The following is a 144,179-nucleotide window of genomic DNA, read 5'->3' on the forward strand; positions in this document are numbered from 1 at the left end:
TGGAGGTTCTAGCCAGAGCTATTAGGCAAGAAAAAGAAATTAAAGGGATACAAATTGGGAAGGAAGAACTCAAACTATCCCTCTTTGCAGATGACATGATTCTGTATTTAGGGGACCCAAAGAACTCTACTAAGAGACTATTGGAACTCATAGAAGAGTTTGGCAAAGTAGCAGGGTATAAAATCAATGCACAAAAATCAACAGCCTTTGTATACACAGACAACGCCATGGCTGAGGAAGAACTTCTAAGATCAATCCCATTCACAATAGCTACAAAAACAATCAAATACCTTGGAATAAACTTAACCAAAGACGTTAAAGATCTCTACGATGAAAATTACAAAACCTTAAAGAAAGAAATAGAAGAGGATACCAAGAAATGGAAAAATCTTCCATGCTCATGGATTGGAAGAATCAATATCATCAAAATGTCCATTCTCCCAAAAGCAATTTACAGATTCAATGCAATACCAATCAAGATACCGAAGACATTCTTCTCAGATCTGGAAAAAATGGTGCTGAAATTTATATGGAGGCACAAGAGACCTCGAATAGCTAAAGCAATCTTGTACAACAAAAACAAAGCCGGAGGCATCACAATACCAGATTTCAGGACATACTACAGGGCAGTTGTAATTAAAACAACATGGTACTGGTACAGAAACAGATGGATAGACCAATGGAACAGAATTGAAACACCAGAAATCAACCCAAACATCTACAGCCAACTTATATTTGATCAAGGATCTAAAACTAATTCCTGGAGCAAGGACAGTCTATTCAATAAATGGTGCTGGGAAAATTGGATTTCCACGTGCAGAATCATGAAGCAAGACCCCTACCTTACACCTTACACAAAAATCCACTCAACATGGATTAAAGACCTAAATCTACGACCTGACACCATCAAGTTACTAGAGAACATTGGAGAAACCCTTCAAGATATTGGCACAGGCAAAGAATTTCTGGAAAAGACCCGAGAGGCACAGGCAGTCAAAGCCAAAATCAACTATTGGGATTGCATCAAATTGAGAAGTTTCTGTACTGCAAAAGAAACAGTCAGGAGAGTGAAAAGACAACCGACAGAATGAGAAAAAATATTTGCAAACTATGCAACAGACAAAGGGTTAATAACCAGAATCTACAAAGAGATCAAGAAACTCCACAAAAACAAAACCAACAACCCACTTAAGAGATGGGCCAAGGACCTCAATAGACATTTTTCAAAAGAGGAAATCCAAATGGCCAACAGGCACATGAAAAAATGTTCAAGGTCATTGGCAATCAGGGAAATGCAAATCAAAACCACAATGAGGTTTCACCTCACCCCGGTTAGAATGGCTCATATGCAGAAATCTACCAACAACAGATGCTGGCGAGGATGTGGGGAAAAAGGGACACTAACCCACTGTTGGTGGGAATGCAAACTGGTCAAGCCACTATGGAAGTCAGTCTGGAGATTCCTCAGAAACCTGAAGATAACCCTACCGTTCGACCCAGCCATCCCACTCCTTGGAATTTACCCAAAGGAATTTAAATTGGCAAACAAAAAAGAGGTCTGCACCCTAATGTTTATTGCAGCTCAATTCACAATAGCTAAGACCTGGAACCAACCTAAATGCCCATCAACGATAGACTGGATAAAGAAATTATGGGATATGTACTCTTTAGAATACTATACCGCAGTAAGAAACAACGAAATCCAGTCATTTGCAACAAAATGGAGGAATCTGGAACACATCATGCTGAGTGAAATAAGCCAGTCCCAAAGGGACAAATACCATATGTTCTCCCTGATCGGTGACGACTGACTGAACACCAAGAGGGAAACCTGTTGGAGTGAGGTGGACACTATGGGAAATGGTGGCTTGATCAGCATAGCCCTGACTGTTAATGAACAACTTAATACATTATCCCTCTTAGTAGTTTTTTTTATCTGTTCTACTTAATATGACTGGTTTAGATCTGTAATTGATGCACAGTTATTCTTAAGTGTTGAAAATTAACTGAAATGTGATCCCTGTTGAACATGGTGGTGGGAATGGGAGAGGGAAGAGATGTATAATTTGGGACATGCTCAGGCTGACTTGCCCCAAGTGGTGGAGTTGGAAGCATACCAGGGGATTCCAATTCAATCCCATCGAGGTGGCATGTACCAATGCTATCTCACTGTTCCAGGTGATCAGTTTCAGTTCACAGTTGGTCATGGTGGAGGGACTGGGAGTCAAAGGGAGCACATAGACAAGTCTAGTACCTGCTAACGCTAACTGATGGAGTAAATAAAGGGGAGAGTGATCCAACATGGGAAGTGAGATACTCAGCAGACTCATAGAATGGCAGATGTCCTAAATAGCACTCTGGCCTCAGAATCAGCCCTAAAGGCATTCAGAGCTGGCTGAAAAGCTCATGAGAGTATTTCAGGCATGGAAAGCCAAGACACTCTGGCAAAAGATCTCTGCGAGTGAGATCCCAGTGGAAAGAACAGGCCATCAAAGAAGGAGGTACCTTTCTCTGAAGGGAGGAGAGAACCTCCACTTTGACTATGACCTTGTCTAAACAAGATAAGAGTCGGAGAACTCAGAGGGCTTCCATAGCCTTGGAAACTCATGACTGGAGCATAGGGAGATTACTGATGCCATAGACAGGAGTGTCAATTGGTAAAGTCAACAACAGGAGTCACTGTGCACTTACTCCTCATGTAGGATCTCTGTCCTTAATGTGCTGTACATTGAGATTTAATGCTATAACGAGTACTCAAACAATATATTTCACTTTGTGTTTCTATGGGGGTGCAAACTGTTGAAATCCTTACTTAATGCATACTAAACTGATCCTCTGTAAAAAAAAAAAAAAAAAAAAAAAAAGAAAGAAAGAAATTATCAATTCCCAACTTGACTCTCACTGGGATTAAACATGACAATAGGTCTGCTCTGATTTCATCATCATTTAAAAAAATCATCTATTATTTTTCACTTTATGTTTCTGTGTGGGAGCAAACTGTTGAAATCCATACTTAATGTATACTAAGCTGATCTTCTGTATATTAAGATAATCGAAAATGAATCTTGATGTGAATGGAAGGGGAGAGGGAGTGGGAAAGGGGAGGGTTGTGGGTGGGAGGGACGGTATGGGGGGAAAGCCATTGTAATCCATAAGTCGTACTTTGGAAATTTATATGCATTAAATAAAAGTTTAAAAAAAAATCTGTTAACCATATTAATAAATCTTAATAAAACCAGTTATGCTCCCATCAAAAAAAAAAATTTTAGATTGTCTCTATGTAAAGAATTACTACAGAAAATTAAGAAAAAGATAGATAAAAAAATGACCAAAGTCTATAAACTTCCCAGAGGAGGAAACTTGAATCATCAATAAACCAAGAAAACCTGCTTAACCCTGTTAATAATCAGGTAATTAAAATTGAAACAGCAATAAGATGCCATTTCACACCCATCAGATTTGGAAATAAAAGTTAGTAATAAATACCAAGCATTGATGGGGATGCACATAAGTGGAAAATTACATGCAACTTGCCAATATATTGTAAATATAAGGATTCATATACCTAATCTAGAGAAACAATTGTACTTGTGCAGCAGAGATAGTAAATTAGTTGAATTGTACTCAAACAAGGAAATAGTATATAGCAAGTTAAAAGGATAATGTGATCTACACTTGTCAAGATTGAAAAATATTAAGACAGTAATAATTTTGAGTAGAAAAAGAAACTGAGGAGTGATATCTAAAATAAGATAACATTGATGTTATATTTAAAAAGTACCAAATAGTACACCTATAAAGAAGATTGCATAACAATTTTAAGTTGATGAATACTTCAGTGAAGAGAACCAATTATAACTCTTCTATTACTTATACAAAGGATCTGAAAAGCAGAATCTCTGTGAGGACAATAAGAGTATTGATCTCCTTTAAATAGATGAAGAAACTAAGGTATAGAAGAATGAAGTAAATGCCTCATGAATATATAAGTAATTAAGTGTAAAGAAAGAACTTCAATCAAAATTAATTGGACCCAGTACTTGCACTCTTAATCATTACCAAAAAATTTGCTGAATGTCTAAAAAGTTTCAGTGGGTACTCCAAAAAAAAAAAAAAAAAAAAAAAAAAAACTTTCCATTGATTGACAGAGAGGTGATATAAACTCATTTCTAGGCTACTCAAAACATCTCTACCAACAGTGTTTTCATGGTCCTGGCAATTCAACAACCATACAAAGGAAGACATTCTTACAATGCAAATAATTGTGTACTCTGCACAATCTACCATGGGTCACAAAATTCAGGAACTTTATACACTCAGTCAAAGTAATACACTTCATATGCATAGCCTGAAGGTAATCTTATAAAATATTTTTAATAATTTTGTGTATGAAACAAAGTTTCATAGTTTGTAACTTTCCACCTGTAGCATCTTGTAAGGGACAAAAATTTCAGGTTTAGGGGCATTTCAGATTTCAGATCTTCGATTAGGGATGCTCGCTCAACCTATATGCATTTGTGGACCTATCTGCTACAAAAAAAAATTCATTCTTGTAAATAAAACATATATTAATAAGTTATATGTATGATATGCACTAAAAAATTTGTATGACTGACATTCCAAGTAATGTCTTGGAAGCAAAATGTCCTCAAGTTGTGGATTTTGACACATGAATTCTTGTAATATTCTTAATGTTCTAGCATATACGACTGTATCAAATGCTGCCCAATGATCTTTGTTGATGTTTTCTTTGAAAATTTTCAGTAAGATAAAGCTATATATTTTAAAATTATAGGGAGTGACAATAATAAAATACATGAAATGATTCTTCTGTACCAAGGTTATACAGCTTTAGAGCATTTGGGGAAAAAGAAAAAGATAAAACAATAAATACACAGTTCTGTATTTTTAAGATGTATTCTATTTATTTAAAAGGCAGAGTAATGGGGTGGGGGAGAGAGAGAGAGAGAGAGAAAGAGGGAGGAAGACCTTCTATCCATTGGTTCACTCCCAAAATAACTGCAACAGCCAGGGTTGTGCCAGGCTGAAGCTAGGAGCCAGCAGCCAGGAGCCAGGAGCCTCATCTGGGTCTCCTTCATGGATGAAGGAATCAAAATCCTGGGGCATTAGCAAAGAACAGGATTGGAAGCAGGGCAGCCAACACTCAAGCCAGCATCCATATGAGATGTTGGCATTGTAGGTAGCAGCTTAACCTGTTATGCCATAATGCCAGCCCCATAGTTCTGTGTTTTAACATACACAAATAAATTATGAAAATATAGAATATCTTGTAATTGTAGAAAATCCTGAGGATTCTTGGGAATTTTAATGTATCATATCTGAATCCTAAAGATAAATGTATTCACATTTGGCAGCACTAGGTTGTACAGGGTTTTACATCTTTTAGAGAATACAAAACTCATCTGTTTTGAACTCTGTATAGAGGAAGGCTATTTGTGTAGAAACAATAGCCTCTTAGATTTGTATTATCCCCCAGATCAGAACTAAAACTAAAAAGACAAATCATTGAAAAACTATAGTATGTTCATGATTATAGCCATACTGATTTCATTGTTTCAACCATGTAAAGGACAATGGCTAAAACATTTCACATTTATAGCACCATTTAGTCCAATGAAGAATAATTGGTATAAATATGTGATACTTAGTGCATAGGGATAATTGGAATAAGTATGAGCCTTTTTAATGAATAGATCTCTACCACTGATATAGTATTATCATTTGAAGCTCCCACATTATAAATGGGAAAACATAGACTCAGATTGACTCAATTACTCACACATATTTCCCAATTCTTACCTTATTTGGTTTGCTGAGCCATTCACAGAATTATCTAATGAGATGTGAGCATAGTCATTGAATTAAATATTTCTGGAGTTGGAGTTATTCATATTTTTAACAATTTCTATGAAGTGAATGCAATTTAAACCAATCGCTAGAAGACTAAAACGTTAGGGTACCACTCTTCATATCACCTTTCTCAACCTTGTGAATAAAAAATCTGAGTGATCAGAGATTTCAGAAATTTTAAGGAAAATAATTTAGACTTTTCAGACAAAACCTCACGACTCAACATTTCCTCCACCAAGGAATGGAAGGATGACCTCTACAGCACAACAAAGTTTACACTGGGCATAACTGTTCCTTCACACCTTGAGCAGGGAAGCATACCTCACGGAATGGTTTCAGAATAATTCCATCTTAAACATTGAACATAACCTTGTAGGCTGATGTCCTAATTAAGACTACTGAAATTGAGATAGCAAAGGAAAACTCGGAATTCATTTTCTTTCTTTATTTAGACATCTGTCAAAAAATAGATGATGAGCCATCTGTTGTGTAATGTGTACAAGACAAAATCAGAAAAACGTCAACAATCAAGTTGCTTTTTGGGTTTCCAGTTGTTCGGTTTTCTCTATCACCTGAGATAGATTCTATTCTTGACCCTGACTAGACTACTGAAACCTCTAATTACTCTGCACCATCCTTGCTGTAATTGATGAGTATTGTCTATCTTTGCTGTCCCATTTTGAAAACTTTCCATAACCTAACTCTCCACTCCCTTTACTTCCCCTTTGTCTTTCAAACAAGATAATACCAATGAGTCAAATAGCTTGTTCCTTCATTGGAAAAATTAAACTTCAATTGTGCAATATTTATGCCAGAATACTCTTCAGTAATAATCTGCTTTAACCACTTTAATGTTTAGAGTCACAGAAGAAGATGAGTAATATTTAGGTATCACTGCATATTACTTTTAAGCCGAAGTCCTATCTGTGTAACAGCAGATATTCTAGACTTTAATTTCTTTCTTTCTTCTTTCTTTCCTCCTTTCTTTCTTTCTTTTTCTTTCTTTCTTTATTTTTATTTTGCTAAATTTCAGGATGTGAAAATTCTAAAAATGACTTGCACTCACATATCTTTCATATTATTATTATTTGAAATCACATCAGTCTTTGGAGAAAAATAAATTTCATATATGTAATTAACAGCATAAAAGTTCAACAAATATGCAGCTTAAGTGAAGTCATAAACATTCAGTTTGTTAAAATTCTCAAAACTATGTATGGAGACATATTTCATGAAATGCATTTAACTATAATGTTATAATTTTCTGAAAAGTCATTTGGGAATGCTTTCAATACTTTGAATACTTTCAAATATCTGCATATATTTAATTTCTTGAATTCTCTCACACCAAAATAATATTTAATTAGATAAAGGTTTGTGTTAAGCACTTTTATTAAATATAATCTGTACAATATATTTCCTCTTTATACCATTTGTCACTCATAATAGCACAAGTGCTGTGTACCTGTTTGTTAAGTGTTTTTCTATAAGCTGTATTCTATCTCTATGAACAGACTCTAAAGTTGTTCAGTTACATTTGGATAAGTAATTGTGTGCAATGGAATTCACTCATCAGAATATTAGATGTGTTTTTCCTTAGTGGGAAACCCTCTGATCTTCATTCACAGTTAAGACTCAGGAGACAAAAATACATTTTGCTATTCCTAATTTATCTTCCCCAATACTTCTCAGACTTACTGATTTTGAAGTGGTATGTGTAACTTTAGATTTAGAAAAAAATAAGGTGAGAAGAAACAAGTCAGACAAAACTAGTTTTATTTAATACGCGGAGAATAATTGACTTAATATGCATTCGATTTTTGAATTATGTAATATTGTTATCAAGAATATACAGTAGAAGGCCGGCGCTGTGGCTCACTAGGCTAATCCTCTGCCTTGCGGCGCTGGCACACCGGGTTCTAGTCCTGGTCGGAGCATTGGATTCTGTCCCGGTTGCCCCTCTTCCAGGCCAGCTCTCTGCTGTGACCAGGGAGTGCAGTGGAGGATGGCCCAAGTGCTTGGGCCCTGCACCCCATGGGAGACCAGGTAGAGCATCTGGCTCCTGCCATCGGATCAGCGCAGTGTGCCGGCCGCAGCGTGTTGGCCGCGGCGGCCATTGGAGGGTGAACCAACGGCAAAAGGAAGACCTTTCTCTCTGTCTCTCTCTCTCTCATTATCCACTCTGTCAAAAAAAAAAAAAAAAAAAAAAAAAGACTCAGGAGACACTTCAAGGCTAAATCTAAGTTTCTAATGCATGAAGATCTTGTACTACTAGGACTAATGATATCCATCATCAGCTTATTGAGTATTTATTATGTGCCAGAATCTGGGTCCCAAAGAATGTGCTCCTAGTGTAGCAAACTGAAAAATACAACATATAGTGGACTTCAATAATGTTATGAGCTTAATTTGTGCTCTTCAAAAAGATATTTTCTAGTCCTAATCCCCAGTATCTATGAATGTGATCATATTAGGAAATTGAGTCTTTGCATTCCTAATCAGTTAAGACAATTACACACTGTATTTGGATAGAGTCAAATTCAATATAAATGAGGACTTTATGAAAATGTAAAAACACAGTATCATACATAAAGGAGAAATATTGTGTGAAAAGTGTTGAGATATTCAGTAGAGAATACTTTCTTTTTTATTTTTTTTAAAAACATTCATTTATTTATTTGAAAGTCAGAGTTATACAGAAAGAGGAGAGGCAAAGAGAGAGGAAAAGAGGTCTTCCATATGCTGGTTCGCTCCTCAATTGGCCCCAATGGCAAGAGCTGCACCCAACATAAGTTAGGGGCGAAGAGCTTCTTCCAGGTCTCCCATGCGGTTGCAGGGGCCCATGGACTTGGGCCATCTTCTGCTTTCCCAGGCCACAGGAGAGAGCTGGAACAGAAGTGGAGCAGCTGGGACTCGAACCAGCACCCATATGAGATGCCAGCACTGCAGGCAGCTGCTTTACCTGCTCTTCACAGCTCTGGCCCCTCCATTAACTTTTTTTGTTTTGTTTTGTTTTGTTTTGTTTGTTTGTTTGTTTTTTGTTTTTTTTTTTTTAAACTTTTATTTAATGAATATAAATTTCCAAAGTACAGCTTATGGATTACAATGGCTTCCCCCCCATAACGTCCCTCCCACCCGCAACCCTCCCCTTTCCCACTCCCTCTCCCCTTCCATTCACATCAAGATTCATTTTCAATTCTCTTTATATACAGAAGATCAGTTTAGCATACATTAAGTAAAGATTTCAACAGTTTGCTCCCACACAGAAACATAAAGTGAAAAATACTGTTTGAGTACTAGTTATAGCATTAAATCTCAATGTACAGCACACTAAGGACAGAGATCCTACATGAGGAGTAAGTGCACAGTGACTCCTGTTGTTGACTTAACAAATTGACACTCTTGTTTATGGTGTCAGTAATCACCCTAGGCTCTTATCATGAGTTGCCAAGGCTATGGAAGCCCCCTGAGTTCACCGACTCTGATCATATTTAGACAAGGCCATGGTCAAAGTGGAAGTTCTCTCCTCCCTTCAGAGAAAGGTACCTCCTTCTTTGATGACCCGTTCTTTCCACTGGGATCTCACTCACGGAGATCTTTCATTTAGGTTTGTTTTTTTTTGTTGTTGTTGTTGTTTTTTTGTTTTGTTTTGTTTTTTGTCAGAGTGTCTTGGCTTTCCATGCCTGAAATACTCTCATGGGCTTTTCAGCCTGATCTGCATGCCTTAAGGGCTGATTCTGAGGCCAGAGTGCTGTTTAGGACATCTTCCATATATACATTTAATGTACTTGGCAGATGTAAACTACAGAGACTGAAGTAAGATGTCTAGAAGACAATTGACACCAACTTGTCCCTGGCAGCGCAAAAAGCTACAGGAAAAACAAAGGTTGGATACTCCTTCAGAGCGACTGAAACTTGTTTTCAGTCTTCTGGCCTCCAGAAATGTCAGAGAGTACTTTTCTGTTGTTTTAAGCCACCAAGATGTAGAACTTTGTTACATCAACCAAAGGAAAATATTGTAAAAAGTTAGTTTGGTGTGGTGGAATTCACACTTGGGCAATAGAGAGATATAGGTTTTCATCCCAGCTTTTTTGCTTAAAAACTGTGTGACTGGACAAGTTACTTAAATAGGTCTAGCAACCAGTTTCTTAATTCATAAGGTAAAGATTGTTTTACACCTTTTAAAACTTGCTATGAGGCCTAGAGATAAATATAAAATATCTAATACTGAATCTAGCAATTATATGTGTGTGTACTCAATAAATTATAGTTACTTATTACCTAAAGTATTAAATTATTGTAAACTCATATCGACCAAGATCAGAGCTGCAGTATGTTCTCCTTCACTTTTATTTACACTGCTTGTAGTACTTGGATGCATACCTTTTAGATATTCAATAAATACTGTTTTGATTGATGCAATGGTTTAAAAATTGCAACAGTAAAAATCAGATGTCTAATCTGTCTTCTTTCCTCATATTTAAAAATTATGAGGAAAAAAATGAATGATTTTTTTTTCACTTACTTGAAATCCACAACAAATATATGTAGCCCTTTAGAGGTAGGACAGAGTTTCACAGTGCCTTGACCAGGAAATATATGACATAAAAGCTACATTCTCGATAGTTTTGGGCCCAATCCTCACTCTCTGTCCAAAAAACCAAGCAACAAGCAGAGATTATTTTTTGAAGCATCAAGGTCTGTCCCTGGCAATTCAAATGTGTCTTCAGAAGTTGGAGGGAATTGAGCACTAGTTAGTAAATCTTACTTATTAGTTTCTTTCCCTCTTTGCAGATAATATATTTGGTGTCCATTGGGGAGGAGTTTTGTGCTATCTTGATTGATCACTTGTGACCTACTGGGGACAATTCTTGTTGATGAGTGAGAAACATAAACTTGTTTATCTTTATACCTTATCTTTTTCAAATGAAACTAAAAACATAGAATTTACACACTGGAATAGTTCTACTGTGGAGCAATGTGGCTATAAAACAGCATGCTAACAAGCATGACATGATGAATGGAATAAAATACACTGTCGTAATTTCCACTTTGTCCTCCAGCAGATCTCAGGACTCTCACCCATTGGAGACACAATTACAGCCCTCCACGGAGCCTAGTAACCTCCCCTAAAGTCAGTGATCCTCAGCATGCATAGGGTAGCTGTTTAACAAAGCCAGGATGAGAGACATTGAGCATCATCACAAATCATTTCCAAATTAAATGCACAGTCAGATAACCTATAGTGAGAAATATTGGTATGGAGTGGGCACATTGTTGGACAAATGAGTATCATGAGGTCACATGATACAAAATGCAAATGAAACAAGAAACAACTTATTCCAAACTTCCCGAGAACAAAGACACAAAAGGTGAATGGTTCCTGCCTTTCCTATCTTTCAAAGTACAGTATTAATAAAGAACTAGAGAATCATTGCTTTGGAGAGATTTTAGATTTGAAAAGATTTCCCATCCCAGATCAAGATCAACTTAATAAATTTCCCTTTTTGGATTCCACTCATACTCCCCAGAAAGTTGACTCTGGAAATATGAAATACGTAGAGGTAAATCCTCTTACAAAGTGCTTCATTGTACTATGGATTTATTAATAATATAGGTCAAGTTCCAAGTTCTGTGTACCCAGTGATATTAAAGTCTGTCACTCACACTATGTCATAGGAAGTCCCATGTTTCCCACTTCCCTAGACCACTCACAATCTAAATTCCCTGCATCACATTTCTGGTTTATCTTTAAAATGTGTATCTGCTTTGTCAATTTTCTTACCTTTAGAAATGTTAAAGGTAATTTTTTTTCAGGTGGATCAAAATAAAGTCATAAGATAGTTCTTATTTATCTTTTGAAATGACCGTATGTTTAAGTTTTGTCCAAGGAAGGACAGAAAGGAAGGGAGGGAGGGAGAGAGGGAGGGAGGGAGGGAGGCAGGGAGGGAGGGAAAGAAAGATGGAAGGAACAAATGAAGAAGGAAAGGAAGACTCTTAGTCAAGATATCACTCTAGATGTCTAATAAAGTCCAAAGAAATACTTTAACATGTTGTTGACAAGCAGAAACTTAGCAGAGAAACAAATGTATATGCTCTGTTGATTTTACTTGTAATCCAAGTGAGCTAAGGTTTGTGAAGAATCCTTGACAAAAATACTGGGATATGGGATTTTTTTCTCTTTTAGGCAAGATGAAGGCAAGAGATTGGAGTTACTATTCCATCTGAAACAATTTAAATATAGACAGAATATAGGAAACAATAATTTTCAAGATGATGAGCATCAATCAATGAAGGGTATTGATCCTTGAGATATAAAGATTAAATTACATACATCTTATGGATTTCTCCACTGGTTGCCAGGAGAGTTTTCCAGGCTGTGGCATAAGGCCTGAGAACCCAAAAGGATCTCAAAAAGTTTTCAGAATTGATGATGTGTAGCTGGAATCCAGAGAACCCAGAGAGCTAAGGGTGGCAGGGAAGAATATCTAAGAAAAGAGTCCATTCTATATATCTGCTAAGGGAACCACTTGAATATTCACCTGGATACTGATCAAAAGGTGAATGTGAGGAAGTGGCCTTAATCTGGGGAAAATTTATTTCCTAGGATTAGAAAAAGCAACCTGTAGATCTTATACGAGTCCAGGAATAGTTTGTGTTCATATCAGTCAATGTGAAATTCTTTATAATTCACTGGGCACCAGGTATAGAAGAGTCTTTCCTCAATAAAACAGAAAAAAAAATAACCTTACGTTGAATGTTTAATATTTTCTGCCCCAGAAAGCCTGAAAGCCAGATATGAAGGTATCAAAATGTTTTCAAATGATTCAACCATGCTCCAGAACAAAGACCCATAATATTTACAGGAATATAAGAATACAAAAATATCCAACACCCAACAAGTTAAAATCTACAATGACTGGTATATTATTAAAGTTACTAAGCATGTAAAGAAGCAAGAAAATAAAATTCATAATGAGGAGAAAAATCAGTCAAAGGTGACTGACCCAGAAATTACACAGATGACAGGATTAATAGAATTGACACTAAAACAGTTAATGTTCAACAATCAAGACGAAAGAATGAACATGTTAAGTAGAGACATGAAAAGCATGAACACATACTTAATAGAACTTCCAGAGATTAAAATTGTAAAGTTCATAATGAAAAATAAAACAGATGGGATTAATGGCAGATTAAACACTACTCTAGAAAGATTATGGAATTTGAAGAGATTGCAATAAAAACTTTCCAAAATGAAACTAAAAGAAAAGAAACAAATTGAAAAAAGTGAACACAGAATAAGTGAACTATAATTGAAATCATTGAAAGTGTCAGACAGAAACAAATAGTTGAAGAAATAATGGCTATATTTTCCCCATATTTGAGGAAATCCAAATCCCTTAATCCAATGATTTCAAAGAACACCAAGCACTCCAAATTAAAGAAATTTAGCATGTCACATAAGAATAAAACTGCTAAAAATGATTAATTAAGAGGAAAATCCTTAAAGTAGCTCAGGTGTAGCAAATTTTGAACAAGGGAACAAACAAGTATGACAGCAAACTTCTAGTTGGGTCCAAGAGAAATGAGAGTGGGAAGCCATCTGCAGAATGCTTGAAGAAAAACAAAGTCTGGAAATCTATACGGACCGAAATGTTTCTTTAAAAATGAATTAGAAATAGATCTTTTCAACTAGACAAGGCTGAAATAACTCCCACCATACCTATTTAATAAGAAAGGTTAAAAGAAATCCTTTATGCAGAAGAAAAATCTAGATGTATATAAAGAATTAAAGAAAATTTTGGAAACATTAACAATTTGAATAAATAAATTTATGATTTAGATCTTTAAAATGTTGGGCTGTTTAAGACAAAAATAATCACAATATATTAAAGTGTTTATAATAGAAGCAAAACTGGTTTAAAAATCAGTAGGCAAGATGTGGATTAAACAATTGGTTATTATAACATGTTTGGCATAATATCAACAGAAGGAAAACATCATAAGTTAAATCAGTTATAAAGATAAAACCTAAACAAGAACTATAGTCACAAAACAAAGATCTGAAAAACAGAAGGCAAAAGAAGATAAAATAATATCATAAAAACAATTATTTCAAAAGGCAGAAAAAAAAAGAAGAAATAGGAACAAAAACACGCAGACCAAGTAGAATTAAACCTAACCATGTCAATAAGCAGATTCCATGTAAATAGTCTATTCTCTATATCTGCAAGTTCTGCATTCATAAATTCAACCAAATGTGGACCAAAAATAACCCAAAGCAAAACCAAAAGAACCACTTCTGTATAGGACATGAACGTATCTGTTTCTTGTCATTATTCCCTATATTATGTATCCGCTGTTTTCCTAGAATTTATGTTATTAGGCATTATAAGCAATATAGAAGTGATTTAACCAATAGAGGAGAAAGTTCATAGGGTATATGCATATATATGACATTTTATATATGTGATTTTAGCATTTGCAGATATTGGTATCTGTGATGGAGGTCCAAGTATGAATCCCCATGGGTACCAAGGGATGACTGTGGTCTATGTCTTCAAATAAATGTCAGACATTGTTAATTGGAAGAAAATGCTACACAAAATTCTATGTTACTTAAGAAAAACTCATTTTAAATATAAAAGCACAAATGTGCTAAAAGTAAAAGAATGAATAATGACATACTATTTTAAAATAAATCATAATGAAATATAGAGAGATTTACTTAATAATAATAAATAAGTCAATTCCAAATTTTGTAATAATTATAAATTTCTACACATTTAACACAAAAACAGAGCAAATATTTTGCATAAAGTTTAAGATGCTATTTGTGTGGGGCTGGCGCTGTATGCAGCAGGTTAAAGCCGTGGCGTGAAGCGCTGGCATCCCATATGGGCGCCGGTTTGAGAGCTGGCTGCTCCACTTCAGATCCAACTCTCTGCTATGGCCTGGGATAGCAGTAGAAGATGGCCCAAGTCCTTGGGCCCCTGCACCCATGTGGGAGACCCAGAAGAAGCTCCTGGCTCCGGGCTTCAGATCGGTGCAGCCCCAGCCATTGCAGCCATCTTGGGAGTGAACCAGCATATGGAAGACCCCTCTTTCTTTGTCCCTACCTCTCTCTGTAACTCTCTTTCAAATAAATAAAATAAATCTTAAAAAAAAGATTCTATTTGTGAGGGCCGGTGCTGTGGTCTAGCAGGCTAAGTCTTCACCTGTGATGCCAACATCCTATATGGGCTCTGGTTAGAGTCCCAGCTTCTCCACTTCTGATTCAGCTCCCTGCTGATGGCCTGGGAAAGCATGGAAGATGGCCCAAGTTATTGGGCCCCTGTACCCATGAGGGAGACCCAGAAGAACATCCTGGCTCCTGGCTTCAGATTGGTGCAGCTCTGGTCTTTGCAGTTACTTGGAGAGTAAACCAGCAAATGGAAGACATCTCTCTGTCTCTCTCCCTCTCTCTGTCTGTAACTGTGCTTCTCAAGTAAATAAATAATTCTTAAAGAAAAAAAAAAAAGACACCATTTCAGATACCTCCATCTCATATTAAAGTACATAGATTCAAGTCCTGTACAAGTTCTGATTACAGTTCCCTACTAATGTGTGCCCTGGAAGGTGGGAAATAATGGATCAAGTTCTTGAGTCTGCCACCACATGGAAAAGACCCAGATTAAGTTCCTAGTAGGACTGACTTTTTGAGGTCTTCTGAGGAGTGAACCAGCAAATGGAACACCTCTTTTTGTCTGCCTCACTAACTTTCAAGTAGATTAAATAAATAGATAATTTTAAAATACCTGGGAAGCTTTAAAACACAGGATTAAAAAAATGATATGACAACAAAAAGAAACACACAAATCCTTATATGTAGTCTGAGATTTCAATCCCCCTTTCTCAATAATTGATAAAGCATGTAGACAAGAAATCTAAAAATATATAGAATAGTGTAGCACTAATAACCAATGAGTCCAAGCTGGCGTTTATAGAATCATCTATAAAATAACAGCAGAATATATGTTCTTCTGAAGAGCATTTACGGTATCTACCAGAATATGCTATATTCTGAGCCAGAATTCAGTCTAAATAAACCTACAAGTCATTCTGTCTTCTGGGTTCTCATGACATTCTTTTGTATTTCTATTATAGCACTTACTGCCCTGTATTGTGAGTCATTGTCTATGTCCAGACCATGAGATTCTCAAACTACCTTTTGTCATCCCTTTGGTATAATATGGAAAACATATCATATGCTCACTAAAATTAGTTAATATCCATCAAAATACATTATCATTTCTCATTTGAAAAGAAAATCTTAATAGAATTCACTCAATCTCATTGGTGCACTTGATTTCTGAGACTTACCAAAGTACTTTATTTCAAAAGCAAATCAAATCACCAAACCTCACTTTCCATATCATTTCAGGGCAAGCCAAGGTGCCAGAGATAAGTCAATTTGAGAAATTCGCAATATTAAGCAAAGCATTGAATGGGAATTTGTATGAACCAGAAACTACAACAAGCCAGAATTTAAGCACAATTTATATTTATATAAATAAATATACAAATACATATATACAAACATATATTATACTATTATATATGTATATTAGTATACATAATATATTTATACATTATATACATTGTATATATTATACATTATATTATTCAATGTGTATATTATACATAATAATATATTATTATATATATAATATACAAATATATGCGTAATTTGAAAGGTGGAAAAAAACACAGAGCAACAGAACCAGAGAGACATACAAAGATCTTTCACCTGATGTTTTACTCCCCAAATGCCTGCAACAGCCAGGTCTGGGACAAGCCAAAAGTAGGAGATGGAAGTCAATCTGCATCTCCCACATGGGTGACAGGGATCTATTTAAGCCATCAGCTGCTGCCTCCCAGGGTGTACCTTAGCTGGAAGCAGAAATGGATAGCAGAGCCTTGGCTCAAACTCAAGGACTCCAATATGGCATGTGGACATCCCAAGCAATGTCGCAACTGCTGAGCCATATGCATTCCCCAGACATGGATTCTTCATGAGCTGCCATTTATTCTGAAATACTTTTCAGGGAAAAGTTGAGCTATCCTCAGTCTGGTAGTTTATTTAATGTATGGTAACTCTTCAGTTTATTTTTCAGCACTGTAAGCCAAGTTTGTAGAATTTTTGACAAAATACTTTGCTTTCTGTTCTTCCATCTACTGTTTAAATATTGAAGAAAAACAACATAATGCAGGAGTTGACACAGTAGCATGATGATAAAAGCCACCACCTGCAATGCTGGCATTCCATATAGGTGCTGTTTCATGTCTCAGCTGCTCCACTTTCTGATGCAGCACCCTGCTTAAAGCACTTGGGAAAATCAATGAAAGACAGCCAAAGTCTTTAGGCCCCTGCCACCCATGTTGGAGACCGAGATGAAGCTCCTGGCTCCTGGTTTTGGCTTGGCCCAGAGCTAGCCATTGTGGCCATCTGGAGAGCCAATCAGTGGATAGAAGCTCGCTGGTGCATTCTCTCTCTCTCTCTCTCTCCCTCTCCTTTTTTGTAACTCTGCATTTCAAATAAATGAATCAATCTCTTTTAAAAATGTAATGGGAGTGTAGTAGCATAGCAGGTTAGATCACCAGCTGCAATGCAGGCATTGCAGATGGATGCCATTTCTGATCCCAACTGCTCCATTTAGGATCCAGCTTCCTGCCAATGCACCTGGGTGAGCAATGGAGGATGGCCCAAGTGCATGGCCCCTGACACCCATGTGGGAGACCTGGAGGAGGCTACTGGCTCCTGGCTTCCTCCTGGCCCAGCTCTGAAGGTTGCAATTATTTGGGGATGGCCAGTGCAAGGACATTAGCCCCTGTGGACCTGAGAAGTGACTAAAGCAGGTGAGGTCACTCTGTCACTCTGCCTTTTGAATAAATGAAAAATATATCTTAAAAAAACATAATGCAAAGAGTTCTTCCCCAAAAAAATTATTTTAGATGTGTTGATGCTCTGGATGAGGCTTAAGGACTTGAATAATGCGTAAGCATTGGATTGGTAGTTTTGATATATTTAAGAAACAACTCTTAGTCAATATATTTTATGTTTTTATGCTTTTTACATTAAAGTTGATTTCAGTTTTATTTGTACAAACATGATTTTAAAATTTATTTCTCAATCCTTCAGATAACAGTCCCTTGGCATCTCCTTTCTTATCTCTGAAGGTACTTACCAAAAGGCAGATCATAGAAGAGGAATTGTGTCAATGACTTTGAAATAGCATGAACTCCTTCCTTGCACTCATGCTAGTGTCACTAGTACAAATCTGGCTCTGGAACATAACCTGTATCTTTAAGTGTTACAATAATTAATGTTCCAAAAGCCTTAAAGTACCAGTGGCATTGTTTCTTGAAATAATTGCAAGGACATTTGGCTACTTTTAATCATGAAGAGTTCTAACAATTTTGACCACTAATTAAAATATTTAATATCAGATACTTCACTGCATATTTAATAATTCACTGAACATGTTGATATAATCAAGTTCAAAGATCAGCAGACAAATCCATTGATGAGATATTTTTTGAAGTGTTTATCATCTGTCAGACATGATGGAGGCACAGGAATGTCATGAAAGGAAACTTTGTTAATTATTTATTATATTATTTATCCTACTTATGGTTTATCATTACTATGTATTTCTTCATGCAGCTTCTAGAATAAGATAATAAGAAATTAGAAAATGAGAGTAAGGGAAATAATAAGATAATTCTAGTTTCTCAGGGCTTTTGTGAAAACTGCAGAAGATAATGAGTGGCATTTTATATCTATTTTGTATACGGTACGAACTATTTCCATGAAATGGTGAGGCTGAGCAAAAAGTTTTTTAAAAATTCTCTTTGTGTTCTATGGTTTTGTGATTCACTATCCCAGCCTGGAGAGAATTTTCTCTAGAGTTCAGCTTGCATTTTTTATCTTTATTTTCACCTCTCTGGGGAGAAAAAATGCTTTCTCTGCTCTGTTAGGCCCATTTGGAAGATTCTGAATCATTATGCAGTCTCACATCCAACACTTATCCTTAAGGAAACAAATAGTATTCACATAAGCAATGTTTCCACTTAAAGCCTTGTCTCTATTTAGCCCTTTGAAAACTTCTGTGTGGGGAGATGGCCAATGCAAGGGCATCCAGCACCTACAGACCTGAGAAGTGACTAAAGCAGGTGAGGTCAGCCCTGGGGAACTGCACTTCAAACACCCGTTAAGTGCTGTTACCATCTGAAGCCAAAGATTCCTGATGTGTGCCATGAAAGTCTCCCATGTACCTGCTGGGCTGGAAGCAGCATGAGTTGCACCTACTCATCCCTTTGAGTACAGGGTACTTTTATTTTTTGCCTCCTTACTAAATTGATTTAAACTGATTGCCTGCTCTGCAGATGCCCAATGCTCCCCATGGCATAGTAAAGAATAAGTAAGGGCACCAGAAGCCCTCAGTTCTGGCTTTGGCATTATCTTGCAGAATCATTTAGAACAAATCAGATCGCTTCTAGGAATCTTAGTTCCTTGAAGTATCATCAGTATTCTGCTTACCACTCCCACTCTTAAGCAATACAGTAAATCAGAAAAAGAACAGAGACCAACATTTTCAGGCATTAAATATAAATATAAATATAAATTTATAAACAATCAAATCCTATTTGAAAATATCTGCCATTTTCCAGTATTTTAATCATATTATATGTCTCTTTGCTTTATATATAAAGAGTTATGAACAAATTTGCTCCCGTCTTGTTAAACCTTGGTTAAAAGTCCAATTAAAAAACAGACTTTGGGGCATGGCTCCATCACCCCTGCAATTACTATATAACTTTTCTATAGGGCTTGGTTCTTCCTCCAAAGGGTTTATATCAAAAACACTGCTGTGAATTATGACCCATTAGAGTTCATATAAAAATGTTTTATTGGGGCCAGTGCTGTGGCATAGTTGGTAAAGCCACCGCCTGCCATGCTGGCACCAATAGGGGTGCTGTTTTGAGTCCTGGCTGCTTCACTTCTGATCCAGCTCTCTGCTGCAGCCTGAGAAAGCAGTAAAAGATGGCCCAAGTCCTTGAGCTGCACCTGTGTGGGTGACCTGGAAGAAGCTCCTGGCTTTAGATTGGCTCAGCTCGTTGTGGCCATTTGGGGAGTGAACCAGTGGATAGAAGACTTCTCTCTTTGCCTTTGCCTGTGCCTCTCTGTAACTCTTCCTTTCAAATAAATAAATAAATCTTTAAAAAATGTTTTATTACCAATTTGTGTGTTCAGCCCATCATCTATCTTGATGAACTTGGGTTAGTAAAATGAACAAATCAGAAGAAGAGTCTATTTAGTAAATGAGACCTGATAGTTTTATTGTTCCCATATTAGTCTGGATTCTCAAAAGAAAAAGAACCAATAGGATAGGGGTAAGAGAGAAAGAGAGAGAGAGAGAGAGAGAGAGAGAGAGAGAAATCATAAGGAATTGGTTCACAGAATCATGGAGGTTTGATGAGTCCAAAATGTGATAGAGAAGCTGGCGGAAGACTCAAGACAACCTATTTTCTAACAGTAAGAGTTGAAACTGCAGATAAACTTTGAAGGCGACTTGCTGGGCACTGCCTCTTGTTCAAGGTGGGTTATCTTTTTGTTCTCTCTACTTCTTTTTTTTTTTTTTTTTTTTTTGACAGGCAGAGTGGACAGAGAAAGAGACAGAGAGAAAGGTCTTCCTTTTGCTGTTGGTTCACTCTCCAATGGCCGCCGCGGCCGGCGCGCTGCGGCCGGCGCACCGCACTGATCCGATGGCAGGAGCCAGGAGCCAGGTGCTTATCCTGGTCTCCCATGGGGTGCAGGGCCCAAGCACCTGGGCCATCCTCCACTGCACTCCCTGGCCACAGCAGAGAGCTGGCCTGGAAGAGGGGCAACCGGGACAGAATCCGGCGCCCCGACCGGGACTAGAACCTGGTGTGCCGGCGCCGCTAGGCGGAGGATTAGCCTAGTGAGCCGCGGCGCCGGCCTTGTTCTCTCTACTTCTTTATCTTACTGCATAATGTCTACCCACATTATGAAAGACAACCTGTTTCAATAAAATCCACTGATTTAAGTGCAAATCTTACCCAAAATTGCCCTGAAAGAAACATCCAAGGGTGAGTACTATGGTGCAGAGTTATATTGGAACCTTGAATGCATGTATCACATTATCAGAGTACATGGGATTGAGTTCCAGCTTCTCTGCTCCCAATTCAGCTTCCTGCTGATGCACCTAGGAGCCAATAAATGATGACTTGAGTGCTCATCACCCATGTGAGAGACCTGGATGGAGTTCTTGGTTCCTGGTTTCAGCATGGATCAATCCTAGTTTTTGAGGGCATTTGGGGAATGAACCAGCAGATGGAAGATGGAAGCTTTCTCTCTCTCTCTCTCTCTCTCTCTCATCTTTATCTATTTCTATCTCTCCCTACCTACTACCTCTTTCTCTGTCACTCTGCCTTTCAAATGAATGAATGAATAAATAAATAAATAATTCTTCTTTTAAAAAATCTAGATAATATTTATATAATAACTGAGAACCATGCTCCACACGATTTGGAAAATAAAATCAAATTAAACATCACAGACCAAAATAGGAGAACAAACTGCAGAATTCATTTAATAGTCAATAGTGGGGGGTCAAGAGGACAAAAATATACTTGTGGTTTTGTTAAATGTCTGTAATATTCATGGGAATATAATCCCTAGAAGGATACAAGAATGAAAATGATATATTACTTTTCAGTCAAATGTTATGTAGAACATATTTCTCTTGGAAGAGGGCAGCATCTTTCAATGCTTGAATGTTTCAGCACACATAACTAGAGAAACATACCTTTGCTTCATATTCAGTGTGTTCTTAGAAATGAAAACATAGGGAGCTAAAGGCAGATGAAAGGCAATCAGACAATGAGTAAAACAAGTTAAACAATTTGTCCCATTATTCATTTATGTTTTTTTACATCTTACATCTCTGTAGATACTTCTGCCAAACTTTCACTGGTGACTTTTCCTTATCATTTCAAATCTCAGATTAAATTTCACCTTTCAGAGAGGTTTTTTTGTTACTCCTCTAAAAGATGCATATTATAATCTGATACAGAGTGTACCTTATGTAAAGGCAGAAGGAATCTCTTGTTTGTTTCTTTCACTGATGCATTTCCATGGCTTGGAATAGTATCTGGAACCTAATAGACATCCAACATTCAATACATCGGAATTTCAGGGTTTTAGTTTAGTAGGATGAATTCAGACTACTCTGTCCAGAGATTTATGCTCAGAATCTGTAAATATATTTAGAGATGATGTGGTAGAAAAGTGCAAAATTGTTCTTTGAGAAAAATTATTTCCCGCCAGTCCAATTCAGGACTGATCTATAAAAATAAAATCTGCAAGAGAGTTAATTCTAAAACACTCTTTTTAGAAGTGAAGTCCAGCAAGAACAAGTAACTTCATAAATTGGATATAAAGATAGTTTTTTTTTATTTCAGAATAATCAACACAGGAAAAAGCTAATTTGCTACATAGTATACGGAGCTAAAGAGTGTTTTGTTTAGTTTTTTTTTTTTAATTTGAGGCAGATAGATAGAGATACAGAGAGATAGAGATACTGATACAGATACAGATAAACAGAGAGAGAGAAAGAGATACAGAAAGAAAAAATGCTCTCATCTGCTGGTTCACTCCTCCATATCAACAATGGCCATGGGATTTAAACTGGAATCTGGAACTCAATTCAGGTCTCATACATGGGTGTAGGGCACCAAATAGCCATCACTGCTGCCTTCGGTAATCTATAAAATCCAGAAGCTAGAATCAGGAACAAGGGAACCAGCTATCAAATCCCATCCAATGTGGGGCACAAATGTCCTACATTTTAACCATTAGGCTAAATGTCCACTACTATATAGTTTTGAAATAGTTTTCCCAAAACTAGTTTCACGTAACTATCCCACTCTGACTCCCAATGTCCTATTAAATCTGAAAAAAATATTTTTAAAAAAAATTAAAATCAATTATTCATTTCTTTGTTTTGCCTTATTTTTAAAAGCAAACACTCAACAATTATTTTCTGATGTTCTTCAAATAGTTTTTGCTAAACAAGATTTATAATAACACACAATTTATTTAACCTCTGGTAACTTTCATCTTCCCAACTCTCAGACTTCTAAAAAAAAAAAAAAAAACAAAAGAAAATTGAAATAATAAAATAAAATTTTAAATGAGGTGTTTAGAAGTATGAAATATTTTAATTAATATGTGAAGTACACAGGAGGAGAAGATATGCATCCAGAGAAAATATTATCAAGTAGAGGGCAGATTCTAGATATTTTTGACTTTCAATATTACAAAACAGAAAACCTTGAAAGAGGAGGAAAAACTCTCATGAGTATATTACTTTAGGCTGCTTTGGAATGACCTGCATTGATAGAGTCTGTAATTCCCATGTAAAGAAAGCCCAGCCCAGTGCAGTTTCATTCTGGGCAGCTGTACCTCTCTTACAAGACACATGCTTCAAGATCCCAGATTTCGAGAGAGGAATGGAGAAATTGTTTTTGCTTTGAGGAGGACTATAATAATTGTAATGTGTCCATTTCCTAAGAGAATTTCAAGTTATAAAAGCCATACACATGGGAATAAGTTTTTGAAATTACTTCATATGGATAATATTTGAGGGTAATGGAGTATTTAGCTTTAAAAAAGACAACTTAAACTGCTTAATGGTTGTCATCAAATATATAAAAAAGTGCTTATATTTATTCTGATGCACTTCATGCTCAAGAGTAGGAAAATATATAGGTAAAATAGCAAATATAGTTTAATATAAAAAGATTTTTTTTTTTGACAGGCAGAGTGGACAGTGAGAGAGAGAGACAGAGAGAAAGGTCTTCCTTTTTTGCAATTGGTTCACCCTCCAGTGGCCGCCGTGGCCGGCGCATCGCGCTGATCTGATGGCAGGAGCCAGGTGCTTTTCCTGGTCTCCCATGGGGTGCAGGGCCCAAGCACTTGGGCCATCCTCCACTGCACTCCTGGGCCACAGCAGAGAGCTGGCCTGGAAGAGGGGCAACCGGGACAGAATCCGGCGCCCCGACCGGGACTAGAACCCGGGGTACCGGCGCCACAAGGTGGAGGATTAGCCTAGTGAGCCGCGGCACTGGCTATAAAAAGAAATTTTAATGATTCGAGCTGTAATTGAGTTCTTCAATAATGAGTCTTCCACCTCTAGAAAGTTTGAAATAGACAAAATATTAATGTAATATTCCATATTTTTCAAATAGAGCTTTAAATGAATAATTGAGTCAAATAAACACCATGTGTCCTTTTGGATGAGGATTATTGAATTCTGATGAGATTTTTCCATACTCAAGATGTCTCTTGGAGCTTGATGCCAGCCATGTGCTTTGTAATCACAAAACAATTTTGGAACACTTAAAATTACATACAGACCAATGTCTTAACCCTCTCCTTAGTTTATAAGAATGTACCAGTCTTATTTTAATATGTACAATTCTTCATCCTGATTTAAACAATGCCATCTGAAATGATGATTGACTGCTTCCTAAATATCTTTTTCTACTATTTGATTTTCAGAATTGTTCATTATTTCCTTAGTCTACTGAACTTGGGCAAGTGAGGCCACTTTCTAGAGCCACAGTTTTCTCATCTATAAAATGATGTGTTTAGGTTTCAACTTCTATATGACCAGTGTAAGCTTTCTCAACATTAAAGACTAGTTATCTATTTAAAGAAAATTGCCATGGTACAGTTTTAGAACAGTTTTGGAATTCCTCTCAGAGGCGATTTATGAGCAACACAAGAATATAAGTCTCATTAGGTTATAATAAAATCTTGTTTTTAACCAAAAACTGCAATACCCAGCTTGATCACACATCTTATTCACTAAACTTGGCTCTGAATGACTTTTAGCTATTTCTAAAAATTGAATCCATCTGTAAGAGATGAAGATTCACCACTATTGAGACTTTTTAAAAAAACTTGCTATAAGCTTTGAAGAAAATTCTGAAAGTGGAGTTCAGTGTTCTGAACTAGAAGACCACTATTAAAAATACTTGCTCCAAGGGACAGCAACCACTGAAGGTATATGTTCAGATGTGACAAAAAATAATGACATTGCATGTAAGTTCTACCTAATTTACATAGAATATTAATAGTGTTGTGACGTATCAGGTTAAGTCAACAACTGCAACACCAGCATCTCATGTAAGCACTGGTTCACAACCCTGCTGCTCCATTTTCAATACAGCTCCATGTTAAAGCACCTGGGAAAACAACAGAAGATGGACCAAGGACTTGGGCACCTGTGACTCGTAGGGAGCCCTAGATGGAGTTCCAGGTTCCTAGTTTTGGCCTGGCCCAGCCCCAGATCTTGCAGACATTTGGCAATGAATCAGTGGATGGAAAATTGGAACATCTCTCTCTCTGAAAATCTACATTATAAATAAATAAATAGTATAAAAATATTAAGTAACAGCACCAAGCAGTGTGAAAGACAGAGTTGGAACAGAAATCAAGGGGAGAGTTTAGTTAGCATTTTAAATTGAAATAGTAAAGAATTTTAAATGAAAAAAAATAAAACTACTGTAAATATTGAAGGTTGGGTAGGTTTTTAACACTCTTTATTATCTTGATTTAAAAAATACATTTTGGGGGGCTGGTGTTGTGGCACAGTGGGTTAAGGCCCCAGCCTGCAGAGCTGGCGTCCCATATGGGTGCCAGTTCAAGTCCCAGATGCTCCTTTTCCGATCCAGCTCTCTACTATGGCCTGGGAAAACAGTAGAAGATGGCCCAAGTCCTTAGGCCCCTGAACCTGAGTGGAGACCTAGAAGAAGCTCCTGGCTCCTGGCTTTGGATCAGCTTAGCTCTGGCCGTTGCAGTCATTTGGAGAGTGAACCATCGGAGAGAAGACCTCTCTCTCTCTCTTTCTCTTTGGCTCTACCTCTTTCTGTAAGTGGAAAGAACGGGTCATCAAAGAAGGAGGTACCTTTCTCTGAAGGGAGGAGAGAACTTACACTTTGACCATGGCCTCCTCTAAAAATTATCAGAGTCAGTGAACTCAGGGGGCTTCCATAGCCTTGGCAGCTCATGACAAGAGCCTAGGGTGATTACTGATGCCATAAACAAGAGTGTCAATTTGTCAAGTCAACAACAGGAGTCACTGTGCACTTACTCCTCATGTAGGATCTCTGTCCTTAGTGTGCTGTACATTGAGATTTAATGCTATAACTAGTACTCAAACAGTATTTTTCACTTTGTGTTTCTATGTGGGTGCAAACTGTTGAAATCTTTACTTAATGTATGCTAAACTCATCTTCTGTATATAAAGAGAATTGAAAATGAATCTTGATGTGAATGGAAGGGGAGAGGGAGTGGGAAAGGGGAGGGTTGCGGGTGGGAGGGACATTATGGGGGGGAAGCCATTGTAATCCATAAGCTGTACTTTGGAAATTTATATTCATTAAATAAAAGTTAAAAAAAGAAAAAAAAATAAATAATTATTTAAAAAATATATATTTTGATTTTCAGAAGACTAGTTGGTGATGCAATGTCTTCATCTCTTTACACCAATTTAACAAAGACCTTAAATCAAGGAATTTATAAGCAACATGAATTTATAGAGAATATAACACCCAAGATCAAATCATTAGGAGTTTCACAGTCTGGTGAGGGCTTGCTCTCTACTTTAAAAACAGCCTCTTCTCACTATTTTCTCACATGCACAGGGGCATTTGATAATGCTGCTGATCCTGTTCACAATGGATCAGCCTTTGTGCTGTAGTCACCTCCTAAAGGTACCACTTCTTAATATCCCAGATTAGATTTCAAAGTGTGAAGTTTGGAGTGGGACAATTCCTTGGACAACAGCAACTAGTTATCTCTTATTTAGAAAGCAATAACATTTTGAGAGACTAGAACAAAAGGCAGTTAGGCTTTGCCAGGAAGGAGTCTGAAAGTATCAAGATCAGTGCCCACAGTTCAGAGAAGGCTGAAGTACATACACAAATGGAGTGATCATCTTTCTCACTGCCTTCCTAGAGACAAGTCCATTTTTTTAATCTCTCAGGACAAGCATTTTCATAAGGAGGGAATGAGGTGACTGAGTCACCACAGCTGAGGCTTCCTGCAGATAACAACATTAAGAAGCTGATGTAGGGTCTCCCTCCTAGTCAGAGAGGCAAGAGAAGACTCAAGGGATCCAGTTTCAGCACCGTTCGTCTACCTCGTTTAGCTGCCTGCTGCTCAGCCACTGCTTGCCCACTCAGTTTTAGAGGTTTGCTTTTGGTTTTTGGATTGTGGATTTTTTTCTCTAGAAATGTGCTGAAAAAAAATTTTAATTCTGATTTTTGTAACATTCCAGAAGAATGACTATTAACTGACAAGATTATCAGGACATTTAAAAATATAGAGACAGGTTTACAAAAGGAGACTGAAGATGATTAGAATGACCTTCTCTCACTTAGAAGTGTTATTTTAGTGACGTATTTTCGTTCTATTTCTCAAACAAAGCATGAATAGGGAATGTCAGTAAACCTGTATGTCTCTCTCTCTCTTTCTCTCTCTCTCTCTCTTAAACACAGACACACATAAATCCGTAAAGTGTCTCAAAGTTTCTTTTGTTTTATTTTTAAGACTTATTTATTTATTTGAAAGAGTTACAGAGAGAAAAGGAGAGAGAGAGAGAGAGAGAGGTCTCCCACACAGATGCAGGGGCCCAAGGACTTGGGCCATCTTCTACTGCTTTCCCAGGCCATAGCAGAGAGTTGTATCTGAAGTGAGGTAGCCAGGACACAAACTGGTGCCGATATGAGATGCCGGCACTTCAGGCAGCGGCTTTACTCCCTACACCACAGCACCGGCCCCTCAAAGGTGATTTTCAACCCATGTGCATTGGCTTTTTCCTTCTAACACACTAAAATAATGACTGACTGAACTCTTCTAACAATAATATAATCATATTTAATTAGAATTCAGACAGATGAAAATATTTGAATTAAATCTAGATAATTGGAGAATAAATGACACAAAAACATTTGATAACTGGATTTGCATTCCAGAATCTATGTTCAGTAACTTAGGGTTAGAAGTGCTTAAAAAAGAAATCAGAATTTGATTTACACTAGTGTGCACTTTGAAAGAATTCAGCCTAGCACTCCGGTAATTTTTTTCCTTCGCCCCCTTTACCAAATTCTTAATCTATAGAAAATACATCAAAAATGAGTCAATAACAAATTTTGCCATTGAAGCAAGAGATTCAACAACAAATACTGCCCAACTGTCATTGTTTAAGCTGCAGTTTACTTATGAGCAATTGAATCTCATTATTTCAGCCAAATTATATTTTACTGCAGTGAGAAGCCAAAAAAAAAAAAAAAAACTAATTTAAACTGCTTTTTTTCCTCTATACTTCAGCTTTCAGTGATACGGAAGAACATTGAGCTTTCAAGAAAACAGGAATATCTTTTTAGCACAAAGGAATACCCCAGGAATAATAACCAGAAAATGCTGTTGACCTAGAAGATAAGGGAAAAAAATTGCAGTTTAGCCAGGTATTCATCGTCCATATATAGTTCTTAGAATGGTGTTGTACCATGAAGAAAACACACAATGGGTCCTCTAAATGTTGTATGGATTTGACAGAAAAATGTAAAAACACTCTAAGATGCTTCTTACAGATGAGAAAACAAAGACCCAAAGTATTAAATAAATTGTTTGAGGTTGCCCAGCTAATCAATGGAGAAGTGCTTCTATTTGAAAGCTATTTCTTATTAATTTTATTTATTTGGAAAGCAGAGAGACAGAGACAGACCACAGATCTCCCATCTGCTGGATCATTCGCCTAAATGCCCATAGCACCTAGGGCTGGCCCAACAACTGGGTCAGGATAAGACTGAAGCAAGTGGTCAGGAACTTAATGCAGGTCTCCTTCATGGGTGACAAGTTACATCATCACCTGCAGACTCCGAGGATGCATGTTAGAAGGAAGCTGGAAGCAGAATCAGAGCAGGAACTCAGACCCAGTCACTCCAATGTGGACTCAGACATCCCAAGTGGTATCTTAACAGCTGCATGCCCCTAATGCTGTTTTAGTAAGTTGCAATACCATTCAAACTGGCTTAGTGTTAAAGGCACACAGAAAAAGAGAGGGAGGGAAACGGAGATTTACTATTTCATGAATCTGAACAGCCCCACAGCGGATACACTGTCAGTGTAGTAAAGATACCGTTGAAAGTCAGTCCTCTTTCTCCATTTCTTGATTGTTCTACTGTAATATTCTTTCCCAGACAAGACCCTACACAATGACAAAGGCAGTCAATAGTGTCCTAGGTTGTATCTTGTTCTGTACTCTCAGATGTTCCAGACTTCAGTGATGCAAAGAGTAAAATGTAGAGTAAAATTAAGAAATGTAGAAAACTGTTCTACTTTTGCTCTGCATGCCTATTAATGATGAAGGCGGCACATCCTCCCATAAACACCTATTAAAAATCACCGAAGTCTCTGCCAATTTAAATCAATCTATGTAGAATATCTCAAGATATTTCAGATAAATATTTTGTTAAACTGACTTTCTAACATCTCTCTGAATTCAAAGATAGGTTCACTGATTTATTCCTTCCTCAAATGGTGACTGGGTACAGAAAAGTTCATGCATCCTTATAGAAATGGAAAATGACATCTAGTGTACACAACACTTACATTTGTCTCCACCTGCTTGACCAAGAGTGTTGGCTCTTTATTTATAAATTTCTCTTGCCTTAGGACTGGCATTGTGGCAAAACAAATTAAGCCACCACCTGTAACACCAGAATCTTATATGGGTACTAGTTTGTGTGCCACAAGTTCCACTTCCAATCCAGCTCCCTGCTAATGTCCTGAGGAAAGCAGAGGAAGAAAGTTTACTGTTTAGGCCCCTGCCATCCATGTGGGAGAACTGGAAGAGGTTCCTGCCCATGGTCTGGCCCAGTGCTGGTCTTTTCAGCCATCTGGTGAGTGAACCTGTGGATGGAAGATCTCTCTCTCCTTCTCCCTCTTTCTCTGTAACTCTGACTTTCAGATGAATAAATAAATCTTTAAAAACATTTCCTCGCCTCACGCACCTCTGTTTAGTCCACATATTGTACAGGCCAGGTACTGGCTGTCTACTGTCCAAAGCCATTTCCCTACCAGCAGAGATGTCATTATTCTGTTGTAGAAACAATAGTTTGGCCCACCCATTGTTGGTTCCAAACCCTGGGGAGTCACCCTTTCCACCAGTTCCACGTGGGAAGTAAGCGTATCTTCCTGTCAGAATGTAGAGATTGTCTTTCATTCTCCTTTATTTTTTGAGACAAATTGCTTCAATGCCACATCTCCTTTTCAATGGGCCAGGAATAGATACGTTTAGCAAAGAAATAAACATTTAAAAATAAGGAGTAATGCCGCAACAACAGTGTAGTGAACAGAGTTTTTCATTCTTGATTGGCTCCGGAAAATCTGGACATGATTCAAAGTAATCTCCTGTATGTTCTGTATTCAGTCTGAACCCATAAATATGTAAAGCAAATGTAATTTTCAAATTGATACCAGAGTCAAATTCTAATGTAGTAGGGGTGGTAGGAATGAGAGAAATATTGGGTCAACTCCATCCTGATGTAGACAGAATTTCAGGTAAGAAAGTTTAGAAAGATGCAAGAGATTTGATAAAGGTGTAATTATGTGTAATCTGAATCATGAAAAGTAGAATGGTTTACTTTACACTTAATTAGATAATTCATATTGTATCTTGAAAAAAAAGATAAAAATCCAGCTACCTATATATCAATTTTTCAATATTATGGGTAGTGCTAAATACATAGATAGATAGATCCCATTATTTGCACCTAGCAAATTTACCATCACTATTCTAAGGATATCTACTCCTCAGTACAAAGACAAAAACGCAAAATGAAAGTTAGTTCAATGTTCCTCAGTATCTTAGTTCTCAGTTTCTAGCAATTCGTTATTTGAGAAAATTTTTAATAGTTTATTTTACCAAACATTTTTTTTCAACTTACACATAAATTTTAAAGTGCAATTCCAAAGTAACAGTATGCCTTACACATCTCCAACATATGTATACACCTAAGAGGTTATTATTCTGTATTTAAAAAGCACAATAACAGAGTTAGAACAGCTACAATAGTGACATTGTGTCCTGAATGTGGCAACAGTGTCAATGTGCTTTATTGTTCTTGTTTGAAAAGGATATAGACAGAGAGAGACATAGGCAGATGGACAGTGATTTTCCATCTACTCATTCACTCCCCAAATGTCCACAACAGCCTGGCCTGGATCAGGTTAAAGTCAGGGACCTGGAATTCAATTCAGTTCTCCCATGTGGGTAGCAGGGATACAACTACTTCAGTCATTACTTGCTGCCTCCCACCACAGTGTGTGCATTAGCATGAAACAGAAATTGGATTCAGAACTGGGATTCAGTTGAGGCACTTAAATAGGGGATGCTGGCATCTATACTGCTGTATCAAATACCTGCACCTGCTGTATTGTTTTTCACATCCACACACATCTATCCATAGTACCTCATAAAAATAAATTTCCTTTGCTCAATTATATGTAGTCTTTCATGTTCTTAGGATAGAAGCCAAAGTTCTAAGTCTAGCATTTAGGGCCATCCGTAATCTAAATTTGACATATTGTTTGTAACTATTTTTCACAAGCCTTTTCATATACTATGAATTCTAAAAAAATAGTAAGGCTAACATTTGAGGATCTTGATAAAAAAAATAGAGAATCTTTGGCTTCATCTGCTCTGCATTATGATTCAAGAAGTTTGGTATATAGCCTAGAAATTTATATTTTAAATGACCATTAATAGTTAGGATATGAGGGGTTCTACTGCATTAAAAAAATCCTTGAATCCCAAGGACTTTGAACAAAGCAACTGGAGTTTCCTTTTTGTAATAAATATATAATTTGTGCCAGTTAGTGGCTCATCTCCAGACCAAGGAACCAATGTTGCCTTACACTTGAATTTAGGAAAAGAAAATGTGTCAAAATTTCTACTCAGAGGAGACACCTGAATTGTGCACCATCTTTATGCAGCTATAAAAGAATACCACAGAAGATAGTGGGATACAGAGGGAGCTTACTGCTCTGGTCTATGGGAAGATAGTTCAAAAAAAGTGGAGAGAGCATCATCTCAGGGAAGAGTTAGGGAGAAATGGCAGAGGAAACTCCATGCAAATTAGAGGGACACTGTGGACCTACGTGAAAAGTATGCTTGCACACAACACAGGACCCCAGCAGCCAAGAGTCTAAGCATAAACTTAGGAGTGAGGTGAGACCAGACTGCAGCAGCCCAAGCCACTGGCATTCAAGCCACAAGAAGAGCCTAGCAGGAGTCTGGCTTGGAGCCTTGTAAGAGACAGCATACCTGCTAACCTAGAGGGAAAAAAGGGGGGCCACATTTATCTTTCCCTAACCACTCAGCAAGGGCATTTTGTAACAATCCGAGAGAGGGCAGGCACTATTTTGGACACACACAACAGCTGCGCCAGCTCATGTCCATGTGCCCAGGAACCAACTGAGAGGAGATGACTGAGTCTGGCTGAGAGAACTGACAGGGGGCTGGGAGCTTATAATTTTGGGAGCCTTGTGTGCTGGGACTGTGAAAACACTATGGCTTTGTGGAAGCATGCAGATTATGAGTGGGACACTGGGCAGTCACTGTGGTCAGCTCCACATGCACTGGGCTCCCTGATTCCCTGGTGGGGGTCATTGCTTCAGGATCCATATTCACATTGAGGACTGTACGGATCCTTTGTGTGGTTCTTCTGGCAGCAGAGATGGAAATTAGATCCACTGGGGCAAGTGCCCAAGCATTAGTCTCCTTTGAAGAGAGGAGGTGAGCATGAGACTATGCTAACAGAGGTAATCAAACCTCCCTTGTGAAAAAAAAAAGATGGAGGGATAGCTTCTTGGCCTTTTAAAGGCTAAGATCAAGTGTAAAAAAAGAGGGGGGGAGATTTACCATGCCCAACTTTGCTGTCACCTTAGACACTCCCCTCACCCTGGAGCACTGAGCAAAGCCCTCTGATGATACCCAGCACACATTTCTGAGTATTCATAGGAAAGAGCAGATACTCCATTAAGTCACAGAGTCATGAATCAAAGATAAAAGACATCACAGGGAAAATAACCAATAACCAAGACGGAAAATTGAATCAGTAGTAAAGACCCTCCCAAGAAAGAAAAGCCCAGGACTGAATGGCTTCATTGATGAATTTTACCAGACATCTAAAGAAGAACTAACTCCAAATGAAAGGGAGGGAACTCTCTAAAACTCCTTCTATGAAAGCAGGATCACCTTAATTACCAAACATGAAAAGGGTACAACAGGGAAAGAGAACTGTGGACCAATTTTCCTGATGAACATAGATACAAAAATCCTCAACAAAATAATAGTCAGTCGTATCCAACAACACAACAGAAAGATCATTTATCCGGCCCACTTGGGATTTATCCTTGACACGCAGGGATGGTACTAAATTCGCAAATGTATCAGTGTGAGACATCTCATTAACAAATTGAAAAACAAAAACCATATAACTATCTGAATAGATGCAGAGAATATATTTGATAAAACAACACCTTTTCATGATGAAAACTCTAAGCAAATTGGGTTAGAAGGAACATTTCTCAACACAACAAATACAATTTATGACAAACCCATGGCCATCATCCTATTGAATGGAGAAAAGTTGGAACTGTTTCCACTGAGATCTGAACCAAATAAGGACGTCCATTCTCACCACTGATATTAAATATAGTCCTGGAAGTTTTAGTCTGAGCCATTAGGGAAGAAAAAGAAATTAAAGGAATACAAATTGGGAAGAATAAAGTCAAAGTCCACGATTGAATACTACACAGCAGTAAGAAAAAAAAAAAAAAAGAAAAAAAAATCTTGTCATTTGCAACAAAATGGATGAAACTGGAAAACATCATACTTGGTGAAATAAGCCAGTCCCAAAAGAACAAATATCATATAGTCTCCCTGATCTGTGAAAACTAATAGAGCACCTAAAAGGTAATCTATAGAAGTGAAATTAACACTTCAAGATACAATGACTGAACAGCCCTTGGCTCAAATGTTGAAGAACAGTCTTTTTTTCATACAATTTGTTGAACTCTTCACTTACAGAGTTAATCATATGTGCATCAACAAGTTAATGTAAAATAGATCTTAGTCAAAAAAATGAGTATGGAAATAGGAGGAAGAGGAGGAAGAAGGGTGGGAGTGTAGGGGAGAGAGCAGGTAGATTGGGAAGAATCCTTATAATCCTAAAGTTGTATTTATGAAAGACATGAAATTTGTGTTCTTAAATAAATTGTTCCTGGGGTGGGGGGAAGGATAACACAGCAGAGTCATTATAAATAATGGAAGATTTGAAGTCTGGAAAATGGAAGAACATGGCACCAGGCACTTGGCAAAGGGCTTTGTGCTGCATCAGAATGTCTCAGAAAAGCAGTCAGCACATGTGATACATAGAGGGGAAATCAGCCAGAACTCATCCTACACTCCTGTAATAATTAACCTTTCCTGGGATAATGGCATTCTTCCTTCTATGATGACAGATCAGTCATGATATTATAGATCTAATGACCTACGTCATAACACTATTACAAAAGCAACTTAATTTCAGCATTTTTTGGAGAGGACATTCAAACAGTAGCAACACCCATCATTTCTGTCTACATTTCTTTGGACATTCTATATTTCTTTTGGTCATACCCAAACTCAAGGTTATAGGGAATGGTATTTAGGTAAATTGTCTAAGGAGTTCATTTTGATACAGAAATCCCTTTTTAAAAAATCAGTGGCTAGCTTATCTATTAAAAGTTTCCAAATCTGCCTGTACATTTCCTCTACATATCTGGCAATCCAATATTGATACTGGATCTTCCTTCTTCATTTCTAGGTATACCAGAAATCCCAATTACAAGTTAGCTTTTGCAACTCAGAAGTCAAATGACATTTCCTATTCAAGAATGTATTTGTTTTTGTTGTGCTTTACACTGAAATACATTTCATTAGTAAGGAATACTGCAACCAATTTATCAATTTAAATGTATATATATACATTTTAAACCCAACAGTCACTATATTAAAATGAATTTGATGACCCTATTCAGATTTATAGCTTACAAGTCATTTAATTAATCTTTCCTATATTTATTCTTTCTCCCTCTATCATTTCATGGCTCATGCCTCTCTGTTAAACTGATGACCATGGACATCCTGCCTCAATGTTATTTGAAATCTTACTCATTTGAAAGGTTTTTAATTGACCATTGTTGTTATCTATAGGAGAACAGGAAGGAGGATCTGGCTAGTGGAGAGAGATCTTACCCATCTGATGCCTTAATAAGCTTTTCTTCTTGCTGGATATCAATTTTCTTTTTTCCTTCATTTAAAAATTCATATAAATAAAACAAATTTCATGTATTTCATATATAAAGTTTTAGAGCATCGTAATACTCCCAAAACTATCCACCCCACTCCCACCTCCCTCCCCGTTCCTTCTTATTTTTCTTTTATTTTTCACAATTATATACTTTTAATTTACTTTATACTAACAGCCTTAATCTTACACTAAATAAACCACTGTTTCTCAAGAATATAGACAAGGACTATAAACAATAATCAAATCTTAAAATGTTAATTTTACTTATATACATTATAATTTTTATACTTGATATGTTACTTATAACCAATTAGAGAATATATGATCTTTTGGGAGCAGTTTATTTAAATAAGCATAATGATCTCCAATTGCATCCATTTTGTTGCAGAAAGACAAGATTTCAATCTCTCTATGCCTGAATAATATTCCATCATGTATATATACCATATTTTCTTTACCCAGTCATCAACTGATAGACATTTGGGGTGACTCCATGACTTAGCTATTGTGAATTAATTTCTATAAAAATGGAGGTACAGATTACTCTCTCAAATGTTATTTTAATTTCCTTTGGAAAACTACTCATAAGTGGAATGACTGAGTCATATGGTAGATCAATTTTCAGACTATATTCAACTTGTTCAAAATTTATTTATTATAACTACAAGATATACTACAATCTTATTTGTAAGGAAAAAGCGTTCAACAATCAATTAGTTTACATTCCCATCAACAGTGGATTAGGGTACCTTTTTCCCCACATCCTTACCAGCATTTGTTGTTTGTTGATTTCTGTTATGAAAGCCATTCTTACAGGACTGAGATGAAAAGTCATTGTGGTTTTTGTTTGCATTTTCCTGAGGGCTAGTGATCCTGAGCATTTTTTCATGTGTCTTTGCCCATTTGGATTTCCACTTCTAAAAAAATGCCTGTTCAAATCCTTTGCCCATTTTTAACTGGGTTGTTTATTTTGTTGTTGTTGAGTTTCTTGATCTCTTTATATAGTCTGGTTACTAATCCGTTATAAGTGGCATAATTTGCAAATAATTTCATTCTGTTGGTTGCTTCTTCATTTTGCTGAATGTTTCCTTTGTAGTAAAGAAGCTTTTCAATTTGATGTAATCCCATTTCTCACTTTTGGCTTTGATTGCCTGTTCCTCTAGGGTCTTTTCCAAGAAGTCTTTCCCTATGTCAATGTATTGCAGGGTTTCCCCAATATTCTCTAATACTTTGATAGTATTGGGTCATACACTTAGGACTTTAAACCATTTTGAGTGGACTTTTGTGTAAGGTGTCAGGTAGGGTTCTTGCTTCATGCTTCTTAATTGGAAATCAATCCAGTTTTCCCAGCACCATTTGTTGAAGAGACTGCCCTTGTCCAGGGTTTGATTTTAGCTCCTGTGTCAAAGATAAGTAAGTTATAGATGCTTGGATTGATTTCTATAATTTCTACTTTGTTCCATTGGGCTATCTAGGTGTTTTTTTTTTTTTTTTTTTTTTTTTTGACAGGCAGAGTGGACAGTGAGAGAGAGAGACAGAAAGAAAGATCTTCCTTTGCTGTTGGTTCACCCTCCAATGGCCGCCATGGCCGGCGCTCTGCAGCCAGCGCACCGCGCTGATCCGAAGGCAGGAGCCAGGTGCTTTTCCTGGTCTCCCCATGGGGTGCGGGGCCCAAGCACTTGGGCCATACTCCACTGCACTCCCGGGCCACAGCAGAGAGCTGCCCTGGAAGAGGGGAAACTGGGACAGAATCCGGTGCCCCGACCAGGACTAGAACCCAGAGTGCTGGCGCCGCAAGGCAGAGGATTAGCCTAGTGAGCCACGGCGCAACCTATCTAGGTGTTTTTCTACCAATACCAGGGTGTTTTATTTATAACTGCCTTGTAGTATGTCTTTTTTTTTTTTTTTTTTTTTTTTTGACAGGCAGAGTTAGACAGTAAAAGAGAGACAGAGAGAAAGGTATTCCTTTTTCTGTTGGTTCACCCTCCAAGTGGCCGCTATGGCCAGCAAGTTTCGTCCGGCATGCTACGCCAATCTGAAGCCTGGAGCCAGGTGCTTCCTCCTGGTCTCCCATGCGGGTGCAGGGCCCAAGGACCTGGGCCATCTCTACAGCACTCCTGGGTGACAGCAGAGAGCTGGACTGGAAGAGGAACAACCAGGACAGAACCCAGCACCCCAACAAGGACTAGAACCTTGGGTGCTGGTGCTACAGGCAGAGGACTAGCCTAGTGAGCTACGGTACCAGCAGTAGTATGTCTTGAAATCTGGTAATGTGATGCCCCCAGCTTTGTTTTTGATGTATAAGATTGCTTAAGCTACTTGGGGTACCCTGTGTAACCATATGAATTTCAGCATTGTGTTTTCTATATCTGAGATGAATGCCCTTGGTATTTTGATTGGTATTTCATGGAATTTGAAAATTATTTTGATAGTATGGACATTTTGAGGATATTAATTATTCTAATACATGAACATGAACATGGAAGATTTTTATGTTGTTTTGTATCTTATTCTATTACTTTTTAAAAATGTTTTATAATTATCATATAGATCTTTGGCATCCTTGCTTAAGTTTATTCCAAGGTATTTGATTTTTTTTTTTGTAGCTATAGTGAATGTGAGTGAACTTAGAAGTTCTTTCTCAGCCATGGCATTGTCTATGCTTACAAAGGCTATTGATTTTTTGTGTTGATTTTATATCCTGCCACTTTACCAACCTATTCTATGAATTCCAAGTCTCTTAGTGGAGACTTTTGGATCCCCTATATAGAATCACGTCATCTGCAAATAGGTATTGTTTGACTTCCTTCTTCCCAATTGGTATCCCTTTGATTTCTTTTTCTTGCTTAATGACTCTGGTTACAAATTCCAGTTCTATATTAAATACGGGTTGTGAGAGTGGGCATCCTTATCTGGTTCTGAAACTCAGTGTGAATGGTTCCAGCTTTTCCCCACTCAATTGGATGCTGGCTAAGGGTTTGTCATAAATTGCATTGATTGTGTTGAGAAATGTTCCTTCTAACCCAATTTGCTTAGAATTTTCATCATGAAAGGGTGTTTTTATCAAACGCTTTTTCTGCATTTACTGAGATAATCATGTTTTTTCTTCTTCAATTTGTTAATGTGAAGTCTCACACTAATACATTTGTGAATGTTGTACCATCCCTGCATACCAGGGATAAATCCCACTTAATCTGGGTGAGTGATCTTTCTGAGAATCTTTCTGATATGATTGGCTAGTATTTTGTTGAGGATTTTTGCATAAATGTTCAATAGGGATATTGGTCTAAAGTTCTCTTTCTCTGTTGTATTATTTTCAGGTTTAGGAATTAAGGTGATGCTGGATTCATAGAAGGAATTTGGAAGGGTTCTCTCCCTTTCAATTGTTTTGAAGAGTTTGAGAAGAATTGGTGTTAGTTCTTCTTAAATTTTTGATTAAAATTCAGCAGTGAAGCCATTCAGTCCTGGGCTTTTCTTTCTAGGGAATGTCTTTGTTGCTGATTCAATTTCTTTCTTGTTTATTGGTCTGTTTAAGTTTTTTTATGTTTTCTTGGTTCAATTTAGGCAGGTTGTATGTGTCCAGGAATCAGTCCATTTTTTCTAGGTTCCCTGGTTTGCTGGTATTTAGCTCTTTATTGTAATTTCTGATGATGATTCTTATTTTTGTGGTGTCTGTTGTTACATTCTTTTTTTCTCTCTAATTGTATAGATTTGGGTCTTTGCTCTTCTTTTTTTAATTAGTTGGGCCAATGGTGTGTCAATTTTGTTAATTTTTTGAAAAAAAAAAAAACTCTGCATTCTGCAGATCTTTAATACAGTTTGTTCAGTTTCAAATTTAATTATTATTTAATTATTAATTTAATTATTTCTTTCTCCTAGTTTTGGTTTGTTTTGCTGTTTTTTTTCTAATTTAATTTAATTATTTCTAAGTTTATTCCAAGGTACTTGATTTTTTTTTGTAGCTATAGTGAATGTGATTGAACTTAGAAGTTCCTTCTCAGCCATAGCATTGTCTGTGCTTACAAAGGCTGTTGATTTTTTTTAATTTAATTATTTCTTTCTCCTAGTTTTGGTTTGTTTTGCTGTTGTTTTTCTAGGTCCTTGAGGTACATTAATAGTTTATATCTTTGGTACCTTCCAAGTAGGCACCAGTTTCTATAAAGTTCCCTCTTCACACATGTGTTTGCTAAATCCCAAAAGTTCTGATGTATTGTTGCCTTCATTTGTTACTAGAATTTTTTTTTAATTCTCTTTTGATTTCTTCAATCACCCAGTGTTCATTCAGGAGCATGTTGTTCAGTCTTCATGTGTTTGCATACGTTCTATAGATTCCTGAGTTGTTTATTTCTAACTTCATTCCATGTGGTCAGAGAGGATGCATGGTATGATTTTCTAACTTTTGAATTTGCTGAGACTTGCTTTATGACCTAGCATGTGGTCAGTCCTGACGAAAGTTCATATACTGGTGAGTAGAATGTGTATTCTCCATCTGTAGGATGAAAAGTTCTATAGATATCCATTAGGTTCCTTTGGTCTATACTATCAGTTAACTCTGTTATTTCAGTGGTGATTTTCTGTCTGCTTGATCAGTCCATTGTTGAAGGTGGGGTATTGAAGTCTCCTATTACTATTTTATTGGACTCTATGTCTCCCTGAAAGTGTTTACCATTTCTTTTAAATATCCAGGTGTCCTGTAATTAGGTGCATATACATTTATAATAGTCAAACTTCCTATTGAATTGATCAACAAGATATTCACCTCTTTGAACAGTTTTTGTATTAAAGTCTATTTTGTCTGATATTAGGATGAGTAAACCAGCTCTCTTTTTGGTTTCTGCTATCATGGAATGTCTTTTTGCATGCTTTCATTTTCAGTCTGCAAGGATCTTTGTTGGTGCAATGTGTATCTGTGTAGGCAGCAATAGATGGGTTTTATTTTTTAATCCATTCTGCCAATCTGTGTCTTTTAACTGGAGAGTTAAGGCCATTTACATTCAACCTGCCTATTGATAAGTAATGACTTTGCCCTGCCATTTTTCCATAAATATCCCTATTGTTTACTTTGAATTGTCTTTGTATTTTTAGTGGGGAATTTTCTATGTTCACTTTCTTTTGTAGTGGTGACCACATTTCTGTATTTCTGTGTGTAGCACATCCTTAAGCATCTTTTGTAAGGCTGGCTGAGTGGTGACCAATTCTTTCAATATCTGTTTGTTACAGAAGGTTTTTATTTCACCTTCATTTGTAAAGGAGAGCTTTGCAGGGTACAGTGTTCTAAGTTGACAGGTTTTTTTTCTTAAGACTTGGACTATATTTTGCAATTCTCTCCTTGCTTGTAGGATTTCTGATGAGAAATCAGCAGTGATTCTAATTGGAGATACTCTGAAAGTAATCTGGCATTACGCTCATGAACATTTTAGAATCTTTATGTTTTACTGTGGAGAGTTTGACTACAATGTGTTTTCTTTTCTGGTCATGTCTATTAGGAGTTCTATGTGCTTCCTGTACTTCAATGACCCTTTCTTTTTCCAAATTAGGGAAGTTTTCTGTACAAGATGCCTTCTAATCCATTCTCTCTTTCCACACCTTCATGATCTCCTAAGACTTGTATGTTTGATCATTTGATAGTATCCTGTAGATTCCCAACAGTGTTTTTTAGTTTTATAATTTATTATTATTTTTGGTATGACTAAAATTTCCAGAGGTTTGTCTTCTAACTTGAATATTCTTTCTCTTCTGCTTGACAATCTGTTGTTAAAGCTTCCTACCAAATTCTTTGTTCTATTGAATTCTTAATTTCCAGAATTTCATTTTGATTTCTCTTGAGCAGTTTAATGGGAGAAATTTTCTTTCATGTCATGTATGGATTTCATTAGTTCATGATTTTGACTCTGATTACTTCTAAGTAATCCTCTGGTCAATTTTTTGAATTCTATTTCTGGCATTTATTTAATATCTTCATCTTTACATTCTAGTATTAAAGTGTTATACTCTTTTGGGGACATCATGTCATCTTCCTTATTCTTGTTTCTTGAATTGCTGTATTTATTACTTGGCCTTTGTAGAGACACTTGTTGGCTTCTTTTTTCTTTGTTTTGTTTTTTTTTTTTTCTCTGTGATGGCTTATATCATTGAACTCCTCCTCTGTGGCTTAGTGGAGTGTCTGCTTTTTCAGTGACTACCCAGGGGCATGTGGTGGGTATGGCCAGAGAGCTCTGTTCAATGCTCCAGGATGAAGGGAGTGTGAAAGGTGACTCCCATGTTGGGCAAGGTAAACCTCCTCTTTATTTTGTTTTTACAAGAAGAGAGGTTTGTTCTGCTCTGTTGACATAGTTTCTTTTGTACCCCCTCTCTTCAAAGGAGACCAGTGCCTGGGTGCTAGCCCCAGTGGGTCCAATATTTGTCCATGACTAGAGAATCAAGGAGCCCCAAATATGTGGTTTATTTTACTAAACATAATTATCTCCAGTTGCATTTGTTTTGTTGCAAAAGATAAGATTTCATTCACTTCATGCCTGAATAGTATTCCATTTTATATATATATATATATATATATATATATATCCCACAATTTCTTTACCCAGTCATCTAATGATGGACATTTGAGTTGATTCCGTGTTTTAGCTATTGTGAATTAATTTTTATAAACATGGAGGTACAGAAAACTCTTTCAAATACTGATTTAATTTCCTTTGGAAAATATTCACAGTGGAATGACTGAGTCATTTCAAATTATACTCAATTTGTTCAAAAATCATTTATTGTAATTATTATTTATTGTGACTACAATGCAAGGAAAAATTGTTCAACAATCAGATCATGGCAAAAAGAAAATCAAGAAAGTGAAGTTTTATGTAAAACCACCAATAGACTTTTCTGACAATGTGTCTATAAATCTTTTATTTGAAAAAACATCTTGCATATTTTTCAGTGAAACAATATTATTTATAATTACCAAAATTTCTGAGAGTATTTTAATGCATAATTAACTCATTAGTCTGCATTTTCAAAACAATGTGAAATAAATAAATGTAAAATAAAATATTACATTTTTAGATGCTAATATTCAATGGAATGATGAATGATGAAATTAAAAAATATATGTATATATTTTATGGCAATGTTGGTTCTAGCCTTTTTAATTAAAAGCAAATGAAGAGGTAGGTAAAGACTTCCAGATATTTTGACAGGAACTTGTGAGTATTTTCAAGGGTTATATGTTATTGGAAGTGGAACTTAATTATTCCTAATAGTCACTTCAAATTGCATAATGTTCTTTTCTTAATTCAGGTATATCACTAACAATACATTAAAGTTTCAAGCTATGATTAGTTATTGTTGGAATCATTATTGCAGTAGTGAAAATGAGAATAAAAGTTATTGTATAATAAAAAAGAGAAAAATGCACTTTGCTAACTAGAAAAGATTTTTTTTAAAGATGTATTTATTTATTTTCAAGGCAGAGTGACAGAAGAGGCAGAGACAGAGAAAAATCAAGAGACATTACATCTGTTGGTTTATTCTCCAAATGCCTGCATAGGCTTGGCTGGGCCAGGATGAAGCCAAGAGTCAGAAAACTCCATTTTGGTTTCTCATGTGAGTGGCAAGAATTCAGTACTTGGGTCATTAACTACTGCCTTCCAGGCGCATCAACAGGAAGCTGGATTAGAAGCAGGGTAGGTAGGACTTGGACCAGGTACTCAGAATGGGTAACTGTAGACAGGAGGGAGAGAGATAACTGAAACAGGCTCAAATTCAAGTCAAAAAAGACAGAAGCCAAAGCAGGGTGATAACAAGTGGAGACCACTGGGGGATAAGCCTTAGGCAAACTCTAGGATCTGAAAATGTGTCCTTTGTATGTCTGTGTTTTTCCACAGCTCCACCTTGAATACCCCTGAAGGAATACTTGGAAACTTACTCCTAAAGCCTTCATCACAATGACATGTTATGTGAAGTCAGCTTCAGATGCCAGCAGTCAGTCTAAGAACACCCAGCAACCTATTTGAAGCAAACCCTTGGGGTAAATAAATCTAATCATTTTTATAACATACAACCATTGATTGAATATCTTCTATATGCCAACCACTTGCCTAGGTCAATGAGAGCAACATGTGGAATACTGGGATTTTAAAGATAGTAAGGAAGCATCAATTTGGAAGATGGAATTATCAAGGCATATGTCTGCTCTAAAATTTCATCACAATGCCTTACTTCTTCTACATCTTCCACATTGGCTATATGTCTGGAAGCACTGAGAATTTAAGAGCAATAGCAATAGGTCGAATGTCCCAAAATAGATTGACAATACCTGGCCCAAACTGAGGTACAGGACATGCAAAAACTGTGAAGGGGAAAAGTTACAGCAAGACTCAAAAATGATTTAAGGAGTGAATATAGCAACAGGCTCATGCCAAAGCAGAAAGAACATGCCCACATTTTTTAGACTGAGTAAATCTAAGCTTTAAAATTGGAAAAGCCCCTGATGATCTAAGAGATTATCCCAGAAGAGACAATCACGTTCATGAAATGTGGTTTATTCAATGGTGGAAAATTCAGAATACCTTATATTGAAAAAATTATAGTATCATATGCAATTTTAGGCAAAGTTGTATCTCAAGGGTCCTCAGTAATGTGCCTGTGCTCCCCTATAGTAGAGGTGGGGGAATGGAAATGCCCAGAAGTCCAGGGCATACCACATGAGAGGTCAGGCTCAGCTTGGAAAGGCCACTGGGCAGTTATGTTTTGTTGCAGAAATATCTGCTTACATCACTGAATTGTATCCAAGACATCCATTCTTTCCCACAACAGTACTTACTGTTATCTTAGAAACAGAGATATTTCCAGGAGGAACACAAAGCTGATGGAAGGCAGTCCAAGGTTGTATATAGGCTACCAGAGAACTTTCCACCCAAAGAGTGAGTCTTAGAGAGAGGGACAGAGCCAGGCAAGGACAGGTCTGGATGAGGCTCTGCTGGGAGGCTGGCTTGCTCCTACTGCTAATATTGGAAGAAAGAAGGCAATTCATGTGCTAACTGGTTCTCAACGTCTGATCGCTACATAGGTGGCATCAGCATTGCTTCAGAACTTGGTACAAATGCAATTCTCAGCCCCTTCCTCACAACAGCTGCAGAGGAGATACTGTGGTTGGGGCCCTCTGTTTTATGAGCTATCCAAGTGATTCTAATTCATGCTCAATCTTAAGAAACCTTGACCTGTCTGATGAGGGTATAACCTATGTGGTGGATATAGTAATTATCTCAGTGTGAGTTAATGAGTTTCTGATGTTTTCCTAAAATCAGCTCCTGAAAGGGTCTAAAGCCAATGTTGTGGCACAGCAGGTTAAACCATCACTTACCATGCCAGTATCCCATAGCAGAGTGCTGGTTCAAGTCCTAGTTACTTCATTTTCAATCACCTTCCTTGCAAATGTCCCTGGGAACGCAGAAGCAAGAGACAAACACATTAACATTTGCTAAGATTATCCCAGCTTAACTTCAGTGTTTTCCATGATAGAACTTTATATTGGTGACAATGGGGTTGCAACTTGGATCAGGGCTGCACTGGCAACCATTTTATCCAGAGGTTTTGTTTTTCTGTCTCTATAGGCAGTAGCAGTAGGTTAAGCTGCCTCCCCATTTGTGAGCTTTCTTCCACCCCAATTTGTATTTCTCTTTCTTTTTGTAATGAATTCTAATGTACTTACATCTTCCCAGGGATTAGGCCTGACAGCGACAGCCCACAATAAAGTGAGCAAGAGGTCACACAACAATATATGAGGAAGAATGAACTACAATTAAGCCAACATAATTGCATACAAGCAACACCCTCCAAAGTAGAGAACAATAAATCTTTGGCTCAAAGTAATGAGGGATCGGGAGATGAGAACATTGAAGCAGCTCAGCTGAGCAGTCTTAAAGCTCACAGTCAACAAAAACCACATAATAAAAATCACCATGGACTACTAATCCCAGGAAGCAAGCCTATCCCCCACAATGCAAGGCATGTGCTTTCCAAGATACATCATTATTGCCAAGCACTTCATTCCTTCCTGGCCTGATGTTGGATGAACATTGGACTACCTTGATTACTGCAGTCAGTGTTCAATTACCAGGGGAATGGGGACAAGCCTTATCAAGAATTACCAAACACAAGCTAATCAGTACAATATTCAAATTAAGTCATAATTCATCCCAATTTTTAGTATTTTTATCCCAAAGCCAATAGCACACATACTTAACTTGAAATTGTTTTTCAAATGCCCCAATCCTGATAGAACAGAAGCAGATTTGCTTTTCAGTATGTTGCAAATCGAGTTGATACAACTGTGACAGACTTGGAAGTCCACGCTTAATTGAACAGGGTTATTATTTTTGTCTCATCATCATGGAAGGACAGAGATGCCATTTACTGTCAAAGAAAGGAAAAGAACAGAGAGATGGAAGATTTCTTTTTATTTAGAAATGATTTGGCTACTTAAGGGTTTGTTGAAAATAAATTAAATAAATAATAAAATTCACTTTAGTGATACTATTTGTTCCTGTACAAAGCACAAAGTTCCATTTTCATAATTAGGACATCAATGAACTAACAATTTAACCATCCCAAAATTATTTAATGAGTTTTTACTCAGCTTCTGAATATGGTCCCTTTATTATCCAAATAAGTCAATTCATGATATCAGTTCTTTTCTCAAAGAATGCATATTTAGTGGTGAGGGTAGATGGTGTCAAATCTAAGACACTTGATAAAATCATAAATTAAGTGCCTAATTATATAAGTCCTCAAATAATAGAGAAACGCATTGAGATAAATTACCATAGAGCAGAGAAACTTAATATAGGAATTGAACTGGACATCAAATTATTTGCAATTTTCTATGAAAATGGTCACCAAATTTCCTATCCACTTTATGATCATTATGACCATAATTTCACCAGAGATTATTTTGCTATATTAGTCTCATAAACATTAAAGGACTTCATCTAAAATTCATATCAGTAGGGGCCAGCCTGCAATGCTGGCATCCCATATGAGTGCTGGCTCCACTTTGAGTGAATAGGATGGGACTTCAAATTGTATATTAGCTTTCCATTTAAAAAGGCCAACTTACCCTACCAAGTGTGTGAACTCCACCACAGTAGCATGATTTCTTTTACTTAGAATTTTTCACTTTCCTAGCCACAGTGATGATGATGATAATGGTTAAGACAGTTGATGTCTTAGAATACATATAGATTTTTACGGAGAAAAACTAAAAGTGTAAAATAGTCTGGAAACCATAAAGAACACATCATTCTTAGTGTACACCTATTATAAGTTTTTGAAAGTTTTTATTATTTGTGTGTCTGTTTATTTATTTATTTGAAAGGCAGAGTGGCAGAGTGATAGAGAGGGAGAGACATAGAGAGGACAAAGCTTCTATTTGCTGTTTCATTTTTTATTGCCCAGGGACTGTTCCAGACTGAAGCCAGGATCCAAGAACTCATTTAGGGTTTGCTACCTGGTGGGCAGAAATCTACTGGGGCTATGACCTGTACATTAAAAGGAAGTTGGTATGAAAGTAGAGGGTAGATCTGATTCAAAGCATTTTGATGGAGGATGTGGGCATCCCAAGTGGAGGCCTAACCTGCTGTTCCACAACATGCATTCATCCCTTTTTTTTTTTTAATAACTAACAACACTTTAGACTATGATCTCTCTGTCTGAAAAAAAAGTGATTTAAGAAAAGTGTTTTCATATGCCTTCCAATGCATGTTTAATCCAATAATTCTTTTGTTAACAAAAGGAACTGAAATAAAAATGCATCTTTTTAAAGTGTAAAAATTTGGATAATCAGCATTTTTATTTGGACTTTCTAACTGAAAATTATTAAATAAGATACCTCAGTACAACTTGTGTTACCAACATTGATTTTGTTAATTTCTTCTTTTAGAGAACATCTAATGAGTTTATCGTTGTTGTCTTTTTATTTTACTGTTCTATTAATGGCTAAATCATCAGCAAAATTCTGAGTACTTGAGGAAACTGGGGATTTATTGAAATTAATAAAAATTAAATAGCTTAGAAATCTGAAAGTATATAAATACATTAAGTTTATATATTTATATATAGGTATATATATAAATTATATATACACACACAGATAATGACATGTATGTACCTTTTTGCAGGGACAATATTAAATAACATTTTGAAGGACTGTGTTCTCATTCCAGTGCTTATACTTGGACAGTGTCTCCCTCTAGGATCTCCACCTGTACATTAAGAGATAGGATAACCAGTTGGCTAGGTAGCCATGCCCATGTAGCTATTCAGCATCTGTGTTTGCACGTCTACATGAACTGCCCTTTTTCCTGAAATCGCACTTCTGGGGAGCAGGTTTTAACCGAGTATACTATTATTACCTAACTTCACTGAAAAATCCCAGACTTGTTCCTTATTTTCCTAACACTTCCTTCAAAACAAGAAAAAGAATCTTTTATTCCTTTGACTCTTGGCAAGGCTGTTGGCGACAACCCACCGCTGAAGAGCTTGAGTAAATAGAGAATAGGAGATTTCTTAAACAAGTGAATTATTTAAATCTGCATATGCAATGAGACCTGTTAGGCAAAACTTCTGCTCATAAGACCCGCAGGCTCTTAGGAAGATATTTGATATGTAATTTCCTAAACTGCTTACTGTAGTTTCTGCATCTTATTGTTTATTTTTCACGAAATTGTATTGTCAGTAGGAAGATTCCCAGAGAGAGCTTTGATTGAAATATGCTTGGATGAGCATTAGGCTTTATTTTTTTGTGCATGTAATAATATTAAATCTTCAAGTTATTGCTAGTTGGATATTTGCCAATACCCAAGTCAAAGTGACTTCTCTTTTCTTGTGTTTTCATTCTGTTTATTTCCTATAAATAATGCACACTTTCTCCTTGGTTAAGATGTAAAATAATGAAATGTGTTTAATTGTTAAATACAAGCACCTCTAACACATGTCTGCTCCATTTCTGTGGTAAAAGAGGGTTCCCCAATTTCTTTTGTCCATTCAGCCTCATTTGTCTCTGGGTTTCCTTTTCAAGCCTGTGGCTTCTGGCTTCGAAGTCAACTCAATTTGGACCAAAGGAGAATTTCTATTGACCCTACATGCTTGTGTCAATAAGTTAGCAGACACAAAGTCCTGGCAATGTGTCCAGAACTGTGTTTTTCACTAAAGTAAAGGCATAAGACACAGGGGCTATCTCCTCCTGTCACTGTGAACTGAAAAGATTTTACACCATGGGAACAGTTTTCTAACACAATTGGCCAATCAGCTGTAAAACCAGTCAGGTGTTGCATGAGAGACTTAGAGAGGTGCACATACACACATGCACACACACACAGAATTTCTCTTTGAAATGTAAAAATTAACACAATCTGAAACATTCCAAATAATCTGAATTTTTGTTTCCCTCAACTTGCTTTCTTTGATAATGTTTTCTCTTCTCCTTTCCTTATCCCCCTTCCTTGCTTTCCTTTTTTTTCTCTCCCTCTTTGTCTTTAACTCTTCCACTGCCTCTACATTTCTATTTTTCTCTGCTTTCTCTTTGTCTCTATTCATTTCCTCCATTTAGAGAAATTTATAAATGTCACACTTTCTTAATGTTCTACCTTGTCTGGTTCTTCTTTCTACCCAATTTATATAAATTTTCATTTTAATTTTTTGAGATTTATTTTATTTATCTGAAAGGCAGAGTTACACAAAAGGGAAGAGAGAGAGAGAGAGGAAAAAAAAAGAGAGAGAGAAAGAAAGAGAATCTACTAGTTTGTGCCCAAACTGGTCACAATGGCCAGTGCTGGACCAGGAAGGATCCAGGAGCCTAGAACTCTATCTGGATATCCCAAATAGATGGCAAGGGCACCTATAGTGAAAAACACAGTTCTGGACACATTGCCAGGACTTTGTGTCTGCTTGGGCAATCTTTCACTTCTTTCGCAGGCACAATAGCAGGGAGTGGGATCAGCAAACAGAAATGTGAGATTTCTCTGTGGGAGTCAAAGAAGGTTTTTGTGGGGAAGTATTCTTGTGAAGAACCAACACTGGTGAGAAAAGTAAGCCTTCATTTGAAAACAAGTCTGGAAGAGCAGCCATTTATCATAGAGGTTAAGTCAAAGCTTGAGATGACAATGTCCCATATCCCAATGCATTGTTGGAGACCCTGCTACTCTGCTTCCTGTTCAGCTTCCTGTTACTGTGCACCCTGGAAAGCAGGAGTTGATGACTCCATTAGCTTGGTCCAAGCCACCCATATAGAACCAGAATAAATTCAGGCTTCTGGATTTGGCCTGACCCAACCCTTGCTGTTGTGGGCACTTGAAGAGAGAACTAGTGTACGAAATATCTCTTACTGTTTATCACTCTATCTCTCTGTGTGTCTGTCTCTCTGCTTTTCAAATAAAATGTAAATAAACATAAATTAGAAAATAAGTCTGGGAGCATGAAAACCAAGTTGTTGATAAGATATGTCTGAGCTTAGTTTTAAGGAAGAAAAAACTTAAAGTTTACTCTATTCATTTGCAGTTAGTGAGATTTTATATAATAAAATACATATTCGCAAGTGGGTGTTTGATAAAGCAATTGAGACTTCACTTTGGGATATCTGCATCCTATATGGGAGTTCCTAGTTCTACTCCTGATTATAGCTTTCTGCTAATGTGTGTCTTGGTGGCACCACATGATGAGTCAAGTACTTGGCTCCATGCCACCTGTTTGGGAGACTCAGGCTTTTGCTTGGCCCAGCCATAACTACTGTAGGCAAGGCATTTGGAGAGTGCAATCACAGAGGGAAGATCTCTGTATGTCGGTTTTTCTCTCTGCTTTTCAAAATAAATAAAATTTTCGATAGATATTTGATTTCACTCGTGTAGTAAAAATATGCTAAGTATTTATAGATCAGCTTGAACAATGTGTCAGGGTTAACATCTACATATAATTATGGGTCTATTAAAGAAACCTTGGTATCTGGAGTTAGTGTACAGATCGGTAATAGAATGGAGTGGTAGGAAAATTATACTCAGATTTAAGAAATGTTCTATTAGAAAATCAGATTTCAATCATTGTTTGAGGTAAATCACATTATGGCTGATGACCATTCATTTAAAAGTCATCAGTGTGGTTAAGTTACTACCAGTCTCATATTAGAGTGGTTGGTCAAGATCCAGCTGCTCCACTTCCAATCCAGCTTCCTGCTAATATGCCTGGGATGGCATTGGAAGATGGCCTAAGTATTTGTGCCCTTGCAATGCATGTGGGACATCCAAATAGGGTTCTTGGCTCCTGGCAATAGCCTAGTTATGGCCATTTGAAGAGTGAACCAATGGATGGAAAATCTCTCTCTCTCTGTCTCTCTCTCTCCCCCTTACTCTCTATCACTCTTTCAACTAAATAAATAAATCTTTCTTAAAAAATTATTTTTCTGACAAATATTTATTGAATATTTACTTCATCACAGGCATGGTTCTTGAAGGAAAAACAGTTAAACTTTGAAACCTGATTTCCCTAGAATGAGAGTGGACAGGATGTAAACCAAAGTTGTAACATCAGATACAGCTAGGTTATATGAGTAAAACTAAATGAGGTGTTTTGAAGGAGATGAAATAAATGGGTGGCTATGATTGCTGACTGCTCATGAAAAATCTGTCTCAAAAGGTAATGTAGACTATAATATTAATGATAGTGAAACATAAAGAGCAAAAATGATGTGGATTTGACCTAATAACCATACTACCTTTGGTTGGCCATACACAGAGATGCAACACAACATTTGAAATCTTAAAACTTCTCAGACTTCTCATAAATTTTTAAAAATATAATTCCTTTCTTTATCAGTTCTATGAGTCCTCTCAAGAGCAAATTTCTCTCTAATTGTACTTCACCCACCAAATTTACTCCAGGGGACAAACAACAATACCAAAAGACCATACCAATAAACAATAGATAAACACAGAACTCTATCCCACAGAAAATCTGCAGTTTTTACTTTCATAAATTCAACCTTAATCTTTTTAGGGTACATAATCCACATGAGGGTAATCACCATTACAAATTATTGAAAATCAACTAATTTCCAACAAAATGACTTTCAGTTTTCTTTGTCTTGTGCTAAGAAGAAATCAGCCATGCACATATCACAAGGAATAGCACTTTGAACATAAGGAATAGCTCTGATAGAGGACCAAAATTACAACTTGTACTGAAATAAAGATTGAAGTGATAGAGCACATTGGTTGGGGTGTAGAGAGGTGTAATTATTAGCCTTATTTTGCTCACACTAAGGGTGGAAGGTAATTAGACTTAGAAGTGGAGTAACTACAGTTTTTCCTCAGTCATTTATTTTAAAGATTTTATTTATTTGCTTGAGAGGTGGAGTTACAGACAATGAGAGGGAGAGGCAGAGAGAGAGAGGTCTTCCTTCTGCTTGCTTACTCCCCAGATGGCTGCAATGAACAGAGCTGTGCTGATCTAAAGCCAGGAGCCAGGAACTTCTTCCGGGTCTCCCATGTGGGTGCAGGTGCCTAAGCACTTGGGTCATTTTCCACTGCTTTCCCAGGCCATACCAGAGAGCTGAATTGGAAGAGGAGCAGCTGGGACTAGAACTGGCGCCCATACGGTTCCACTGGCAGATGATTTAACTTGCTGTGCCACAGTGCCAGCCCCCCTCAGTCATCTTAAATTCTTAATTGTGAGAGAATCCCAAAATAAGCAAAATAATTAGAGAAAAATAAACAAATTGATTAATGTGTGCAGTACACATCATGAAGGAGAAAAGCAACTCAAGGCATTGACTTAGGCCTGCTTGGTATTTTTTTTTAATATTTTATTTATTTATTTATTTATTTGAAAGAGTTACAGAGAAGCAGAGGCAGAGAAAGAGAAAGAGGGAGAGAAAAAGAGAGAGAGAGAGAAAGAGAGAGAGAGAGAATCTTCTGTCTGCTGGTTCACTCCCCCAATGACCACAATAGCCAGAGCTATGCTGATCTGAAGCCAGGAGCCAGGAACCAGGAGCTTCTTCCAGGTCTCCCATGGGCACAGGTGCCCAAGTCCTTGGGCCATCTTTTACTGCTTTCCCAGGCCACAGCAGAGAGCAGGATTGGAAGTGGAACAGCCAGCACTTGAATTAGCTCCCATAAGGGATGCTGGCAACTTTACCCACTATGCCACAGCATTGGCCCCTAGGTCTGCATTAAATAGTATTTTCAACACAAAGCAATAAATTTTATAGAAGTGACAGACTAAGGAAAACAGATTCAGGTTTCAAAGGCAGGAAAACTGTTGGATGGTGAAATTATGAGAACATCTACTTGAAGATTCCTCTGGTGCGCCCATTTCTGAGCTGATAAGCTATTATAAAGAAAAGAATTTTAGGCCGGCGCCGTGGCTCAATAGGCTAATCCTCCACCTTGCGGCGCCGGCACACCGGGTTCTAGTCCCGGTTGGGGCGCCGGATTCTGTCCCGGTTGCCCCTCTTCCAGGCCAGCTCTCTGCTATGGCCAGGGAGTGCAGTGGAGGATGGCCCAGGTGCTTGGGCCCTGCACCCCATGGGAGACCAGGAAAAGCACCTGGATCCTGGCTCCTGCCATCGGATCAGTGCGGTGCGCCGGCTGCAGCGGCGGCCATTGGAGGGTGAACCAACGGCAAAAGGAAGACCTTTCTCTCTCTGTCTCTCTCTCTCTCACTGTCCACTCTGCCTGTCAAAAATAAAAAAAAAAAAAAAAAGAAAGAAAGAAAAGAATTTTAATCCAGCATTTAAGCAAGAAAAGTTGGATATGGTAAAATAATCTTTTGTCTATGTGAGTCTTTTTCCTGTTTTTAGGCAAATAATAAAGAAGAGTGTTGTCTGCATTTTTATTGTTTTTGGATCAGCTATCCTTTGTATTTTAGGGAGAAATAGTTTGATTTTCTTCATTTAGATATGGAAAGGCCAAAGATTCAGAGAAATACTTACTTTTTTTTACTTAATTTTTAAAATATATTTGAGAGAGAGGGAGAGGGAGACAGGAAAGACACAGAAGGAGAGAGAAATCGTTCATCTGTTAATTCACTCTCCAAATGCCTGAGTCAGGCTAAAGCCCAGAGCTCAGAACTCAATCCAGGTATCCCACAGGGGTGGCAGGGACTCAAGCACTTGGTCTGCCATCTGCTGCCTCTAGGGATCTGCATGAGCCAGAAGCTGGGATCAGACATGGAGTTGGACCTCAAACTAGATATTCTGGCAGGAGATCTGATTGTCCCAGGCAATGTCTTAACTGCGTCCCCAAATACCGAAACTTTTTTAATGTTATTAGAAGAGGATAAATGAGATAGATAAGTTAAGGAATCACAACATGTAGATATTTTTAAAGCCATGGAACCAAATGATGCTGGAGTAAGTGAAGAGCATTATAAAGAAGGGATCAGAATCTACATTCAGTTATAAAAACAAGACCCTTCTACCTTAGAACATGAAAAGCACTTAAAGTTTATTCCATGAGTTTGGAAGAGCAAGCCAACAGGTAAACATATTGGGTGTATCAAACATGAAGTGAACACTGGTGTTAACATGAATACACATCTCAGCTTGCATGATCTAAGCTTTAATTCGCTTAATTCATAGTTAAATGTATACTGGCATGCTGATTAACAATCAAATTTCCAAGATAATGTTAAAACAGCCAGAATTTCTGTTTGCTGATCTGAAATAGATACTTATCCTGACAAATTATCCTTAACTACATATCTGCCAAGGGATAATTTGGTACAAATGTCAAAATTTGTTTTCACAAAAATCTAACTAGAGATTTCAAGAGCATATAACTCCCTAACTCTCGTTGCAATAGGTTATGCAGTAATCATCAAGTCCTTAAATTAATTAATTATCATTGTCAAGAAAAAAAATCTTAGATTCAAATAAACCTGACTTTGGGTAGCAGTATAATTTCTATAATACTATAGTTTTCTATAACATCATAAATCATTAGTGACATTAGTTAGGTTGTACAACCTTTCTATGAGCAAACTCCATACCTCAAAATGGTTGTAATAATACTTACATTCTAGAGCTGATGTGAGAAATAAATAAAATAATATATGCATAAATAGATTAAATATGTAATTTGCAAATAATTATATCTCAAAACATGCTATTGATTAATTCCATTAAAGTGAGATAAAAGGTAATGTATTATGGGGGATTTGAACACTTGCTCTTAAGCAACAGGCTACAAATACTTAGCTTTGAATCTTGTTTCAAATTTTAGAGCTTTGTGTGTATTTTTATTTTTCTCATAGCAACCTATTTATTTTAATATAAAATTATTCTCCATCAAATAATGGGACAAATTGACTTTTGAAAAAAGTCTCTGTGATTCTACAAGGCTTCTAAAATTCTGCCTCATACTATCATACTTCAAAACAGGGTTTTAGTATATAGAACAGGGTCCATCTCAAAGTCATCATTTGTTAATATTAGTGTAATATTAATATCTTTGAGAGGCAAGTTTGATTCCCAGATGAAAGGATGGAAATATACTAATATTTGACATATTTAACCATCCACTGGCCATCTGAGTCAAAGTGACATTTATAATTCAGTCATACTAAGTCTAGGAATAGGGTCTACAAAATCATATTAGGGTCAGGAGAGAAAATTCACATCCGTATCTGACCTAGACATTGGGGCAAATGGTATGAAGTTTTATATAAAGAATCGCATACTTAAGATTTTTTTGATCTACAGAAACACACAATTTTTCCCTTTTGGACTCTAAATTTTAAATAATTTGACAATATGCTGTTTGACATGTTTACTAATCATAGGTATATACTTCTCAAGGTTTCCAATCAGCACAAGATAACTCCTTTCAACCATAGTTACTAGTTACTCCTATAAATTGTTATTTCACCCAAAGCAAAAACAAACAAAAAAACAGAAACAAAAATTCCTTTATTTGATTTAAGTGCAAGCAGCTTTTTCTTGACAATCTGGAAAAAAGCCTTTTTTCACTTGTTTATTTGTATTGATATTATAGGTGATCTTTGGACCTTTATCCCTTAGCCTGATAGGTCAGAAGATCTCAGATTAGAATTACTGATCAAGAATGATATCTTTTCTCTTTGGTAAGCAACATAAGAATATTTAAATGTGGGAACAAGTCTGGTATTCAGACCCGAGAGGTGTCTGAGAGACTGATGAAAGGAATAAAGCCTGCCTCTTGTATGCCCAAATTTCACAGAATACCTCTTTGTATTTTATAGACTTTTAGTGTCTCTTGCTGAACTTAGCATAGAATTGCAAATTCCTATTGATTGATTAAACCAATTTAGACTGGTTCACTTGCAGATGGCCCAAAGGGAAAAATACAAAAACAAACAAACAAAAATCTAAGTGCTTTCACTTCCAGAGCCTTTAGATACTTTGCAGTATGGAGAACAATGCTCTCCGCTGTCACTCCATTTCTTTTACCAAGATTCCTTAAAGGTTATTATTGTTTTTCTCCTACACAATTTGTAAACACTAGAATATAAAACAGGCAGTTGCTCCTAGTAATTTGCAGTTTCAAACCAAAGTCTTGAAGCCTTTCTCTGGAGTCATTAATTACATCACAATGGAGAAAATCTCAGGCTCACACCTCTTTCCGAGGAGTGTGGCTGATTTCATACTTCCAGGAAAGGGCAGAGCCAAGTATCATTCTTCCTGAATCTTATGAATTGTGTGTACTCCCCAACTAACTTGGCCCCTTCATCTAACTCCTTGAAAGTGTAGCCCAAAGAGATCGACAAGGACAGGAACTGGAATAAATGTAACTTAGATATATTCACACTGTGTTTGTCTCTGTGATTTCAGTGGCTTCAAAGGAAAAGAACTGTCATTTACAAGAGTAGCACACAGAAAAAGAGAAATATCACTTGGGAATAAATGAAATTGTTTTCATCCGTTAAAATATTAACTACTCAATTGGTGAACATTTAAAAGCTAAAAGTATCCCCAAGTCAAGCACATAGTTCATTTAATCTTGGGCCACAATGGTGGACAAATATCATACTCCTATTTTGGAAAATGATTCTTGTCCTTGGCATTATTCTGTCAACATTTGGAGGGGTGTTATTATGGAGATGTTTTTTGATGATGCATTTTAGTGCTATCATCTGCAAATATCTCAAGCTATCTTAACACGATTATATAGTCACTCTTCATATAACCTCTTGGGACTATGAGGTTAGTGTCTCTATTTTCTAATGATCAAAAGATTTTCTCCAAATCATTCAATCATATTTAAACTTTGCTTTATTATCATAATAAGTGAAGGGAGCTATTTTATTTCCCCAATTATGTATTCCCAAATTATTTGCCTGGGCATGCCGTAAATTCAACTATTTTGTCTTCAAGATTAATAGAATAAAATTTGCTTTAAAGATATGTTTATTTGAAAGACAGAGTGACACAGAGATAGAGAAATAAAAAAACTCCATCCACTGTTTCACTTCTCTAGTACTCATAAGAATCAGGGCTAGACCAGGACAAAGCCTGGAGCCAGGAACTCTATGGGGGCATAGACCCAATTACTTAGGCCATGATCCATTGCTTTCCTAGGCACATTACCAAGAAGCTGGATTGGAAGTGGAACAGCTGGGACTCAAACCAGCCCTCTAATGTGAGATACTTAATAGAAGGTGTTTTTTTTTTTAAATGCTCATTCACAGTCTTTATTTGCTTACATGTTTTAAATTATATTTCTAGACCCCTTGGAAAATTCCAAATGAGGAAGAGCAAGGGAGGAGAATGAGGCTATTTCTCCTAATCCAATCAGAGTATTTCCATTCATTATTTTACACACTGGGTACATATTTGAAAAATAAAAATTAAATCTCTATACCAGTCATAACTACAGAATTTTAGCCCTTTGATTACATGTTTACTTATGTGATATATATTAATGGATAGTTATTTCCAAGATATCATGAATATGCAGGAAGAGAATATAAAAGAGAGGGTTTAACACCATTTCTCTGAGTTTTTCTCTTACCCATTGCATAGCATAGCCTGGGGAATGTTTCTTTTCTGTGTTCAACAGCATATTTCACACACTTTTTGAAAAAAAAATAGCTTTGTAGTATTGCAATATTTCCCCATCCTCCACATCACAACATGAATTCTTTGAGAGACAAGTCAGTGGCATTTTTCTTTGTATTTGCAATATCCATCACAGAGGAAAAATCTAATAGGTGTGTAAATCAAGGAGCCAATTGAATTTAACTAATCTGAGCAGATAAACCTCAAGAAATGATGTAAATTTCACTTAAAATAGGTAATCAACTGGGAGAAAGACTTCCCTAATCACATGGAGATTGTATATTCTCTGCACAAAAGAATGTGTGAAAGACAATTATTATATCTTGAAATACTAACCCTCTGCCTCTCAGCTAAAGACCTGATTACCTGAGTGATGAATAGATTCTTTCCTTCATTCTTTCAACAAATACTCATTACAAGCCTACTATATACATAGGGCTGAGCTTGGCCTGGTCGGGGGTACAGAAATAAATAAACTATGGTGCGGATTACTGAGTTCTTCATAACAAAAATGAAGAAATAAGACCTACATTGAGACAGCATCAAATTGTAGCTAAAGGTAGAATATGGATGCTCAATTAGTCCTAAGAATAAAATATGCTCCAGGAAAGTTCAGAGCAAAACAGAATGTCTGGGAATAGGGGACTCCATTAAGAGGTGAAAACTGAAGAAAACCATTAAGAATTGTTAAGGCCAAGAGAGGAAAATGCATTTTTGTGTACACACTTACATAGAAGAAGGTGATATGGAGGGAGCCTGGAGAGTATGGGGAGATGTAGAGTGCTGCTACCAAGCTCAAAATGAACAAGAGAACACAGCAAGTAGAATAGCCTGCCAGGGGCAAAGGGTTCAGCATCAATACTGAGTCAATAGCTAAGTAATGAATTTGCTTATGTGGCCAGTATTATACTAGACTTTGTGACTTTGTGTGGGTCAGTAACTCCTCCAAATACACTCACTGAAACACATACACACACACACATACACACACACACACACACACACACACCACGAGCAAAGAGAAATTCAGGTTCCTGCTCCTCCTTAGACAACAGTAAAATGGGCACTGTGCTTCTGCAATAGGGAAAAGCAGGAAAGAAAATTTGAAAACATACATTTTAAATACATATATGGAAGTGATTAAGCATTGATGTAGGTTAGAAGGGGAAGAGAAGAAATCCATTATTTGTTTATCTGAGTTTGACCTTCATTGTCCTAGCCTAGAGTCAAGGAGGTGAAACTCTCCAGATCCCTTCAGAGGGCACTACAATGAGATAGTGGTGACTCTAACTTCAGGCTTTCTGGAAGTTGCACACTGATTTCTGGGTTTTCAACCTGTGACAACCTAACGTGCTAGGGCTGAAACTGAGGTTTGGAATAGATTCACCCTGTAAGAAGGAAAGCAGCATGAGAGAACTGCTCTCCTTGGTTTGTGGGCTTTATAACATGGCACGTGAAAACATGAGAATATGCACTGATGTTTTGTAAGGCCAGCTGCAGTGTCTGCTGCCTCCATTGTCCTTTTCACTCCAGCTAGCAACACAAAAGTCACTCCAGGAACCAGGCCCTGGAGAACCTTATGCCTGTGCCTCAAAATAGGAGAGAATTTTTCGTTTGGGAACTCTAAAAGTCATTGGCCTCTTGGAGACTATGACTCTCTTTGAAGGGATTTTCAGCCTTGTGCCTTGTGGCTTTAAGTTGTTTCTAAGGGTGGGGTCAATTTGCAGCATTTATCTTCAAGGAGCTCAGCTAATGAGAGATTTTTGGCAAACACCATATCCTTAATACAGCTATGCTGGTCTCCATCTAATGTTTGATAAAATTTCTTAGACTATTCGAAGAAAAAAACAAAAGAGAACAAAATAAGGCAGTAACCTACAATACAATGTGTTCTTTTTATTTGTGTTTATTTGACATGGAGGAAGAGAGAGAAAGAGAGAGAGAGAGAGAGAGAAGGAGAGAGAGAGATCCTTCATCTACCGTTTCATACGACAAATGCTTGTAACAGCTGGCAGTTGACCTAACTAACCAAAGCCAAGAACTCAGTCTTGGAGTCCCAAGTGGAAGGCAAGGACCTAAGAACTGGAGTCATCACATGTTGTCTCCCAGGATGTACAACAACAGGAAGTTAGATGAAGAAGGAGAACTGAGACTCACACCCAACACTCCAATATGCAGTGCTGGCTGTGTCAACATCTAGTCCTGTTCTTTCTTTTTCACTCTTTTAATTCTGTACTTTGCTATGTGTTTATTTTTATTTTCTACTCTTTTGTTATGTGTTGATATTGAGAAGTGGAGCATCTGAATGACCTAGGGAGACAAATAAAATGAGCAAATTTGGCATTTAGATATTTCAGACATCTTTTTTCCTCATCTATAAAAATATCAGCTGTTCATTCCAATTTAGATGTAAATGTTTAAAGTGTTGAGTCAGACAATTTGCATTTTAAATATAGAATTCAAATCCTTAAAGAATAGCAACTTGCTATGGTAGAGTGATAAGCATCTCTGGATTTGTGCTCCAGTGTTGCTGAACTCAAGTTGAGGGGGCAGTGGGCATGTCTTCCAGGTGACAGAACTGATGACTCTGAAGCTCACTCAGACCAGAGAAGAGAGTATTTGCCTGACTGGTTTACAACCTTTGAGGCTTACTAGAAATCAGCAGAGGGATAAGGGCTACCTCCCTTGAAGAAGCCACTGCACATGGAAAGTCCTTTGGCTCTCTTTTGTCATAGTTCTTTTGCAGGACTGGTTAAAAAGAAATGAATAGCTCAACACATCCAGAGCAAAACAAAACTAGGCAACCAATCCACCAAACAAAAAACCTCTTCACTCATAGAAAGGAAAGCTATATGGACTGCAATTTAGGACAACTTAACTTTCCTTATTTTTTTTCCAAATCCAAATCTGATCTTTTATCTTTGTCTTTCTTGAGTTTTTCCTCTTTTCTCTTTCTACACATGTTATTTCATTCTCTCCTTTATTTTTATTTTCTAGTCTATTATTCCTTGCTGTGTGCCAATAGTTATTTAGCAGTAATCTGTCTGTAACATAAAAAAAAATATCCTGATTTGTGTGTGGCATGTGATTTCCACAACATAAGCTCACTTCCATTGTGTCTAATTTGGCTTGAATGAATGTGAGGTGGCTCCAGCCCATATCACATTTACTCATTCATCCCTTCATTCATTCCCTTTTTTTCTGCTGTCCCCTTTCTCTCTCTCTCTTTCTCATACATACATACACACACACACACACACAGAGAGAGAGAGAGAGAGAGAGAGGATAGACATAAAGACATAAATAAAAAAAGACACCACTTCAACCAAGGAATATATTCAAAAAGTTCTTCCATTTATTAAGTGTCATTTTGGTCTCCTGGTGTTTGAAATTTGGAAATAGCCATGTCCTATCTCTTTTTTCTGGCAGGTTGAGGGGGAAATTCAGATCTCAGCTGGATTCTCACATAATTTTTACTTCGAAGAAAGTGAGCCCTAGGGATGAGGAGGAATCTGAAGAGTTTATATGAGTGTTTTCATCAGTTGCTTTGAGATTCAGAACTTTTGTTCTATTGGCACTGAAAAAAAAATATTTTTTTCTCTTTCTCAAAATCAGCAGGGAGCTAGAAATGATGAGTCTACACTTGGTTTCAGCCCTGGGGCAAAACATCCTAAGATTTAAATAATGTCTTAGAGGTTTTCATACCTTTTGTTCCCAGGGAGTTCTGGACATGTTAAAAGGAGCAAGTTTTGCTCTCAAAACCCATTTCCCACTGATTTCTCTCCTTTTCAGTATTTTCTCCTTGCAAGCTTTTCTCTTTTTTCCCCTTTTATTCCTTCTATGTACCTTATAATTCCCTCTCCTCTCTATTTCTTCTGGATCAATTACTCTTTTCCTTTGTTTCTGATAGCCCTGTGTGTAGCTTCCTTACACATCTAGATTCACTTTTTTTAAAAACACTCAACCAAACTTCTCTTATATAACATCATGCAATAATTCCTCATTACTATCCATTGAAACACTATGGAATAAGTGTAAAGGTCCCTGACACAGGAGGTAAAGCTTAGATATGGAAACCTAAACCTTAGGCAAGCATTTGAGGCAAAGTCAAAATGGCAGGCCATTGCCAGAGCTCAGAACAGACTACCCCAAAATAAAGAAGCTTGGGAATGAAAAAAAAAAATAGCAAAAATAGGAAGATTGATTTGACCTCCCCTGACCTTTCTTTTTGATATTCAGCCATAAAGATATTCTCTGACCCCCCTTCTCTGAAAAGTGGGTCAGACGCCCCTCCTGTGGCAGGTGCCATGCACTAAAATGCAAGGAAAGCAATGCATCACAGAGAGGCCTAGATGGATCTGAACAGATGGGCCTGGAGCAGTTCTCTCCTTAACCCTCCCTGCCCCCACACCGTATTACCATTAGAACATGCGCTTCTCTGCCCTGATGGAATTTCTGCATGACCACCATTCATTTGGTTTTAATGAAACTAAGCACAAAAATATGTGGTTTTCACTGGGCCTTTGGTCTTAATATATGAAGAATATCATGTTACATAACACTCGATTGAAACCATTTATTTGGCTTTTCTCTTTTCAAATGAGAGTGTCAACCATGATCCTTGAGGTATATATGGAAAAGTTACCCTTGAGGTAGATAGGGAAAAGTTATTTTTTTTTTCACCTACATTGTCGTTAATACTTCTCACCATACAGTTCTATTTCTTCTTCCTGGCACACAATAGCATTGCCCTTCCCTCTCTTCTTAAGTTGGGCTTGACCATGGTACATACTTTGGTGGATTAAATGTGAGTGCAGCAACATTCTTTCAATGTAAATGCTGCAAGGGTTGATGCGTAATAATGGACAATGTTCAAGGCAGGTGACTGAGTCAGCCCAAGTCTCAGAGTGAGGATAAAGAAGGAAAAAATTTCCAGAAAACTCTTGGTGGAAATGTAGCATGGGAAAGAAATCAAATTCACTTTAAACCTCTGAGAGTAAGAAGTTGTTTGTTACATAGTATACAACATACCCTATTCTGAGGAGTACAGTAACCAAGAAGAGAAAACATAAAATAAGCTATTGGCATTTAGAGATAAGAGAGTAGAGACTCAAAAGAAAATAAGAAATGAGGTTAAATTATTGTCACTTTAAGGAAGATTTCCCCAGGAGTGTAAAAGATGGCTGAAACTAATCCTGTATTTTGGATGAACGCAGAAAGTGCTAATTCCTGTTGTCCGTGCACATGACATACTTAAGATCCAAAAAATACTTCAAAACATTTGCAAATGCTGCTGAGCCAGCCAAGAAGAAAATGTGCCTTGTCAAAAGTATTTCCTTCCATGATATGAAAATCACTGTAAGATCCAACCCGAGGCCTATGCTTGGTAGGAGAAGGAATTCATGATCCTCTAATGATATGGGATAGGCAATATTTTCACCCCATTTTCATGCTTTTTTCTTTAAAACTGCATCTATCAGATATCAGTTTGGGACTTCACTGAACATTGGGGTTTATTTTTATTATATTTAGTGGAATATAATGGGAAGAGAATAATACTTACTCAAATTCTGCAACTAAGTAACTATATTATTTAGGGAAAACAAATTGAGCCTTATTTTCCCCATCTATAGAATGAAGGAATTCTATAGATCACACCTAGGTTGAATATTACTTGTGAGTAAGTGTGGAAGCAACAACTTACAGAAATGGTAAAAATTGATCTTCCAAATCACTATGATTTGCTAGAGGAAGACAATTCTGCACTATTCCCAAAGGAGCTATAGGCAACTGTGGAAGGGCTGTGATTTTACCTTATTTACAAGCTAATGAGCTAGCTTTTTACAGCTTCATGGATTCTGGCACTCCAGAGTCATAGACAAAAGATGACTACAACAACTGAAATAGTGAGAATGTCAATGTTTCCGGTGCTGGTTCCCTAGGTCACAATTCCCATTGAGCAATGCAAGCAGACACAAGTGACCCCTACTTACTTACCAGATTCCATTTCAGGAGAAGAATCCTTACAGTAGGAAAATCAAATTTTATACAAAGGATATTAGGCAAATCTGCCATTAGGTGCCAAGATACTGTCTTTATTACACTGACTGCCCTTTTCTATGGAGGGAGATAATATCTATATTTCAGAGGCAATAAGCAAAACCGTTCCTTCCAGAAGGTGGCATTATCTCTATTTTCCAAAACAGTTCCTTAATACACATTTTTAAATATCATCTAGAACAAAGACAATGGGCGTGATGGTTTATACCATACAGCAATACAAAAAACATGTGAATAATTGTTTCCCCAAATATATATCCACTGTGTTTATACTATCTTAAATTCTGAGCATTTTCCCCCATGGATAATCTGCTCCTTTAACGATTTTAGATAATCTAATCAATGGATGTTGGGGTCTTATCTGTTAATTTTATTTCATGCAGCATGTAATTAAGGTTACTACCAATAGGATCCCAAAGAATGAGATGCTTTCAATTTGATGACCCAAAGTTCTTGTTCTCTACCAGCTGAACAAAGATCATTAGCAATTTACTTAGAAAGCCTGGTTGTTTTGTCTTTAACTTTCTGCACTAGCATTTCTGCCTGACACAAAGCATTAATGTACATAAATTGAATATGTTAGTGATTTCATGACTACATTTTGCCTTCAAGGAGGAAGTGTGGCAAGTCTGTCAGTCACTGGATAGTCAGTGAATAGAAGCTGTCCTGAATGTCTTCTGGACTCACCATGGTGTCATTGACTTCCAGTAAAGCCAGGAACAGATTTTGCTCCACCTTTTTTAATTGAATGCCACTCATTTTAGGAATAGCACCAAAAGTAGGTACATAAAGTAAAACATAATTAAACAGGTCTCTCTCTAGAAAATGGGAATAGTTTCTTTTACTAAAAATTTATTCTGTCTATTTACCGAGAGGTAGAGAGAGACAGAGAGAGACAGAGAGAGAGAAAGAGAGTCTTCCATCTGCTGGTTTACTCCCCAAAGGGCCTCAGTGGCTGGAGCTGAGCTGATCCAAAGCCAGAAGCTAGAAGCTTCTTCCAAGTCTCCCACATGGGTGCAGGGGTCCAAGGATTGGGCCATCTGGCACATAGGCAGAGAGCTGGTTTGGAAGTGTAGCAACCAGGACTCTAACGGGTGCCCATATAGGATACCACCACTGCAGGCTAGGGCTTTAACCATCTGTGCCACAGCTCCTGCCACAGTGGGAACCATTTCATGATCAAATATGAGCAATTTGAAAACCATACTTGCTTGTAAAATTGGTAAAACAACTTCCAATTGAAATATTATAAATAATGTATCTAATTTACTGTCTAAATGTTGTAATTTAACACTTCTTTCTGTGAAGAATACTGAGTAAAAAATTTGTTCCTATACTTCTATGTTAATGCAACAAAAAAGTGAGAAATGGTGTTCACAGAACCAAGTTAGGGGAGCCTATGTGCAGGCAGAATATGTAGGTGTTCCCTAAAATGGTGTGCAGAAAAGCAGCTCTGATGACAAGAAATTTCTGTTTCTTCCCTGCCTTTGTGTCTGAGATTCCCACTACAGGAAATGAATTATTTTTTTCACTCTAAGAAGGAGGGATTCTTTTTCAAGGCAAATATCCCAGGTAAGATAAATTATTTCAGTCAGTTTTTATTATTCCACACATTTTGATTAATATGAGATCCTTTCCATTAACACAATCATTTTTAAAGTATTTCATATGAAAAGAGATTCACAACAGGTTAGTTTTGAAGAAACTACAATGAAGACAGAAAAATCTATTGGGTTAGATATGAAAATGGTGGGATGTTTTGGGTGAAAGTGAAGTCATAGAGAGTTGCATATAAGAACATAATGCAATAACAGACCCTCAGGAGAAGAGGAGACATTGTAGAGATGAGATTGCACCAACATCCCAGGTTTGCCTAATAATACCCTTTTGGATATAAGGACTTGCTAAATGTTTGGAGCCTGGAAGCAGGGCTTTTTCCGGTGATGGAATAAACCACTAAAGTATGCTGGCTCCTTTCATTCAGAAGAATGTGGATCCAAGTCCAATGAGATCCATCAACATCTCATCTCTGCTGACTCATTCCGCTGTAAAAGGAGCTTCAACCAATCAATTCAAAATAGAAAAACAGAGGATGCGCACAAAACAAAGGAGAATTGAAAGACAGATCATGTAGAATCTCTAGTACTATCAAAAAAAGAGAAAGAGAAAATCCTGGAATCCATTTTAGGGGGCATCCCTGAGTGCAAGATTCCTGTATCAGGTGCACAATAAGTGAAAGACATCACCTTTTATCCCTGGAAGTGATGGATGGACAGTGGGGAAACTGTAAAATCTGGAAATGGCTGTCATCACTACCTGTTCCGCACCTCAGCAGCCACAGCCCACATTTTGTATCACAGAAGCTAAAGGGCGGCATGCTGGGCTCAGCTGCCAGCCTGTGTTGACACCATCCAACAAAGGCTGTTCACGTGCACGGATTTTCACTGCGGTGCTGCCTAACTTAATCCTTAGTCACTCATCATTTGCAGCTTATCTGTTTTAATTTGTTTATCTTGTTTGGTCATTAGTTTTGTGTAGATTTTATATTCATTATTCTGCATCGTATCTCTGACATTTCAGTTTAGGAGGTGATTGTTTACCATATACATTGATTCTCTCAGGTCCTCAAATATTCCACAATCGATGCTAACAAGATAGTAACTACGAATAGTCATTATTTGGCTATTTTGGGACACATTCTCCATCTCATTTTAATGCATTCTTATGTTTCCAGTCTCCTGGGGACTCTCACATATTCCTTTTGAACCTTTACTCTTTAATGCTACCCAGACAGAGCCTTTGTACCTCTTTGGAATGAATAAATACAGACTATCTCGGGTGATTTAAATCTCTCTCTCATGTGCCTTTAAAAATGCACACTTTGCTTTTATCAACCTCATATTTTGAACTTTCAAGAGAAAACACTGCATTTGGCATAGGTTCTCTTATCAGCCCGTATTATAGATGAGGGAACCAAGTCAGGACAGGCTTGTCTTCTAGGTTTCTAACAAGTCACAGACACAGAAAGAATGTATTATGGATGTTGTAGATCATTTGTCTGGCCTGTTTGCTATTGTAGTTTTTGTTGCTGGTTTATCTATTTACTGCACCTGGAGTTTCCATGTGGCCTTTAATTGGGACTGAGCAAGGAAACTCTTACTCCTGAGGCCTCGTAAATACACACAACAAGGCATTTCCAGTGATTCTGCTAAGCCTTACTACAATGTACAATTCCTTCATAATGGAGAAAACCCAAATATCAGAAGAACAACGTCCCTTCTGCTATTGTGCTTTTTTGGACTTTACTTCGTTGTACGATGACCAGTGCTGTAACTTGATGCTCCATAGCACAGGAAATCTGCGGTTGAGGCCGCTGGATATTTTGAGTTATATCCAATATCTTGGCCAAACATACACATTGTCTCTCCTTTACACTGTGTTATCGTACTGCAACTTTCAAATGATAAAAATAATAACTAAGCTAATCTAATATTGCGTGAAAATTGTTAGTTTTAGATGCCCATGGCTTCATTAGGAGACCTGAAGCATGGTCTGTGTTATGTTAATCTAAAAGGATTTTACTTTATTTATGTCAAACTACTTTGGACATACTGACAAAGCAATAAATGAAAAAAATGTAGCTTACTTTTGCAGGATAGTGTGAGCAATCAAGCACCTGAAGCCAAGCACCAGACCATCAAGTACAAGATCCTTACACTGTGTCTCATTGCACAAAGCACTAAGATTTGCTTTGGGAAAGACGTAAAATGGGGGAAGTGGAGGGAAATGGGCATCTGTCTCCTCGGCATCTTGTGAGGCCCTTGCCCTGGTGGTTTAATTATGAGCACACATGAGGCATTGCTCCATAGCTAAGCTCCGACTTGCAATATTCTGCTGTCGTCTCTTCCACAACAGCCATAACACAAAAGCATTTTCAGGGAAATGACAAACCCCAAAGTAGAATACAATTCAGTGTATTAGAAATCAAGATTAACTCTGTTAGATGCCTAGTCCAGGGAACGGAATATTCAACCTTTAAATAAATACACAATAAAAATAGCACACTCTTACTATAGGGTTACTGGACTGTAGCAGTAAATGAACTGAATAAAATTTTATGGCTTCTTAACATGCTGAGGTTTTTGCAGCGTCTTCCATCTTGTAGCTTAACAACATTTTGCAGTCTGCTATCAGTGAAACTAATAGTGCAGATGAAAATTTTATGAAAAATGGGAAATCTACATTGGTTTTATATTATGTCAGTGGAATGAATAAAGATCATATTTTGGCATTAACAGCTAATGGTGGGAAAAGGAGTAGGGGCTGGTTGCTCCATTTTTGGCCCTAGAATTGATGTTTTTTAAAGAGTCGACTGTAATTATGATATTTGAATGTCATTATCATTAAACTGATGAATTATTTAGAAAGAAGGTGAATAAGGCAGAGTTTCTCAGTGTGTTCAAGCATTTTAGTTGTATTTTGCCAGTCGAGATGCTTCTTTCAGAGGGCGGTATTAATCACACAGATGACGCAGATATGTTGTGTGATTATTTCTCTCAGCAAGGTCAAAGTTTTCTACTATACAGCATTTGAGGGGAAGGGATGGGGGAAAGGGGGAACAGAAATCGTGAAATAATGAATCATACTACAAATGCTGATAGAAAATAGTCCCTACTCTTTTGAAATGAATTATTTTGTGTCTTCCATTTGAGTTGTTATAATGAGCTCCTTATCAACCTCTGCCCTCCCACCTTGATTGACTTCAGAAAAGCTTTTTTGATAAGAGGAAAACATAATTTGAAAGAAAAAAATGCTATGAGAATTCTATCATGTGGATGGGAAAACTATTCAGTTTAAGATACAAGCACCATTGCCTGCAAACATTTGTCTTGAACCAAATGGCAAATTACTAGTGAGCAACCTTTATTTTCTCATTTCTCTTCCCTCCACTCTCTCTCCAGGAAATAACAATTGTTTGTTTTCAGTGGTTTCATTCCTTAGGAGTCTGTGAAATAATTTTCTTTCTAGATGTATGTACCATTTTTTACATTCATTTGCCTGGCTTAGATGGGTATGCCCCTAACTTCAAAGGGCAACATCCCACTTCGGGTCTCTCATGCCAGTCTTTGATTAATGCTTATTTAATATCAAGGACCACAGTTTCTCATGGTATACAAAGTGGAATAGTCAGGACTTTTTATATTTGGATGTTACACTTAACTTGATATCATATTTAAACTTCATCTTACAAAACACAGTAAACTTTTTCTTTTAGGTCTTGCTGAGTTTGTACCATTTTGTAGTTTACTGAATGAATATATTTGTATAGTATCATTCTGAATACTCTCACTGGGTTATCAAAAACTTAAAGAATTCCTTGATTCCAGTCATGTGTATCCTAATCCCATCTGCCTTTATTGTCATTTTTCTCTCACTCAGGGGCTGCAATTATTTGCAATAATGATTCCCTTTTGACATACATCCCAGAAAAGAACAAATAGGATGCTGTCTGCTTGGACTAGACTTTGAATGGGTAATTGGAAGGAAGACTCTAAAGGATATTTTTCTTTCAGATTTCCTCTACTCAGTTCAGCTCATCCAGAAAAGATCCAGGCATACAGAACCAAACTCCTGTCTAGTGTAAATAACACCTCCATGAAGACACTCTACTTTCTACTCTAGATGTGGGAAAAATGAAAATGGAGAGAAGAAATTCTCAACTTCCAAGTAAACACAATATCAACATAACAAGTAAATGCTTCGTTTCACTCACCAATTCTTTTATGACTTGTTTTTCTTCTTAAATACTTTAATAAAGAATTTTCCCTTTTTTAAGCTTGAGAAAATATTCTAAATATAATTACTGCTGAGTGAGATAGTGTCTAGATATTTTTAAAAGTATTTCAACTGTTGTAGCTTTTGCTGCTGCTGGGTACTTCTGCATATGTTTAGCCAAATTCTTTTGGTCTCAGTGCTTTAAATGTCTTATTTGTTCACACACAGAGAGACACATACTTGCACACTATACTCACAAATACACAGAAACCCACATAACAATTGAATATCAAGGAAAGGCCAAACAATTTGTTAATTTATTTAGTATTATTTACATCAAGTTATGGAGATTTTATTCTTTGCAATGGTATTTGCATTTTGTCCTTTTAAATTAACAATTAAAAATAAGAATCAATCGTGTTTCATTCACATGTGAATCTTTAAATGCTAGAGGTTACACAAATTAACAAATAATTAGCCTTGACTAAAAAGTAAAAGTTGAATATTAAGAAAGTAATAATATTTGTTTCATTTTCCTAAACACGAATTGCCGTAAGTCTTACTCCTTTTTTCTCTTGGTAATATTAATAAATGCATTGCAGAAATTTTATATGTCATTCAGCTTTCATTCTAGGTATGAGGCAAGACAGCCTATGTTCAATAAAAACATAACCTCATACTAAAATCTGAAGACTGTGCATGTGAGATGCTCAGCAGTTCATGCGTGAGAGCTGTATTTACAGATATTATGTTTACATCCTTTACTCACGTTATTTAGGCAATACCTCAAATTGGACTTAAAAAGCTTTTCAATAACAAAAGGATAAGTGATATTTTGATTCCACTTACATGGTTTGACTTATCTGTTTGTTCTTTATTTACACCTGTATAGTGGAACAAATTGAATCACTGCTTTTTTTAAGTTATAAAAATTGCCCCAATTAGAGAAGGATAAGAGAATGTCCACAATTTTTATTTACTTCTTACACAATAAGATGTGGAGTGAGGTAGATGGATACAAAACCAGGTCTTTCCTTACGGAGCATTTCAGAATCACAGTTTAAAAAGTATTTCTTTGGGATTTCATCAATCAATATTTACAAGATTTCCATGAAATGGTTAGAACTGAGACACCATGCTGAACAAGTCAAATGTGGCTGAAATTCACCCGGGGACGAATGTTGCAGGTATTAAATTATCCATGGGCTCCAGTCAAGCAATTCAATACTCAATCTGCTCAAAGCCCAAGGAAATAAAAATCACATAAGGAATTTCAGTTTGAAAGAATATTTTCTTTTTAATTTCTGACGTACAATGGCAGGCCATCTGACATCATGTCACATCAGCTTAACTCCCTGGCTGCAACAGACCTGTTGTGCCATATCAGTGGGAGAAATGTACAAAGAGATTCTTGTCCTCAATCAGATTTCCCTGGTATCAGTCTGGACAGCAAGCAGTCAATCCCAATTGAGCAGGCAGATGGAGACAGAGCAGATTAATAAGTGGATCCTCTTTATCTGAAGAGCTGGCAGGCATCATGGTTCGCCAGGCACCTGAGTTATATTTTTAAATAGGTCAGCACATCGAGCGTTTACAAAGGGGAAATGGAGTTAGCTGGAAGATTGGCACCAGTGGGGAGCACAATGTGGGAGGTGGAACTCAAGGTGTGCTTTGATAGAGTCTGAGGATTTGGGACAGTGGAGATGGAAAATAAAGAATTGCTATCCCTGCTTCACCACCTAGTTTGAAGAAAACTGAATGAACCAAGAAAAGCATAACACAAAAACATCTGAGTAATGTCTCTGAACCTGGTGATGCATTTCAGATTTAGAGACCTCCAACATCATCACTGTCACTTCACAACAATCAACAGGGCAAAAAAGCAAGGAGTTTGCTGGCACCTTACATGGCATAGGACTCTGGAAGCTATACAGGAAATCTGTATTGGACCTTCAAGGTGAGGAAACAGGATGCATAAATAAAACAGTAACACTAGTAAGTGTTCATATATAAAATAGTAACACTAGTCTGTTTTTATGCCTAGGTGTGTGTGTGTGTGTGTGTGTGTGTGTGTGTTTGCAAACGAACTAAACTATTGAGAATTGAAGTCCAGATGGGAATGCAATTTTATTTTGAACAGAAGCAACATATCAACCAACATATAAACAACATATGAACTAGCGACTCCTATACAGTTTCGTAAATCTCACTGTATCTATTTATTGACAACATTTGTTAGTTGAATGTAAAATTTTGTAACACATTTATAACTATCCCCAAGATTTTCAAATAGTATTCTAAAATACTCCTTGGAGACAGACTTTTTTATATCATAGTCAATAGTGTAGTCAATTAGCTTACACATTGAGCATTAAGCTATTTCAATCAGGATGTTTTAGACCCTAAAAGAAAGAGACAAATCTTGTTACCACATTTTCCAGGGTGTGGATTCCAAGGGATATTATTACATTCAGCTAAATGCTGAAACACACTAACAGGATAGCCCACTTAAAACATCCCATTTGCAGAATTTCACTCTCACTTCCCAAAAAGTATAAGAAATATAAATGAGGCACTGTTTCATTACTAGCTTTTATGTAAATGAAAACTGGGTAATTAAAAAAATAAATTTTCTTATTTTCTGAAATTGTGCCATTCATTTTTTATTCCCTTCTCTCTCTTGGTGGTAGGGAGGATGCTTGGGACTGTGCCATATTACCCAGATTGAACAAGGCAAGATCGAGTGATTCACACTCACAGGGTTTGCCTCAACACTTGATTTGACAGCTGGAAGTCAAACTCCATTTGCTTGTGTTGTTTCCAAGGGTAGATAAAAAAGACATTTGAAAAGAATAATTTGGGACCTCCAGGGAGAATAGCGTATTGATTGAGATGAAGTGTGCAAGGCTAAAGGAGCAAATTTCTCCTAAAATGAGACTCAGGAAAATTAAGTAGCAAGGGAGCAATGAAGTAACAATAAATGCTTAATTTGGAAAGGTTTTTAAAGTCTCTCAGAGTTCTTGAATCCTCTGATCTCAGTCTCTCAGATTTACTCAGTGATTAAATGATTATCTGATATGACAGAGCTGTGTGGTGGGCGTCCCTCAATAACTTCTGTATGGCAACAACCATTTTCTTCTCTTAGGGGATAGGAGAATACATACTGGTATTGTTTATCTAGAGTCTACTTGGTATAAAAGTAAAGTGACAGAATTCTGTAATTTCTTACCAATCACTTGAGAAACCAAATTAAAACAAACAAACAAACAAAAAAAGGAAGTAGAGACATTTTTGACATTGAGACCTGAAGGAATCCTTGAATGCAGAGAAGGAAAATGGTCACTGGAAGACTGTCGTTTTTGTGGGGAAAACATCTTGGGTCACACAGATATGATATATCTGGTGAGGGCATCAGGCCTGCAGATAAACTTGAAAAATTGGTTCCAGGAAGTCCTGGAAGGACTACAAGACCTAGAAGTGTTGCTCAAAGACATCTACCTCAGATTAAAAGCATTTTTTTTTTTTTTTTTTTTTTTTTTTTTGCTTGGCAGAGTTAGACAGTGACAGAGAGACAGAGAGAAAGGTCTTCCTTTTCCGTTGGTTCACTCCCCTAATGGCCGCTACAGCCAGTGCGCTGCGCCAGTCTGAAGCTAGGAGCCAGGTGCTTCCTCCTGGTTTCCCATGTGGGTACATGGGCCATCCTTCGCTGCCCTCCCGGGCCACAGCAGAGAGCTGGACTGGAAGAGGAGCAACAGGGACTAGTACCCGGCACCCCAACTGGGACTAGAACCTGGGGTGCCGGTGCCACAGGCGGAGGATTAGCCAAGTGAGCCACGGCGCCAGCTGGGATGTAGATTTCTTAACTACTAGGCCAAACACTCGACCCATACATGACCAATGTTTGAGCAACTTCTATCTCCTATAGATAGAGAACTGCTTACAATTTTGACTCCTGGTATGGCTATGACCATATATAACGATAAAGAAATAAACTTGTATAGGTTTTAAGATAATAAAATAAAAATAACAAAAAATGTAGTGAAAAAGGCACCACTACCATAATATAATACTTTTGTTTCTTCCAGTCTCGAATCTTCAGTTCAGTTTATCATAGTGGCCTTATAAAAGGGATTGAATAATGGGAAAGGTACTAGCACTTCTAACAAGGGAAGAAAAGGTTCAACAATACTAAGCACGATGTATTAACTGTTACACTACATAATCTACAGAAGAAAAGAGAAAGCATATTTTAACAATTTCTTGTAACAATTAAATGTTTTATATTATAACAGCTTCAAATTTTTTCATCTTGAGAGCTGCATTGTGGTACTGTATCAAAATTTTCTTATTTTTCTTTTTATTGCATATAAAGATGTTTCCCACATTGTCTTATTAAAATATAGTAAATATAATTATATTAAATATCTCTTTTTTATGTTTATTTATTTGAGGGTTAAAGTTAGAAACAGAAAGAAGGAGAGATAGAGAGAAAGGTATTCCATGCACTGGGTCACCCCCTAAATGGCCACAACAGTTGGAGCTAGGCTGATCTGAAGCCAAGATCCAGGAGCTTCTTCTGGGTCTCCCATGCAGTTGCAGGGGCCCAAGCACTTGGGGCATTTTCTACTGCTTTCCCAGGCCATAGGAGAGAGCTGGATTGGCAGAGGAGCAGCTGGGATATGAATTGGCACCCACATAGCATGCCAACACCAAAAGCCAAGGCTTAACCTACTACTACACAGCACTGGTCCCTAAACATGTTTCAATGTATTATTTCTTTAAACTCAATTGATATGAGAATGATTACTATTTCAAAAGATATATAAACAGAAAATAACATTTTTCAAGATATATTTATTTCAAAACAGAAAGATGGAGAGAGAGAGAGAGATCCAGAGAGAGGGAGAGAGAGTGAGAGAGAGCGAGAGAGACATCTTCCATCTTTTGGTTCACTCCCTAAATGCCCTCAACATCCAGAAATAGGGCAAGTTGAAACCAGGAGCTAGGAATTTCATCTGGTGTTACCATGAGGGTGACAGGAACTAAAATACTTGATCCATCATCTGCTGTTCCCCAAGTACATTAGCAGCGAGCTGTTTCAGAAGGCTAGAGTAGCCAGTATTGATTGAATTAGCACTCTGATATGGGGCAGCTTAACGTGCTACGCCACAATGCCTGACCCACAAATGATAACATTTTCATTCTATGGCTAAACAAAAATATATTCCATAAAATCAATCTGGCTTTCTTTAATTTCTCCAAAATTATTCCGTATCTAAGTAAATACTGGCTGATAACTCACAAAAGAAATGTGGGAAGATATTTTGGGGCATCTTTGATAGAGAGTTACAGCATTACATAGAAGGATTTATGTTGTGTATTTGTATACTATCAATATTGAACTTAAGCAGTTAGATAGTTTTCTTTTATTCCTTCAAAAATTTGAAGTTCCCTTGATTTATTAATATGTTTATTATTATTTTATTTATTTGAAAGACAGAGTTACAGAGAGAGGTAGAGCAAGAGAGAGAGAGGTTTTCCATTCTGCTGGTTCACTCCAGAAATGATCGCAATGGCCAGAGCTGAGCTGAGCCGAATCCAGGAACCAGGAGCTTCTTCCAGGTCTCCCACATGGGTGCAGGGGCCCAAGGACTTGGGCCATCTTCTACTGCTTTCCCAGACCATAGCAGAGAGCAGCCGGGACTCGAATGGGCGCCCATACAGGATGCCAGCTCTGCAGGCTGGGGCTTTAAAACACTATACCACAGTGCCGGCCCCGATTTATTAATTTAATAAATATCTCCCACACACTACATTTAGTAAAGTTCCCCTCTATCAATACTCAAAACTTTATCTGCTCTTTCTGTACATAGTGAATTGAAAACAAAAATGAAATAAAACAAAAAACCTTTCTTTGAGCTTAACCTAGAATTTTAGTCATTGCCTTCTATAGCCAGTTGCTGTAGGCATGACCATAGATGAGGATAGGGCTAGATGAGTACCCACATCTGGGTATCAAGTTCACATTCAAGCTGCTTCTATTTCCCAAAAAATATGTAAATAGCACATAGTAAGTGGTCACTATACAAAACTTTCCGAGAGAAATGTACACCTCCCATTTTTGTTCAGCTGAAGTGATGAGACAATACCTCCAGTGATAAAATGCTCTTGAGTTGCTTTTATCTATCAGTGTTCCCTTCCTCACTCGTTCATCTCTTCCTTCTTTTTCCCATTCAGAGTGTGCATACAATGACTATTTTACAATAGGAAATCTCTACACTCTATTATAGCAAGATTTCAGTTTTTTAAATCAAACATATGTGTGTGTGCAATATAAGTATGTAAAATATATATACAGTTCAGAACAGTGTTTAAAAAGCATGAGCATAAAACATAAAATTTAACAGAAAAATCCTACTGGATTCCTTTTGGACTTAGTCTTCTCAGCCTCTTGGACCACTTTTCAATATGCTTTTCCAATGGTGAAACCTCCTTCATTTCTCCAAATGATAGCTCTTATTATGATTTGGAACTTATTTCATGCATATGATTAGTTTATATGCATGCATTTACTTGTTTATTTATATATTTTATTCTGTATGTAAATATATATCTACATATATTTATGCATATATAGAATAATTTATGTATTATTTTGAATGTGTAAGTATTTTCAGGCATATGTTTCCTCATCTTCAAAATATATAAGTTCTTGAAAAGAGAGGTTGTAACTTGTATTTTTCTTGTATCTTTCCCTCAGTTGTTAGAATACGACAAAGTACAGAAAATATCAGTTTATATTAAATATGAAATGTTAGATATATAACTAGGGTATTCTTTAGTCTGTTGTCACAAATAGCCATTGTGCTATGGTTTGAATGTGTCACTCCAAAATTCATGCGCCAGAAACTTAATCAATGAACAATGTTGAGTGATAGAACCTTTAAGATGCAATTAGTTCATAGAGGCAGTGCCCTGATACATAGAATAAAGGCTGTTATATTACTGTGTTAGTTATCCCAGTAGCAGGATGTAAAGGAAGGGAGTTTGACCCCTTTTTAAATTCTGTGTCTCCTGTTACTTTTTTCCCTTGTGCCTTTCAGCCCTCTTCAGATGCTGTTACCATGCTAGTGGACTTCCTAGACTCCAATACTGTGAGAAATACTTTTTCTTTCTTCACAAATTTCCCAAACTGTGGTATTACTTCACAGTGACACAAGATGACAATAAAAATTAAGTTTGTACTTTCTACTTACTACTTTTCTAATTGTTTTACTGTTATTCACCATCCCATTGGATGGACACTAAGAAAATGGAGGTGTGTTTAAAGGGGCTAATATTAAAAATCAAAGCTTCTGGAGAAAGCTGTCTTTGAAGAACAAGAGAGAAAGACTCATGATATGATTATAGGTATTCCCCTGAAATCAAAATATGTGTAAATCAAAGTACGGGAAGTATACCTAATGTTGGGCCTTTGTTGGATCTTTAATTACAAAATACAGCCTCTTTTTCTTGATAACTACTGGTCTTCATCTTCTTCCCAGCATACAAGACCACTTCATTATTTTTCTTTGCTTTTCCTTGATAAATGATTCCATTTTATCCAACTTCGTTGGCAGAATGGCCCACATTAAACATTCATTTGTTTAAACTAACAGAGTGTGGTCAGCTGATTCCCAAAGGAGGAGAGGAAGCCAAACAGGTCTAAAGTGGCATCATTTAAGAACACAATCAATTCATTATCTTTTTCATAAAGTTCACATATGCATGCATTAATCATTATGGTGTGATACTGGGTAGGAAGTTCTTACCTAAGCAAGTTCCACTCAACAATATATCTTTAGTGTTTAATGACCTTTGCAGCTTAGATTTTATTGTGTGCTCACTCATCTGTTGTTTTATGAGCCAGTCTGTGTCTTTATGATGAACTGATTAAGCAACTGGTTTTGAAGTTAAATTCATAAGCAAGTCAACACTGCATCCCTATCTATCTAAGGACTATGGCCTATTATGATCCTTTCTCTTCTCCATTATATCAATATCAGAGAAACAGGGAAACTTCTAGAAGAACTAAGACTCTTAAATATATTAGACAGTTGAAGAATCTAGATATTTACTCGAAAAAGAAAAGGTTAAGTGAAAATCCTGATGTCAATCTTTGCATTTGTGAAAGATTATCTACATTAAAGTAAAAAAAAAGTCAATATGCACTGCTCCAAGAATAGACAATAGTCCTGTGGAAAAGAATGGGAGGCAAGATAAGAAAGAACTTTCTCAGCACTCAATAATGAAACAAATGAACTGAGAAGTTGAGATTTTAGTCCATGGAATGATTCCAAAAGAATCTGAATGAGGATCTTTGAAGAGTATTGAAATGGATTACACATTTGCTCTTGACATTGGACTAGGTCATTTTCCTAGTAAGATTCCATAATGTTAAGCGTTGTCTGACACTTAACAGTCTAATCACATAACAATCAATGAATCTGGTGAAATGATCAGCTTGGCTGTGTTCTTCCTTTTGTCTTGACCCCCCCCCCCCCTTCATCATTTCTTCCCTCCGTTTCTTTCTTTCATGCTATTTGTGTTCGGTGAGTATTTTATTACTTGACACAAACCTTTCACAATAGTAATTATTTATGCTCTAATGATATATTTGTATAAGCATAGCCATATCTTCCAGTGCTCCAGTGATAAAAATATGAAATTCAGACCTAACTTGGATACCAAGGGATATTTGTATATTCTTCTGTGATCTTCTACATTTCCTGTCTAGTAATTCCACTCTTAAAACTAATAAATTTAATTTATAAAAATTCAGAAGAATAGGCCTTATTTTGTTCTGAATTATCTTTCATATGAGGATTCTTAATTCTTTGTTTTAAAAACAAGTTTACACTTTCAGGTAATATGTAATTAATAAATAAGTAGAATCTAGGAAATGAAAAAAATGTCAAGGGCATTTCCAATTCATTCTAAAACATGACAATTTTAGCTTTAAGTCCCACCTAGAGAAGATCATAGAACATCTTCCAAATCTTTAAAAACATGTTGGCTAAACAAAACCCTCTGCTCCCTTAATTAATGAAATTTAGATGTCATTGAATATGCAAAATAGTCTTATTTTTTGTAAAGATTTCTCCTGTATTTATATTGCAAATAAGTCGCTCCTTAGTCTTCACTTTTGTATAGTAAGTTAAAACTTTATCTTCTCCCAGCATTGTTTTATGCTGGTTCTTTTTAAGATTCATGCTGCTTTCTGCTGAATTCTCCACTCAAAACTATTTCTGCACAGAATTGAGGTGGATTCTTCACATGCTAAGCCCTCCTAAGATTGATGCACATCATCATCTATATTTTGAAAGTTGTGGAAGAAGTTAAAGAGGAATTAGACCTGTCACCATTAATAGACCCTGAATCATGGCTAAGATTAGAAATCAGGAGCTCATACCACAAATAATAGTGAGAGAGGAACAGCAACTTCATCACTCACCAGTCACCTAACAGGTTGTCCTCCAATATCATCTTTATTTTATAGAACTATATTTCTTACCTCTGAGAATCGTTGTGAAATGGATGGGATGATCAGATGGGCTGTGATGGATGAAACCATGTTGATTGCTTGTTTTCCAAGATTGAGGACTCTGTGAATGTTAAACCATGCCTCCTCCGTGGCGGAAATTTTTAAGGGAGCCCAATGAGTTCCCTCCTCAGGTGTTCACGCTCTTGTAAAATCATCTTCCCTTGAGTGTGGATGCAACTATGACTTTCCTCTGATAGGAAGAATATGACAAAGGTGGTAAGATGTTACTTGAATGGTTATTTATTCTGTGTTGCTAGCAGACCTTACTCTTTCTCTCCTACTAACCTGAATTATGCTGTTATGAACTGCTATGGATAAGTTCATATTGCTTACAGGTGACAATCAAAAAGGCAGTGGGGTTCTTAATCCTACAGCCACAGCAAAGATATTCTGCCAACCACTAAGTGAGCATGGAAGTGGATTGTCTCCCATTGGAGTATCCACATGAGAGTGCAGTCTGTCCCAAATATACTTTAATTACAATTTTATGACACCAGATACACCATACCCAGACTAGATACAAAGGGACTCTGAGATAATAAGTATGCTGCATTAAGCTATAAGTTTTATGGTTTTCTTTTATATGGCATTAGTAATTAGTATGCCAGCTTCCCAGATAAGAAAATTGAAGCTCTTGACTACAGTGAAGATACTTTTCTTATATGCTTAATAAAGGGACATAGTGCAGTGCTGTGAGGTTGAAGATAAGGAGCATTTTGGGTTTTGTTTTTGTTTTCTTATCTTAATAGAAGAAGCATCTCAATATTACTCTTAAGGCTAGCTTCTGCAAACCTGAGACTTTTTCCCCCTCCTTTCTGTCCATAGCCCTCAGGAAGATAGGCCGAGCAAGGAAATGTTGGAGGTCTGAAAATGTCACAGAAATGTTGACAAAATTTTCAACATTATAAAGGAGCTATGGTGTTAAACTTTTCTAAAAGTTTTAGATTCCTAACATAAATATTTACCATTATTTCCAATGCCTACTTTTAAAACCAAATTAGGAAAACAGAATTATGTATGTTTCAACAGTGGAAAAATGTGAAAAGAAGAAAAAAACAAAGAAGGTAAAAAAGGAAAGATAAAGGAAAGGAAGTTAGAAAGGAAGAAAATGAAATAAGGAAAAGAGAGGGAGGAGAGAAGGAGAAAATCAAGGGAGAAGGAAAGAAACAACAAAGAAGAACGATCTTTTGTGATAACAACTCTTCCGAGAATATATAAAATAAAATCATTTATAAAATACTACAGTCGGGGCCAGTGCTATGGTATAGTGGACAAAGCTGTTGCCTGTGGTGCCAGCATCTCATACAGGCGCTGGTTCAAGACCCGGCTGCCCCACTGCTGATCCAGCTCTCTGCTATGGTCTGGGAAAGCAGTAGAAGATGGCCCAAGACCCTGGGCCCCTGCACCTGTGTGGGAGACCTGGAAGAAGATCCTGTCTCTTGGCATCAGATCGGCACAGCTCTGGCTGGCACTGCCAATTGGAGAGTGAACCAGTGGATGAAAGACTCTCTCTCTGCCTCCTCTCTCTCTGTGTAACTCTAACTTTCAAATAAATAAATAAATCTCAAAAAAAGAAGATACCACAATCAAGTGATTATTTTTAATTTATATAAAAATGAAATGATTCATAAAATCAAATATAAAGTAGAAATAGAAACACCTATCATTTAGTTATTATAAACATATATATATACATATATAATATAATAAACATGTACATTATTGTAAGTACTTACAAAAAATTAATGCCTTTCATCCTTGCATAGATCCAACCACAACTTGGGTTCAAAACTTGGGTTGTTCTCAATTTCAGCTTATCTTTAACTGTTTGTAGCATTTGTATTATCAGTCTCCTGTATCAAACACTGTCTTTTAGATTTAGTGTCTACAGACTCCAAATCCTTTCTTGTCTTATAACTTTGGCTATCCCAGTACTGGTGGCTGAAATCTTTGCTAATTAGTCATGATTACACCCACTAAGTTTATACAGAAAATGAAGATTCCTTTAATAGCTCTGGCACAATGTAATTATCCACAAATCCCTGAGACCTCAGGGACAGAACTCAGTGCTTTGGACAGGGCCCGGGGTACTTACTCAGGGAAAAAGAAGCACTCAGTTTCACAGCTATTCCTCTTGGTATTTTTGCTCAAAGTCCATGCCGATCTTGGTCTGTGTTTCCTTTCCCAAGGTTCAGGTTCTCTCATACCTATCTCACATAACTGAGGTTTTCTGTTTTGTTTTTCCTTGCAAACTGTTTTCCTTTAGAAGTTCCCTGATTCCTGTAATTTCTCATCCTTGAGCATTCACCAGAAGGAAAAACCTTCCTCATAATAAGAAAGTTTTCTTTGTAGGATTTGTAATCCTCACTGTCAAATATAATATTCTCACCATTATGTTAGTCTAGGTTCTCACCTAAATGAATTTTCTCAAACCTAGCTCTCACTTAGAACATCCCATTTTTCTACATTTAATTCATGATATATAGAAAACTGAGTGAAAACTCTGAATTGGAACCTCCAAAAAATTGGAAAAAATAACTTTATATTTCAAAGTCTACCCTAAACATTCCCTCTTTGATATTTTTTTGACTGAACTTCATGACTCAATTCTCAAAAATATTTTTAATCTGGAGCTTGCAAGATGTATTTGAGGATTTTATAGTACTTCTCACATATTATAATAACATTGTTGTTTTGTTGATATTATACATAGCTGTTGTTTGTGGATATCTGACAGGTAGAAATAAGGTTTGAATTACTTTTTTAATCCATTAGTCAAAATTATAGTATTTTACATAGTAAGTCCTTAATGTATCTACTGTTTAATAAATAAGTACTTTTGTGAAATAAATGCTTGTACAACATAAATTTAGAACCAGTGAAAACTGAGTTTAAAATCAGTGCAACTTGTAAGACTTAGAAGTAAACATATCCAAGGTATTCATTTATTTTCCTCTATCATTACACTGAAAGGCATTATTGTACACACTCGAAGTTTCCAATGCTAAATGTAGAAAATGACTCCCCAAGTAATGGCTGTGAAGAGTGTATTCTAAGGAAGTAGGACCAGGTCCCTAGGAGGCCAATAAGGTTATGTTGCCTCAGCCTCATGATTCAGTGTTTGCTAGGGAGATCATTTGAGTAACAAATGCAGGAGAACAGCTGCAAGTTTGCATGGGGTAGAGGTAAATTTAGGTGTGAAAGAAAGCTAATTACCTTAGTGTGTGCCAAACTTTTCAGGTGCTAACAAGATCCTGCTCAGGGACCCTGGGAGAGCTGGAAAAGGGTCCCAGAATGCACTTGAACTAAGCTACTGACTCACAACCTGAAATCAGTCATGATTAAAAAAAAAATTAAAAAATCGTACTCAGGTTAAGAACAGGAAGAAAGGTTAATATGTCAAAAGCCAACCTATTTAGATAAAATAGATTTTATCTTATTAATCTCCAAACCCCTTTGGGAGGGATTGTAGATTGACTATAAATCAAATTCTCTGACCAAAATCTCTACTCATATCTTACAGCAATGGATATGTTGATTCACAGTTTACACAAAATTTTGTGAAAGGATGGGTATAACTTTTTAGAAATAAGATAATTTCAGATCTCTGAGACCTTGAATGAAAAATATGACTTTGTGTGTGTGTGTGTGTGTGAAGACACCTACTGTTGTGTGTTGTGAAAACATCTACTACTTTTCAATTCTGAGATATTGATTCAGAGCCATAGAAACATGCTATTTTGGATTTACTTTAAAAGTGGTTGATCAGTTCCTGTTGGTTGTCTGGTACTGGGTTTATCCCTATGGGGTGTACCTGCCAGTGCCATCAGAGTTGACCATGTGGAAGGCCTAACAATAGGACATAAAGTGTAGGATTAATTTTATGTGTATAAAGTTAATTGCAAATAGATCTTAGTAAAAAAAAAATAAGAATGGGAATAGGACAGGCAGGAGGAAGAAGGGTGGGAGGGTGGAGGGAAAGGAAGGCAGGGTGGGAAGATCACTATTTTCCTAAATTTGTCTATATGAAATGTATGAAGTCTGTATACCTTAAATAAAAGTAAAAAAAAAAAAAGAACATAAATATTCCAACTCTGACAAATTGAAGATGTGGTTGCTCTACCATGCTTTTTGTCTTTGGGATGGAGAAGGTTTCAGGAATTAGTACAGATGGATGTGAATCTTCAGTTTGTCTCTGTACAAATAATCTGCCATCACATCTGTCATTTCTTTGCTCTTAACCTATTCAAAGATTTTCAGTCAGGACCAGAGGGCTGTTATAAGCCTGAAATTTTAAAACTTATACTTGAGCCTGAGATCCTACTACGTAAAGCCTAAACTGATACTAAAAAGTGTATAATACCATCTAGAATTTTCTTAAAACTTTTCATTGCTCCTATTTATCATACTTCTTTCCCGACCCTTGGCCAAAAATTACTTCACAGAGTCTTTTTTTTAAGAATTATTTTATTTATTTGAAAGAGCTACAGAGAGAGGTAGAGCCAGAGAGAGAGAGAGAGAGAGAGAAGAGAGAGAGTGAGAGATCCTCCATTCTTCTGGTTCACTCCTCAAATGACCACAATGGCCAGGGCTGAGCTGCTCCGGAGCTGGGAGCCGGGAGCTTCCTCTGGGTCTCCCACGTGGTTCAGGGGCCCATCTTCTACTGAGCCATCTTCTACTGCCTTCCCAGGCCATAGCAGAGAGCTGGATGGGAAGAGGAGCAGCCAGGGCTGGAACCGGCACCCATATGGGATGCCAGTGCCGCAGGCCAGATCTTTAACCCACTGTGCCACAGCACTGGCCCCTATAGAAAGAGTCTTGAAAGATTGCTCCAGTATCTCATTGTTGTGTAGAACGTTGTTTACAGTTAAGGTTTAATTCACTCCTATGTTAGAGCTTCTTCTATTTTCTTATGCATCTCTGCTAGTTCCATCCAGGGCTTTCCACTTCTCAGCCACAGAACCATGTTTCTGAGATACTGACTCGTCCTATTTGTGAAATTCTAAGACACTTGGCATCTTTCCTTCCTTGTGGGTGTGTGTACTCATCCTTTCTCCTTCCCCCAGTATCGTTTCTTTCCTTAGGACTGGCATTGGCTTAGGAAATACTTTCCTTAGATCCTGTTTTAATGTGGCATGTGAATTCAAGCACATGAACCATTTTCATATTCTTTTGGGAAAAAAGTTGGGAAAATAAAAATTATATATATATATACACACATATATATATATATATGGACAGGCTAATCCTAATTTCTAAAGTTCTTATTATCATATCTACTGTTCTTCCTGCCAGTTGTGCTGTGATAAACTGCTATAATTTAGATCTCATAATTTTCAAGAAAGATGTCACATGATACTCAAGTGTTCTCTTCTGCCCTGTGGCATACATTGCCTTGAAATACAATACAGTGCATGACTTTTAAACATAGTGATACAATAGGAACTGGGAAATGAGACAGAGTTCTCTGTCAGGTATAAATGTGATGGTTATGATGGTGTACTTTAGAGAGAATACATGCTTATAATGGTTCTTAGTTTGCCACAGAGTTAAATGGGTTTAGGTTTCCTCTTCATACACAAAATGTTTCAGAACACCAAGTAGATTGTAGATACTTACTAATTTGTTTCTTAGGGAAACAGCTAATGCCTTGTATTTCTTTAATAAAGAGCTGGGAGAGAATCCTATACATTAAGTTCAGCTCAAGGTTGATACTCAATATGCTTCTTGAATTACAAAAAAATGCTGGAATTATATATCTATGTATATATTGTATTTTGATATATGCTAATACCCAAAACTCTGATGAAAGGAGGATAATGTTCCAAAAACAAATGGAGTTGATTTGAGAAGGCCTTTTAGATCCAAATCCACTTCTTCTAATGAATCAATTTTCTATCCATTTTTTACTATAGTTAAAAACAACTAATTCTTGTCCTCTACTTAACTATCACTATATTCCAAGCACAGTTCTTGAATCCCCTTTGTTCTCCTCTTTGCCAAGCCAAATAACTCCACTTTTTAAAATTCGTGAAAGCAACATCCTCAACTAGAAGTCTTGAAATTACTTAGTACTTCAAAACACATGATTCTAAGTATCTTAGAAGAACATTGTTGACTCAGTTTTAATCTAACAACAAATGGCATACAGCTTATGTTTTACCATCATCTAATCCTCTTATCTGAAAGTGACTACTTAAATAATTGACTTCAATAATGTATTTTTGGTCCAACAAAATTCAATATTGCACATGAAAATATCAAAAACAAAAAGGTAAACTGTAGATGGAAAAAAATGACAAAAATTCCATGTGATCATTATGTTGTCTTCTGGAGACTGTCATAAACAATATCTAATTTACAGTATTTTATATTTAAGCATCTGACAGTTTGATTAATTTGATTAATTAATTCCTTAGAATTCTGTCAAATCTGTTGTACAATAACTGTTGCATAAAGAACTACACAATAAAAAACAGCTTTAAAAGGAATTAAGGATGTCATTATTCTAGATTTGAAATTATTAAGTTCTTACCTAGACAAGGCAAGATAAGGTGAAATTAGGAAATTAAAAGAAAAAGAAACAAAAAAGCCTTCAAGCTAGCCATACATTGCAAAGTGCTTCATTTTAAACTTTTAGATGTTATATATATATATATATATATATATATATATGTTATATGTAATATATATATATATATAATGCTAGTAATTTTTTTTCAAGGAGTATTTGTTGGGAAAAGCTTTGTTATATCTTATGGCTGGTCTTTGATTTCCAGTTTTAAATGAGGCTGCCTCACACTTGGATTCTGCCTTCTGCTTGGCACTCAAGTATGGTAAGTCCAGCAGGAAGGACTCTCATGGAGAAAGTCTGTTAAAGCAATGGGTCATATCCTTTTGTCAAAATTTTCCTCTGGGGGTGAAAAATCAATCTATTTGCTGCACTAGTTGTTATGCAATCTGCTATCTGGACATCATACTGCTGCAATGTTGAAAACATCTCAACTGGCTGCATTCTAAACTGGCTTCCCCAGCTATCCAGCTGATGAGCTTACAGCCACCCCCAAAATTTCCTGACCACTGCAATTTCACAAGCAGGAGCCTAGTGAGGTAATCACCTGACATCAGCAAAACCATTGTATAAGGGGGATTTCATTAACATTGTTGTCAGTGCAGCTGGATGGACTAACTGCTTTCCTTTGCAGATTTGCCCTCTGAATTCCTACAGCCTGCAATGATGGTCTTGGGTTCTTATTGGCATGTGGTGATGTTTGGCTCCTGCTTTTTTCTCAGGTTGTTAACCAATTTGCTCATTTCTGAGAAGGTGTAGCAGTCACGGAGAAAGCCTGACATGGAATTGCAGAATTGACCTATCTCTTCAAAACTGGATTAAAATTATACTCTCTTAATCTTTCCTGAATGTCCACTAGGAGTTACAATTGCCTTTTGGGCCTATGTGAACATTTAAGTGGACATTGCATGAAGCAGCATATTTTATTCTTGCCCATATAGAATCCTGTATATTCTGCAGTAAGACTATCACCCAGAACAGTATTATTTTCTAGTGATTATGTGTAGTGAATAATTTCATATTTATTTTGAAATATTATATAATATTATATAATATTATACACAAAGTCAAAGACAGAGTAACAAAAGGGGTAGAGAGGCAAGCTGTTTAAGCACATGAAAAGAGAACCTCAAATTTACTCCTATTGGGGTTGGAGAAGTAGGATTAGGTACTGATCCCTGCCGCAGATTGTGATATTAACGTTTCAATTTTCTTGTCAGGTCATGTGTCTCACTTAAACTGCAAGTTCCCAGTTGTTTCCCCTTATTCAATATCCCAGTAAGGTAAAAAATATTATCTGATGGATGCAGATTATCTTTTCTTTTTTTGCACATCCAGTCCTCCATTCTTTTAATTTTGGCTCTCATCTGAATTTTACTGTATGAACATATTTTATAAATAAATTTAAAATAGGTGGCTATCTAATGGTGACTTTGACTCTTGAGACAACTTAATGAAAATGATGAGTGACACATAACTCTCCCATGCAAAAGCATGGGGGAGACAATTGGTGTAAAAATCCTCCTGAAGCTGCTCCAAACCTTAGCTCAACTTCCCCTTTAATATTCTGTCCTTCACACAGCTTAATTGCCATTAATGTGGGTGGGCTGGATATCTCCCATATTTGGTTTAAATTCTTCAGGTAAGCAATTGAAAACATTTGCTGATGCCCACTGTGTATAGTGTTCCACTGAAAACTGAATTTATAAACAAAGCCAAACAAAAGAAAAATACTAGCATTACTCCTGGTTCAAAAGGAAGAATGGAAGAAGGATGTTATAAAAGGAGATAATGGGTATTCTTATTTTAACCCATTAGAAGAATGCTGATGAAAAGTCATCTCCTGAAGGTGGTTCCTCCATGATTGACAGAATTATCTCAGGTCAGAGTCACAGCTTTCTTTTCCAGTGCACACGGATCTTTTTCTCTGTTCTCATCTTACATCAATTTGGGGATCTCAGACAATGTGCGCAGGACTTACACTTCTGTGTTTGTCTATCACCCGTCTTTCTACTTGTATGGTAAAAATCTGAGACCATGAATATTCCAGTGCTCCTCACTCAAGGCAAATCCAGAGTACTCGACAATGCTTTTTCTCAAAATATGACAAGACTAGCCACTTTTTAGACCAAAGACCTCAATTTAAATTTGCATTAACAATGAGGACTTCTTGGGAAGCCTATGTAAGCCAATTCCAATTTATATTCATCTACTTTTCAATTCAATATCCCATATGCTTTTTTCATAGCATTTCTTGTTTAATAATTTGTTTTATGTTCTTCATTATTTTATTTTCCTACTAGACTAAAACCTCCATGATAGTAGAATTTGGTTAATTTCATTTCAAACTGTCCAGCAACAGTTTAGGTTCTTTTAGGGTAAAAAAAAGTTCACATATACATTTTTGAATTAATTGATGACATTATATATCTGAATGATGATATTGAATAAGATGATGGTGGTAGAAAATTTTGTATGTTGACTTCGGGTGATTGACTTTTTAAATTATATGGAAAAATTAGGCAGAATGTATGACATCTGGGTAATTAACAATGGTCTGTAATCTAGGACCCAGTGGTATTTCATTTGAAAATGAAGAAGATTGATATAAAAGACAGTTCTACCAAGGTCATTGTCTTTATTTTGGATTATGTAGACTACTCTTTGATCATTAATCATCTTAAACATTTGTTAGGGTTTTACTATTAGTTTGGATGTTCAATGGCCCCAAATATCCACTTCTTAAAAGTGTGCTCCCCATGTCTACAACTGATGATGGTAAAATGATGAAAACTTAATCCATCAGTGGTTTATGAAAGCAGAGCCACTGTGAGGTGATTGGATTGGATTGGGTCATTAGGATATGTCTCACACAGACATGTGCTCCCTATTTCTCCCAGTAATGCGTTGTGCCAACTTGGGACTCTGCAGCAAGGACCATACCAGATGCTGAACCAACGGGGCCACCCAATCTTGGATGGTGAACCTCCTAACCAGGACCAAAATAAAACTCCTTCATTTATATATAGCTTGTCTTAGATATTCCATTATATTGAAAACTGACTAATACAACTTTGGATATAATTTATTTTTCCCAATTCACTTGACAGACATAGTTATCATTTCATGCATATTCTATTATTGATGATAGTTGCAAACTAGCTACATATATGGTTTTTTTTCTCAAATGGCTTCATTATTAGATCACAGCAGTGGAACCAATTCCTACAATCTGTGTATTTGGCAACAATATGGACTTGTTCATGTCTGTCTATTACAAATTGAACTCAAAAGTTAAGGACCTTGAAATGTCTTCAAGAAGATACATCTATGATCTTCTGTGTGTCTCCATGGTTAGAGATTCATATGCTTACCATGTTTTTTGCACTGTTTTTGGAACAATATGAAAAACATTGAATACAAACCCTAAGGTCATATATATGTGGCCAATTCCAATTCTTGCCTATTATCCACATGACCTTAAGGAAAGTCAATGGGTTGAGCCATAGATTATAATAATTATTATTATAATTATAAGTAATCACTTAATCATGACTACATATCTAGGGGACTCAGAGTACAATGAAGTATAGGAATGTGCTCCAGAATCCAAGTAACACAGAAGTGATAGGCTCAGGGTGCTTTCCTAACAAATCAAAAGATGGAATCTGTAATCATAGGACATGAAAAAATATTAAAAATTACCTAATCAAATGTCTCACTTTAAACTTAGGCAAACTGAAGCACAAAAAGTGCAGATGACTCATTCAAGGTTGTTAGGTATGCCAGCAGAAGCATTAGAGCCAGGGACTTGATTCCCCACCAGGTGACGATTTAGAAGAAATTATTTGACATCAATTGAACATAGAACAGGAACTGGGACAGCACCTTGGGGAGTACAGAAATGCTCAAGAGCTACCAAATAGAATACTGAAGAAAGAAATTAAAATAACAGCCACCATTTATTGAGAAGTTATTATGTGCAAGGCCAATCACTTGACTTTTTATAAAATGATCACTCGAATTCAAACATCTGTGAAAGATAGACATTGCTCATTTTATATTTCAAATGAAGAAACAGATTTAGTAAAGTTAATGAAGTAGGTCAAGGTCACAGAGTTAGAAATGAGATTCATACTGGGCTTTGCTGAACCTACACTCTCACCGTTTCTGCTATACTAGAAGAAGTATACAAGAGCATATTGAATGTGTAGGAAGTATGTCATTTATGACCAGATAGGTCATCAAATGGAAGTTTGTGGGAGGTAGAACCAAATGATATAACTGGACATGATAAGGAGATAGTTTTCATACTGGACTAGGGAGCTCAGAGCTTAATATGGATTTACCAACTAACTGAGTTACATTTGAAAATTGATGCTTCAGGGAGATAACTCTCATAGTGAAAGCTATATGATCAATCAACTGGAAGACTGATAGGGACATGGATATCTAAAGTAAGGTTTAATTTTTGCATTACTATCACATTTCCCAAAAACATTCAGAAGTATTCTGAAAGGAGAATTTGAAAAGCGATTCTTAGTTTTCAGAGGCATTTTTTTCTTCTTGAACAGCCAGGCTTGATTTTCTAGCCTTCAAGTAGCTGTTCTGATTGGCTATACATGTATTCTCATGGAAGTACCCATGCCCCAGCAGATGTTTCAATTTTTTTTTTTTTTTTTGACAGGCAGAGTTAGACAGTGAGAGAGAGAGACAGAGAGTGAGTTATAGACAGTGAGAGAGAGACAGAGAGAAAGGTCCTCCTTCCATTGGTTCACTCCCCTAATGGCCGCTATGGCTGGGACTGCACAGATCTGAAGCCAGGAGCCGGGTGCTTCCTCCCAGTCTCCCATGCAGGTTCAGGGCCCAAGCACTTGGGCCATCCTCCGCTGCCCTCCTGAGCCACAGCAGAGAGCTGGACTGGAAGAGAAGCAGCAGGGACTAGAACCCCAGGGGGTGGAGGATTAGCCTCATGAGCCATCTTCTACTGCTTTCCCAGACCATAGTAGAGAGGTGCATCAGAAGTGGAGCAGCTGAGACTCGATCCAGCACCCATATGGGATGCCAGCACAGCAGGCAGTGCCTTTACCTGCTACGCCACAGTGCTGGCCCAACCATTATTTTTTCTTGGTAATCAAAATTGTTTGTGCTTAGACCAGCACTGTGGCGTGATAGGATAAGCCTTTACCTGAGGCTGCCCCTCTTCTGAACCAGCTCTCTGTTATGTCCTGGGAAAGCAATGGAAGATGGCTTGGACCCTTGCGCCTATGTGGGAGACCTGGAAGAAGCTCTTGGCTTCTAGCTTTGAATCGGCCCAGCTCTGGCCTTGTGGCCATTTGGGGAGTGAACCAACTGATGGAAGACCTCTCTCTCTGTCTCCCTTTCTAACTGTAACTTTACCTCTCAAATAAATAAATAAAGTCTTTAAAAAAACTATTGGTGTTGTTCTTGTTTGTTGTTTTTTATTCCCAGTGCAACACATGGAATTGTTCAGCATTTTGCCCACATCTACTGTTTTTGCCTCATGTCTTCCTATTCCACATTGGCAGGCATCAGACATGCCTAACTATTCAGAGTTCTCTTAATATTTTGTACTCATTCTGTGTGAACTCCCTTTGCATCTGGAAAACTCCATATATATACTGCCGCAGAGTCCTGCTCTTGAACATCTCTGAGTAATTATACTTTGTAAGTGTTGATTTGATTGCATGTTTTCTCTTTAAACCAGAACCTTCTCATGTATAGAAATTTTAGTTTTCAAATGGGGCTGGTTTTTCAATCTGTAAAATATTAGTTGCCACTTTTTGAGTATTTTCAAGGGAAATAATGAAGGAAGAACAGAAGGAAGAAAAGAGATGGCAGAAAAAATAAATATGTGTAACATAACTATATCTACATTACTGGTGACTGTTTTGCCATTTCTAATTTCTCAGTTTAATTCCGATTCAAGTAGAATTTGGTTGTTGTTTAGACTGAAAGCATTATCACTCCTAGCTATCAGCTAGTGCCTAGCAAAGGGCTTGGAACATGTTACCAGAGGGAATATAGGATGGCTTATTCATAATTTTTTAACCTCTCAGACGAGCACAATAACTGGCTTGTAGCAAGTTTTTAATATAAATTGGGTGACTCTTAAAGTGATGCTCCATATTTCATGACTGCCAATTGAGTCCTGGTTTTGCAACTAAGTAACTGTAATCTCTGTTACCCTGGTTTAGTCATCTGTGAGGTGTAATGCAAATGATCATATATCTACCCTCTTTTGGTGTTTTGAAACTTAACAGATATTTTATGGAGGAAGGAGACTGAATAAACGCTAATGTGCTTAAGAAATAAGAGATGCACCTATTATTGACAGTTTAAAGTAATTAAATTCTCCTTACTAGCAATAGTCATTTTCTATGTGCAAATGGGAAGGAGTTATTGGTAAATATTCAGGAAGATGAGGAAAGGGGGAATTTACCCTTTTCCTATTTTTCCCTCTCAGAATATTCCTTTTATGATATACCATTCTTTCAATGAGCTAAAAGTTATTTCTTTGAATGGCCTCTTAAGGTGTTATGACTTAGTCTCACTTTGCAAATACTAACTAAAATAGCAAAAGTATAGTTTGAAAAATTCCACATACAGGAAGATGTGCCACTGAAACCAATTTGGCTCTCTCCATGGGAATCCAAGACTGAAATAAAGAGACTACCACTTCAATGATTTATGAGCATCACTTGATTACGAAGCAGACATTTCTGAGAAAATGTCTCATCCATTGCTTTAGAAAATGTGCATTTTTTAAAAAATCAAGACATCAATTTTGTCTGAACGAACTTTTTTTTTCTTAATCTATCACCAGAAAATTATCTTCTCACTGCTGGTTTACTCATTTGGTTTATCAAAGTCCCAAAGCGGATAAAGTCATATATTTAAATCTTGAACAAACCCTCATTATCTTCTCAAGGGATGCAGTATTTCTTCATAGTACAGAGAAGGAAACCAGGTCACGAACCCACATAATTTGCCTAAGGTAGCTCATTTGCAAACTACCAGATCATAAATTGAAATCAGGAGTACCAGATACTTCCTGGAGCACCATAGGTGGAAGATTACAAGGGATATCTTCCATTTTCCCCAGAACCATTCTCTACCTTCTTCAGCTTTCTCTCAGAGCTTCCTGGACTATATTAAGGGGCTATCATACTGTCTGGCTTCCATAGAAGCCTCAGAAGGAGTTGGACAAGAGAGAGTCTGGAGAGAAAGGTGAGATGTTCACTACCTGACTACTCCCCTGTGAGATCTCCTTGGGATAGACTACACGGGTCCTCAAGATTGCCTGTTCAATGCAGCAGTGCTGCCCTGTGGGTGGGTCCTGTTAACTGCTTCCTCGCCTTGTTCTTCATGCCTAGAGGAATTAACAGCCCCTGTGCTTCAAGTCTCAGGTTTCATGAACTACTTATGCTTCCTCTATATCAACTGGCGCTTTTGTTTCTGGGATTTTCCTAAATTGAATCTGCCATCCCTTTCCTACCAGGGCCTTGACTGATAAGGCGAATCTGCAATGTCTTACTTGGGTACAAACCACAAGTTTTACGCATAAAAATACAATTTCCATGTAAATACTTTGTCCCAAATCCATGGTGCCACAGTTTTATTACTAAATCTATGTATTTTAAAGTGAAACAAAGTTTAAAACTGTTTGTGACTGAGGAACTCATAAGTAAGAATGACTGCTCTTCCAGAACTGTGTTCCCCAGACAAGAAGCATGCTGTGACTTTTAATCATGAAAAATGCATTCGCTGCAGAAATTCAACACTAACTCCATGAAGTTTATGTAGAAAATGTTTTCAGTCAACAAAATGCATCAGAACAAGTAAAGTTTTAGGGGGAAGGCAGAGTTAAAGGAAATACAAATTAAAGATCATACATTTTGAAATGCCTGTCTCAGACTCCAGCAAATAAATATATCCTTCAGGGGTTTACAGTGAAGTAGAAAAATCATTTAAGTTACTGTTAAATGCATGTGATAATTACTCGCATTGTAATAAAGTCAATTTCTTGAAATCCTCCTTGAAAACCTTTAGTTGTAAAATCTTTCTTAATATAAACTGGGAATGTTTCCTGGTGAAAAGGGAATGAATAAAGAGAAATTGTTCTTGGATAAGCTTCTTTTTTTCTTGTTTGTTTACTTATATTTGTCTTTCTTTTTGTTTTTGAAGATTATTTATTTGAAAGGCAGAGTTACAGAGAGAGGTACAGATAGAGAGAAATTTTCCATACTCTGGTTCACTCCCCCAAATGACCAAAGCTGGGCCAGGCCAACGCCATGAGCCAGGAGCTTCTTCCAAGTTTCCTGTGTGTAACCGGGGCCAAAGCACTTGGACCATCCTCTACTGCTTTTCCCAGGTGCATTAGCAGGGAGCTGGATGGAAACTGGAGCAGCCAGAATGCAAAATGGCACCCGTAAGGTGCCAGAGTCACAAGCAGCAGCTTTACGTGCTACCCTTATTTTTCTTTGTTGTAAATGTCTTTAAATGCACAAAAGCGTTAAGTTAAAATTATGAGAGTTTATTAGAAACACAATTCTTAGTTTTAGGAGAGTTCCAATTAAGCAAAATTAAAAAAAATGTTTATTTTAAGATGGAATGTGGCAATTCAAATTCACTCATTAGGTAGTAAACAGTTGGATTTTCCCTTCAAATGCTTAGAAAAAATGTCACATATAAAGGTCTTTCAAATTAGTAAACAAAAGACTTTTTTTAAGAATCATGTCAAGAAATTACATTCTTGTACTTCTTAGAAATGGAACCAAGTTCTTTTGAGTAAGGCCATCGAACTGAGATCCTGATTGTGTTCCTTACAATTAGTTGACCTTGAGTATATTACAGAAACCCTTTGACTTGGTTTCCTTTTTGTAAAATGGGGATGGCAATATTTGTGTCTACCTCACAGCACTGCTGTGAGACCTAAATGTGGAGTAACATGTGTAAAGCACTTAACTCAGTACCTGACCGTAGTAAGTACTATCCGAATGTTAAGTAACTTTCAGAGGGAGGGACCTGAGTATATGGTCTCTTATCTGTTGGTAGAGTGGGCTCCTGCTAGGTCTCTTGCCATTTTCTGTCCTCTACCTACAGCGAGATACAACTGGTCTGCTCTAACCCTGGAATGCTCACCTGAGGCCCCAGTTGCTGGAGGTCAGAAACAAGGTCTTCTCATTTTTCTCCCTCTGTTTGTGTCCTATCCTTTGTGTCCCAAAAAGAGGTTCCTAATCCTCTGTTAACCTAAGACATGATTAAATGGATAAGCTTCCTAAAATGCCACACTGTTTTCTTGTGTGTGTATGTTCTGTTTGCTGATTTGTTAGGATTCTGCCACTATGGGTTATTTGGCCAGGTTTATCAATTTCTTTGATAGAAAAAAAGAAGAAACTTGACATGAAAAATAAAAGGGTAAAGAACATTAGGAATAAGAGAAATGGGGACCAGTTTCATGTCATAGCAAGTAAAGCTAATTAAAGCTGCTGCCTGCAATGCCAGCAGCCCACGTGGGAGTCGGTTCATGTCCTGTCTGCTCCAATTCCATTCCAGCTCCCTGCTAATAGCCTGGGAACAGTAGTGGGAAATGGCCCAAGTGCTTGGGCCCTGCCACCAAATTGGGTGACCTAGAGGAAGATCCGGAATCTTGGCTGTTGAGGCCTCTCTGGTGAGTGAACCAGTGAATAAAAGATCTCTCTCTCCCTCCCTCTCTCTCTCTCTCTCTCTCCTTCTCTCTCTCCTCCTCTCTGACTTTCAAATAAATGAATAAATCTTAAAAGAAAGAAAGAAGACAATGCATAGATTGTTCTACTCCTTCAGTTACTCACCAAGAATGATTTTCATGTAAGGGATGCACATGAAAATGAAAATTGGTGCCTCATCCAAATGGGCCTAGACAGGGCTCCACACTGGTTGAGCTGGCTTGTGGCAGCAAGCTGGGCTGTTCCTAAGATTCATTCTTTGGAGAGAAAGCCAACCATTGTACGGCTCCTTCCACAAACTGAGTTTCACCAAGTTAGAGGATAAAAGCAAGTGTGTGTGAAATGCTCTTGGCTGCTCCTGTCTTGAGGTCTGACTATTCTGAGATGCAAAAAATATCACATCATAAAGTTGAAGGATTGGTAAGAAGAGCTAACGTGTTTATCCCATTATGTCGTAACTTTGAAAGGGTCTTATTTGCTCCCCCACTTCCACAGGAGGCAGCTGTGTTGGGACAATGTGGGTTCACTTGACTTTGCAGCAGCCTAAGAGGCCTCTTAGGTCACAGAATAATTTCCCAGATACCTGAAGCTCAGCAAGGCCCAATGACCCGCAGAGTATTTATGGTGTTTTTGGTTGGGCCCAGTCTATGCCTGGTCTTTCACTTTGTGAATGAATGTTGGGGATGTGATTGGTTATAAAGCTTAATCCTGCTTTATAAGAAAGTCTGAAGCCAATGTCAGTTCCAGGCAAGGCTTTATTCAGAACACCAATAAAATTCAACCATTTAAACTTTTGTTTCTCTCTAACTGTTAGAGACTGGAAGCTACTTACTGGGGAAAAAAAAAAAAAAAAAAAAAAAAACAAGGTGGAAAAGGGATGAAAAGACCAGTCCATATCCCATCTGAAATCCTGTTCAGAGGATTTGCTGCAACGGCGTTCCAGCTTCAAATCAGACTGATTAAAATAAAATTACTCAGTCTCCTGACCCATAGCAAATTTCATGAGCGGCAATTTGTCTAGTAGTTGAGCTGTGAGTACAATCTGATTGGCTATAATTTAGGTTTATAGTTCCTATTTTTTCCTCAAACACAGTAGAATCCAGTGATCATGAAATAAAGAAGTAGAAGGGAAAATGGAGGATTTAGTATAAGCTAAGAAAAAAATGGAAAGAAAATGAATTTAAAACTATAATGCTATTTACTTTTTTTAAAGCTTGAATTTACAATATATCTGTAGCTTTGCAGGAGAATATGTTGTATTTGCATGTGTGCATTTCATTTTAATCTCCAGATCTGTCTTTGACTTCCTTGATTTCCCTGGTCAGTCAGTCTCTCTCTCTCTCTCTCTCTCTCTGTCTGTCTTGTTTTTATCTCAAATTTCCAAGTCTGGATTTATGAGAAAGTTTCCAACTCCAGAAAATGCTGAAGACCTCCCAGTGCCAAGAAGTTCCAGCTACCTCGTCCATTGCACAGGAAAGTGACTCTTTCCAGGGCCTGAGACTTTCACCTCCCTGAAGAGTTAGCAGTGTGCTTGGTGACCAAGTGGGTTCTTCAACTGCCCAAAAAGGCACATCCACTGGGGAGTGAGACCGTGAAGAATGCTTCTGACCTCTTGTCATTGTATGAGATGTCGGAATTAAGTTTTCTCAGCATCCAGAAAGGGATATCCATGGTAAAAGAAACAGAAATAGGAGTATCAAGTAATAGGCATTGGTTTAATTTTCTCTTTACCAAGCAAAACCATAGAGAATAGATATAGAGAAATTGCTCTTTGGCTTTAAAAACTTAGTCCTGCTCTTCTGTCTCTGAGTTAAGTTGAAGGAGTGCAAGGTACGGTGGAAGAGCAGAGAGATGATGTAAAATCCAGGTAGGTGTTTAGACTTCTCGATGATGCGTAATTGTGATCACAGAGTGATTCTGTGTTATTTTGGAAACAGAATACCCTTATTTCTCTGTAAGACATGGGGATTGTCCGACTTTTCTCTTCTTTAATACCAATTCCCTTCCTGGCAGTGTGGGACCAAACGGCTTACTTAGTAGCAGTAGTAGCTAAAGAGCAAATGAATGTGGATAACAACTGCGGCAGTTATGATGACCTCTAGATTATAAGATAGAGTGAGTTCTTCTAAGAAGGAATTTAGCAATGCCTTCTTCATTTCCCAGCAATATATCTTGTGACGTGCAAAAGTTTCTAAGGAAACAACTCCAGTTTCACATTTCTGTCCTAGGTGTGGTAGTTGCTCAATTATAGTCCATGCAAACATAGTTCATAGTTAGGCAGAGCTCAGGCATTATACAGTGTGTATCAGCTGCACCTCTGCTCACTTGTACCATCCCCATGACCAGTGAAACTCCGCACACACTGAACTGCCTGCTTTTAGAACTTCTAACCATGTGACTTTTCCTAAGGCATTTTTGAGCTGTTCTGCCAGAACAATGGGCTCCGCCTTTGCTGCCAGAATTAAAAAAGCCTCATTCTAAGTGGGTAAAAACAGGCTTTAAGTTCCATCTAAAAGAGGTGTTTTTATCAGCCCTACAGGGTGTGTGTTAACTTGGAGAAATTGTTTGGCATCTCTGAGGCTTAGCTTCCTTTTCTTCAAAATGAGGATAATAAAATCTACCTTGCAAAGGATGTTGGGAGGATTAAATAGAATGAAATATCCCAAACTCTTGGTACCTTAGTAGGATCTTAATAAGTGAGCATAGTTATGACAAAAACTTATATGAGGAACACTTGGTACTTTTCAGCAGAAATCCTTCTCTCTAATTCATATCTTCTCAACAATTGCTTAAGGCCACACTAAGAAAAGGAGATATTTTATTGAACTACCAATGCTTATTCTGAAATATATAATCATGAGAAAGTATAAAATGAGAATCAACCATTTTTCCTATGTTTTCAGGATTGCCATAGAGTCTCATTAATTTGATATTCAAGAGAACATGGAAAATCAAATCCACCGGCACATCATTTAACTTTTTTATTATGGAAAGAATCAAGCCTACACACACTTAGATAATGAACTCCAGGTACGCATTAGCTGTCTTCAGTAGTCTGGTAACTTAAATAAACCCTGGCAGCCTCATACTATTCTAAATTTCCCATATTTCCTCTTCAAGACAATAAAGATGACCTAGACCTCTATTTTTGCATTACAATTGGCAAAACTAAGGTTGATAGACATTGTGATAGTTCAAAATCATGTATTAGTGTGAAAAAGCACATGTGCCCAGATCGAATGCCCACTCTACTGCATTTTTCTATGATGCTTCCTAAAGGAAAAGAAAAGAAGAAAGGTCCTTCCTAGGAGGAAAATCAAGTGTTCGCTTGGTTAGCTCCCATCTATTTGCATCTTCCAACCTCTCTTGAAGCCATTCAAATCAGTTAATGATTGCTACATAAACAAACTACAGTTTCACTATGTCTTACCCAAAATGTATTTCAGATTTCAAAGCAGGTAGTTTTCATAGTCCTTACTTGTCAAAATGCACTGACTGGGTGATACCAGTTCCCTTAATTAGATGATGGTTTGAGGGTAAAATGTTTCCCATGAGTAGTTTTCTTTAGTCAATAAGAATGGTAACGTCAAGCTACAGAATTTCTTACTCTGGATCTTGTACATCACAAAAAGATTCACAGCTCTGGGCAAAAAATGCTCATTTTCAATTTTTAAAACCCAGGAGAATTTTGGGTTTGGGGGAGACTGGACACCAGAGGGTGCTAAAGAGCTGCATAATTTACTTATTGGCCATTGTCCACCAAATTCATGGTAACAGGGTCAGCTGGCACTGAGAGAAGATATTGGGTATGTTCAGTGCCAGGGGATATTTCCTGGTGCAAGGTTTTGTTGGAGGTCTAGGCCCTCCTGGATCCACAGGCCACATTAATGGACTGCGGTGTGGCCATCCTCTCCTTGTTGCTGACTTGACAGTTGGTTTGGTCAATCCCATTGATTGTGAGGAAGTCAACTGTTAAAAATAGAATCAATGGTGCTACCACCAGCTCACTAGCCATTTACAGGCACTCATAAATACTGAAAATGACTGCCCAGAGGCTGAGCTTCCAGGCTTCTTTTAGCTTTACTTTGAATTTGCTGCTTCTCGCTATATCAGCAGAAGAGAGGACTTGAAAGAGTTGAAAACAGCCCAAGCTGCTTGAGTCTCTCAAGAAAGGAATTATTAATAAAACGTCAACTCCTGTGCATTCTACTTCTTTTGAAAAACTTTCTCAAATTCATGAAATATCAGTTTTGGTGCTTCGGGCCTGCTCTGCATTTCCTGGTACCTACACTTCTGCTTCTCAAAAAAAATAACTATTTAACCCATGAGATAAAGTCCATTTCTTTACACGTATATAACAATGGACTGATTTTTTTTTAAAACATATTTATTTGTTTATCTGAAATTCAGAGTTACAAAGAAAGAGGCAGAGAAACACACACACACAGATCATCTATCTACTGGTTCACTCCCCAGAAGGCTGCAACAGCCAGGGCTTGGTCAGGGAGAAACCAGGAGCCAAGAACTTCATCTGGGTGACTTGAGCCATCCTCCACTGCTTTTCCCAGGCCAGTAGCAGGAGTAGAGCATCCAGGACACAAACTGGCACTCATATGGGATTCTGGCAGGGGCTTTATGCTTTATGTCACAACACTGGCCCAGCTGAGTGACTAACACAGTGTTCAGCAACATGTAGAATGCAAAATAATAACAAATTCTGATCTCAAGAATTTAACAATGACTCAAACAGAAAAATATGCATTGAACAATACTGTTTCATAAAAGCTGCAGATTTTATTGGTAAATTGAGTTAGTACATGTAGGAAATCAGTCTAATTCATGGTAAGAAAACAGGATATATAAACGCATATACACACCCATACACATATACATTTGCATGAGCATATGCATCTATATGTGCTATATTTGTGTATAGATGTGTACACAAAATATGTATAAATGAATACATTTCTCACATCCTTAGTGTAAAGTGTGTGAATTATGTTTTATAAGCATATATACACACATATCCACATACGACACACAACTGAATATTAATTTGTGTGGATTTTTTTCCTTTAATAAAATATTGCGTTTATTTCACATGTATGTTTTTGTGTCCCCACTGTCCCCAATTCTGAACACTGCTATTGCTGTTTCCTATCATAAAATTCCATAGATACTTAGAACCAAGCAAAGGTAGACTTCCATCTTTAAAAATTAAACAGGCATTTTGGACAACACCTTCTTGGAAATGAAACCTAGACAACATTTATCAAATATCATATGAAAATTTTTCACTTTTTTCTTGTAAAAAGGACACCCAGATGTCAGCTATTATAGGAATTTAAAAAGATGGAAAATTTTAGCAAACTGTTTAAACTGTTTGCTTAAAAAGACTTCCTCTACTTCCAAAGATCTTGAATAGCCTACTGGTCAGTCATCTAGAAGCAATTTTTTGCATAACTGATAAAGTTGACTTCTACTTTAGAAAGTAAAAGATCTTTTTCTAGACTTACTTGCCTTTTGCTTTAATATATTTTACAGAACTAGGTCCTTTTGGTGTTTTAGAAAAATTTTTCTCTGAGTTTTGAAAAATTCTTGACCTTTTGATCTTGGTGCTGTTGATTTTGAATCTTCTCTATTCTAGTTTGATCTTTGTGCATTTTACGTGGGCTATTTCATACAGATTTCTTCATTAGAGCTTTTTCTTTTCTTTTTTTATTTAAATATTTTAAAAATTTATTTACTTGAGAGGCCGGAGCTGTGGCGCAATGGGTTAACGCCCTGGCCTGAAGTGCCGGCCTCCCATATGGGTGCCGGTTCTAGTCCTAGCTGCTCCTCTTCTGATCCAGCTCTCTGCTGTGGCCTGGGAAAGCAGTAGAAGATGGCCCAAGTCCTTGGGCCCCTGCACTTGTGTGGGAGACCTGGAAGAAGCTCCTGGCTCCTGGCTCCGGATCAGCACAGCTCCGGCCGTTGTGACCATCTGGGGAGTGAACCACCTGATAGAAGATCTCTCTCTCTCTCTGTCTTTACCTCTCTCTGTAACTCTTTCTTTAAAAAATAAAAAAATAGGCCAGCGCCACGGCTCAATAGGCTAATCCTCCACCTGTGGCGCTGGCACCCTGGGTTCTAGTCCCGGTCAGGGCACCGATTTCTTTCCCGGTTGCTCCTCTTCCAGTCCAGCTCTCTGCTGTGGCCCGGGAAGGCAGTGGAGGATGGCCCAAGTCCTTGGGCCCTGCACCCGCATGGGAGACCAGGAGAGGTACCTGGCTCCTGGCTTTGGATCAGCGCGGTGTGCCGGTAGCAGCCCGGCGGCCATTAGGGGGTGAACCAACGGAAAAAATCAAGACCTTTCTCTCTCTCTCTCTCACTGTCCACTCTGCCTGTCAAAAAATAAAATAAAATAAAATAATTTTACTTGGGAGGCATAGTTACAGCAAGAGAGAGGGACTGACAGAGAGAAAAGTCTTCCTTCTACTGGTTCACTCCCCAAATGGCTGCAACAATTGGAGTTAAACCAATCTGAAACCAGGAGCCAGGAGTTTCTTCCAGGGCTCCCACGCAGGGGTCCTAGCACTGAGGCTGTCTTCTACAGCTTTCCCAGGCCATCAGCAGGGAGCTGGATTGGAAGTGGAATAGGCAGATCTTCTCAGCGCTGGCACTGCAGGCAGATGCTTAACCTGCTACACTACAGCACTGGTCTACACTAAAGCTTTTTCTTCAATTTCACCCTCATCTTCGTCATTATCCTTATCATCATTATCTTCTTCAGCAGCAAGTTTTACTTTTCTCTGTGGCACTCTGCTGACACCTCTAGGGGCATATGACTTTCCAGACATACTTAAATTTCAAATCTTCCTCCCCTACATCTTCTGACTCTGTATCTTTCTCCAAAGTGACTAAGAGCTGTCCACTAATATGCACAGGTGCTGAATCACATTTTAACCCTAAGACCACATGTGACATTATTTCAAAGCCTCCAAAAACAACCTTTGGCAGCACAGATGTTTTCAATATTGCCAGTACTTCAATAATGTGCAATTTATCCTTTCCACAAGCACCTAAATGGACCGACTTTAAAGATAACTGGTGCTCATTTTCGTCATTGTCTAGTTTAAACTGATAATCTTTGTCAGCCTTTACTTCACAACCAAAAAGTAGTTCAGGGCCTCGGGAAACTCAAGTCATGTCCATCGATGACTTTAGTTGCTAGAGAAAGCAGATGGAGATAGGCACTCACTGTTCCAAGTACAGCTGTGCTGGTTGGAAGCACACCAGGACAATTTGTATGGATTAAACACCAAATAAAATGGAATTTTGGAAAAGTTTGGTCTCAGAGTTTAATTTTCTTCTGATTACTAAATATTTCCTTCTACAGTCACTTAAATCTACAATTATGATAGTGTTCACAACCTAATGATTTTTATTCCTATAGTGCCCTCTTCACTACTCACTCATCCATTTTTTTCTGAGTTTTATAAATTTTGTGCAGCTACTATATACTGGACATAGAGTTAAAATATACCTTTGAGCCAGCACTGTGGTGTAGCAGGTTAACGCCATGGCCTGAAGCACCAGCATCCTGGCTGCTCCACTTCCGATCCAGCTCCCTGCTATGGCCTGGGAAAGCAGTAGAGGATGGCCCAAGTCTTTGGGTCCCTGCACTTGCATGGGAGGCCTGGAAGAAGTTCCTGGCTCCTGGCTTTGGATTGGCGCAGCTCCAGCCATTGTCGCCAATTGGGAGTGAACCATCAGTTGGAAGATCTCTCTCTCTCTCTCTGCCTTTCCTCTCTCTGTGTAACTGACTTTCATAAATAATCTTAAAAAAAAGAATCTACCTTTGAATCTCACAATGAATACTAGGTAGTTTCTGACCTCAGGGAGTTGGTAACACAACTGGGGAAATAAACTGTTGCAGAAACTGTGACAAGTCCCCAAAAAAAGCACATAGGAATGTACAGGACAGATGGATGGCTATTTGCCCCTCATGCATCAGAGAAAACATCTGGTCACAGGTGACCTCTCACACAAATCCCAAGGGATGAATTGAAGTGATTTGGGTAATAAAGCTAGCAGGTGACTATTTAATAGAGGAGAGGTCAAGGTGAGCATCTGACCAAGGTGAAAAGAACTTGGTGCATAGTGGGAATGTGCAGTTGTTCAAGATGAGGAGATAGAATATCACGGAGCCTGCAGAAATGAGGCTGCATAGGTAAGCTGAGATGAATTAGGAACAGGCTATATTTGGGTAATTGCTAGGGTTATTCTCTTGGAAAGATGAGGCCACAGATCTTCAGGAATATTCAATTTTGGGATTGAGTTTTTCTTCTGTGTTTACTACTATTATATCTTTGAATTCTTACTTAACTGAGTCATATCACAGCACATCTACTACATACTATTTGAATTAATCTAATGGGCAACACACATTGCATTTGGCATAGTACCTTAAGGTTAATGAGTCATATCTCCACATCAATGGGTTAACACAGAAGTCTTTACATTGTGATCACTGACAGCTAGATTTCTCACTAGAGCACCATAGTATTCAATGATAAACCCAATCATTGTGTTTCAAAAATGTGAATATTTGTTACAAAAAAGGCAACATTTTTACCATTAGATAAAAATCTGCAAGTAGCTTTCAATGTCTTTCCTAACAGATTTCCGAAGAGATTTCATATGCCACCCTAAATTCCTACCCTTTAGGATCGCTGGATTTCAAAGGAAGAAAGAAAAGTAAGTTAAAATCAATACTGGCTTGGAAACTTTAATTTCAGTAAATGCCAAATACTCACAAACCAAGATAAACTCGTTATTTGGGGGAAAGATAAAGTTTCCTTTTTATTTTTCTTCCCAGTGCAGCTAGAGAATTCTGCAGTGTAGCATCAGCACCTCTGAGCAGATAGCTATTCCTCAAATCTTACCCTGCTTCCCACACCCACACACAACACTTTCTTTTTTCACTGCTTTCTTGCAGGTCTGTGAGTGAATTAATACTTTGTATAACATCAAAAATAGAATCCTTCCCCCATTTAGGCAGAATTCATAGATGACTACTGTCATTTACCCACAGAATAGAGGTTATACAAATATGCTGTTAGTGTTCCCCGAGTAAACACCTTTGCCTAATAATTTGAAGCATTTTAAGCTTCTTATAAAAGTGACTAAAAAGTATAAAAGAGAAAATGAATGATAATATGTGTTTCTTACCAATTATTACAGCTGTTACAATCTTTTATAGCCCTCCCCTTGTTTCCCTAAAACATATGAGAATTGGAAAAGAGAAGTCAATGTGTGAATATGTATGTGTGCAATATCAAATACAAATATTATTAAAAATGAAACATACTCTAATTTCTACTCTATAATCTATATTTTCCCAGTGATATTTAAATGTGTCACATGGTACTGATAATTATATATTTATATCATGATTTAAATATTATATTATATACAATTTTGTGTGAATACACTATAATTTATTTCACCAATTTGCATTGGTAAGTATTTAGTTCCTTCTTAATTTTCGCAAATACACACAATGATGCTGTAATTAAAAGTGTGTACTCATATTTTCACTCTTCTTCATATTGTCTAGAATAATTCCTAATAGTAAAATTTGAAGGCAAAAGATATGAATAGATTTTAATAATAGATTCTTTACTGAATTATCCGTCAGTAATATTGCACTGTCTATGCAGAGCACAAGAGAGTGAGCATACTCAATTTCCCTGACTATAGCCAGAGAATAAAAATCACTTTGTGGAGCCATTAAAAAATTTTTCATTGTGCTAGAACATTATTCTGGTGATTCATATTATGAACATTATGTCATAGGATTTGAGAAATTTCTATATTTTAGGTATTTGATTATATCTACCCTGCCTTTTTTGTTAATTCTTAAATTTGTATGTTACCAGCATTTCATTTTTTCATTGAGGAAGTTGTAAGTGTATTTATTTTCTTCCCTCTAAAACAGAACCATTTTCTCACTTATTTCAGTTCTAATTTTCAGAAATTTATTATTATTTCATTTTGTTATTATTTTCATTTTTTTGTCTTCCCTTTGCTTTGATAACACAAACTACTGCTTTTTCTAACTTCTTAAAATGATTAGTTCATATTTTGTTTGATGATGAAATTAATTTTGAGGTTCTGTAATAGATTTCCATAATTTGAGGCATAAATGACAGAGAATAAATATTTAATGTATGTAATTGTATATACTTTGACATAAACCTGTGAAATTACTACCAAAAGTGAAATAATGAAGAAATTTATCACTCCCCTAAAATTTTTATGGCTCTCTACCCCACTGTAAACCCTTCCTTCTGCCTCCTGCATACCATACTATTTATCCCAGGGAAACCACTGGTCTACATTCTGTCCTTACACATTAGTTTGCATGTCTTAGAATTTTATATAATAGAAACATGTAAAATCTTACTCTCTTCTTTTTTTCACTAAGTATAATTATTTTGAGATACATCTTTGTTCTTGCATGCATTAGTTGCTCATTCCATATTATTGCTGAAAAGTATGCCAACGTATGGATATGTCGTGGTTTGTGTATGCATTCACCAGAGAAAGGGCATCCATGCTGTTTCTAGTTTGGGCTATTACAAATAAAAATGATACAGGGGCTGGCGCTGTGGCGCAGTGGGTTAACTCCCTGGCTTGAAGTGCCAGCATCCCATATGGGTGCCGATTCAAGACCTGGCTGATCCACTTCTGATCCAGCTCTCTGCTAAGGCCTGGGAAAGCAGTAGAAGATGGCCCACGTCCTTGGGCCCCTGCACTTGTGTGGGAGAACCGGAAGAAGCTCCTGGCTCCTGGCTCCTGGCTTTGGATTGGCGCAGCTCCAGCCATTGTTGCCAATTAGGGAGTGAATCATCAGATGGAAGACCTCTCTCTGTCTCTCTCTCTCTGCCCCTCTTCTCTCTGTGTAACTCTGACTTTCAAATAAATGAATAAATCTTTAAAAAAAAATGATACAAACATCCATGCACTCATCTTTGTTGACATAAACTCATGTGTTTTTTTTTTTTCTGATAAATACCTGTCAATTAAATTTCTGAAATATATTTTAGGAGCATTTAACTTTTAAGAAAAAGCTAAAGTCATTTCCAAATGATTTAATTATTTAAACTTCCATCAATAGTGTATAAGAGTTTCAATACTTCCAAATATCACTGTTTGTATACTCACTCTTTTAAGCTAGTTTGTCTTTTTATTAAATGCATAATGGAATCTTATTGTGTTTCAATTTGCATGAAATTCTACATTTTTGTTGTGTCCTAGATGATGTGTGGTTTCTTTTTAGAATAATAATTTATAATATGCTACGTTGTTTTTTATTATCTTTAAAGTGGATAATTATGATATTTACTTCAACTAGCCTTACACAGTTATGAAACTAAATGTGAAAATGATATAAATCACTCAGTAGAGTGCCTAGAATCTAGTGTCATCAGCTTACTGTTTTCCTTTTTTTAATAGAAAATTTTTATTTAATAAATATAAATTTCAAAAGTAGAACTTTTGGATTATAGCGGTTCTTCCCCCCATAATCCTTCACCCTCCATCCACAAACCATCCCATCTCCTACTCCTTCTCTCATCTCATTCTTCATTAATATTCATTTTTAATTATCTTTATATACAGAAGATCCATTCTATACTAAGTAAAGATTTCAACAGTTTGCACCCACACATACACACAAAGTATAAAGTACTGTTTGAGGATTAGTTTTACTGTTAATTCTCATAGTACAACACATTAAGGATCGAGGTCCTACATGGGGAGCAAGTGCACAGTGACTCCTGTTGTTAATTTAACAATTGATACTCTTTTATGACATTAGTGATCACCCAAAGCTCTTGTCATGAGCTGCCAAGGCTATGGAAGTCTCTTGAGTTCACAAACTCTGACCTTATTTAGACAAGGCCATAATAAAAGTGGAAGTTCTTTCCTCCCTTCAGGGAAAGTTACCTCCTTCTTTGATGGCCCCTTCTTTCCAAGGAGATCTCACTCACAGAGAACTTTCATTTAGGCACCTGCTAACTTAAAGGGATCTGGACTCTCATGGCAAGTTTTTAGCTATACCCTTATGGGTAAGTCTATCAGCTCACTGTTTTCTTTAATTGCTATAGTTGTTTAATATTATTATTGAAAAAATTATCGTGTTTATATTGTTACATTAAGGAGAAAGAGCTGGAAGATGAGAGAGTAGCCCTAGATTTCCAGTTCTGAATCTGTTTGCCCTGAATTTATGCCTGGATATTTAACTCAGAAAACCTCACAATGTGATTTTTCTATGCCCCCCCATTCTTGCAAGGGATTAGCTTGTGTACCACATAAATAACCATCAGCCTAGAAGCATTCTAGAAGTCTCAGGTTCTATATTTAAATGCAAGTTGGAATAATAAAATGTTGATAAAATAATACTTGTATAAAAATGATGGTGGTAATAATTGATATAAAATGATATGTAGGGGCCAGCACTGTGGCACAGTAGGTTAAACCTCTGCCTGCAGCACCAGCATCCCATATGGGTGCTGGTTGTAGCCTTGGCTGCTCTTCTTCTGATCTAGCTCCCTGCTATAGTGCCTGGGAAAGCAATAGAAGATGGCCCAAGTGCTTGAGCCCCTGTACTCACATGGGAGACCTGGACCTGGAAGAAGCTTCTCTCCTGGTTTCAGAATGTCCCAGCTCTAGGTGTTGCAGCCATTTGGGGGGCGAATGAGCAGATGGAAGACCTCTCTCTGTCTCTCTCTCTCTCTCTCTGTAACTCTGTCTCTGAAATAAATAAATTTTTCAAAAAATTAAAAAACTGATATGTACTGAATGTTAAACTATCCAAAATTGAAAAATCATAAATCTATTTAAAAACTACCATCTCCTCATTTTGTTATTTGTATTTTCCCAACAGCCAGTACTTCTCAGTATGCATATGTAAAGAAAGAAAAATATTTGAAGAAATAAATAACTAATAAAATTACAAAAAATTTTGATATTTCTAATTTAAATAATTGTTTAGACAGTTGGTTACTAAGACATTTTATAAATATCTTTAGAAATACATGTGTTCGAGAATATAAAGCCTTACGGGTGGAGCCAAGATGGTGGAATAGTGAGGGTGCGCACCGATAGTCCAGGAAGAGATAGTTTAATAAAAGTAGAGTTACGGTAGCCTCAGGAAAAGGATCAGGAAAAAATTGCATAGGAAACTCTTCCAGATCTAGTGGATGTGACACGGAGGACCTACGGGGAAAGCAAGGTCACCCACGGCGTGGAAGCCGAGCCAAGGAAGCCGAGCTGCGGGAGCCGAGCCTCAGAGTCTGCACGCCAGCGCTGGAAGGGGAGGTGAGAGAAAAACCTCGGGAACCCAAGACATTGGTGGGGAAAGGCAGAAAGAGCCTACAGAGAACGAGGCCTGAAACCCCACTGGGAAAAGTTCACCAGGCTGACTGGAGGAGAGAAAAAACCAAATAAATAAGGGGAACTGTCACGGACATTAGCCTCTCTCTCCACTCACCTTACAAAATCAAGCAAGACAAAGGGCAGGCGCCATTTTACGTAGGTAAAGCTGCGCACGCCATTTTGCATATGTAAAGCGGCGCCCCTCATTAGCCAAGCAGAAAAACCCGACTCTGGTGGAGATAACAGAAATAACAGGAGGTTAACACCTAGTGAAAGTGAGGAGCTAAGGAAATGAGACTGTGAAAATCTGAAGGGGGGGGGCGAGAGAACTCACCGAGTACACAAACTCGGTAACCTGGGCAACCTGGTGAGAGACTGTTGAGAAATTTGAGACCAAACTGCAAGCTGCATAAACTCTTTGTGTGGTCCCAGCGGTAAGCAGACGAATACCCACAGGGGCCAGATTTCATACATCAATTACTCTCAATTCCACTCATCTGTGTGGAATTACTTCCCAACTGAGTTAAAAAAAAAAAAAAAAAAGAGAGAGAGAGAGAGAGAGAGCCAGCGAGAGAACAATCTGGGTGAATCACCTTTGGCAAACCCTTAACCCTGAAGAGCCAAACAGAACTCTTTGGCCACACCCATGTCAGCCTCCAAGGATCCATCAAAAGCAGACAGTCCACTTAATCTAGAGTCACAGTATAATGAGAAAAAACACCACACCGAAGAAACCAAAGAATATCTCCAATATGCCATACAACAAATGCAAAAACTGAGGTAACAAGAACAAGGAAGACACTATGATGCCCCCAAATGAAATAGACACCCCAATTCAAGATTATAAAGATGATGACATAGAGGAAATGCAAGAAGCAGATCTCAAAAAATTGATAAGAACATTAAGAAGTTCTCAAAAACAAATTCTTGAACTACAGAAATCCTTAATGGACAAGATAGAAAATCTCTCACGAAATTGAAATATTAAGGAGGAATCAAAATGAAATGAAACAACTAGTAGAACATGAAACTGTGATAGTGACGAGAAATCATAATGAAATGAAGAATTCAATAGATCAAATGACAAGCACATTAGAGAGCCTTAAAAACAGAATGGGTGAAGCAGAAGAGAGAATATTGGACTTAGAAGACAGAGAACAGGAAAATATACAGTCAAACCAAAGAAAAGAAGAGGAAATTAGAAATCTAAAAAATATTGTCGGGAATCTTCAGGATACTATTAAAAAACCCAACATTCGGGTTCTAGGAGTTCCTGAAGGCATGGAGAGGGAGAAAGGATTAAAAGGCCTTTTTAGTGAGATACTAGCAGAAAATTTCCCAGGTTTGGAGAAGGACAGAGAAATCCTAGTACAGGAAGCTCAAAGAACCCCTAATAAACATGACCAAAAGAGATCCTCACCACGACACGTTGTAATTAAACTCACCGCAGTGAAACATAAAGAAAAGATCCTAAAATGTGCAAGAGAGAAACATCAGATTACTCTCAGGATCTCCAATCAGACTCACAGCTGACTTCTCATCAGAAACTCTACAAGCTAGGAGAGAATGGCGAGATATAGCCCAGGTACTAAGAGAGAAACACTGCCAGCCCAGAATATTATATCATGCAAAGCTCTCATTTGTGAATGAAGGTGAAATAAAGACCTTTCACAACAAACAGAAATTGAAAGACTTTGTTGCCACTCGTCCAGCCCTGCAAAAGATGCTTAAAGATGTGTTACACACAGAAACACAGAAACATGGTCATCAATATGAAAGAAAGTAAACAAAGGAAACCTCACAGCAAAAGATCACAGGAAGTTCAAAACATATATTAGAAAATATCTTTGGCAAATGGCAGGGCAAAGTTACTACTTATCAATAGTCACATTGAACGTTAATGGTCTCAACTGTCCAGTTAAAAGACACCAATTGGCTGACTGGGTTAAGAAACCAAACCCATCTATTTGCTGCTTACAAGAAACACATCTTTCCAACAAAGATGCATACAGACTGAAAGTGAAAGGCTGGAAAAAGATATACCATGCCAAGAGAAATGAAAAAAGAGCGGATGTAGCCATCTTAATATTGGACAACATAAACTTTAGCACAAAAACTGTTAGGAGAGACAAAGAGGGGCACTATATAATGATTAAGGGATCAATTCAACAGGAAGATATAACGATTATCAATGTATATACACCTAATTACAGGGCACCGGTTTATTTAAAAGATTCGTTAAGGGACTTAAAGGGAGACTTAGACCCCAATGCAGTAGTACTGGGGGACTTCAATACTCCACTCTCAGAAATAGACAGATCAACAGGACAGAAGATCAACAAGGAGATAGAAGATTTAAATGACACTATAGCCCAAATGGATCTAACAGATATCTACAGACCTTTTCATCCTACACATAAAGCATTTACATTCTTCTCAGCAGTACATGGAACCTTCTCTAGGATTGACCACATACTAGGCCATAAAGCAAGTCTCAGCAAATTCAAAAGAATTAGAATCATATGATGCAGCTTCTCAGACCATAAAGGAATGAAGTTGGAAATTAGCAACTCAGGAATCCCTAGAGCATATGCAAACACATGGAGTTTGAACAACATGCTCCTGAATGAACAATGGGTCATAGAAGAAATCAAAAGAGAAATCAAAAATTTTCTGGAAGTAAATGAGGATAACAGCACAACATACCAAAACTTATGGGATACAGCAAAAGCAATGTTAAGAGGAAAGTTTATATCAATAGGTGCCTACATCAAGAAATTGGAAAGGCACCAAATAGATGAGCTTTCAGTGCATCTCAAGGATCTAGAAAATCTGCAGCAAACCAGACCCAAATCTAGTAGAAGAAGAGAAATAATTAAAAGCAGAGAAGAAATCAACAGGATTGAATCCAAAAAAACATTACAAAAAATCAGCCAAACAAGGAGATGGCTTTTTGAAAAAATAAACAAAATTGACACCCCATTGGCCCAACTAACTAAAAAAAAGACCCCAATCAATCAATAAAATCAGAGATGAAAAAGGAAACGTAATAACAGACACCACAGAAATAAAAAGAATCATCAGAAATTACTACAAGGACTTGTATGCCAGCAAACAGGGAAACCTATCAGAAATGGATAGATTCCTGGACACATGCAACCTACCTAAATTGAACCAGGAAGACATAGAAAACCTAAACAGACCCATAACTAAGAAGAAATTGAAACAGTAATAAAGGCCCTCCCAAAAAGGAAAAGCCCAGGACCAGATGGATTCACTGCTGAATTCTACCAGACATTTAAAGAAGAAGGAACTCCAATTCTTCTCAAACTATTCAGAACAATTGAAAAAGAGGGAATCCTCCCAAATTCTTTCTATGAAGCCAGCATCACCTTAATTCCTAAGCTGGAAAAAGATGTAGCATTGAAAGAGAATTACAGACCAATATCCCTGATGAACATAGATGCAAAAATCCTCAATAAAATTCTCGCCAATAGAATGCAACAACACATCAGAAAGATCATCCACCCAGACCAAGTGGGATTTATCCCTGGTATGCAGGGATGGTTTAATGTGCGCAAGACAATCAATGTGATACACCACATTAATAGACTGCAGAAGAAAAACCATATGATTATCTCAATAGATGATAAGAAAGCATTTGATAAAATACAACACCCTTTCATGATGAAAACTCTAAGCAAACTGGGTATGGAAGGAACATTCCTCAATACAATGAAAGCAATTTATGAAAAACCCACTGCCAACATCCTATTGAATGGGGTTAGAATGGCTCACATTCAGAAATCTACCAACAACAGATGCTGGAGAGGATGTGGGGAAAAAGGGACACTAACCCACTGTTGGTGGGAATGCAAACTGGTTAAGCCACTATGGAAGTCAGTCTGGAGATTCCTCAGAAACCTGAATATAACCCTACCATTCAACCCAGCAATCACACTCCTTGGAATTTAGCCAAAGGATATTAAATTGGTAAACAAAAAAGCTTTCTGCACCTTAATGTTTATTGCAGCTCAATTCACAATAGTTAAGACCTGGAACCAACCCAAATGCCCATCAACAGTAGAATGGATAAACAAATTATGGGACATGTACTCTATAGAATACTATGCAGCAGTCAAAACAATGAAACCTGGTCATTTGCAACAAGATGGAGGAATCTGGAAAATATCATGCTGAGTGAATTAAGCCAGTCCCAAAGGGACAAATATCATATGTTCTCCCTGATCAGTGACAACTAACTGAGCACCTATGGGAAAACTTGTTGAAGTGAAATGGACACTATGAGAAACAGTGACTTGATCAGCTCTTGTCCTGACGGTTGATGTACAATGTAATACTTTATCCATTTTAGTATTTTTTTGGTTCTAGTACCATTGGTTGAACTCTGTAATTAACACACAATTATTCTTAGGTGTTTAAATTTTAACTGAAAAGTGATCCCTGCTAGGAATTTGGAAAACATTATGCTAGTGAAATAAGCCAGTCCCAAAGGGACAGATATCATGTGTTCTCCCTGATTGGTGACAACTAACCAAGCACCAAAAAGGAAACCTGTTAAAGTGAAATGAACACTGTGAGATACGGTGACTTGATCAGCCCTTGCCCTGACTGTTGATGAACAACTTAATACTTTATCCCTCTTAGTATATTTTTTGTTTGTTCTACTTAATGCTTTTGGTTGAATACTGTAATCAAACACAGCTATTCTTAAGTGTTGAAACCTAACTGAAAAGTGATAGCTGTTAAATATAAGAGTGGGAATAAGAGAGGGAAGAGATGTGCAGTTCAGGACATGCTCAAGTTGACTTGCCCCAAACAGTAGAGTTAGAAACATACCAGGGGATTCCAATTCAATCTCATTTAGGTGACATGTACCAATGCCATCTCACTAGTCCCAGTGATCAATTTCTGTTCACAATTGATCATAATGATAGGACTAAGAGCCAAAGGGATCACATAAACAAGAATAGTGTCTGCAAATACTAACTGATAGAATCAAAAAGGGAGAGAATGATCCAACATGTGAAGCGAGATACACAGCAGCTCCATAGAATGGCAGATGTTCTAAGCAGCATTCTGGCCTCAGAATCGGCCCTTAAGGCATGTGGATCAGGCTGAAAAGCCCATGATAGTATTTCAGGCATGGAAAGCCAAGACACTCTGGAAAAAAAAAATGACCTAAATGAAAGATCTCTGTGAGTGAGATCCCAGTGGAAAGAACAAGTTTTCAAAGAAGGAGGTACCTTTCTCTGAAGGGAGGAGAGAACTTCCACTTTGACCATGGCATTGTCTAAATATGATCAGAGTCGGTGAACTCAGGGGTCTTCCATAGCCTTGGCAGCTCATGACAAGAGCCTAGGGTGATTACTGATGCCATAAACAAGAGTGTCAATTTGTTAAGTCAACAACAGGAGTCACTGTGCACTTACTCCTCATGTAGGATCTTTGTCCTTAGTGTGCTGTACATTGTGATTTAATGCTATAACTAGTACTCAAACAGTATTTTTCACTTTGTGCTTCTGTGTGGGAGCAAACTGTTGAAATCTTTACTTAATGTATGCTAAACTGATCTTCTGTATATAAAGATCATTGAAAATGAATCTTGATGTGAATGGAAGTGGAGAGGGAGCAGGAAAGGGGAAGGTTGCAGGTGGGAGGGAAGTTATGGGGGGAGAAGCCATTGTAATCCATAGGCTGTACTTTGGAAATTTATATTCATTAAATAAAAGTTAAAAAAAAAGAAATACATGTGTTCCAGCAGCATTCAGAAGGAGTCTTGATGTATTTCAAAAACTATTTTATTTGTATAGCAATATAGGCTTATGAGAAGCTATATTTGTTAGGGACCCATTCGCGGAGAAAGTAACTACGCTATAGCGCAGTTTGAAAGAGGAAATGGCCTAACTTCAAAACCGGTGTAACATTTAACTGCAAAACCGTTATAATGGCCTAACCGCAAACCGCAAATCAACCGTTATAACTGTCGTTACTTTGACTACGGGACCCTGGGAGGTTGGCGCAAGGGCGGGGCTGACCTCTAGAAACCATATATAAGGGGACCCTCAGACACTGTAAAGCAGAGGTTGCTCAGCCTTCTCTCCCGGGTCCGTAGTGCCTTGTGCCTGCAGGAGTAGGCTTGAGCGATCTCTCCTCCTAGTTGCCTAGAGTACCAATAAAATGTGGTTAGCTTGACTTTCCTCAGTCTCCTCGACTCTTTCTTCGCGGCAACCCAGCCAGTTCCCGGAGGGGGAGATACTGACAATATTCATACTCACCAACACCTGAGAGATAGCATCATACCTCTTGGGGAGGCCTTGCCCTAGTTAGGTAGATACTCTAAGCCTCTATCTCCCTGTTAATGACATGATGACGTATTTACAGTTTCCACATCTCTAAAACTCTGATAGTTCATGATTTTGTGTGTAGCCTTTTTTGATAAAAATTTAAAAAATGCATATCTTGGGAGGAGTTACTAGTTTCTGTAATAGTGCCTTGGAAATGTAGCACTCTGGAAACAAAATCTATGAAGAAATCCTAAAAGAATTGGGTCATTTATCCTGGAGAAAAGAATACTAAGGAAGAGTTTACTATGATCTCCCGAGGCATTTTCTCAGCGTCCAAGCCAGATGGCTTTCCTTAGTTTTCTTGTTTAGGCCATGTAAAAATGAAGTCATTAATATACTGTGATGACAGCTTTTTTTATGCTTATTGGCCATAAAGAGGCTGTCAGAATGTTTGTGAGACATGCTTGCCTATGACCTGCAATCTCTCTGGAACTAGAAGCCAAGTGGGATAAGTTAGCAAATGTGAAGATTCTGATTGAACAAAAAAGAAGTAGACGTGCTTGCAGACCCCTGAAGAGTGTGAGCCAACAAACAAAACTTTAAATCAATGTAGAAAATATTATTATCCTTTTGAATATGTACATCAAAATATCTTTGTTCAGTGAGACAGTGAATTATCCCACTGAGACCAGCACCAGCCTTAGTATTAACTCATACAAATAAACACAACCACTATTATTGTAGTAACAATTCTTCTCCTAGTGAATACTTGGATATCTTTTTAAAAAAGCCTTCTGAATGTTAATCCCTTTGCCCATTTCAAAAATGCTTTCTTTGAGCATAATATGGAGCAGACTCTCCTAAGCACCTAGGATATTGGTAAGCAAAAATAAACGTACTTTTGTGCTTGAAGATTAACTTCCAGCAAGATAATGATTAAACTTTAGCATAACTAAATGTAAAACTTTTGTAAAAAGTACTCTAAATGGAAATAGAATGATTGACCTTATGGAATTTTAATCTAGGAGAAATGACCCTTGTTAAATTAAGTCATATGCAAAATTGTTTAACTTTCTATTATGAGAGATTTCAGTTGGAGTATTACAAGAATGTTACAAGAATGCAAGAAGGGGCTACAAAGAATTTCTTGATGATATAGCATTTAAATCGAAGCTGGCAAGACATAGAGGAAGGCTGATAACTCAAAAAGCAAGAGGAAAACTTTAGGAAAAGAAAATTATTGATTCAAACTTCCTGAAACGGGAAATACCTTGGCGCACGAGTAGAAAAGAAGATAGTGCAGCCAGAGCAGAACAGGCAAAGGGAAGAAAGTCAGGAGAGCTGGGCTGATTTTGAGAACTAAGAGGAGTGGTTTGCTTTCTACATTAGAGCTACTGAAATGAGTTAAAGGAAAGCAAAGCACAGATTTAGAGATGTAATGTTTTAAGTGTACTTCATGAATGTTTTGTGGAAAATGGGTTTGAGCTTGGCAGATGTAATAGGTAATCAAAAATGGAGTTGACTTTATTAATCTGTGTAAAAGAGGATGTCAGCTCAGAATAGAGATGTACAGAATGAGTGAATTCGATGTATGTTTAAGGAAGCTGAACCAGCTTGGTTCTGATACTTTGACCCTGATGTTGATAAGAATTATTTATAAAACAATAAAGCAATTTCTATTTCAATAAAAAAGAATTTAAGTCAGATAAAGGATAATATCCTAATAAAGTGCTTAAAATTAATAGAGGATATTGGTTATGAAAATATTAAGCACAAAATAGACAATATAACATTGAAACACTACTGCAAGGTACTGTTCAGGTTATTTATAATAGTTTTTCTGATTCTTGCCTATTGGTGTTGTGCACTGGATAGCCTATTAAAATACTTGTGGCCATTCTGGTACAGCCCTGTCTTATTACTTCAGAAAAGTCATTTTATACATGGAATTTTCTGACTTTAAAAATTTGGACTGGGGCTGGCACTGTGGCATAGCAGATAAAGCCATCCCTGCAGTGCTGGCATCCCATATGGGTGCTGGTTCTAGTCCCAGCTGCTCCACTTCCAATCCAGCTCTCTGCTATAGCCTGGGAAGACAGTGAAAAATGGCCCAATTGCTTGGGCCCTTGCACCCATATGGGGGACCCAGAGGAAGCTCTAGGCTACTGGCTTTGGATCAGCACAGCTTTGGCGGTTGTGGCCAATTGGAGAGTGAACCAGCAGATGGTAGACAACTCTCTCTCTCTCTCTCTGTTTCTCTCTCTTTCTCTTCCTCTCTGCTTCTCCTTCTCTCTCTGTGTAACTCCGACTTATAAATAAATAAATAAATAAATAAATCTTTAAAAAAAGAAAAAATTTAGGACTATTTTACCATACATGACAATCTAGCTCTACTAGTCTATGATTCCAACCCAATCTCTCTGAAGTTCCCAATAAGATATCAAAGCAGTGTTTTTTGTCTAGGTCTGGGATAAATTTATTCTCATTCATAGATTCTTCTAAAGGTATTCCATACCAATATTTGAGTTGAGTGTCTGCCTTCTTTACATTAGTCAACCTCAGCACGATTTCACTTTATAATTCTGCAGTTCATTCAGGTACGCTTTTTGAGTCTGAGTCTTAGATTAGCAAGTGTGGTTATGATGAGGTCTCAGTAAATCTGCCAACACAAAAATGTGCAGTCTCCAATTCTTGAACTTAGTTTACCATGCAACATGACGAGAGGTTTGCTCTGGGACCAAAATATATTTTCAGCTCTTACAGACAACCCTTAAACATTTGCAGCTCGATGCAGTTGAATATTCACACTGTGTTTTTAATTAGGCTAATGTGTACTTGCTCCAATGTATAATAAAAGACATAATCCATAATTATAACCCCTTTGCACTGCTTCCTGTCAGAGAGATTGGTAAAAAAAATTCTTGCTCAATCTTTCATTTTGTTAATGGGATTATGATGAGCAAAAAAGGCCTGATTACCATGGCCAAGCAGACATGTCTCAGCAAGGTGAAAGGATTAATACTACAGGTCATCAGTAATTTAAAGATGTCAATTGCTGGACTTGTCCATGGGTTTCTGAGAAACCAGGGAATCTAGAAAATGTTTGCTCCTTGGAGGTGATCACATTAGTCACCCTTAATAAGTGCATAAAGAAAAAGTATCCTCATACAGCTCTACAATTTAAAAGTAACACCAACTAAAGGGGTATAAAATTAAGAGTGAAAATGAAAAATGTTTTCCAATATATAAATTAAAACAAATTATGTGTCCTTTATCCTATCTTGATCTTTGACAAGGTAATCTTAGCGTTTCTTGCCGGGTCCTGTTGTTTATCTTTACCAAATCCTAACACCAAATATTTGATTGTATTTCTCTTGTCATACATGTTTCCCCAGTGAAATTTTGCATAAAGAAACTTTTGAGGATGCTAGCTATTTATAACTATTAAACTATGTGTTCCATTAAATGAGCTGATGCAAGCAATCTCTGTTTAGGTTCAATAGGCTTCCAGGATGTCAAAAACAGAATTTTGAAAATAGTACTATTCTAATTAAAATCTACTTACCAATTCGCAAGGGAGAATAAGTTTCTAAACTCTTCTAAAGTTATTGCATTAGGCAATTTCCCTTCTTTCTAGGAAGATTACTTTCTTAGATTACAAAAGAGCAGGGTTGGGTAGCAGAGAAATAGCGGGAAAGTCTTACACTTCCTTAGAAAGAAAAACAAAATTCGCATCAGAGATGAAAAAATTGGACAAGCCACATCCTGGTTCTTGTGAGTACAAGTTTTAAACAATCTCGATGTAAGTAAATAAAGCTCTGAAAATGATTAATTATTTAACAATAAAAGAGCAGTGATTTAAATATCTACCAGCCAATAAACAAAACAGGTTATATTTTATTGATTTTGGCTCTTTATAAGTTATAATAATTCCCTTCTCTAGGAATGTTTTTCAGTTGCCTTTGATGTATCTTTGTTGTCTTAGAGGAAAATAAAAGAGCAACATTGTTTTTTTATGGAATTAATTTTGTCAATACCGTCTGTTCTCTTTATTACACAATATAAGAACAATTAAGCCATTTTTAAAAAGAAAGTTACTTTACATTGCAGATAACAATTTTGGGTTATTGCCATTCTTAAAAAAAAGTTGAGGGACCTAATAAGGAAATACATTTTATTACATTTGTTATTGATGCCATAAAACACAATTTTAACAGCCAGGAAATGCAATGCAATTGATCATATGTTAGAAATGCATTAATTTGAGTTACTGTATTTTTCATATGTAATTTGAAATTATGTATAGACATAAAAATGTCTTATTGCATGGTATAAATCTGTATATTACTATTTCATTACATTAAATTAAAATCACGTCTATAAGAGATTTCCCATAAATTCCTTGAAGGTCTGATTCAATTTCCTAAAGAACACTCTGTGATACTGAACTGACCCTGGTCTATTATTTGGGGTAATTTTCTCCAAAGTTCCAGCTCTGGTCTATAGTTTGCTGCTTTTGACCTATTGTTTCTTGAAACAGTCATTGGACTAAAATAATGTCATTCATAAAAATGACCATTTAGTAGTAAAAAATAAAGGACTTTACTGAGGACAGAATAATCAAACACGAGACAGCAGCTTAACAGCCCTTTTTAAAGGCTACTTTGTTTTCCGGAGGGAGATGCTGCCTCCCAGATCCATCTCCATCACTCAGTGTGTCAAGTGGCGATGGCAAAGGGACACATTCCCAGTGTTTCTAGGTTCCAGTGGTACAACTAACTGTGCTCAGGAGAAGAAAGGGCATCTCAGAAACACACTTTTTCAGATCACTTTCCAATATAGTATTATCTTGATTTAGTTATAACAAAACAATCAACAAAATATTCTGTTCTTAATTAGATATGGGTTCTAATTATTGAAATATTAGTCTGATAATTGCAATCTTTCACTGTTGAGCATGTGTATGTGTGTGACCCTAAATCACTATACTCCTCAGAGTTCAAACATTTTAATTAGTTGTTAATCCTATCATGGGCATGATTTCAAAAAACATGCCTAAGCTAATGCTATACAGATCAACATTCCTTATGCGAGCAACTTAACACATGATTATTGTGGTATCCCTGCCTATATGAAACTTTCCTGGAGTTAAATTTGTAAGAGTGGAGTTTCTTTGGCTTCCAACTACTAACTGAAGAATGCTTCATATTTTACAGTTCCTTTTTCATGTGATGATGCAGTCTCCTGCTCAGGTTCATAACCTTGGAGGTCATCTTTCATCCTGAACACCCTTTGATTATAAATTTACATCACACAAATCTCCTTCTATCATCTCCAGAACATAGCAAGGCTGTGACCAAAGCTGTCTCAGGAAGATGCCAATTCAATAATTCATACTGTTATTATATCTCGGCTGGTCGCAGTAATTCATCCTAGTTGTAACACTAGTAACTCTCTCAGCCCTGTATTTTAGTAGTGCTGAGGAAGTCTCCTATCTATTGCCAGTGCAGTTGTTCTAACATATCTGATCTATTTGTCTAATAGAATTGAATTATGCATCTAAGCACCTCCATTCCATTAATTATTTATATAACATTTAGCACCTTGATGCCTAAATTCTTTAACAAAAAAGAATACAAGCAATGGTTATAAGGATGGGGTTATTATAACCTGAGAGGTGCTTTAGGAACCCTGGATAGTGACTCTGTTTCTAGGAAAGGATTGACCTAGAAAATTACAAAGCAACCAGAATCACAAAGGAGAGTGAACATCAACTGAACTTGACTAAGGAATAAACTAAAGTGAAATTATGACAGAGTAGTGGAGAGCTAGCTGGAAATGCCTTTTATATTTTTGAAGACTTTACATTAAAGCAAAAAGTAAAAATAGAATTAGGTAAACAAGGTCTTTTTTTAAAGCTATTCAAGAAATATTTATAAGACTCCAATATGTGCTAAGTGCTTTTCTAGAACCTGAAGATCCAGTAGTTAACAGAAGAGACAAAGTCCTTGGAACATTAATGGAAATAAATGAATGAAGAGACAATTACCATAAGATCACACTTTAATGAGATTGATCTTGCCACCTAAAGATGCCAATATCTTAGCTATGGTTTGACAATCCCATTCTCACTTCCTAACAAACTGGACATTTTCTTTCATCTGTACAGCTTCCTCCACATTTGTATCAAGTAAAATTTGAGCAAACAGAGTAATTTTCTAAAATTAATGTAAATTGTCACATTTAAGAAAGAAGTGAACAAATGAGAAAGTGAAAGTTAGCAATGTCTTAAAATTTAATGGTAGTCAACATTAAGGTTAAAATGTTATAGTGCAATGGAGAGAAAACAATCTGTGGAGAGTAGATGAGTCATTAGACTTTTTATTTTTGACAAAATTCATGGAGAACCTCAAGCCATAACATATTTTTCTATCATAATAACATTGTGGTGAGATAAATCTGTTTAGATGAAAACTAAAGTATTTTTAATCAAAAAATATGAAAAACTGTCTTAAGAAGTATGACTGAATATTTAAATAGATAAAATGCAGTCAAAAGAAGTAATATGGTTGAGGAATGAATTTTCTAGAATGGGGAGAATTTGTGTATACTTTGACAAAGAAAAATCAACTTGTAAGAAAAATAATTACGCAAGTAACAGAGGGCCTATTTAATAAAATAATCCCCCAAGAGTTGCAGACTTGTCACTAGATAAAGATGAAGTTGAGCAACACATTTAATTGAGATACAGAAAGGGTAGGTTGGAAGGGACAAACAGTTAAAGTGGTGGTATGGAATAGGATTGAGTGTCCGTTTCATTAGATGGCTTCAGGAACTCAGTAAGGAAAACCACACCACCTCTGTTGAATACATATTTTATTTCCATAATGGCATACTGGCATAGGAAGAGAAGATAGTTTTTGTGTAAGCAGTGTGTATGCAAAATTTCCATGTGAAATATTTTAGCTAAAAGCATTTTTACTAAAATCACTAGGTACTGCAAGAAAACATTTTCAAAAGTATCAATAACAATATGTATTGACAATGTTTAATGATGTCATCTAGCTGGAGTTCATACAAGTTTTATGTCTTATGCTGAGATTTCCCAAGAGATTTCTTTGTGTCTATTAACTATCCTTAGGATTATATCTAACTTTATATACTCCAAAATCTTAACTTTTCTTTTGAGAACATCATTTTTATGATCTTCCAGGGTAACTTTCTTTTCTCCCATGAGCATTCTCCACGGGCCAGTAATAAGCTGGAAACTGTCCTAAGTCCCCATGACTATTCCCTGGATATGATACAACTGCTGTCTAATAACCCTGACTCCCCATCCTTGAAAGGTCGTCTTCAGTTATATGACTGTCATCACCTGTCACCACCAACAATGATGTCCAAATCACACACACAAAGTCACTGAATGTTTTGATAACTTTCTTGCTACCCGTTTCTATTTCTGCCTGAAAAAATACCCTAAGAAAATTAAATAGATACCATTGTTTTCCTTTGAGCTTAATTCTATGTGGATTTCCCCTCAGCTCCTACTTTGGTGGTCCACATGAGGGCTACACCTGGGCTTCAAGTATATTTAAGTTATATACCATCTGTTCAGCTCATATCATAAGATGCATCCATACTATATTTCTAATACTTATATTCATATTGCAAACTCAAAATATCTTTTAAATCTCCTTTACATAGTATATGTCATTATTTACACTATTTATCTGAATTTCACTTCAACCTTACCTATGAACTTCTCTAAAAACTCACTTTTATCCAGAAGTTAAACTGTTTATGCTCTCTGAGTAAATTATGAACATCAGTACCTCCATGGTTTAAAAATTCTGTGCCTCCCATCAGCACTATGCCTTCCCTCATTTGCTTCTCTTTCTCTTAGCTCTTTGCACACAGATCCAGTGCCCCATATTTCACCTTCCTAAGCTCTCTCCCTCTAACCTACCCATATGTGAGTTTCACCATGAATACATGGTGTATATAAAATATAAGTTTGAACACATAAACATATATATCCTCCTTATTTTAATGAATTTATAAGTACCATATAAGCATGCAATTTGATCCATTGGTAACCTCCTTTGGCCTAAGTCTTTTCATTTCTAAAATGACAGAACTAGAATTGGTGATACCTAATATTCCTTTTAGTTCATATTTAATATGCTTTACTATGTAAACAAAAGAGAATTTTTTTTTCATTTTGAATGTACTAAAAGTTTGGGCATTTGTAAGGCTTCACCAACTCTCTTTATCTAGTTCCTCTTTACTAAGATCTTTCCATATAAAGTAAAGTATATGGAATCTCTGTGTGTGTGTTGTCTATAAAAACATAAGCCGTGGCCTAAAGCAGATCAAAAACCTGTTGAATAAAATTCTCCACACTGTCTCATTTAAACAAACCAACTGGATTTGTGGATGTTGACCATTCTTTCTGTAAAACTTACCATTGGAACTCTATAAGTGAGTGAAGATTTAATCCTATCAATTGAGTTGAATGTTTCCCATGAGTTAGCTGTATTTATTCCCAAATCTGTTCCTATTTTATCTGATATTCTAATGTTATAATTTAATGGTATGTTTGATAAGCTGATGTAAAATGAATACATAGGAGAGTTTTAAGGCCTGTTATTTGGCTCAGCAGCTTAGGCCTCTGCTTGCAACACTGATATCCTGTATTGGAGTGCCAGTTTGAGTCCCAGCTGCTCCACTTCTGACCCAGCTTCCTACTAATTCACATGGGAAAGCAGCTGATGTTCATCCAAGTGGTAGGGCCCCTGACATCCAAGTGGGAGATCAGATCGAATTCCTGGATCCTGGCTCTGCCAGTTTAAGACTTGACTGTTGAAGCCATTTGACCAGTGGATAGAAGATCTCTGCCTCTCCCTCTCCCTCTTTCTTTATCTCTGCTTTTTAAATAAATACATATTTTAAGAATGTGACCACCAATGAGTTATGATTAAGTACAGTATCTTACCTTGAGTGCATATAAAGCAGGAAACTTGCTCCTCATCAATAGAATATGACATAGATGACAGATGTCACTCGATTTGGTAAAGTGAGTGATGTTATGAGTCTCCTTTGATTTTTCTACATACTCAAGACTCTGTCTTAGTAGACAGGAGACAGAGATTCTTCTGTAGGCCGTGAACAAGCCAAGAGCTGTGTTAACCCAATAGAGAGTGCCATGTGCTGGAAACTCTGGGCAGACCTCTGACCCAAGGATGACATCTAGCCAATGGCCAGTAGGAAGCATGAGTGCTAAGTCACAAAGCATCAAGGATAGGGATTTGACCAAAAATTCTAAGGCACTTGGAAAGATTCCTCCCCAGTTGAGCCTCAAATGAAAACATATTCCAGCAGATACCTTGACTGCAGATTGTGAGACAGTGAGCAGAAGAGCCAGGCAAGCTTTTCTGGGAGTCCTGGTCTATGATAATTACAAGATAAGGTGTATTATTTTATGTTGCTAAATTTGCAGGAATCTGTTATTCAGCAATAGAACTTATACAACGCCATTAAGGTTCATTAAAGTCAATTTTGTAGCCACAACCATGAGCTACCTCAAAACACTGCTGTCAAATTTACTCAAGGCCTGACAATGATGAATGTTGGTGGAGAAAAAAAATCCAATTCACAGATCCAATTCTTATGTATGTATGAATGTTTCCTTTAGGTTTTTACACAAATATATTTAAGATGTTACTAAGATGTATTTAAGATGTTACTCTGTTTTAAAGAACCTCGATTTGAAACAAAAGGTGATGTATATATAGGCACAATATGATATATAGGCAACCAGTATATACAGGCACAATATGATAAATTATAATCACTAGATTTATATCCAAAGATCTGCATGCTAACAAAAGTTTTGAGAAATTTTTTGAGGTTAGAATAACTTAAAGACAAAATCGTTGATACGAAGTCGTCGCACATTTTAGCTTCTTCAGTTAGCACATTAACCACAAGTGAGAGGGGATTTTCCCCTTAGAAAGAAGATTCTAACATAATCAGAGCCTGGGGATTTGGCATCACTATAAGGCCTCTTACACAGGCATTCATGTGGAATAGGGAAAAACTTTGGCTAAGACGTTCACAGAAATTTTTACAGAATTTAAACAATTTGAAAGGAACAGTTGGAGAGGAAAGACAAATGAAAAGGCTTTAGAAGGTCATGATGGTGGAGAGTCCAAACCAAGGACATATCATGACTTCAAATGCAGCAGGGGATTAGAACAACATGTATTTCACAAATGGTAAGAACTCCTTTTAAAAGAGAGAATAATCAAGCTAATGAATGTGGGTGGGCATGGAATTCTCCTCCTACTAGTCCCAGGGCTCCATCCTTCAGATTTCAGGACATAGCTTCTTCATTTCAAAAATCTTAGAACCATTGAATCTACTCTGCTTTTAGACAAAACATTTTTGAGATTCACCTGTATATACATTTAAAGCTCAATCCAATTCACAAAAAGTGTAACTAAGACAAAAGGATCTCACAACCTGAAAGAGAAGCTCAGTAATATTCTTCCAAGTCAGAGGGCAGCTGGTAATGAATCACCCAACCCAGGTGTCTAGTGTTGAAGAAAGCTCAGTTAGCCAAGAACTCCATTAAAAAGTATGGTATATAACCTTTGGTTATTGAAATTTTTATTGCAGCTATATTATCCTTACACTGAATGCCCATTATCCCAGCTACTGGTTCTCATAGGTTTTTGTTAGCTGCTTTATCATGTTGCAGTTTATACTACTTAAGCGGACCATGATGATATATTGCAGTCAGCTAAAGTGTAGAAGATTCTTAGATTTATTTTGACACCTAAAGCAACTTTTCATTAGGCTGGTAACAAGCCATATAGATGCCATAGTCCTCCCAAAAACATCATTAGGATGTCGAAAAAGTGCTGACATAAATGTGGACATTCTCAAGAACATGTTTAAGAAACTGATAGTGTGGAAGCTCTTAATTTTCTCAGGTAGCAGTAGAGGGAAAATCTATATGCAAATGTTCAGGCAATGGTACCCATTTTTCTTTATAGAAAACGTTCCCATATGCAAGTCTAAGAGCTCCACCTTCCCTGACTGACTTTTTATGAAATTACAGAGTGCACTTGGGCATTATTTGAGCAATATCAAGTGCCTCCAAACAGCTGCTTTGCTGTTCTTGGAATGGCATGAACATTCCACGGGACACATAAAAGCCTCAGGATGAGATAGACAGAGGAACTCGTACTTCAGTAATGAAACATAGGAACAAAAACAAACCCATGAAATTTATTATAAATCTACATGCAAATTTAGTTCACCATATAGGTGAGGATTAAAAGGGTTCAATTCATATGGACTGTTGTTCCACCAATAGTTACGAATGTAATAGAACTCGCTACATGTTTCTGGGAAAAAAATTTTCACTAGAATTTCTATGGATATGAAGTCAAGAGGGATTACCAGCCTACCAGAAGCATTGCTCTAATAAAATAAAAGATTTCTTCATAATTGAAGTGACATTGTTAAAGATATTATTTTTTAAAAAAATGATCTGCCAGAATGAATTAAGAAGAAAGACATATCAGAATGTCTTTGTATATGTATATATTCATATTGCTTAACAGCTGTCCATGAAAACTCCTCCACAACTTCATTCCAATTAGTAACCACATGTTTCAATTCCCCTTCTTTAGCTAAGCTAATTTGGCCATTCTTCAACATTACTGATATATTTTCAAATTTTGAGCTATAACTTATTTTTTCTATATTATTTCCCTCTCGGTTCTGCTTGTTCTTCTATCATATTTTTATGAGAAACCATTCCACTTAGATTTCTACCATTCTGCTTGGTGTCTTTCAAAGGCTATGTGCACAGTTCCAGTAGTTTTCGTTCCTTAACACTTAGCATTCTGTAAAAAACAGTTTGCTTCAATTTTCTGTGCAAATGATTTATCTGCTAAATTTTGTACATCTTAGTGGAAGAGACTGAATCACTACATCTCCTACAAATCCCCCACAGAACTTCAGCAAACCATTTACTTTTAATTGTTTTTGAGATGAGTATTAATATCTACTAGCAATAAATGTGCTATTCTGATTCTTTGGATTATATTCTAATTCTTTTTTTTTAAGATTTTTATTTATTTATTTGCAAATCAGAGCCACACAGAGAGAGGAGAGGCAGAAAGAGAGAGAGAGACAGACAGACAGAGAGACAGAGATCTTCCTTCTGATGGCCACTCCACAATTGGCCACAACAGCTGGAGCTGCGCCGATCCGAAGATACGAAGCCAGGAGCCAGGAGCTTTTTCCGGGTCTCCCACGTGGGTGAAGGCTCTACCACTTTCTCAGGCTATAGCAGAGAGCTGGATTGGAAGTGGAGCAGCTGGGTCTTGAACCGGTGCCCACATGGGATGCTGGTGCTTCAGGCCAGGGCGTTAACCGCTGCGCCACAGTGCCAGCCCCTATAATTCTTTTTGACCATGCGTTTTTGTACATACATACATAGACTCTGCTAGAGTGTTATTGACCAAACATCATCTCTCAGTTTTTACTAACCAAGATTTTAAGTCTTTTTCCCTGTCATGATGATGTACCTGGTATGCCTAACCATCTACTTAACTGTATTATAACTGGATTATACTACATAACAGACTAAAATAAGTTTACCCCACTTGCTAGAATCACATGGAGGAAATTGAGTGATTACATATAGAATACTTATGCTTCCATTCATCTTTTATTCTCATTCCAAAAAACTGACAAGAAAATTAAGAGAAGGATTACCTGGTACAAAACAAATGAACAGAGATGAGGTCTGAGGGTCATATCCAAGAATTATGGCACAGGTGTAAGAGACATTCAAAATATCAATCTACATGCACTTTTTCTTATGATTTACTCAGTCTCTGTACCCAGTATCAGACAAATCGCCAGACTTCCTGTGTATTTCTGGATTCTGCTGTGGATACTTGTTTAACTTGAGCTTACAACCACCATGATATTGGCCTTCACTCATTATTTTACCACAGTGCAAGTGTCAGAGCTAATGTGTGGCTCAGGGAAGGTTTTAACAATTTTAACATGCAAGTAACTCCTTATTTCATTAACTAACAAGATACATATATTTGTCACTACTATAGTTTCATAGAATTTGATGACTAACACAAGAAGATGGTTAAATCACCAAGTTATTTGATTATACTAAGAACATTGGAAATTTAATCTAATTTTGGCTCCTAAGAGTTGGGTCTAGAGGACGTCGTTAGATCTTGGAGGCAGGCTGTCAGAATGAAATTCTTGTGAAAGGGTTGGTTATAAAACCCTGAATTGGACCCACCCACTCTCTCTCTGCTTCCATGTGATTGTTCCTGAGTATACCCTCGATCACTACCCCCTTCCTTCATAAGAAGTCCGTTTCAGGTATTTAATTAAAGTGACTAATAAAGGTATTTATGAAAGCTGATGATTATAGTTGCATTTTTTTGAAGTAGCACATTTACTAGGAATTCAGTGTTTAAAAACAGAGTAACACAGCAGACGACCTCCAATCCCCAAAATGCCTTCTTTAAGGACAATGTTATTAATGTTATTAGACATAAAATCTCTTAAATAAATCTAGATCACTATGAGTCTACCACTGTTAACAACTTGTTTAAGGGGAAAGTTAGTTAAGGAGCTGAGCCAAATCCCAAAGTATTTCATGAACAGACTGGCTGCTCAATACATCAATTTCTGCTAAGGTCTAAAATATAAGATAGTCTTCTTTTTTTCTTTTCTTTACCCCAATTTATTAATATTTCCTAACTAGTATTAAAATAAACTTGGATTATTCTTCTCCAAGATTGTTACATCAAGATAATATTTCCTTCACAAATTCAAAAGATGGAGTTAACCTACTAGTTTATATACCTTATCCTGGAAGTATATTAAAATATAGTAATAATTATTGAAACAAAAAAGCATAGCAACAGTATACATGTCAAAACTATCTCCATTCTAAATACTTTTAAATTTCTCATCATTGTTTTTAATCCATATTTTATAATCATATTTAAGAAATGTCCTTATAAGAATTATGTTTTTAAAAATTACAAAAAAAGTTTATTCAAAAATAGTAAAAAAAAAAAAACACTCCTGCAATGGTTTGGATATGGTTTGAGAGTTGCTGAAAGGATCAAGCGTTTGATTACTAAGGCGGTAATCATTGGGAAGTGGTGGAGATGGGTCCTTGGTTCTTAGGTTTTGGGGGGCGTGCCCTCAGAAAGGGGAACACTGAAAGAATTGTTGTCAAGATAGGAAGCCTGACTGCTTGCCTTCTCTGGTTCCTGGTGCAGGATGTGATCCTCTCTCCCATATACATTTTCATCTACCATGGGACCATTGCTGGAGCCTGCACTATGCAGTCTGTACTTTCAGCCTTCAAAACAGTAAGCTTAAGTAAGCATTGTTTTAGATAGTTTAATCATTTTTATCTATATAAAAGGAATGAATTTCACGTATTTCTTATACACAGTTACAGCATTAGCCTGTGTCAGGTATTTCATTACAGTGACAAAAAGAGGATTAATAATTATGTATCTTCTCACTGAAAATTACTAAAAAATTGAAATACGTATAAATACAAAAGTGGTTTGGAGGCATTAGAAAGTTCAAAAAAAAAAGTAAAGAGTTAAAAACACCAACACCCATGAGAAGGGTGTTATCATAGTAGTTAAAACACTGACTGGGAAGCCCATATGCCATTTTGGAGTTCCTGTGTGCCTGGTTTTGACTCTTCTTCTGATTCTAGATTCCTGATAATGTGCACTCTGGGAAACAGCAGGTGACGATTCAAGTAGTTTGGTCTCTGACACCCACATGAGAGCCTAGATTGAGTTCTCAGCTCCTGGTTTCAGTGTGGCCCACTCCTAACTGCTAGGCCATTCGAAGAGTGAACCAGTAACGGAAGATCTGTTCATGTTTCTCAGTCTTTCTTCCTTTCAAACAAATTAAAATAAGTTAATTTAAAAAAAATATGAGAAAAAACCTGATGAACATACCATGTACACAAATACATATATAAAGGTTCATACATGCCTTTACACATGCACACACACACCTATATATATATATACACACACACACAGATATATGAATATATATTCCTTTGCAGGTCTCATTACTGGTGTTCTTTATTTCTTTATATAGATTTCAATCTACTAGTGTTCTTTTATCCTAGCCTCAATCCCACTAGTATTTCTTTTGGAGTAATTCTACTACTAAAGAAAACTCTCACTTTTTATGCTTTGGGGAATGTCATAATTTTTATTATATTTGAAAAATAACTTTGCTGTATACAGAATTTTTGGTTGACAGTCTTTATTCTTTCAGAACTTGAATGTCATTCTATTGCACTCCCTCAATGCTTTCTGATAAGAAGCAGCAATTAATCGTACTGAAGATTCTGTCTATTTCATGTGTTGTCTCTCTCTTGATGCTTTCAAGGTTATCTTTATCTTTCCACCATTCATTATGATGTAACTGGATGTGAATATTTTAGGTTTATCCTTCTTGGAATTTGTTGAGTTTCATGAATATGAATATTAACATTTCTCATAAAACATCACTGTTTATCTGCTATTTATTCATACATTCTTTCTGTACCTTTCTTTCAACCCTCTCATTTTGTGACTCCCATTACGTGTTATGTAGGCACACTGCATTATGTCCTCTTTTCATTTTTCCTCATTCTTTTTACTTTGTTTCTCCGTTGGTTTATTTTCTTGTTCACGGATTTTTTTTTTTTTTTTTTTTATTTTTGACAGGCAGAGTGGACAGTGAGAGAGAGAGAGACAGAGAGAAAGGTCTTCCTTTGCCGTTGGATCACCCTCCAATGGCCGCCGCTGCAGCCGGCGCACCGCGCTGATCCGATGGCAGGAGCCAGGATCCAGGTGCTTTTCCTGGTCTCCCATGGGGTGCAGGGCCCAAGCACCTGGGCCATCCTCCACTGCACTCCCTGGCCATAGCAGAGAGCTGGCCTGGAAGAGGGGCAACCGGGACAGAATCCGGCGCCCCAACCGGGACTAGAACCCGGTGTGCCGGCGCCGCAAGGTGGAGGTTCACGGATTTTTTTTAATATCAAAACAAATCTGCTATTAAGTCCTGATAGTAAATTTTTCATCTCAATGATTGTAAGTTTTAACTCTAGACTTTTTATTTGGTCCTTTTTTATACGTTTAAAAATTGTAATATTCTTTAGTCTAAGATCTGGGGCTGGGCCAAGCCAAAGCCAGGAGCAAGAACTCAATCTAGATCTCTCACATGAGTGGCAGGGACCCATCTACCCGAGTTATCACCTGATGACTCCCAGGGTACACATTAGCAGAAAGCAAGAATCAGAAGTGGAGCTAGAATTTGAATCAACACATGGACTCATGTGTCCTAAACTCTATACCAAATGGTCATTCCTAATACTTTTTTTTTTTAGTTCTTGTGATAATTTGTTTTAGTTTCTGAACACATTCAAAAGAGTAGGTTTATAGTCTTTGCCTACTAAGTTCAACACCTGAGCTACCTCAGGGCCAATTTCTAATGTTTTATTTATTTTCCTATCTGTGAGCTATATTTACCAATGTTTTATGTTTTCTAATTTTTGTTGAAAATAATACTTTCAAAATAATAGAATGCAGCAACGTCTGGAAATGATTTTCTCCTCTCTTCTTGGCTTTGGTGGCTGTGGCAGTGCTGTTACTGTTCCTTTAGTGACTTTCTAAACTAATTCTGCCAAGTCTGCATTCTTTTATGTGTAAACATCAAAGTTTCTGTTCAATTGATTTAGTGATCACCTAATTATTTGTCAGTGGTTTCCTTAAATTTTCAGAAACACTAAGTCTCTCAATCTTTGTTGATAGGGCTCTATGTAGAATTTAATACTCTGCCTTAGACTTTCATTTGACTTTTGAGCAGAGTCTTAGGATCAGTGAGAGCTTAGGAATTTCTTAGATCTTTCCTGAACATGCGCAAACCATGGATATACACACATACAGTCATATGAATATGCATAAGATTCTATAATGTTACCAATATGTTGGCCTTGTACAAGTCCTCTATGAATATCTCATTCTTTAGATTTTCCATTCAAGCTTTTGGACCAGCTTGTTGTTTGCTCCACCTTTTATCTCTACCTTAGGCAATTGCATTGTTAAACAATTGCTGCTGATTGTTTTTGACAGATGATCTCAGGGAAAAAAAAAAGTGTTTCTATTGGGAGAAGTCTGACTTAGGACAAATGAAGACATGCTCTGTGAGTGGGGTTTTCCAGGGAACTGTCAGACAGCAGAAACAAGGATAATTCTCCGGGAATGGTGCTTTGGGTGATCACATGCCATTTGGTCCCTTTCGGTGGCTGTTGATTTTCCTTGTGATATAGTATGAGTGCAGGGATTTGTGAATAAGACATAAGTCCATAAAGCACATTGTTTTTACCAAGATACAGCCAGTTTTCTGTAACAAGTGTTTGCTAGATATTATTATCCTTTTACTAATTTCCAGAATTCTGAAAAAGTAGATTAAAAGGTATTTCGCCAATGTTTTGATTTTTTAAAAAGATTTATTTATTTATTTATTTGAAAGTTAAAGTTATAGGCAGAGAGAAGGAGACAGAGAGAAAGGTTTTCCATCTGCTGGTTTACTCCCGGAATGGCCACAATGGCCAGAGCTGAGCTGATCTAAAATCAGGAGGAGATCCTAAGCCAGGAGTCAGGAGCATCTTCCAGGTCTCCCACTTGGGTGCAGGGGCCCAAGCACTTGGGCCATGTTCCACTGCTTTCCCAGGCCATTAGAGGACAGCTGGATCAGAAGAGAAGCTGAGATATGATCTGGAGCCCATATGGGATGCCAGTGCTGCAAGCAGAAGCTTAGCCTACTACACCGCAGTGCTGGCCCCTCTCATTGCTTTTTCAGAGATTTTTATGAAGTTCCTATTTACAAAGTTCAGGGGTTTTCACTAACATCACTCCTTCAACCTTGTTCTTAGTGACTAAATATCAGGATTTTTGGCCAGCGCCGCAGCTCAATGGGCTAATCCTCTGCCTAGCAGTGCTGGCACACCGGGTTCTAGTCCCAGTTGGGGTGCCGGATTCTATCCCGGTTGCCCCTCTTCCAGGCCAGCTCTCTGCTATGGCCCGGAGTGCAGTGGAGGATGGCCCAAGTGCTTGGGCCCTGCACCCCATGGGAAACCAGGAGAAGTATCTGGCTCTTGGCTTCAGATCAGCGCGGTGTGCCGGCCGCAGCGTGCTGGCCGCGGCGGCCATTGGAAAGTGAACCAACGGCAAAGGAAGACCTTTCTCTCTGTCTCTTTCTCTCACTGTCCACTCTGCCTGTAAAAAAAAAAAAAAAAGATAAATATCAGGATACTCTCTTTTTTGAAACAAATTCTTACATTGCAGTAGAAGTTGTATCTGATGATAGTGAAAAATAATAGTGCGATGGATGTGTGTGTGTGTGTGTTTTGAAAGAGACAGAGAGAGAGAGAGATTGAGAAGGAGAGGGGTAGTCATATTTTATAAAGTCACTGTGAACCCTGAATTAGAAAATACTAAACAATTTTTCCTAGGCAAAATATATGGTTTTTTTTCCAGCAATTCTCTGTTCACATCATTTTATCAACTAATAAAATAGAAGATATTTTTAAAGTGTGTATTTCCATTTAAAGACACCTTGCTTAATATATATTGTTGCTGTTATTCCTACTATAAATGTTGAACTTAGGTCCAGCTTCACTCATACTTGAATAGAACTTACCTACACACACATTTTCTCTGTAAGGTACTTCACAGTATTCTGGCACTTAGGAACATTAGACAACACTTCAATACTAAGCAGGGATCATTTTAAAAGTTAAATCAGGGACAAGCTTGATGTAGCAGTTTAAGTTGCTGCATGGGATGCCCACATCCCACATCAAAATGCCTGCTTCAAATTCTGGCCACCCTGCTCCCCATCCAGCTCCCTGCTAATGTACACATTAGAAAGTGGAGCAGCCAGGTCTTGAACTGGTGCCCATAAGGGATGCTGGTGCTTCAGGCCAAGGCGTTAACCCTCTGCGCTACAGCACTGGCCCCAAAAGTACAAATCTAAATGCATGGTTAATTTACCAAATTAATTGTTTTTCTAAAAAACCAAACCATTGGAAAATATTTTTAAAACAGTATATTTTCAATGGCATCAAAAAAGATCAAATACGTATAAAGAAATTAAATGCAAGATGTGCATGACCTCCTCATAGAAAATATAAAACATCATATTACTGAATTGGAGGAGTCCACATTTAAAAAAGTTAAATCTCCACAACTGATGCATAGATTTCATACGATTATGAAATAACAATACAAAACTTTTGTAGAAAATGACAATTTGTTTATCTATAGACATAAAAGGTCAAGGAGTGTCAAGATTAAGTTGCAATATTAACTAACATGAAAGTTCTGCAACATCAAATAGGAAGCATTCATTTTTTTAAAGAATTTATTTATTCTTTGAAAATCAGAGTTACAGAGAGCAGAGGCAGAGAGAAGAGAGGGCTTCTATTTACTGGTTTCCTCCCCAAATGGCCTCAATGGCCAGAGATGAGCTAATCCAAAGCCAAGAGCCAGGAGCTTCTTCCAGGTCTTCCATGCAGGTGCTATCTCACACTTGGGTTACCTCCCTCTGCTTTCTCCAGCTGTAGCAGAGAGTTGGATTGGAAGTGGAGCAGCTGGGACTCAAACTGGCACCCATGGGGGATGCTGGCACCGCCGGAGGAGACTTTACCCACTACATGGCAGTGCTGGCCTTAAAAAAAGCATTCTTTTGTAAGAACAAAAAACATACTTAACTGTGTTGTTTCATCTGCTTGACAAGCAGAGTGACAGAAATAGACACAGAGACAGACAATCACAGAATTCTCATTTGCTGGTTCATTCCCAAAATGTTCACAACAGTCAAGGAGGGCCAGCATATAGCCAGGACCCTGGAACTGTGTCCAGGTCTCCCATGTGGGTGGCAGGGATCCAAACATTCAAGGCACCGTCTGCTGCCACCCAGGATGCATGAGGAGGAAACTGGTTCAGATGCCAAGAAGTCGGGACTCAAATGGTCATCTGCAAGCGTCCAGAGAGCAGCTTTACCACTGTGCCACAATGCCCACCTACAGGCTTCTTAGGAGGCTGCAATCATTTTTATTATATTGTTATATTAGCAGAAAATCAGAGATTCAATCATTAGAATGAGGTAGAGAGTTCAGATTCATAGTCACATCTGATTTGTGAAAAAGTGGTATCACAAGTCAGACAGTGAAAGAAAATCTTTCTAGTAAATGAACAAAAATGATAAATGGAGTACTTTAAAATTTAGAACCTCTCTTTTAAAAACTACATAATTAGTAATTTTTATCAGTTGCAGAGTGGAAAAATATATTTCCAATGCATATATTAAAGAAAGAATTTGTATCCATAACATATAAATTGCTTATCTATAATTATTTATATGTAAATTTATAAAAATTAATTATTATAAATACATTATAATAAAATAATTGTATAATGAAATAAAGTTTTGTTTTGTAAGAAATACTCTGTCTACTCAAAACATGAATAAAAGCTTTAAATGGGCAATCCACAAAAGAATGAATCTTAATGTCCAATAAATATTTTTAAAATGCACTCACTATAATTAGATATGCCAACACAAACTCATCACAGTAAATACAATTAAAAGAAAAAACAATGGGTAGGGTTATGGGGCAACTGGAACTGTAGTACCCTTTTGGAGAAAGTATAAGCTTCCATAACCATTTTGGGAATCTATCCACAATTACCTACCAACCTGAATAAATGCCTGCCAAATGAAATGGTGTTCTACTAACAGTCATCTACCAAACAAAAACACATTTACGTCTAAACCAAAAGAGGTGTACAAGATGTTCACAGCAATATTCTGCAGGAGAGTCAAAACCTGCCATCGACGCAAGTGTTCATCAACAGTTGACGGAATTAAAATCAAAAGCAAGTTCCGTTTGCCAATTGTATAATGTATCTCAGACAAAATGACAGTACTGCAGCTTCAAGTAAAACCATCAATGAATATTGACAATGTTGTGAAGAGTGAAATAAGCCGGATTTTAGAATACTCAGTGTACATTCAAGTAATATCAAATTCAAAATAATGCAAAAATATTCTGTCATGTTAAATGTCAGGTGGTGGTTCTCTTTGGAAAAGTGAGGCAGTTCTTGGGAAGGAATGCAGAGATCTCTATGAAACTAGAGGGCTTTGGGGCCAGCGCCGTGGTGCAGTAGGTTAATCCTCTGCCTGCGGCACCGGCATCACTTATGGGTGCCAGTTCTAGTCCCGGCTGCCCCTCTTCCAGTCTAGCTCTCTGCTATGGCCTGGGAAAGCAGTAGAAGATGGCCCAAGTCCTTGGGCCCCAGCAACCACGTGGGAGACCAGGAAGAAGCTCCTGGCTCCTGGCTTCGGATCGGCGCATCTCCGGCCGTTTCAGCCATTTGGGGAGTAAACCAACAGAAAGAAGACCTTTCTCTCTGTCTCTCCCTCTCACTGTCTGTAACTCTAACTTTCAAATAAAATAAATAAAATAAAATAAAATAAAAAACAAAGAAACTAGAGGGCTTTTGCTTTTTGAACTGGATGGTGATTACATATGTATTTATGTCTCAATAATTAATTGGTTCATGAATTCATAATTCAAAAAAGTTTAGTATACTTTATTTAAGCATTACTTTTTAAAAAAGATTTATTTATGTATTTGAAAGTCAAAGTTATACAAAGAAAGAAGGAGAGGTAGAGACAGAGAGAGAGGTCTTCCATCCTCTGGTTCACTCCCCAGTTGGCCACAATGGCCTGAGCTGCACCAATCTGAAGCCAGGAGCCAGCAGCTTTTTATGGGTCTCCCATGGAGGTACAGGGGCCCAAGGACTTAGGCCAACTTCCACTGCTTTCCCAGGCCATTGTAGAGAGCTGGATCAAAAGTGGAGCAGCTGGGACTCGAACTGGCCCCCATATAGGATGCAGGCATTGCAAGCAGCAGCTTTACCCACTACGCCACAGTTCTGGCCTTTAAACATTACTTTTTTCATGATCTCATATGATTTAATAGACACACTCTTAGCACCAAATTCCACACAAGAAAAAAAGGGTCAATGATATGGATGCAAAAATGAGTAAAATAAAGCATTTTCCCTAGAAAAGCTTGATGCTTATGCCCTAAAGCAGACAACTGTCCTACATTATTAAGCTCTAAATTTTATCTTTATTCAAAAGCAGATATTTGGCTACATATAGAATTCAACATAAAAGCTTAAGAAAAATTGTTTACTTCACATAACTTAGCAGCCTATTGCTACTCAGTGAGGCATTGATCAGAGGGAAGAGAAATTTTTTGGTATTAAGTACATATAGGTGCAAAAGTATTTCCAGTCAGAGAATCTGAGTATATTTTCAGCTTATTATATGTTTAAATCTTCAACATTTCAGAGGATAAAATCAATAAGGAAAGGGAAACTTTTTCCATTTAATCATTAGCTATATCAAACTACTATACATGCTTGAAATTGAAGAATGAAGCCATATCTCCTGAGCCTTCATAATTTGGCTTGAGTTCATGGCTGGGTGGAAAAGAAGAGGATGCATAGCTTTGTGAACTATAACTAAGAAAATAATATAGCTGAACACTCCATGAGGATGTTGAAAGTATGCATTTTGTTAAATTCCACTGATGGTAAACTGAGTAAGACATGGACCTGTTCTTAAATGCTTGTGTCTAAACTGTAGCTTTTTTTAAAAAAAAATTCTACTTATATTGTGTTCAGCCAGTTACTTATACCATCTCTGATTCAGTTTTTTCATCATCAATCTAGAGAAAATAAAAGTAACTATCTCACCAGATTGCCATGATAATTAAAAGAATTGGTACATATAAATTACTTAAAAAATACAGCCGTGACATAATTATTATGTTATAAAGCACAATTTGTAGCCGGCGCCGCGGCTCACTAGGCTAATCCTCTGCCTTGTGGCGCTGGCACACCGGGTTCTAGTCCCGGATTCTGTCCCGGTTGCCCCTCTTCCAGGCCAGCTCTCTGCTGTGGCCAGGGAGTGCAGTGGAGGATGGCCCAAGTCCTTGGGCCCTGCACCCCATGGGAGACCAGGATAAGTACCTGGCTCCTGGCTTCGGATCAGCACAGTGCGCCGGCCGTAGCGCACTGGCCGCGGCGGCCATTGGAGGGTGAACCAATGGCAAAGGAAGACCTTTCTCTCTGTCTCTCTCTCTCACTGTCCACTCTGCCTGTCAAAAAACAAGCAAACAAACAAACCACAATTTGTAATGGTTAGAAAGAAGACACCAACTAATAATTTTACGATTCACAGTCACTAAGGAACATTGGAAGGGGGACATAATACAGAAGGCTATCTTTAGTATTCATAACAAAATGGTGACCCACAAAGGCATTTTAAATAGCAACATTATATAAATGGAGAAAAGAATATCCACGAATCAACATACGTGGATTCATGAAAGGGGAAAGCAAATGAATAAAAAGCTGCAAGTTTTTTTATATGTGGTAGATAGACATGATGGCATGAGTCATGCTTCTGTGTGTGTGTGTGTGTGTGTGTGTGTGAGAGAGAGAGAGAGAGAGAGAGAGAGAGAGAGAGAATTATATTATTCTTAGTTTGGCAATGCCAATGAGCAATTTATGCTGAAAAACAATCACAATATCAAGTCAATAAGTCAGTCTTAGAGGTTTCCATTCCCGACTACAGTTGTGGTTTGCAAAATAAGCATAGTTCTGTTGTGTATAGGCATATAACATTGATTTAAAATGTGATAACATGTTTTGCAATTTTATATTTGGAGCTAGGGTAAGTTTCTATGGGTTTCCTATTGGAATATGAAAGAATATATCATCACTTGATAAATTGATTTTTATTTTATTTTTTATCAGGAATAATTATGAGGTCCATTGAAGTGAACATTTTTAAGTAATATTAAGTTCATGATGTTTTATAAGTATGTATAGAGTGCAATACTTTGCTTAGTTTAAATGAAATGCACTCCAGTCTTAGTAAATCATTTTGCTGAGGTCGTACACTTGGTCTGTGATTGAATTGAGACTCATATTTTTGCTAGGTAGTAGTTTTGGACTTTCTCCTTCACTCTGCTAAAAGTCAGAATAAAACTATTGAAGAAAGATGTACAGTGGAATTAAATGATTTCTAAGAAATTCACTGCTGGATTTCTAGGAATTCGGTAGGCAATTAGCAGTAATAGTTGCTGGTTCACCAGAAGGAAATAATCTCTCAAGTCAGCATGTAAATAAACATTTAACTATTGTATGTCAAATCAAAGAATTTTGGTAGCAGTTGGAGGGAAACTAAAGAAGACTAAGCAAAGGTCCTGTGCTCTGAAGTTTGCAAAGGACTAGCCAAGGCCCCTCGGCAGGCCCAAGTACAATGATTGTTACCACACTGAGTTGCCAAACTCTCCTCCTGTAGCCTTCTCTCTTCCTTGAACTCTGCTTCCTCTTTTATTGGGATTATTTTCTCTACAATTCACTGCATTCTCAAGTCCAGGAAGTTTCCTTTATTCTGCTTAGAATGAAAAAAGGCAAAAGTCTCCTTCCTTTTTGTGATTGGATGCTAAGGTAATAAAACAAAGTGAACTTCTCAGGGAATTGCATATTTAGTTGCGCATATGGAATAATTCTTTCAGACATTTTCAAAAGGAAATCACTGAAAATGGACTGTGTGAAAATTATCCTCTCTACCTTGTCTTTTAAATTTACCCTGAAAATATCCCTAAGCAGCCAAAAGCTTCTCATTGTCTCCCTTAGAAGGCCTACAGAAATAAAAGTACTTTAAATGTGCTGTTTATGTTTCTACATTAAACTTTTCTATTTTTTGTATTATTTACATGGCTCGTGTTCCTAGTTTTCTCCACAACCAACACACCAACCCTATGTATGTACTACTTTTGTGAAAGTGTTTTGGAAGCAGGAGCAGTCCAGGTGGTATCAATCACATGCATAGAATGAATTAAGACTAATGCCAGTTGAAAGAAAAATGCTGGTTTACTCATCTTACTCCAGGCATGCGGAGCTGAGAGAGTAAGGGCAGTGACAAAGATGATAGAAATAGGACTAAGTTCTGGTGGTCCTTGTATGCCCCTATATTTCCAGACCTACAATGTGCCTTCCCTTTACCGGAGAGAAATGGTTTCCTCTAACTCAACAGTGCTTCCTATATGACCAATTGCAACAAAGTAACTATGAAGGAAAGACTGGAGTTGTTTTCTATGTCTTCACTGGACTTTACCTCTCATTTTCTGAAGTTAAAACTTAAAATAACTGCTTTCTCCTCAGTTCATGGAATAACTATCGAATGGCTTTGTTCATAGACTTATTCTGAGCACTAATATAAAATAGAATAAGAATTTTTTGAAATGTATTTGAAAGGCAGAGTGACAGAAAGAAATGGAAAGAGAGAGGGGGACACAGAGAAAGGCAAACAGAAAGAGAAAGGTCTTCCATTTGCTAGTTTACTTCCCAAATGCCCACAACACCAAAGCTTGGACAGGCAAAAACCAGGACACTGGAACTCCATCTGAGTCTCCCATGTGAACGTCAGGGATCCAAATATTAGGCCAACTTCCTCTGCCTGCCCAGTCACATCAGCAGGTAGCGGGTTTGGAAACAGGAGTGGGATACAAAGTAGCACTCCAATATGGGATAAAAGTGTCCCAGTCAGCAGCTTAGCACACACAATATCCACCCTCTAAATGTTCTTATTTAACCAAAATTATTTCTGGGAAAAAACTTTAAGTTCATAAAGGATATACCATGTATAACATCATTTTTGGATAGGGAATGCTGTGAATATGACCTTTGGAAAGAATTACAATTGAAGCAAAACTCTGTTTTAGGCATCAGAAAAATTTCTACCACTTTAAAAATAATATGCCTTGTCCTGAATCACTCCATATCAGATTTGTAATAATCTGTTCTTCAAATACCCCAAAACAGGTATAGCAGCCACTTCTAGGTTTTAAATTGAAGTAATCCATCAAATGATCAATCTTTTATAGTTGAAACTGGGAACATGAGTTGTGGTGTAGTAGGTAAAGCTGCCACTTGGGACACTGGCAACACAAATGAGTGCCAGTTCACATCTGGGTGTTTCACTTCTGATCCAAGTGTTTGGGCCCCTGCCATCCATGTGGGAGACAGGAATGAAGCTCCTGGCCTCAGCTTTAGCCTAGCCCAGCTCTGGCCATTGCTTCCATCTGGGGAGTGACCTAGTAGATGGAGGATCTCTCTTTCTCTGTCTCTGTCTCTCTCTTTGTCTCTGTCTCACTCTCTCTCTCTCTCTCTCACCTTGTTTGTAACACTTCTTTCAAATTAAATAAACACATTTTTGAAAAAAAAAAAAAAAGAAAGTAAAAGAAAGAGGAGGGGGCTGTTCTAAGAGGAGGCTTAATCTACTATCCACCATGCACACTCCATACTACAGCCTTTAAAAAAAAAATCTAACAATAACTATAAAATAAAAAAAAAAATAGTTGGAACTGTTCAACATTCATCTCTCCATCTCTTTGAGTCCTATCACATTATCTGGCATGTAGTATGCACTGAACATTCATTAGTTGATTTTAATTGAAAAGTTTCTATTTGTGTAGATGACCTCAATACTGTACAGAGTAAAAGATCCACATACAACATATATCCAAGTCAAATTTGTGTACATTTGAAAACAATTTTGATTCTCAATGAAGACAGAATTGTATCAATTACTTCCAGGGTGTACAAAATTCCAAAAACATCCAAAATAGTTGTTGAGGTATGTGAAAATCCTGTAGCATTGAAAATCTTCAGACTTCTTTGCTTGCTATTTGTTGTCATTTGTTTGTAACCATGTTTACTGTAGCAAGTCTTCTGTTTTAAAGGATGTAATCATCATTTGTCATTATAAAATCACTTTTTCTTGTAGTTCTCTCCAATACCCAGTTGACATTTTATATAATATGCTGAATATGTAATCACAATTATAAATTGAAAATGGGCTCTTAGAGGGAAATGCTTTATCTCTCAGGGAGGCCTATGAGGTTTCCTTGGGTACCTGGATTTTGTGACATCTTTTAGTCAAATACAAATATCTTAGTCTATCCTACTCTTAAACTGTTAACTCCAGGAGGTACTATAATAAGTAACCTTGGGATAAATGTATTATAACTATGAGTAATCTGATCAGCTGTGAATTCAGCTCTTGGTCATCTACATATATATTAAGTGAGTGTAAAATGAAACAATTACCCTTCTAAATTTACTTATAGTATTAAAAGCTAAAAATAATATCTTTTATAACAATATTGTAATTTTATGTTTTGTTAGGAATTTTCATCCAATATTGACTGAAAAGATCAATAGACTATCTCAGCATGTTATGCTGTGCATTTATTTACTGTTGTCACTGATGCAATAAAATTAAATTACAGTGCTTCATCAGCCCATACTATCCTATACTTAATTTACTTTATAGTGTCACTGCCAACAATATCTGATACTACAAAAACAATTCCCTAACAAGACAGAGAACTGAGCCATCAGTAGGAATGGAGGAATAAAAGGTTACACAGTATATAGCAGAAACATGTGGCCTCAACTCAATGTGTTGTCAAGATATGTGCCTCGTTCAATGACTTTCTTCCTCTTGTCTCATTTCTTATATTTTGGGCTCAGTGTCATTGATATCAGGATTCCTGAAAATCTCAATAAAATATTATCATTGTAACCATCAGCATTTTACTATAATGTCTACGCTGCAGGATGTCTTTGGAAGAGCTCCTCAATATACAAAGGATGTTAGCCTGCTTAGAAATTACTACTGAAACCCAGTGTTTTCCTCTTTGTTTGTGGTAATTTATTGGAACAAAACAGTGCAGAATATGCTGATGTAGATTTTTATTCATTTATTAACTCATGCATCAGATCACTAATTCAACAAATACTCTTTTTAATATCTTTCATTCACCTTACAATGTATTTGGTGTTGGGTATAAACTCATTCTTGTGGCTAGAAAAGTGACATTATCAGTTACGATACATTGGAAGTGGATAATTAATTTGCTTGAAGAAAATACATCTTTATCAGGCTTAGACATCACCTATAAAAAGTGTATGAGGATATTCTAACTTTTTAAGAAAGGGTAAGTCTGAATCAGAAGGAAATGGGAGTGAAGTGCATTCTAGATAAAGGAAACTGAATGTACAGACCATATAAGTAAAGGAGAGAAAGAGATACAACAGGAACACCATGTACTGAGGTGTTGTTGGAACCTGGCTCATAGCAGATAATCAATAAAATATCACATTCCTTTTTTCATGGGTAGTATAGGAAGTAGAAAGCAAGAAAAGTACCTAATAGTACCTAACTAGATTCAGTGATAGCCCTTTTGCCAATTTGACTGTCTTTCATTTTAAAAGGGCAACTAAATTATTCTTTTCTATTTCATATTAAGACCAAGGTCAAAAAGTATTACTCAATTCAAGTTTAGTGTCTTCATTCTCCTTTTTGCTTTTCTCCTCTCCCATTTAATATTTTTTTTTTAAATTGTGTGGATGTAAGCCAAATCTTTGACTTCTCAGAGTTAGAAAGAGCTAAGATGTGTTTGTAAAATGCTAAGACAATCTGCTACCTCTCTATAGGGGTGACCTGGGCAAGGCACAGATGTAGATATTTTTGTGGTAGAAATTGATAGACCCACTACTCCCAACCAACTTCCAGAATGTGTCTCCCCTCATCACTTGTCTAACATCTGAAACTCATCTGTAGCATCCTAAGTTTCCAGATATCATTCTCTGGCTCCAATCTGATCTGTGGCAGCTCATTCTCTGATCAACCACTCAGACTCCTTGCATTGTCTCTTTCCTTTTTCTTCCTGTCAGTGTTCTGCAAGTCTCTCCCACTTCCCCACCACTCCAAGGGTCCATGAGCTTGTGCATACTCACAGCTTCAAACCTAAAAACTGCTTCTTCTAGTCTTGTCTCCATCCCATACTGATTCTAGAGTCCATTATCTCAGCCATTCTTTTGCCACTTACCTCGATGTTCTTATCTTCTCATCTTTCCATCATACTAACCCTGTAAAACTTTAGTGCTAGTTAATGCAGTCTTTCACCATTCATTGTCGTAGCTTTAGAACTGTTGGAGAAATACACATGTCAAACCACTGATGCCACTAT

General features: G+C 37.2%; 1 long non-coding RNA gene across 2 annotated transcripts; it reads right to left on the minus strand.

The window, feature by feature from the left end:
• Positions 1 to 42,494: 42,494 nt before the first annotated feature.
• On the minus strand, positions 42,495 to 108,102 carry LOC127492294 (uncharacterized). Of its 2 annotated transcripts, XR_007921475.2 has the most exons (4): positions 107,827 to 108,102; positions 78,834 to 79,053; positions 44,726 to 45,777; positions 42,495 to 43,083 (listed from the first exon to the last, which is right to left on the minus strand). It is a non-coding gene; the product is annotated as an uncharacterized lncRNA (long non-coding RNA). The 2 variants fall into 2 exon arrangements; XR_007921474.2 differs by having other exon boundaries at positions 42,495 to 45,777.
• Between the last annotated feature and the right edge of the window lie 36,077 nt (positions 108,103 to 144,179).

The sequence above is a fragment of the Oryctolagus cuniculus genome, chromosome 10 (genome assembly GCF_964237555.1).
Source record: "Oryctolagus cuniculus chromosome 10, mOryCun1.1, whole genome shotgun sequence".
NCBI classification, from domain to species: Eukaryota; Metazoa; Chordata; class Mammalia; order Lagomorpha; family Leporidae; genus Oryctolagus; species Oryctolagus cuniculus.